We start from the raw sequence: 132631 nt of genomic DNA on the forward strand, positions 1-132631 counted from the left end.
AGTAACCTGTATTGCTTAAAGTGGCTATAATCGATATTTTCTTAATAACAATGCATCAGTGTGTAATGTGAGATGTGTGTCTGGTAGTGATGAAGCTACAGAGAATTATCACCTGACTTTGCAGCTCCCCTCGGCTTTAAGGGGCTTTATTGTGAGTTTCAACCCATTGTTTAGCTGTCCAGCTTTTTTGGTGCACACTCACACTCTCTCATAGTGTCATTTTTGACCACAGCAGATATTTTCAGCATAAAAGCTTTGATAAGCCCACTGTACGCTTCCTGCTTAGCACCACACTGCAGACAGACAGAGAGCTTAACAGCCAAAAATCTCCCTCAGGAGCTAGTTGAGGCCAACAGACCTAAAAGGAGGGTGAGTATTGGAGTTGGATTCATCAGGGGGCCAGAAACATGACTCCAAATGACGCAAATCCAAATTATGTGATTAATATCCTGATATTAGTTTCATGTTATTCGGCTAATAGGCAAATGTGACAGCAAATGTAGCAAAAAGCCAACAAAGGCAGCGAGGAAGAAGGAAGCTGTCGGACATGGATGTAAAGAATGTATCATTTAAAATATTTAAAATATTTTATTTTTACAAGGAAGGAAGTGCACTCAACGGGTTTCTGGTGAGTAACACTGAATGTAATCACAACACACAAGCTCCACAGGGTAGTTTTAAAAGGAGATAATATATCAATGTTTGTAGACTGTTTCAGCTGGCTTAAAACCTCATGCTGTAATAGTAATGACATCATTTCATGGGGCCTTTAAAGGTGACAGGGTCAGTGGACTAAATCAATAAAAACCGATGTACGAGCAGTCCAAGAAATAGCAGATAAAGACTACTTCGCATCCAAACTGACAGATCTGTGATAAAGCTTCTGGATTACAGGACATAAAATAAACAATATAACAAGATAAGTATCAAAGGGTTAAAGCCAATATGAGAACTTAAGAGGAAGTTATAATTCTTGGGGTGGGAAGTCATTCGGCACTGTCTAGTATCTTTGCTTCCATTTCTGTAGTTTTGGTTTTACAAAAGTTGGTTTGAACCGTTTCATGGTTTCTAGAGAGAACGCTTGTACTTTTAAATGCTGTGAAACATGAGCATTATAATTGTTGTAAACCTATGAGTCGTGTTTTTATCCTCTTTTTTTGCCAAAAAAAAGCCACACTACGGAATAGACAGTATCTTTTGAATCTTTTTCAGCAGTGCCCCACTTCACTCATACATGTATACACCACTGGAAGGTTTACAGGTTAAAGTCTTGCTTAGGGTCTCTCTGAATGCAGTAGGTGTTGAAAAAGAACCAGCACATGTCTCTGTCACCTTCCCATCTCAGCTATCAGTCATGTCATTTAAACTATCTGACCCTAAAATGGCCGATCTACACAGCTTCTGTATGTGTTGACTCTGGCAACGCTTTCGGTAATGAGTCATCAGTGCGGTGGTGTTCTACACTGCATTTGCCATCACTAAATAAAACTGCCCCCAATGCCTTGGCATGACCGGACTGACAGCAGCTCCCAAACCCCCAAACAAACAAGCATAGTCTGCTCTGCCGAAGCTGGAGGAGCAAATACAAATAATAGAATGACAGAATTTCATCTGGTGCCTATGAGCAACCACATCTGCAGAGACAATATCTGCGCTGAGAAATACATCAGTCATGATTTGTAAAACTTTTGAAAGATATTTATGTGTGGTGTCACAGCTATCGCAGGGCGCAGCAAGGAGAGCAGTAAGGCCGAGGATGAACCCTCAAATTATAGTTTTTTCTTATGTTTGTTGAGTATTTAGTGTCAGCGCTTTGTTTTGATTAGAATCCCCTGAATCATCTCCATTCCTTCTATTGAAAACATAAAACTATTGAGTTGTAGGTTGAAGGATGATTGATTACAGACGCAGACTGGCGGCTTTCCTCCGAAAGTCAATCTGTTTGTTTTTCAATTCGAGAATGATGAAAAATGAAGATAATGTCTCCCGATACACACGCACATGCAAATACAAATATGCATGCAATCACATGCAATTCTCTCCTGCACACCTCCCTGCCTCTCACTTTGTCCTTTTTTTGGTCTGCTGCTAGCTTTGATCGTGTCTCTTTCTCACTTACACATATGCACACGCACAGACACACACACACCATCCATCCTACCTATCTCCGCTATCTTCACACAGCAACCTCTATTCCTTGTTGACAATGTTTGGGATTTACTCTGGACATAGCCTTGATTCTCCGTGTGTGTGTGTCTCTGTGTGTGTGTGTGTGTGTGTGTGTGTGTGCGTGTGCGTAGTTGTCCTGTCACTTACCTCAGCATTTGTTTAGCTGATGACCTTCACTATAGATAAAATAGATTGTGTTGAGTCATTTTAAATTACATCTGACAAGTTTATTAGTAATGTAGACAAACAGGCTCTTTGATTAACTTGTTACTGAAGTGTAACAAAAGGCGTGGTACCATTTTCAGTACTGTTTCGGTTCTTTTTTTTTTTTTGTGCAAGGGATATATTTATATTTTTAAAATTTGGGGGCTCTACTGGGACATCTTTGCATGATTTACAATTTTAAAAAAACTCATTATTTATCTTATACTGGCTCTTTATGCAGCCCCCCAGTTCAGCCTCTATCTCAAACAGGCCATTTTAGCTCCTGTCTTTTTAAGGCCCCCCCTACTTAGGAGCCCACTCTATTCTGATTTGTTAGCACCTGGAAGCTGTGCCCGACTTACAGCCGCTCAGGGAGGCTATGTCAACAAACCATGAACCAAACCAAAATAGTAGGATTTTGCTGCTTTTTTTTGTTCTCTCCTTGAAATGTCAACTTTTCAAATACATCCATCATATTCAAGTCGGAATTCGATCCAAAATATGAGAGTGAACACTGCAAACAACACATGGAAAAACAACCTTAGCAACCAAGGCTACTGAATTGACGGCCGTTTGTAGGCATGACGTTAGCTTGTTGGCAAAGTAGAAAAAAACGTTGCAAATGAAGCGTTCAGGGCAGGTGAGGCCTGGGCTTTTGACTTGCAGGGAGCATTTCTATATACATTAACCTCAAGCTTTGGAACTTTGACCATGTTTAGCATAGATATCCAACATCACAGAAAATCACAAAAAGCATAATATGGCCCCTTTAAAGTTTGCTAGTTTGCTCTTTAATGATTTTCACACTGTGCTTCCTGATCAGCGAAGTTTGCGAAGCATCAACCAGTAAAAATAAACACACAGAGGTGAAATTGAGGCCAATATCTTAATCAAAATTAAAATGATTTCCTTTTTTTAAATACTTTCTTTTGCAATAAGAAAATTCTTGAAACAAGTTGACCAAAGCGCTATTTCCATTCTTTCAGTAACAATTCTGAGGAAAAGACAGGATAGAAATGAAAAGTTTATACTGGTGAAAAGATGTTAAAATCATACTCAAAACTGTTTTCAGCATAGTTAACTCCATAGATGGACTTTCATATTATTTTCCAGAGACCTGCTTTTATCCCCACTGAACACCAGCTAAATGGCCAAAACGCTTGAATCTAACTGCAGTCCCATTTACTTAAACTGTTTGACAGTGGGCTGACAGGGAGCGCGAGAAATGGCAACAGAGAGAAAGACAGACAGAGAGAGGTTGTGGTATTTGTTCTTTGTGTGATAAATATAGGAGGTGAGTGGGTGGAATAAAAACAACCTAACACTCTAGCAGGATAAGAGAGGAAACACAGAGAGATAGATATAATGACACCAGGAGAGAAACAATATGACATAGCGATAATAATAGCGAGAAAGCCAGGAAGAGACGTAATGACACTTAGGGAGAGATGTGATGATACTAATACAGAGATAATTGTGGTGAAAGAGGGATAGAGAGAATGCCAGAGGGATGAAGGGATGAGAGCAGGGCAGAGGTAGAGAGAGGCGACAGAGGGGGGGGAGAGCTGGAGAGAGAGATAGGGAGAGAAATGGAGCTGCAGGAAGGAAGACAAGTGAGGACAGAGGTACACGAATGGTGATGATACCGGCATAATAAAGAGAGCAAGGATGGACAGGAGCTTGAAGAGAGATAGAGGGGGAAGATGGCAGGAGACGGAGGTTTGCAGAGAGACAAAAACAATGTGGGAGAGACACAATGATTCTGACACAGATAATGAAAAAGAGGGAGAGGGTTATACATGAGGAGAGGTAGGGTACAGACAACAGACTCCTCTCCTCTCCTCCACTTTTTTCATAGCTGGTATTGAATCACTGCAGTCAATAGTTCTACACAGTGTAACTTAGAACGATGCATTTGATTTGTGGCCCAGCATGCCGTGGAAAGAGGAGGCCAACATTTGATTTATGAGCCAGGGACCTTGTGGTCAGGTTCTACCAGAGTGCCCCTCCTCGCTGCTGCTCCTCAACACCTAGAATTTAACAATCTCTGATTGTTAGGTAGATCCGTGCACTGACCCAATCCATTACTGAACAATGGAGACTTTGTTTGGATTGCTGGGGGGAAATGATTGAGAGATAATTCATTTTTCTGCATTAGAGATATCTAACTTCTCTCTGTTGGATGAGGAAAAAAAAAACAGATTGGAATTGCTGTGGTTTGATTGCTAACGTGAGGTGCGCAGCTCTTGGGAATACGTGATAGAGTAGATATGGAAAAAATCTCTGGTAGCCATTTAACCTCGGACATGTCTCTCAACAGTATCAGTATGCAGCCTGGCAGACTTTCATGTACGATATTTTAAAGTGGCCATAAATAACAAAGAAAAAGCCTCAAAGCCTGTGGGATATAAATCAAATAAGGCATTGAGTTTAATCTTGGTTTTTAATGAAAATTGACACAGTTGTGTGTGTGTTAGCATTCATGTTACTGTCTGCATCTAAGAGTGCACAGCACATGTGCATATGACAGCATGTTATTATTTGCATGTGTCAGGTGAGGTGTGGCTATTTCACATAATACTAACACAAACACACATTTCAATTTGTAATTTATACATTTACTCTCATTATTTGTTTTTATTTCTCCCTTTCTCACACACAGTTAAATGTTGATGGGTCAGTCAGCACCTTTTACCTCAGCAAGTGAAGAAAATAAAAACGAATAACACAGAATATAATTAGATACATTTGTTAGATCTTCAAAAAACAGGAGAAAAGTTAGAAAAGGACATATTGGCTGAGGAAAAAAGATATATGGAGAGGAAAGCATGGGGGAAAGTGAATAATTACTGCTGCTGTGTTTTTCTGAATACCTACAGTATTTCTAATCTGTTACCATGACAACGAGACAGACCTGCAGACACAAATTACACAGATTTAAATGCGTCTGCCTAACCTTTTCTCATCAAATTAGTTGGCAAATTCTCATAATAAAAAGAATAGACAGTACCTGTTTTGAGCCGGACAGCACTTTTTTGTCTGCAGCACAGTCTTTGTTTGAACGGAGGATACCACTCATCATCTGGTGTTTCTTTTTACAGGACGTTTCTTTTACCTGAATCAAAGGATATCACAACTTTTTTCACTCACTGTAGTAATGTGGCTCTAGAGATGGCAGCAGTGATCCATCAATTAGTTCACCACTTTGGTCCGGACTGAAATATCTCAACAAACGTTGGATTGATTGCATTGACATTTTGTTTGGACATCCATGTTCCTCAGAGGATGAACCCTATGGACTTTGGGGATCCCCTGACTATTCCTCTCGTGGCACCATAAGGTTGACATTTGTGTTTTTGAGTTCTTGGCAACTATTGGATGGATAGCTGTGACATTTGGTGTGGATAGGAATAATTTGTACCATGCTGAACTAAGATGGCAAGCATGGTAAACATTACCTGCCAAACATTAGCATCTTAGCATTGTCATTGTAAGCTTGTTTGCATGCCGATGTTAGCATTTAGAACAAAGCACTGCAGTGCCTAAGTAGAGTCTCATAGAGCCACTAGCATGGCAATAGATTCTTAGTCTTGTTCTCTTTTGTGTGATTTACAATAAGTAAGAAATTACAGTGTTTCATTGTCTTGCTCACTTGGACAATAGCTGTTGGAAGGACTGATCATATGGTTTTCAGTTACTGGACAGTCTCTCTAACAGTGAGGCTACACTAAACTAAGGAATTATAAGCATGAAAAACCAGCGGGGGCAAAGAGTTCAGTGCAACATCAACAAAGAAGCAAAGCTTTTTACTGAAATTTTTACTTTTTACTGAAATGCCCCAAGTATGATGCTACAATATGGCATCCGGTGTGATGCAAATATCCGCTGAATTCTACTTATCCCATCTGCTGTAAAGGGGCAGAGGGGGATCTGGCAGCGGAAGAGACCATGGACAGAAAGAGGAAGACAACTGGAGACAGAATGAGAGACAGACACAGAGATAGCTGAGAGGGAGAGGTGAATTGGGTTGGAAAGACAGCGGATAACAACCTGAAATTAATCTGGACACTCCAGATGGTTTGAAGTTTGTGTGTGAGCACACTTACATGTGTGCGTCTCCGCTGATGCCAGCTTGTCCGTTTGGGCCTGTGTATAGGTATTTACGTGTTTGTGTGTTTTGTGTTGCTTCAGACAAACAATAACATCTGGTATGTGCACAATGAGCAAGTTCTGATCTAATTTTGGTGTGAAAAGACAAAAAAAAAAAAAAAAAACCCACACATACAAACAGACACATATTTTGTTAGCATTTGGTTGACTGGATTGTGACCTACAGTAGATGTCTCTGGAGTGTACAACACATTTCTCTGTATGTGTGTGTGTGTGTGTGTGTGTGTGTGTGTGTGTGTGTGTGTGTGTGTGTGTGTGTATTTGAAAGAAGAGTGTGTTCCCAGCAATATAAGGTTAATAAATCAATAGCCATCGCTATCTGAGAAACAATTACTGCTGGCTTTCATGTTGGCCACACACACACACACACACACACACACACACACACACACACACACACACACTATGTGCTACGTGCGGTGTATATTCTAGTACCGTCAGGAGTAACTGTATAAAGTGTTTCTTGAGGAGAAAGTAGCAGAAGATGAAAGATGGAGGAGAGGAGAGAGAAGTGCAAGTAGAGTTTGTAAATGAGGAAGGAGGAGGGGAATGGAGACAGTGTGTTGAGCCACAGTGCAAATCTTTAAACCTTAATTGTCTTTTAGCTTTGCTTGGTGTTTCGTGTGTTCGTATCGCACTTTTGTGCCATTGATGCAGGTGAACAAACTGTGTAAACTCAAAGTGTTACGCTGTTTTTTTCCCCCATGATGTTCATTTGTTTATTGTTTTGCATAATTCAATTTTCATCAGTTTGAGCATGGTTAGCTTTTACGAGCTTCCTTCAAATTTGGTTTGCTTTAGTCATAGCGTTGTCTTTCCTCACGTAGTTGTTGTACATTTTTAGTCGGAATTGCTTTAGTTCTGGTTGACTTTGGTTAACTGGTTTGCTTTTGTCAGCTGCAGTCATAGCTTTCACCAGATTTGTTACACATCAGCTTAGCTTTTGGTAGCTTTAAGAGCTTCTTTATTACTAATTCACTGCCTTTTTTCTCTGACTAAACTTCACACTTAGCTGTTCATGAATTCTTCAAACCTTAGCCAGGCATATACAGTAGAGTTAGTTCTGTGTATTACACATACACGCTACTATGTCTACTGCAAAATCTGTTCATATGTGCAAGTACACAGCGACTGACACTCAGTGGGAGTGTTCAGTGCCCAAAGTAGTGTTCAAATAGCACAGTGAAAAGTAATGGTGGTGGATGAATGTAAAAGACTGGATCATATCCCACCTCATACTATGTGTCAGCAGAGGCATTTATGTTATATGACTATGAGTGTTTTCTAACTTTATAACTAGTTCCAAAAGGATAATCACATCTCAACCATACTTGCAGATTTTGAAGGATATATAATGCTAATATACTGGGTAACACTTTATTCATTTCATGCTAATTCCCTGAAAATGTTCTGTGTAATCTGCAGGTATGTAAAGGTTTGTACATACATGTTAATTTGTAAAAATTCTCGACAATTCTTTAACAGTCAGAAAATACTTACTTTTCAGTGTGTAGTTTTGTGTATCAAACAATATGTTAGCATATTAGATTCTTTCTTAAAAACTCTTCTATGCCAGTTTTGGTAACACTTTACTTTCTTACTAATTTCCAGGACATTTTTTCAATAATTTACTAAAAGTTAGCTGCTACATAACAGTTAATTTTCAGGATATTTCTTTGACAGGGTTATGGAATTTGGCAGTGTATGAGAAACGCACTCATAGTTTTTAAGAAAGAATCTGTTATGCTAATACATTAATGGATGTTGTTGACGCACAAAACTACACACTTAAAAGTATTTTCTGTCAGTGAAAAAATTGTTAAGTCTAATTTATAAATATTTTTTTTGCAAAGTAAGAACTACATATGAACCCAAATACAATTGAAAGAAATATTTGTAAAACATTTTTCTTCTAAATTGTACTTAATTGCACCAACCTTTTTGCAAAATGTTAAAAACCTGCAAATTACTCAGGCATTTTCCAGGAAATTTGTATAAAATTCTGGGATCTGTAAAATAAAGCTGTACCACATACTGAGTGACACACTGAATTGTGTGTGTGTGTGTGTGTGTGTCTGTGTGTGTGTGTGTGTGTGTGTGTGTGTGCGCGTGTGTGTGTGTGCGTGCATGTGTGTGTGGGTCCATTTAGCAAATGGAGAAGATAAGCACTAAGTTTGTCTGTTCAATGTGATGGAAGGACAATGTAAGGGTTGTATAAGGTCTTATTTCTGCATGTTTGAATGTTTGAGTGTCTAATTTCATGGGATTTTTATGAGTGAGCAATGTGATCACACGGTACATGCTGTTAAAACATCATACAGTGCATGCTTAAGTGTGTATGAGAGCACATGTCACGGAAGTTTATTTCTGGTCTGAGATCAGTAGATTGTAGCACTAAAATTGTTGGGATTAAAGGGTTCCTGCCATGGAATCTAAAAATATACGAGATGTTCAGGCACTTTGCATGAAAGTGCAACATGGCATATGCTGTAGTGTCGTGTTGTGTGTTGCGTTATGTTGGAGTCGCATAAGAGGAAAAAGGCTTGTTACTCTGGCAACACTTGGCTTGGCACATAGCACATGTTTGAGTGATATTTAAGATGTTCTCATTTCAAATACACAATCCACTGCATTACTTGTAAAGGTTTCGGAGGACAGAATTTTAAAAAAATGTGTGACTAACTTTCATCACAGTGTTATGAATCTACGTTCATTCTGTATTGTCTTGTTCTGAAGCCAGTACAGAACCTGACAAGTTTCACAAGGCTAAAAGCTAAAGTAACAAAGTCTGTGTCTTTGAAATCTCACGTATAAAAGGCAGGAATGACAGGCACAATCTTATGTCTAAGTGATATAATTCAAGGCAAGGTGCAAGTATGAAATCCTAATATTCTAATATGATTTTATCTTGTGTCTCTCTTCCAGCTGAATCTTGTGGCGGTGTTGTCCAAGGCCTGAATGGTACCATAGAGTCGCCTGGTTTCCCCCATGGCTACCCCAACTACGCCAACTGTACGTGGCTGATAATAACAGGGGAGAGAAACAGAATCCAGCTAACCTTCGTCACGCTGGCACTGGAGGAAGACTTTGATATTGTGTCAGTTTATGATGGACAACCGTCGCCTGGCAACCTAAAAATGAGGTTAGAAATGATTCTTTGATTTACAGTCTGATTTTCTTTCTCGCTCTTGGTTTCTCTGTCTCTCTTCAGTTTAAATGTAGCCCAACCTCTTCTCCTATCATCCACCTAACAAAAAGTTAACATTTGGACAACAGCATTTTATTTTGACATATGGACATTTGATACTTATCTTCGATGGGAAATGACACAGTGACTATGAGGTCACACAGTGTCAGCTTTAATTTGAGTGGATTTTCTGTCATATCGGATGAAGAGTTTCAGAAAAAGGATGCCCGTTTTTGTGCATGGTCCACTCTTTTTTGACAAAAGTATTTGGCAAAAATACATTTAGAATGAACAGAACAGACAGTTTGCTGAATGGGCTGTTTTGTTGTTTGCTTGGAACCTTAATCAGTGACACAATCCAAAAGCATCTAAAATATTTAATATGATGCCAAGAAACTTTCTCTCATGCTGCCATCTAAGGTTTCTGCCTGCTAATGACCAGTGTTGCAAACATTTTTTTTTCTTTGTAATGAGTAATGTATGTGTGTACTTTATGAAGTAATATAAAGGGACGACACGTATATTTTCACCTTACATTTGTTATCAGGGAAGAGGAGATCATAGCACATAGCATATTTAATAACACTATAATATTACAGGAAAAGGAGTTGAGTAATGATCAGTCACTACTGAATCCTGATCAATAAGTTTTAAAAGAACTAGGAGTTTCTCGGCAGAGATCTTTCAATTATGAATATGAATTTATTTATTTCATACTTTTCTTAACCACTCTCCTTTTGTTGTGCTTCGTTTTCGTTTTTTCATTTGCTTTTGAAATCATCAGATAACACAGGAGACTTGCAATAAAGTGATGTTCCTTGTCTGTTTGATTATTCATTCACTGATTTGAGCCATGCAAAATGTCAACTAGATTCTTCATATTAGTTTACATGAGAGTTGTGGCCTGACCACTACTGGAGTATGAATGATGTGAGAGGATGTATTATTTAAATTTGTGGCTGTGGAATATTTAGTCTTATCTTCAGGAGAAATTAGGTGAAATGTCTTTGCTACATTGCCTTGAGCTTATCTAGGAACATTCAACACTTTTGTTTAGGCTACAGGGGATTTTAATAAACCTTGTTGGCCTATGAACCAGCATGCCAGGCTTATTCATTTTTACATATGTACTACAGAACAGTGGAGGAAGATACAGACCTCCAAAAGCCCCACAGCAAATTATTAAAAAAAGCTGGAAAACACTTCACTGCAAAGGATAAAAATTTAACTGCTTTGTAAAACATTTAGGCACAGATGTAGTGATGGCAGAGCAATGATTGGTTTCCATAATACATATATATAATCTACAGTACTACATTCAACATATTTTACTTCCTCGGGTAGTATCAAGAGTGTTAATGTAGGTGGTCCCTAGAAATCGGAGATGGGGTAATGACATAAGAACCACCAGGGAAAACAGACAGTCAGTCCACTTGTGGAGACTTCATCTTAATCCTCACATACTGTTCATATTCTGACCCGTCACAGTATCGCCTTATAATTAGTCTCTATCCCAAATTTCTGAACCATAAATCATTCATAAATACCTCATCAGTCACAGATAAATTAGTGATTAATCCTTAATGAAGCTTTCAGAGAGCAGAGAGAGATTATTTTTTAGTTTTTACGCTTTTTGTTTATGGAGAAAAAACATTTACAGTCACACTATATAATGGTCCAATGTCACATAAAACAGGTGAACAAAACAATTTCAAAGAATTACATTAAATGTGAAGAATGCAACACTATTTTTAGATGGTGATTTTTGAATTTTTAAATAAATATGGATCAAACACTCAAAGACGCGTACCAGCTGCACAAAAATGTTTTTAAAAAGTTGAAATATGTCAATTTTTGTATATTCCGGATCACTTTAGATGAAGTCATAAAATTTGAGGCTAAGAGAAAAGTGTTCACGATGTTTTTACTGCTCTGAAATGTGAAAATGGGGTTAAGATCCTAAAAGGAGTGATTATAATTCACACGACATATAAGGCTTACATGCTTTCTGTAGCTTGTTGGCCTCCAGAGGATACAGTAGAGTAAATGAATGATGAGAAGCAAAGTTGGTCAGAGTTAGGGATGCACATTTTAAACAGCTTTACTGATTGATGGTTGTTACGAATTATCAGTTGTTAACATTAATTTCAAATATACTCCACCAATAGAAATGTGTGTAATGTAAGAGCAATATATTGATGGTGTTTTCACCCTCATTTAAAAGTCATTTGTTCAAAATACCATACAGTATATCCTTAAATATGTGAAAACACAATATTAGTTCAGATAACTGGTTCAGTGCACTGCACAGGAGGATTCACTCATGTTTCAAATCCGCTGCAACCGGAATTAAATTTAACCGTGCGAATGAAATACTGAATAAAAAAGCAGAGTGTGTACAAGAATCCAATTTTATAAGAGATAGGGCACTGGAACTGCAAACATCTTGCAGCCATCTGCTTTAATGTGGTACATGGTAACATTTCTTCATACAAAAATAATAAACATTTGTACAAATGAAACTGGTTGCAGCACAATCTATCCATTTTGTATCAAATATCTCTTTTGAATGGAATCATTGACCCCAAGAATGGAAATCAAATCGTAGAATTACCGAAGAATCTGTGTGTCTGTAATAGTAAATTAAAGATATTTTATCAGAATTTCAAAACTTAATTGTAATTTCAATACACCAACAATGCTGGAACTCAGGAGTACACAATAACTTTAACGTATTGTCCACATTCTTTAGATGTGGAGAACCTTGCTGCGATATATGACTTTTATTTTACCTGTTGGATAAAGCAGTGTCACAAATACACAGATATTGCTAATCTCACAAGGTTAAACAGAACAATATAGTGGATAATTTCAATTATTAGAGCTGCAATGGTTAGTCAATTAATCAATTACTCAATCACCAACTATTTGATAATAGATTCTGATAGTAGATTCATCGTTTTTGGTCATTTTTTTAAAGAAAAAAAGTCAAAATTCAAAAGAATACAATATAATACAAAGGAATGAATGAAGAAATGTTTATTTCGTCTTCATTGTAAACTGAACATGTTAGGTTTGTTGATGGGTGGCTGGAACAAAACAAGAAATTGGAGGACATCTCCTCAGGCATTTGGAAACAGTGATTGACATTTTTCACCATTTTCTGACAATTTATAGACCAACTGGCTAATTGATTAATCAAGAAAATAATCAACAGATTAATCGATAATGAAAATAATCATTAGTCGCAGCCAGATTAATTATTATTTTCTCCAAAAGATGAACGAAACAGTAAGTGGCCCCAAATAAAACAATCATTTAATCATTAACATTTATCAACAAGAATGCAATACAAAACATAGGTCACTGATGAACTGGCAGCATCAGTATTTTGTGAGTTGTAAGACTGAAATATTTTTGCAGAGAGGGTAGATACAACAGCATCTATAGAGCTGGCATACTGTGGGAAGCTTATTCATAGTGCTCTGCTTGTGTGTAGGAGGGATGAGCTGGGAATGCACCAAGGAGTGTTTGAGGTGGTTGGTGCAGTTATGGATAACAGTGGGTTTTTCCTTGAAAACATTATATAGCTGTATTATGTGTAACTGAGCAGAATACTTTTTTTTCTGTTTGCTGGCTGAAAGAGAATAAAGCAGACTAAATAGTGGGTTTGTGTGTAGGCTTAGGATAAGAAAGGATTCTTTTTGTGCACAAGGTATCATCATCAGCTTTAATTTGCTTGCCTGTTTGCAAAGGCAAGGCTATAGTAAACAAAATTATTTATAAAGATATTCATGTGTAGTAATGAGCTGAATCCATATAGAGATAAAAAGACATATTCTGTATTGAGGTGTACTATATATAGATAGTGGGCCGTGTGCTCTGCAGCAAATACAAAAGTACATTTTCTTTATAAAAGTATCTTTTGATCATTATGGCTCACAAAAATTCTAATGCATTCTCATGTTTTTCAGACTGTTATTTGTTTAGTAACGTTTGTTTGTGGTGCGTGAGCTGCCTTTGGCTCTTGATATTTAAAGATTAGTTTGATTAATTCAGCATAATACGTCTAATATAGCAGATGCTAGTTGTATTAACTCATATGTAACATATTAGCCGCTCTTTCTGGAGGACTTTATTGACACTGCTGTTTGTGCTCATGGCTGCTTCAGCCTACTAAGTGATGCTTGTATTATACAGAACCATAGCAAGTCGGTGACACCAAGAGGTTTTGTTTGGGCTTATGGTATTCTTGATGTCACTGAAATGTGATATATAATCTTGAACAACGAACAATTTTACTGTTGTGTAAAAATAAAATTAATATCCTTAAATTAAATACCACAACTGATCTTTCTGAGAAAATGTCTTTGCTTCTCCTGTTTATTTTTTCTCTTGTATTCTCTTTTTTTTTCTTTTCTTATCGTTTTTTTTTTCCTCCCCAAAATTCCTCCTTATTTTACTTGCTGCCTCTGCCATGGACACAATAAGATCAGACATGCAGTTTGGATGTACCGCATGTTTTCACAAAATGCGTCAGGACTCTCAGGAGGCTTTACCTTCTAACAAGATCTCTTGATTTAAGTTCCCCAATTGCTTGTGCTCAGACAGAAGATTTACATGTGCATGCTCAGCAAATCAAGATTAGTCTACCTTATAGGGCTTCTTCTAGTCTCTGCAGAAGAAAGTATAACAAAGGCCAGCTTGTCAAGCACCACACCTTGGACCCCCACTGACTGGGTGTGTTAGAAGTTGTTGGCCCGAAGCACGCTTCTGCTAGGATGTGGAACTAACAGAATGTGCTGTCTGCAGGCCCTGCACAAGGTGAGGTGACAGCTGCACCAAAAATTTCCAGCACTCTCCAAAACAACAGCTGTGGGGTGACGACAGGGGAGCGAAGTGTACTAGCAACTCACCTGTGCCCAGCTCCTCGGAGCCTTCCTCAGATCACCTGCTGCTGGTTGCTCTTTGCTTAGCTTCACTTTGTGTTCTTGTCTTTCCTTCTCCTAAAAGCGGTGCTGTTGTTCAGTACTTCATTTGAAAGCTATTTTTTCACTTACAGATTCAACATCACCTGATAGCAAATATCCTATTGAGAAATGTCCAGCTGTGTTCTTTCAAGTGAGAAGCACGGCATTTGACATGTGGAATTACGGGTCGGATGTAGCCAAATTCATTGATTTTTTGTTGATAAAGTTTGACAATCAGTGCCAACATTCCATTTAAAAAAAGATAACTGCAGTAGTGATTGAGGTGATAAGACATTATTTTAGTGTGACAGTGGCAACCCTTTGCCACCTTAGTGGCAGTGTCACTGGTGTTAATTAGCCCTGGAGTTATTTGACACCCACATTATTGGACAGCCACCCAAGCATACCAGGAGTGTTTCAACTGTCCTGTCGCTTGCAAGCCCTCAAATGTAAAAGATCAGTGGAGGAGTGATGTATTAACTGCTTCTAGAGCTTCTGGCCTTAAAGGATTTGGCTACTGATTTTTAAAATATTTTTCTTATTGTCAACAAATCTCATGTGCAGAGCCAAACCAACAATGAACTGATCTTACGTACAAGTATTGTGTGTGTATCCAAAGCCTGATATATACTATACCACACTTTTCACTGGGTGTTCCTTTGCCCTGAAGGCAATGGCTGCTGTAGTTCAGTTTGTTCACTCTCAGGAGAGAGGTTCCTTTTATGGCAGATGCCACTGCGCATGCACGTGAACGTGAGTCTGTTTACAGAGCTTCGCCAGTTTGTTGTGCTACATAACGCAACCTCATGACTTTGTGCTACACTGTAAATTTCTCGAATAACTTAAGTACAAAGTCAAGAGGTTAGCGAAGCTCTGTAAATGGAACCACATTCTTGCACATGCGCAGTGGTGTCTATCATACAAGGAACTGCTCTCCTAAGACTGAAAATGTGATTGCTGTTATTACTCTTTGGAGCTGTTTCTAAACAAAATACGGTAGCCATTTCCTTTGGGGCGAAGGAATATGTCACCCAGTGCAGTGGTGTGGCTCCTTGACATGTTCCAATAGTTTTTGGACAACGATGGAGATCTACAGCACAGAGGAATAAGATATATCAGGCTTTGGATGCACACACAATACTTGTAAATAGGATGAGTTTATTGTTGGTTTGACTCTGCACATGAGATTTGTTGACAATAAGAAAAAACATAGAAAATCACCAGCCTTATCCTGTAAGTGCAGCGAGCTCTCTCAGTGAACCCATTCCCACTGTCATTTAGATCAAGTGACTAAGCTGGGAGTTGCGGGGTACCAGGCTCATTCTCTCCTCAGTTCAGCTCCTCTTTTGATGTTAGCACTTCTCTGAATACGGTGGACATTGCTGAAGACAGGCGGACAGTGCTGAAATGAGACCACTGGCTAGCCTTTTTTGTGCCCTCAGGGTCCCCGCAGCGTGTGTCATCGTGGGCAAAGCTTCAGCCCAGCTTGTAAGACATCTTCCAGCTCCAGCTGAGTGTCAGTAGCTATTGAACCCATCATCCTCTCTTTGCATATTAGAGTGTAACTTATGTTTTTACATAAAACATTTCACCCTGCCTATATAAAAGCTGATTCCAATTATCCTACTGCTGCATGTTCTCTGTCTGAGCTCCACGAAGGCAGTGGTCAGCCGGTTGACCTAAAACCCTTTCCTCCTCTCAGCTTCTGGCTGAATGGCGCAAAACTTTCTGATAGGGACCCTTCAGGCTGCCCACATGGACAGTGGGATGAAGCCAAGTGGAGCTGACTGCCCTCTCTTTGTTCACGAAGAAGAGTACAGAAGAGGCAGGATATATCTTTCTCTTGTAGCCACCTCTCCAACTGCCCTCAGACCTTGTGTGTGGGGAATGCTGCAGTCTCATACAGTGTATGGAAGAAGGGCTGACCCAGCATCTGTGGCCTCTTCTCACCAGCCCCAGCTGTGCGTCAGCAGCGGTAGCTCTACTCCATCCCACTCATTCTGATGACTGATGTCGACAGTGTGAAAATATTTACTTTTGAAACTGAAAAGCTTCTCTCATACAAGAAACACTGCCTGCTCTCTGCCTAGTGTCTCGTACTGTTATACTGTATTAAAGGCAGAGTCCCCATCCCTATACAGTCAGAGTTTTGCCAAAATTTTCAAGCAGTGTATTGGGCATACAGTATTGTGATGAGACTTTGACTGATCGGAACATACTGCACATGTAGATGGACAGTAAAGAAGTGGAATATGCTGAGGGAGAGGATTGAAAAGGTGTGTAACGTGGTGTCATGAGCTGATAACGCTGATTAATGCTCCAAACTCGAAATAAGGTCAGAGTAGGGGCATCAAGGCAGTTTGACGTGCCTCAGAGGGCTTTTGGTGCGCGTTCTGCCTTTTAAAACAATAGGTGTACTTCAAAACATGCACATCTTACGCTTTGAGTGCGTTTGAGCCTTAAGGCTTACAGATTAGAATGAAGACAAACTGTGTGTTCAGGCAGACCGCAAAGCAAACTTTAGATGCGGTGCAATAACTTAAAAAGTCATTCCAAAGATACGAGTAGACGCAAATTCGCCCAGGGTGTCACTAATTGACATTCAAATGCGTCCGTGCAAGTTAAAAATGTTTTCAACTAATAATTTGCGTGTATCCCGGGGCTTTAAGAATCTGCTTCATAAACGTACATAGATGAGAGGAGACTGTAGGGAAAGCTGAACTGAACACAAACACACACGCACACTCCTACAGACACAATCAGTCTGTCCATTGCCGGCTAGCTTACAGCTAATGTACAGTTGGTATTTTGGCAAATAAACACAAATTTCTAGCGGTCAAACTTGGGCGAGTGATGCGAAGCAGAAATTTGCTTCTGTCTTAACACATCTTAAGCATTTGGATTGACGGTCACATCTTGGTAGACAATAGGCAAGATGTGGTTAGCTGGTCAGTGATGTGGTGATTTAAAGGAGTGTTGGAAACCGTCTTGACTTTGACCCTCCCCTGGATCAGTCCTCCTTCCTTTAAAGATAGAAAACACTACTGGATTTTGTTATACGTCAAGTTGCCATGATTGAGTCAGGTCAGAGGGCACAGCAGGCCAGACCACTGACATTTTTACTGTCATGTACCCTCCAGGTCTCATGTCAGCAGCTTGCTGTGTATCCACTGTGGCTGCTGCACATGAGGAGTTTCCACAAGTGGTTTGTCAGACTGCACTTGGACTTGGACAATTTCACAAGTTGAGTGATACCTTTTGATCCCTGTAGGATCTTTTTTTCAAACTGCAGGTGTACTTACTCCAGCAAATTAACAATGAGTTGCTCAGATGATCACAAACTCCCGTCATATTTATTTAAAACAGGGTACAAACATTTCTGCCCACCTAAAGCCTGCATCAGGGCAAATATCCACACCAAAAATACAGACTTTTTATTTCATCCAGCCATGATTGGTTGTGATGTAATCTTATCCACTTCCAGTTAGGCATAACAGTTGACAAATGGGGACAGAGTTGCAATACTGTATTTAAGGCAATTTTAAGAATGTTTAATGTTGCCAAAATCAGGTAGCTTAGAAATCACAAGCTCAGTGGATGTGTCATCAAAAAGGGAATTGCTTTGCTTCATATTGCCAGCTAGAGGGAAGTTTTGTGGCAACAACATATTTTAACAAAGCACTTCACTTGATGAGCTGATTTCATCACAGTTGTTGGGCCACTTGTTGTGGTGTCCAGAGTAATGGGCTTATGATGCACTGCTAACAGACTTTGCTTCATAATTCACCAGTAAGCACTGTGTCCTTATTTATGTCAGTGATGGTGGACAGAATATTAGAAACACCTTTCATTACAATGTACTCCAATACAACACCATTTAATGTAAAGCTGTTGTACTGTGTTGTATTAGATTCAGTTAGGTTTATCTGATAGACTATACAGCAACTATACAGCATACTGTATGTGTACAAATTAACATTTCATATAATTATTTCTGTCCTCATATCCTTTAAATGAAGGCATGCTCCAGTGTGTTTACTGTGTGCACGCAGGTCTGAGTGTATGCTAATGTGCATATCTGAAAATATGCTGCACATACCTACTGTATGTATTGGGTTATGTATATGTGCATGCGATACGGTCCAAAAGTCTGAGACCACTTTCCCATTCATTTGAATGGGAAAAACTTTTGGATCCTACTGTACATAACACGGGTGCAATCAAGCTAACCTTAACCTTAAACCAAGTCTTCATCCTAAAATTAATTATTTACATTGACTTTCTTTTTCTCCCTATAAGGGAGGTGAATCCCCACAACATGACTGTGTGAACAGATTTATGTCCCCATAACATAAGGAATACCTGGACCACACACACACACACACACACACACACACACACACACACACACACCCACACACACCCCTGCCTTAATATTGTTGCTGATTGTCAAGAAATAAGCCATTAAAACATGTGTGCGATGTGTCTGTGTTACTTTGCCTCCTCTGTGGCACGGCAGAAAAATATTGTCTGGGGAAACATAACAAGGGAATATCTTACAAAAATGACTGTAACTTTGGAATATAGCCTCTTAATTTGACAAACTCAGACTGCTGAAGGCTTGAAACGAATACCTTTGTTTTATCCCCCATTTTTCACATGGTGCCTCCAGTATGGAAGTAGTAATGATTGTAGCGACCGACTCACATATGTGACATGTAGGCTTGAAAAAAATTTGAACGTGTCCTTTAATACTTCACTACTTCTCCTTTCTTCCTTTGAGCCTCAGCTATAAGAAACACCCTACAGTACCTGTACTGAAGTGATACTCATCAGGTCTTGTCTCTTCAGTGCTGTGTATTTGTTGTGTTTGTTTTTGCTATTGATCTTTGCTTGTTACAACTTATTTCAAGAAATCCTCCTCTCCCCTCTGTACTTCCTGGTATTATATCGCTGCACTTTGTCTTAAAGCAACCTGTGCTTACAGAATTCACAGATACGATGGGATTACTGGATTATAGGATTTATAGATAAAGATAGATATTTTCTGCAGCTGTATTCATAGTAATCTGAATTAGAGCAAGGGTAGAGCTGCTAGAATATAGTTGTATACACATTATTTGAGCTTTAGGTAAGGACGTAGATCTCAAGTACAAGTTTCTTAAGTCTCAATTTATATGTCTAGGATCACTCACAGGTGTGACAAGATGTTTTGCTAAAGTAAGTTAATGTTTCTATTCTATCCAACAGTAATATTTTTTACCACTGTGTGATAACAACATCGTGTCCACTCTGGTATTTCATTCTCATCATGATGAAAAAAGTCACTGAAATGGCATCTAGACCTTGAGATGAGACCAAAACTCAGTTGAAATGCATACTAATGAAATTATTTTAGGAGGGTTAGCAGCTACAGGACACGTCTGTCCTCGTCTGCAGCCTCTGATTCTACCAGCGCCAGCGGCAATATTTGTCACAGAGCAGCACAAATTCAGCTGGAAGGAAACGCAAACAGTTTTTAATAAGTCAATGCAACCAGCAATTGTTAATTTCATGGCGTAGTAGCAAACGTTAGCCAATGCTGGTCGCTCACAGACACCTGTCCAGTACGCCATAGCCCCCCCACCCCTCCTGCCCCCCGATTTCTTTTATTTATTCATTTATTCTCACACGTTTGTTCCTGTGGGTCAACACTGGCATTGGATTTATCTTTTTTTTATTGTTCTACATGACCTTACTCCGGTACCTCTGTCTTACATGATGTATGCAGGTGTGGGAAACTCACTTACATAAAAAATGTGTCCAAAAGTCATGATATATGTCTGCTATTGTTTTGTTTGTTTTTTTAAGAAAATGCACTACATAATTTTCTCACACATTTCATTGGGACAACCAACCTTGAAATCGCTCTTTTACTGAAGCAAAACTGTTCATCAGCATCATTGACAACTGAAATCATATCAGTCAATCAAAGCACCACATCATTTTGGAAGAGACAGTGTTTGTTTGTATATCTTTTCTTCCCAAATAAATGATTTTAATTTAGATGGTGAGAGTTGGTATATAGGTGAATACAGAAAAAGGACAAAAATGGCAACGTCCAATAAGAGTTAGTGAACTAAGGAACTAGAAAAGGGTAAGGAGAAGGGGGCAGAGAAAGGTTGTGTGAGAGATGGAGACAGCAACATGGGCAAGAGTCATGATGTGTGTGTGTGTGTGTGTGTGTGTGAGTGAGTGTGAGATAGAGAGGTCAGCCACCATGTTCATTCAGCACACTTGCACGTTCTTTCGCTCTCCTTGTTGCCCTTTCTTCTCCTTCTCCCTTATGCTCCTTCTGATTTCTCTCTTCCTTCCTTTCCACCTCTGCCACTCCCCTCTCTGCACTTATCTCACCATCTCCTCTTTTTTTCTCTTGTCTATTCTTCTTCTCTTGACATTTCAATTTCTCATGTTCATGTTTTGCATTTTTTAACAACTTTGAAGCTTTCAAAAACGGAACAAACATTTTATTTACCCAGTTTTTGAGACTGCCAAGCTGTTACTGTTGTAGTTATTAATTTAAAGCAGCTTGACAATAGCAATACGGGAAGGGGTTGGTATATGAAAGCAAGAAAATCACAGTAGTTCACAAAAAGACATTTACATGAGGAAAAGGGAGGCTAAAGTCAGAGGAAAACAAACATGATCTGTGACTAAAAAAGGAGAAATAAATGAAATATCTTTAGGGAAATGATTGATGTGGTTTCCTAGCAGCATTGGTCAATCAGCTAGGCATGTTATCAGATGATGGCATCTGTGAAAAGAAAAAGAATGGCAGAGAAATAGTATCTAGCAAGACATCCAGTAATCAAAAAACGACAGGCTTTTATTAGTAAGATGTCATTATTTCTAACGCCAGATCAACATCAGTATAACTGTTAAAGGCAACAGATGTCAAAATGGATTAAGAAAAAAAAAAACTCTGAAATCTTAATAGTAATTCATTTTGGCTGCAACTAACAATTATGGTGAAATATCTATCTATCTATCTATCTATCTATCTATCTATCTATCTATCTATCTATCTATCTATCTATCTATCTATCTATCTATCTATCTATCTGTGTTTCTGTCTAATGGATTACATTTTCAAAGTAACCTTTACAACTCTTTGGGGGCTTTGAACACACACACACACACACACACACACACACACACACACACACACACACACACACACACACACACACACACAAACTTAGACTACCTCCAGTAGCTGCAGTGTGAAAACCACACTTTTCTGAGAAAAATAGGCCAACACTAGATAACCAGGCAATGGAACTAATCCAGGACTACCGCTGGGGAAGGAAGGAGCGAAGTGAAGAGAGAGAAAGAGAGAGTGGGGGAGGGATGAAGGTAGGACTGCTGGGGGAAGGAGAGAGACAGAAGCATACAGAGAAAGAGACATAGGACCAGAGAAGGAATCAAGCACACACACACAGGGAGGATGCTAAAGCTAGTAGAACTAAGTCCCTCTGCGGTTGGTAGTTCTGTCCGTCTGTCTGTGTCTTATTGTATTCTTGATAATTCTCTAAGCTGCTTCGACTTGTCACCAGCACATCACAAAGTTGAATGCAGTTTTCACATCACGATAAGAGTTGAACAGGGACAGGAAAATATGCACGATTTCTGCCAAATAAGCATTTTGATCTTTTTTTTTTCTTTATTCATTTCTTCAACTGAACACTAAAGTTACAATGACTAATAATTGGTATTGGTCCAATGAAGACGTTTTTTTTTTTAAAATATCAAACACTCACTCCCTGCTGGTTTGAAAGGTTGTTAAAAACGTTTCAGCGGGCTCCCCTCTGAAGAACCACAGCTGTTGTCGTAGGACGGAGTCGTTGCAACGGATTCAAATGGAGGACCAGTTTTGCAGCAAAAAAAGCATCAAAATGTCATTAGAACTGTCACAAACCACTCTGGCAACATAATCCACTTTATCACTGTCCATTTGTATGCTCAGTATGCTCCAAAGGTGTCTACATAAGATTAAATACACAGTGTCTATTTGTAGCCAGGGCGATTAGCTGTTAACTGTAATTTCACAGGGCTGCAACTAACAATTATTTTCCTTCTCTTGATGTGATCATTTTTTTAATTAATCCATTCATCATTTTTTGTTCATTAGTTAAAAAAATGAAAAATACTCATCACAATTTATCAAAGCTGAAGGTGATGTCTTCCTATTGCTTGTTTTGTCTTACATCAGTCCAAAACCCAAATATATTCAATTTAAAAGAACTTGAAGAAACAGAAAGAAGCAACAAATACTCACATTTGAGAAGCTGAAACCAGTAAATATTTCGCATCTTCGCTTGATAAATAACTTAGAGGATAGGTTCACAGTTTTTCAAGTCTGCCTGAAAACAACAGTCAGGTGCTTGTATACATTGAAACAGGCTTTGCTTGCAATCATTCAATGCAACCATCACTGTAACCATTGCTCCTGTTCATACTGAACATTAAGAGATCCCTTTCTAATGTGCTTTCAATGTAAGTGATGAGGGACAAAATGAACAATCTTTGTTTTGTGCAATATATTCAAAAGTTTGTCTGAAGCTAATATGAAGCTTCAGCCTTCCAAATGAGTCAAATCAAATGGATATCTTCCAAAAGTCTTTTTAGAACAAAATTTACTCTTTGTATTTCCCTCAACAGTGTTTGAGGGAAAGAGAGGCAGTGGAAGGATGGTAACAAAAGGAAGGAAATTTGTACCAAAAAGGCTGTAACCCTGGAAAATATCCACTTGAGTTGAGTAATCTGACAGCTTTTTTTGCACAAAATGAAGACTGTGGATTTTGTCCCCCATCACTTACACTGAAAGCACATTAAGAATGGATCTTTTAACAGCTGTATGAATTGAATAATATTATTTAATAAATCTTACTTCACTGTGAGCATTCTTATCAAATATTTGCAGCTCTGTCAAGGTCTTTAACGCTACAAAAACTGTCAAACTATAACTATCAAAACGTGAATGTGTATTGTTGTCAGGATTGGAGCTGCGGTTGCTGGAGCAGGCTGTAGACTGATGCTGAGTTCAGCTGTTGGGCTGGACCGTAGGACTGATGAGAACATTTAGATCCGCAGGCCTCCTGCCTTACCAAACACCTGTTACTGCTGAGATACGGCAGGGGGTGAGGGGATACAGAAGGAGAGATGAAGCAATAGAAAGAGAAGGTTACAGGTAGACTATGAAACAGAGATGAAGAGGACATGAGGAAGAGAGAGAGCGAGAAAGTTAAAAACTAGATTTCAACATGAGCTCTCCTTAAGGTGTGTCTTTTGATTGCACACTTATGCACATACCTCTTGAATACCCATCTGTAATACTGCTGCAAACTTGCATTCCAGTCACATTTATTCAAAGTTTAATTTACCGTGACTCCAGATTGGGCCTTGTCACAGAAGTTTCACTTTAGAGAAACATCTGACTTACTAGTTTAGTTTGTTTACACGGTGATAGAGCACTGAGACAAAGTGATAAAAAACAGGGTTAGAAAATACAGTGACAACAAGAAGAAAAGCAAAGAATAAAAAAAGACTAAAACTCCAGGGGTTCCTTAAACAAGCTCTCACCCCAAACAAAAGAAACCAAACAACAAAAACATCAACAAAAATCATCATGACAATTCAAAACACAGCTAAGGCAATCTAACTGACATGCACTCATAAATAGTTCACCATCAGCATTGGCCACCCATAGTGATGTCATTCACTTTCTTTTGAAAAAAAGCACCATGTAGTCATCAGTGTGTGCTCTTCCACTACACATATGATATTTTTCTCCTATTTATGGATACTGGCATGAACAGGAGGTAACAAACTTCCAGACAAACAACAGTGAACAACAACAACAAAGCATCATTCATAGCCACATAAGTGCAGCTTCATTTGCACAGCTGTAAAAATGAAATGCTACATCTACTGCCTTTGTTCTACAGTGTTAGTACCTGTAATGAAATGAGCACAAAGACTAAAACAATTTGCTTAAAGACATCTTTGCTTACAGAAATAACAGGGTTAAGAGTCTACGGCCCATGTTCTCCATCTTAGTTTAGTGTGTTAGCATGCTAACATTTATTAATTATTACTAAACACAAAATACAGCTGAGGCTGAGGAGCTTTGAGCTAAATTGTCTCATCAGCGTACTAACAGGCCCACGATGACAATGCTAGTATGTTGATGTTTAAGTGTAATGTTAACCTTGTTCACCATCTGATTTTAAAGTGTGAGCATCCTAACATTTGCTAATTATCGCTAAACACAAATAACAGCTGAGGCTGATGGCAATGTCATTAGTCTTTTAGGTATTTGCTCATAAACCAAAGTATTTGACACGTTGAAATTTTGATGTTGGATCAAATTTATTACAGTTCATCCTCTGGGGACCAAGAATGTCTGTACTGAATTCCATGGCCCTCCATCCAGTAGTAGTAGTAGTCTGTTAAGTTAAATGTCAAGTTCATGATGGTGCTAGAGGAGAAGTCAGCGAATCACCAAGTCAGTAGGATTTATCCTCTGGGGAACATGAATGCCTTTACCAAATTCATGGAAATCCATCTAATAGTCAAGATTTTTCAGTGTGGACCAAAGTGGTGGGCTGACTGACATCGCCATCCAAACAAAAACCTTAGTTGGTCCCTGGAAATGTACACATCTGTCTTGATAAAAACTTCTCAGTTGGAGCCTAGGACAGCCTGTGATCACAATAGTAATGGCCACAAGAGGTTTGTCAAAAGTAGGGGGAAAATCAGACAATCTGTAGTACATTCATAAAGCTCACTTTTTTTTAGTTTTTACTAATCTTCACAGAAAAATACAAAGATTTATTTAAGTTAAACAGAAACTTAATACCAGGCTAGAAATCTGTGCTTCACTGCCCTCTCTGGTCAAGAGTTTCAAGTCTGTTGCACGTGTAAAAACACTCAGAATCACTGATGGTTGTAGTTGCACCTGTCAACCACACCCAACAGTGTGATGACAGGTACACTGACAACTTGGAGTACATCTTCTCTGCAGCTGGGTGAAAAGTTCATCCACTGACGGCCAACAAAAAGATTTTCAGCTGCTTTTAAGTTAACTTGTTTCTGTGTTTTCTGCTGCAAGAAAACACCGAAGCGAGGTAAACAAGGTCCTGCTATGAAGAGCAGTTGTTGTTGCTGACCACCCAGAGCTAGAGTATTTGATCTCAGAGATAGAAATGAACACAACATTAAAAAAACAAAAAAAAAACATCAAGCTTCACGGAGAAACATCAGTTGGCCCTTGAAGTTTTGGGTTGTTTTTTTCATTTGTTTGTCTGTTACTGCTGCTTTTAATTGCCTGAATGTAGGTGTTGTTGATGGTGGGTATAGGTGTAGCTTGCCGGAGCACAAGTGATTGACAGCTAACATGTTGCCTAGCAACAGCAAGCCTCTCGCAGCAAAAATACCTCTGTTTGATTGAGATCTTGCACTTTTTCCTGATTAAGGCTGTTTAAAAGACATTGAACTTCGCTTCAGTTTTATATTTAACTATTATATGAAACTATAATTGAAATAGAATCAAAAATAAAAACTAGTAATTGTCACATTTAAAATAAAAAAAGCAAACAGAAACTTTAAATTTAAGGAGAAAACCAACTAAAGCTAGACTAGAATTAAATTGCACACTATGATCCAAAACAAAATAATTGATTCCTCTGCTACCTCTCTCACCATCATCATCATCATCATCATCCTTATGAAAATCTTCTGGGGCTGCTGTTTTGTAGCAGACCTGCAGTCTGATTTACCTGCAGTGGAGAAAACCAAAAATATGACTTTCCTGCAGGGATAAATAAATTATCACATTATTCAGAAGTATTTCCACTAGTAGACACTGCTAAAATAACACCTCAGCCTCATGTAAATTGTGACACTCAGTTTACAAGGCAACACTCAGCTCTATAGTAAAAGCCTAATTCTAACTCTCTCTTATTTAGCTCTATCCCTTAGGCAAAGCGGTTGATTTATATTTTGCATTTCAAAACATCATACATCATAAGATGTAATGTGCACAGGCATTTAGACACGAGGCCCCTGGCGCTCCTCTCCACACTGGCTGACTGACTGACTAACCGGCTGGCTGAATGGCTGGCTGTCTGTCATTTTTAGAACATCAGAGCTGGCATTTATCCAGAAAATCTCCTGTTGTTTTTGCGCCCTTCGGGTGTTTGCTGAGCGGGAATATGGAATCTACACTTCCTGAAATAAAAAAAAAAAAAAAAAAACAACGTTTGTTTGTTTCAGACACATCAAGGTGGAAAGGGTGGCTGGTAAAACGCCAGAGTTTGAAATGCCTCCAAAAGAATCTTTTTTTTTTTTTTTTCTACAGATACATCAAAGTACAGAGAGAAAAGCCCTTTGATATCAGAGGCAAAAAGCAAATGATGCTCTCTACTTTTCTAGATTTCCGTTTTATTCATACATCAGGAAATTACAGTTCTTTTCATGCTTCACAGTTTAAAAACTCTTAGCGAAATGGCCAACTGAAAATAGCACGTCATTTAAAAATAAAGAACATTTTTTTGAACTCTTGAAAACGTAGGCTAAGAAAACTTCTTTTCAGCATGGTCAATTTTTAAAGTGTTCTTTAGATTCTAGTTCTTTAGTCTTTTATTCATTAAAAACCTTTCAGTCAGGGTGTTTGCGATTTTTGTCCCTGTCTCTTGTTTCTGACGTGGAAATGGTTGCAGGTGTTGTTCAACTCATGACTGAGAACTAGAGACGGAACAAAACACGTGCAGTATTTCAACCACCTGCCTCTGCATCTTCCTTTCATTTGTTCAGCTTTTGTCAACATTCCTTCATCATTTTCTCTTTCCAACCTTGATTCTTTACTGGCTGATTTATCTCTGATTGAAAAACGTGCCTGTTTTTCTTTTCATACCATAGAATGAGCGCACACACAAACAACTACTGAAACAGCAGATTGAGATGGAAGAAAAAGGTTTTCACTGAGAGGGGGAAATATCTAAAACAAATGGGAAAACTCTGCAACTGAAGAGAATGAAGAGTATTAAGTCCCGTGGACCCACAGACAGAAGAGAGTTTCTTGCCCTCTATGTTTTAAAAGCTTCATAAACATGCTCTCAAACTAACTTCACCTTCAGCAAACTCACCACAAGCTACAAACACTATCCAGTGAAAACAGCAGAGAGGAAAACTGGATTCCAAAGCCAAAGTCCAGAATATATTAGTTTAAGAGAAGGGAGTAACGCTGCACTCAGTACTTTTTCAGTAATGAGCGGTGTAAAGGATTAACTACAATTTTGGGTGATTTTGTTTCCTTGCATTAGTGGAGAGACTGGTCTGGGTTAGCTTTGTGCAGGAGCTGGAGGACGGCGATGGTGCCTCTGCCAAACGATTATTTAGAGACTGCAAAACAACATATATTTACATATTATATATAAATATAATTACATATATATTTTAATATTACATATCAAATTTATATTTATTCAGGTGATATAGAAGTCCACATAAGGAGGACATCAACAAAACGGTTAACACGGTATTTTGCTGTTTGTTTACCATTTCCAAATATGAGTAAACATTGTTTTTTTTTTTTAAACATGACCATGTCATTATCACTAAGCACATGGTTATTATCGTAACCATGACAATGAATGTCCCCTTACCCTAACAACCTTAATACCAACTAGCTAACCAAGTCATTTTTGTGCCTAAACCTAAAAGTGTGAACCATAGTGTTGTCACATCATACAGTATATTTATTTTTCAACAGTGATTTTTAACAGTTTTGAAAGGCATTAAGAAATGCTTTTATGATGTGTCCCTTTAAAGTGCATGGACCAACGTTGTATTTTGATGTTTGATTTAGATGACTTGTTGCTAGCTAGCCAGCTTAGCTTATACATCTGAGTCACCTGTCTTTTGTCAGGAGTTGGTGATGTACGCGAAGCCTATTGCTTCACTGTGACTACAAGACTTCTGGAGTGCTGCACAAAGCCATTTGGGTTAAATGTTGATGGTCAGTAATAGTTTGTTTGTTAGCTACTTGTTGGACCATGGCGTCTTGTTTTCTGTTCCTGCACATGTTAAATTCAGACAGTGTGGGTGTGGTGGATTTGATACCTGTTGAATGGCACTTTGTGTTCCAGTAAACCATGATAGTGTAACAGCGAGCCAACGATGCTCAATACAAGGACTCTGAAGCAGCTAAATGGAATTCAGCCATGAGTGTTTTTATCGTTTATAGCTGTGCTTTTCCATCTGTGGCATGCTAAACTGACAAATGACAAAGCCCTTTGTGATTGTTTTTTGTTGATAATACTATGTGATGAGTAATTCATGAGTAATTTCAATTAATTTGCCCAACATTATTAACAGGTATGTCAGGTTCATATTGTGGTTTAGGGCCACATGTACCTGAAGCAGAGGTACAGTAATTAACATTTTTGCTTTTTACCATGTGGCTCAGTGGAGGCCTTTATTCACATCAGCCAATTCTCACCCATCTGGCATGATGCTTACATATTCTCTCACTTTAACCTCCTCAACAGAGTGCAACAAGCCGCTGTGTTGGAGGACAAAGTTTGATTCTCTGCTGTTTTCCGATTTCAAAGTGTTTTGTTTTGTTTTTTTTTTAGAAAAAGGCTTAATTCTCAGAAATAGCCATTTTTATGAATGTTTGGGGACCATGGAATACTGTATGGTGGGAGTATTTAAATGTCAAATTTGCTTATGTAGGCAGCCAGTATTGTGGATAATTGGAACATTCAATTCTGTGGTTGCTACTTGTGTGTGTGAGTGTCCACGCATGCATGTGTGAGTAGGTGTTGAAGGTGGTGTTTTTCTGTTATTTTGTGAGGCTTTCTTAAAAAGACACGGTGTTAATTACAGCAGGTTACTGGCTTTTTCTGTCATTACTATCCTCATCATATGTGTGTAATTTCATAAGGTACATCCATATTCAACAAACTCATAGAGATAGCTACACATGTATGTTAAACATCTGTCTACATTTGCCCACAAAGACAGAAATTATTACCAAATACCAATCTAATTTGGGATTTTGTCTATATTTGTGGAAAAACCTCAGTGCTGCAGAAAGTGTATTTTCCGTTAAGCACACTTTATTTTAACTTCCATGAACTGAGCAAACTAATCTCTCCAGTGGACATACCTTCAAACTGCTTATGGAGACATGAAAAGGCATCCGGGAATTTGTCTCTCTTTGAGTAAGTAGTTCCCTAAAAATTCTCAAATCAGCCAATGAGTCAGCATGCTTTGCATATTTTGGGCCCCGTGGCCAATTGCAGCACAGTACCTGGCTTGACTTTGAATATATGAGTTTTATTTCCAACAGCGGACCACAAGGTCGCTATAGCAACTCAAAACGAGTCATGACAGGTGATTGACAGCTGACAAATTAGCATCAGAAGGATTTGTCACACAGAGACACCTAAATTCACAGTTTCCTCTCATGCTTTTATTTTTTTCTAAGTCAAAAGAGTCAAAAGAATCTCTCTGTATCTCATGATCCTCTCTTTCTGCCTCGTTTGCCCTTTGTCAGCACAAAACTCATATCACAAAACTGACTTTGGAGTTTGTAGAACAAATGTTTATGTTTCAATCTGATTTAAATTTCAAAGAAATTTGGGCCAGTCTCCTTGGAGAGGGTAAATTGAGAAATGGGCAGGAGAATCAACAGCAACTCCTCAGTGCATTTTTGCTGTTTGTATAACTTATTTAATGTTTGTTTTTTTGTGCCATGCAACAGATAGGGACATTTTCCAAATAACGATGACTTCTCCTCCCTCGGGGTTGCCTTTGATGTGTGATTAACTAGTTTAGTAATTCACCAGATAAACTTGAGAGAATGGCAGCTTAGCGACAGAGGTTCAGTGTTGTGCATTAACAACAGGAACATTTTGTTTGATGGACCATTGAAACCTGCAAGACGCGGGTCACATGACAGACAGAGACAGATGAAGATGTCAGTAGGCTACTTTTGGGTGGACTTGGTAGCTTGTCTACTTGTACTGTAACACAGGATCGTCTATTCTGTGACATTTTTCATATTTTACAAGCACAAATACACATTTGCTCATGTAGACGTGGTAAGAGATGCTTTGTGGCTGCACATATATATGACAACCTTTTGTTGCTTGTAACTTTCTCTGTGATCTCTCATTATAAATGTAATACATAGTAGCACAGCTTCTGTCATTAACCTGTATTTTTGTTTATTTTTTCTGACATTGTTGTGATCATAAAGGTCAACATAATGTAGTATTTATGCGTCATCATTAAAAAGCTGAAATGTGACACAGACAAACCCTGTGTACTTCAGCTGTAAGGAGATAATCAATGAAGTGTATAACACATCTGTCCTTGAAACATGTACCTGCTGATTATTAGAGACAAAGTTAAATACAGACTTGTTACAGGCTAACCTCCTTCCAAAATATGAGCCTTCATTAATATTCATGCAAACATAACTTCTAATTAATCAGATTTTGAACCTCACACTTAATGATTCCTTCAGTATATAAGTGACTTTCCAGTTTCTGGATTGCAATTCAAATATCACATAAACATAAAGGGCTGTCACCCAACAAAAGACTTATCAGATACCAAAGAGCAAACTGCTCAATGCCACTGTATAATAAGCAGAATTTTCAATTATCAGTTCCAACTGAAAAGTGTCCATGGAAATATTAAAAAAAAAAAAAAAAAAACTCATGAGACAGCATCACAGCCAGTGCTGTCTATGACATAGCATGATAATGATATGTGATCTTACAACCAATACAGATCAGCCAGCAGTAAACATGCTAGCACGTTAGTTTGCTGGCAGCAGTGCTAGCTTGGCTACACCTGTCAGACATAGCAGACAGCAATTCAAACTATGAACTGAGATGAAAAAAAAAGATATTATAAAAGATAGTTTAGTATCAGACCTCAATCTTATGTTTTGGGTGAAGGTTAACTTAGTTAAAGGGTTATGGTGAGGCACGTTGTAGTAAGAGTTAGAGTTTTGGATATAAGTGAAGTCAGTGCAAAGTTGTGTGTTATGTGTGTGTTTGAGTCTGGTCACATCAACTGAATAATAATTTTTCAATGCACAGACCCAAACTTTCACTTTACTGCTTTCATTCACCTCAAGAAATGTGTGTGTGTGTGTGTGTGTGTGTGTGTGTGTGAATTCTCCCATTTCCTGTCCCTTGTTTTGGGTGATGGCCAATTCATTTGTTTCTCTCCTCTCGCTCTCGCTCTCTCTCTCTCTCTTTATCTCTTTGTTTCAACTTGTCCCTGTGCTCATGTATATAGAAACAAAAGGATGCAGCCAAATGTTAGAGAAGAGGGAGAGGAGAAGGGGAAATGGCAGGGTGTCGATGACAGGAGTGAGACTAGAAAAGAGAGAGCAAAGACAAGGAGAAGAGGGCAGGAGAGACGATACGAGGGGCGAGACAAACTAAGGGTAAATGAGTGTTGCTAAGGTAAATAAAGGAGAAGCCAGTGCAGATGATTTAAAGAGATGTAAGAGGTGCAGGGAGCAGAGGACACTAGAAAAGACGATTAGACCCAATAGTTTTTCTGAAAAAATGTGTTAAAATCTGAACATAATCCAATGGCTTCTGCAGGTTAACACACACTATAGATAGATAGATAGATAGATTGGTAGATAGATAGTTTCATCTTAATCTTTCTCCTTGGTTCTGTTATCTATCAGCGTTACACACTCTGTGCGTAGGATCTGACTGGCTGAGTCATTTTTAAGGTCTGAACGCCTGAATCACGATAACACTGACTAATATTGAAGCGTTGTTATGCTCCAAGCAGAGCTAATTTCTTATTGCAGCCATTGTCACAGCCTGAGAAACACAGTCATTTTTTACCAGAGTCTTTTGTGCGTTCAACCTTTTGTCATTTTTAAGATTGGATTACTTTGACTACTCTAAAAGGCCTATAAGTAAGTCTTGTAATGACCAGTAACATAGAAATGACTTATTATTTACTTTGCAAGGTGCTGAGATTGCTACCTTTTTAATAACTGTTTTCAGCCCTGCTTCTTTTCTTTAGGACAAAAACTCCTGGCACACTTTCAAGACACCATCTGTGCCCCTTTAGCCTCCTCCACCTTTTACTCACAATAACTCTTACCTTGTGCTAACACGTGCTATGTCAGTTAATAATTCCCTCAGGGCATGTTTTAAGATATATAAAAATGCTCCACTTTGAATAATAATTTGTTTCTGATACTGTTTTTCTGCAAAAAAGGTAATTGATTTGTTAAAAATCTACATGTACTCCTTCCTCACTGACAAATCCAGTCAATTGTCAGTATAAATGGGCCTGAGGTTTCCAGTTTTCACATCATTCTTACATAAGTTGCATACTGGACTGTGATTGGCTTTCAAATTAGATGTGATGTCACAAAATCACACTTGTACGTACACGTCTTTAACTCAGATTGGAGTGAAAATAAAGTAACCTGTGTCTGCCATTGCTTAATACTGCTGCAAAGACAAAAGAAGATGCACAAGAATGCAAAACAATGCCATGCTTTATATCCTTCAATAATGGGGAATTTAAGCCTCACAAGACACTGGAATCTGGACTGTCCAGCTTCACTCTCTTGGTTGGTAAAGACACTGAAGGATTACTGCTGCAACAGAAGGATGGCAATCAATCAAACGAGGATGAGTAAGCATTTGGAGGAGGGGGATTACTCTCATATCAGTCATGTTTTATACACCCCCCAAAAAAAACATAAAAACAATTCAGCAAAAAACTGCACATTTTTTTTTCACAGTTACTTATTTTTTTTTAGTTCTATTTCTACTCTCTTTATTTATATTTACCCTTCAAACCTTCAGCTGCAGCGCAATAAATTGCTAAATGCAACAGAATCACAGCCGACTGTAAATGCTGGGAGGATATGCAAGGACTGATGACTGTCAGTTCAGTCAATAATGGTAGTCTACAAGACTGCATGCAGACACATTAATTGAGCTTTCTCTCACAATTGCTATAAATGGTTGCATGGATCCCTCCTCTCCCCTGCCCCCAAACAAGTATAAGGGCAACAATTACATAACACAAACAGAGGTCTACAGTAATTAAGGATTACGAGCTGTGTTGTGAGCATTGAGTTGAGCCACATTTCTAAACCTTTATTAGGCTATTATCAGTTGCGGTTATTTATTTATTTATTTATTTATTTTTTCCACTTTGTTACTAATTACTGATTACTAATTAAATCATTTCGGTTTAATTTCCTGAAGCTGTAGAAGAGATGTTGAGACAAGGTCAGGCATGAAGACAGAGAGGCTGTAGCAGGTATAGAGACAGTCAGGTGTAGCCACACACTTAGTGAAGAACTCCAGTCACCAGCAGTGATGGGGTGACAATAATAATCTTCATAACAATAGTAATCATAGTAATTATGAGTATTATTATTATTATTCAACAGAAATAGTGTCTTGCAGAAAAATACAGATCTGCTAGGTTTATTGTGCTACTGAGTAAGGCAGGTGGCAGCGGGATAGTTTAAATAAACTACACTGCCCATGTTCATAGTAATGAATGTCACCACCAAGTGCAAATGCTGTGGCTGACAGATGTGTTGTTGTTTTTTTTGGTTTTTAATCGATTCATTGTTGGTTTTGGCCTTTTCATGGAATTTGTTGACAGTACAGGAATTATAGATTATCACCACACTTATACTTTAACTGAAGCTAGTTGCCACTCACTCTTCAACCCTGTTTTATAGAAGTTAGGTTTATATATAACTAAATTGTTTTCCCAATTATGTTGCGTTGGCAAATGTAATCGCTGCCAGGATTATGTTCACAGGCAACGTTTTCTTTTCAAAGGAATTAAGTGCTAGATTTTTGGAGGGATGAAGTTCGGGTGGATGGCAGCCGTTCAAAATGCAGTGTATGTGTTCAGGTTTAGGCAACAAAATCACTTTGGTTAAAGTTAGTGAAAGATCATGGTTTTGTTTAAATGTTAAGAAACATGTTGTGTCCTATGCTTCAGGTCACTGCAGACTTTTTTCCTGTATTAAACCAAGACCACAATCTTTCCCCAGCGTCAACCAAGTGCTGCCAGTTCCTAAACATACCATAAACAGTTTAATATTGCTGTTGTTTCCTCTAGCAGATGTTGTACTGCGGAACAGATAATTTGGTGGAGAAAAATGAAGAACTACTGAACATTTCACTCATAAGTTTAGTATCAACATATTTTCAGCCTGCCAAATACATTAATATTTCTTGAAAATAAAAGCCAGCATTACCTTTCTGTTGCAATTTAGTTGTATATGAACGTAATTCCCAGCAGACAGGGTTGAGCAGTTGCCATGTCATAAAAACTACCAGACTTTTTTTGGCGAAAAGTCTGGTATTCTAAAGCACTGAAAAACAAAAATAAAAAAATCAAACAAGCAAAAGACTCAAGGCAGCCCAGATATTGGACGTTGGACAGTAAACACATGATGCAGACTGAGTGTCTGGCTCTTGCTGGACATCACTGAAATAAACCCCATCAAAGTGCAGTATGCTTGTTAAGTTTAAATTGCACTAGTCAGCTTGAAATGTTCTCGGTCCAACTAAATATGTGCCGATGCCCATGTTTGTGGTGAGGCTGTGTTACTGGTGAGGGTCTGAACTAGAGCTCGCACTCCTGAAATCACTGCACATGCTTTTGATACTTTTGATACATCTATGTGTATGTGTGTGTGTGTGTTTGTGTGTGTGAGTGTGAGGGCATATGCATCGATGTACATGTAAAGTATGTGTACATGCACGTGTGTGTCGAGGTGTGTGTGAAGGTGCCCTTCCCTCAGGCCTGTGGGTATATGTGACCGTAGAAGCTTTAAATGTTCACACCTTGTCAGAAATCTTTCAGTTACCACACTGACACACACACACACACACACACACACACACACACACACACACACACACACACACACACACACACACACACACAAGGACATATTTCATGGGCTTCTAAACAAAACCTGACATAGAGAGGAGAGGGAGAGAATGAGACGGGGAGAGAGCGAGAGGTTGGAGGAGAGGAAATGGAGGAGAAGGGAGGGGGGTCTACTAATTCTCGTTTCCTCTCTCTAATCCTCCCCTTCTCTCCTTTTCTCTCCTTCTCTCTCTCACTGTCTCTCAGAAGCATAGAGAATCAGTTTTAATGGTTTGTCAAATAATGCTTTTCTCCCCCACAGTGGATTGGTGATGCAGTGTTTGTGTTAGCTGTGTGCGCGCCTATCTGTGTGTGTGTGTGTGTGTGTGTGTGTGTGTGTGTGTGTGTTAGTGTGTGTGTGTGTGTTTTAAAGGGAAGCTTGCCCTACTTTAGCCCAGTGGTTTTCTCTGTTGATATTGCCCATAGCGCCGGATTATACGCTTTTCAATGTGGTCAAACACACACATTCACACACGCAAAACAATACACACAGACACTCGAGACACACACATACACACACACACACACACACAGAAAACAATGCAAACACGCACATACACCCACCCGGGAGAACAAATGTATGCGCATAGGTGGTGTAGAAGTGCACTCTCATGCAGACGCAGACCACATAAACACATGCAAATATACACACACACACACACACACACGCACACAAACATGTCCAGACACATTGAGTCATGGTGTACATTACATACTGTATATGTTAATGTTCTCACTAGTATCATTATAATTGTAGCCACTGGCATTGCCTATGTTGGCTTTCTCTCTGTGAGAGTGTGTGTGTGTGTCTTGGTTAATATGACAAGGTAGCGCAGCTTCTTACCAAATTTTTTAAACTATGTGTGTTTGTGTGTGTGTGTATCAAAGGTTAAAAGTTTCTTATGTCGATATCTGCGTTTTCACACTCAGTGAGCCATGTTCTTCGTGGGTTGTTTTGCCCACAGTGTTTGACTTGGCTAGTTTTGTGTGATTGTGTGTGTGTGCACAAAACTGTGACTTTATATACAGTGTGTGTGTGTGTGTGTGTGTGTGTGTGTGTGTGTGTGTATGTGTGTATCTATGTATTGTCTATTTTGGTCTCAAGGCTATTATGACCAATGTCTGCATGAGGCTAAGAGTACGAAATTGATAGTTGTGTGTGTGTGTGTGTGCGCATGTGTGTGTGTGTGTGTGTGTGTGTGGAGTCAAGGTTGAAGCACTTTACAGTGTGTGTATGTGTGTGTGTGTGTGTGTGTGTGTGTGTGTGTGTGTAAGCTTGTGATGGATATAGCAGGTATGTGTGCTTTATGTGTGGTGTTAGTGTGAGTGTGTGCTTGCTTGTGTGTAACAGTAATGGTTGTTCACTTGTAAGCACTTTGATGGATGGTTTCTTGGCCTGACTGCACTGTTCTACAAAATGAGAGATAGAGAGCAGGGCGGCTATAGAGAAAGAGAGAGAGAGACAAAAATTGACAAAGAGAAAAAGAGAGACTGAATATGAAAGGTAGACAGTTGGTTTATGTATATGTGTCTTGTTGGTCTCTGTATGTGGTCTAAAAGTTAAAAAAAATTCTCATGTTTGATGTTTTAAACAAATTAACTCTATTTAAGGTTCCAAATCAGTTCATTCTGGCATTGAAAGTTACAAGAATCTTCCACTTGTACATCTACAATGTTTAATTCATCCATTCAGTCTGTTTTATTGACAGTTGAAATGTCTTGGCAGGCCCTCCGAGTGAAAATAGCCTTGAGTTTAAAAAGACATTGTGTTTTTGACGTGCTGCTACAGGTATAGGTGAAGCGATGAAATAGGCCATGTGGAAGTAACAGATTAATGAGTTTTAAGGCTTATCAGACACCTAAATACCGCACAACAGCTTATTATATGAGACTATTTTACATCTTCGGAAAGTGATCACAACAACAATCATTTTATCTTCTTTCTCAATGATGAACAGTAGAATTATGCTGCTTATATTAGTAAGTAATCTACCGGAGATATGTATTTGTCTATATTTATTTAGTCAACGCAGTGTATTGCTGGATGTTTCTGCATTGTGTTGCTGCCAAAGTTGAGCCAGGCTCAATTTGCTGGCCAGTTCTATCTATTTTTAATTTACCAGAGCCCTCTGCATTCCCCTCATTCCCATCAGCTCTGCTTTTTTTTTCACATACTGCTAATGTAAGTCTGAACACAGCCTTACACTGAATTTGGAAAGGTGTTTATAAAATAACTTTCATTTTTCAGCACTTGATTCCTCACCAGTGTTTTGCTGCTACAACATCGACTACAAAATTCTGATGGACTAGACAGTTTTTGGCTATTTTTCTGTGCATCACCATGGGAGATGCATCTTCATAATCCTGATTATTTAATCACAACCTTTCTATCTTTTTTGTTTGTTTGTTTGTTTTGTTGTTGTTGTTGTCGTTTTTTTCAAATGGATAAACACATTTGCCAAGAGCCCCTATGTTTGGCACATATCCACAACTCACATTCACAACTTTAAGGTTTTTTGTTTTTGTTCCAAGTGTCCCACATTACCGATGGAAAACAGCCAATGTCAGGCTTCCGGCCAGTTTTCATTTTAGTTTTCTACCACTGCCATGTGCATCAGTGATTTGTGGATATGTAGTATTTTGTGTGTGAGGGAGAGAGACTCTTAGATTTCATTTAGTCACTGAAAATCTCATCCTACTTCTACAGCTGAGCAGGTTTACATTATTTTTGACGTTTTATTGTATGTGAAAATATAAATTGTGAGCAAACCTTTTTGCTCAAAATGTTTTGTGAGCATGGTTTCTTGAAAACTTCTAAAATGAGGACAACATATAGGTATAAATACTGTACATGCCTTGTGGATGATAAATGAGAGGGTTGTTTTCCAATCATGGACTAATGGTGGCCAACAACGACAAAACAGACATAAGAGCAAAAGACATAAATGAGGTAGATGTGTTTCAAATCTTTTATGAATTATGAAATTTTGCATCATTTCAGAATTTGGAGCATTTTTTTCTTAAAGTTTGTGCTTTGCTCTTACTTGTTTTTTGTCCTTTCCTTAAGGGCCATGATATGAAATGATTTTGAATAGGGATGTCAATGGTTAACTGTTAATCGGTTAACCGCAGAGAATATTTTTGACCAGTAACGCATATCGGTCTATAGGTTAATTTGCATACTAGGGTTGGGTACTGAATTTGTTACTTCACATTATTTACGTTAGATCAATCAATGCCAAATTATGGTACCTTAGGGGACTGAGAGTGAGTGTAGCCCTGAAAAAAGTTTTAAAAACACACATTTACTGACCAAAGTGTCTTATGCGGAGGCTCCAACACTTTAAGAATCACCAACCTGCAGATACAAAGAGACATCACAGATCCATTTTACCAACCTGCACGGCAGCTAACAGCTAGTTAGCATGGCTAGCATCGTTAGCACAGTCATGCTGTGTGTAGCCCATAGACTGTATAAAAATAAGGTGTAGCTGTGGTGTCTCCGGTTTAACAGCACCGTGCTGGGCAGGTGACAGGTGTGTTTACAGTGTTTGTGTGCTCTGAAAGACGTCACAGATATAAAATCACACAGCTGACGGACTGTTAGCCTAGCATGCTAATCCTGTGTTCTATCTGTAATATCAACGCAGGTGCTTGTTATTAGGCCATCACCCAGGTGGTGTGCCGAATGATTGAGACTGATATGCTGCCAATTAGTGTGGCAGAGGGTGTAATTGAAAGAGTTAGTTCGGTACCTCAAGCCTGAGTACGTTGTGCCCTCGAGAGCTACTGTGACTAAATGCATTGAAAACACTTTGAGGTGAAGAAGGCTGAGATGAAAGTCAAGCTAACCAGGGCAGACAAGCTAGCTCTGACCACTGACTGCTGGACAGCTCTCACAAACAAAAGCTACATCACAACTTTTCTTAAAAATTAACCAGTTAGTTACCGGTTAATGGGTGTCGGTCTATTGAAAGCAAAATTTACTGAAAATTACATCCCCAGTTTTGAAGGAGACACAAATCAGTGTATACTATGACCTTCCTGTTCTCTGAAGACAAATATGTTTAACCATTACATTGATGTGTGTTGTTATGTAGAAATCAGCCAATACTGGATGCATGTTATGTAATCTAGTTCTTAGTGCAACATCATATGTGGTTCAGGAGGTGGTAAGTGTTGTGCTTCATTATGCTTCTGCAGACTTGAAAATAAAAACAGGTTTGTGTGTGAGACAGAGAGAGAGTACTTTAGTCTGAAGGACTCAGTCTTGGCCAACAGCCAAGAGTCTGGATACCCACAAACCTTTGCTGCTGCTGCTGCTGCTGCTGCTGCTGCTGCTGCTAGGCAGACTGGGTTTTTCTAAAGTGCAGTTAAAGCTATGATGCCAGTTTTGAGGGTCTTGGAGTGGTTTCCATGGACTCAAGCTCCTAGATGGTAGTTGTTTCGCTCAACCAGCATTCAGGTCACTTTCACACCTGTACTTTAGTTCAAAAAAGATACACTGTTGCCTTTTAGTTCAGGTCAGGTTCATGTTCATACTAATTTATTACAGACAAACCAAGAGCTGTATACATGAGGTCATACAAATTTACAAGTTAAATATTCATTGGACAGTTTTCATTATGTCATCCTGCATCATCATGCAAAAATATGCAGGTGACTGACATGCAGCACTTTACTGCTTCTTACATGTATATTTATCTTCTCTGGTGTCACAAAGAGTTCACAAATAACTTTCACGAGGTGTCTTATACAGTAATATACAGGGGGATGGTTTCTGTGTGGTTGCTTCATTTCTTTCACTTTTCAGTGAGGAACTGCTAAAATATAGGGAGTAGAACACAAGCACAACACTGCTTTTCTTAAACTCCATTTCCACTTTTTAATTGATCAGAGAAAATCCATGGTTACCAAATGATTTTTGTGAGAACATATCGCCTGCACTGCTTACATAGATAGCTTTAAATCACTTCCTTGAGAGTTCATGATCAGCAGATGAATTTAATAGCAGTCTAGCTTCTAAATTCATGCTTAAATTGTACATATACTCTCACGTGGTCCTGTGGTTTGTTCACTTTGCTTTCACACCTCAAATAAACCACACCAGAGTCTTGGAAATGAGCCAAGACCTACTTTTTCAGGTGGTTTCGACACAAACAAAACAGGCAAACACACCAGAGTTTGAGTGGAACACACCAAACAGGTTAGGTGTGAAAGCACCCTTAGTTCCTATTAAATGTTAGTATGACTGGTCAAAATGTTTTTGTCAACAGCAACGCTTCATATCAGACAATTCCTCAATTAAAAAACAGAGCTGCTCTGTTTATGGTCCAATGATAAAAATGTACTATTTGTGCTTTTATCACATGGGATCACAGCCTGATTATCTCAACCTTAGATCTCCATTCACGAAAGCATTATCTTGTGAGGGCCAACTTAAAGCAACCGGCGTCCCATGTTAGGACCAGATTCACAGTTACAAAAACACTGCTCTACAACCCAGTGAGATGTAGCTTGATGCCAGCTGCCTAATCACAATATCCTGCTGCCCTGCTCCTGTTCCTTACCACAGCTTTGACAAATTGCTCCCTCTGGGATTTTGTGGTGGTTTTTGTACCTATTGTGACATTGTGAAAATTATGGTGACTTTTCTCAAAAAAGCACTTTGCATTTTTAGTGCAGGCTATTTTTGCAGTATAACGGTAATATTTGGTGAAAATTGCAAGTCAGGGGAAAAAAATACTGAAGCAGCATTTATTTCTGTCAACAGGACTGTGATTTGTGACCAAATTGTAACTGTTTGTCATTGAGAAAGACACATCTGTATTAATATCCTGTGACAATTAGCATACTCAAATCACAGAAAGCAACTGGAAATAGATAAGTGTTCATCTTTCTGATTCAATTCAAATTTCGGGTCTTTGGATCTTTTCTTGATAAAAACACCTTTGACTCAGTGTCAGCACAACAAACCTTTTTCAAGATTTTGAAGCATATAGTTTGATGTAAAATATTCCCATTTATTTTTGACCTTAGCTTTGTGTTCTTGTGAATACCATTTAAGGCTTATGATAAATGGAAGTATAACAATGCTGGTTTAATGAAACACAGAGTATCCTAATCTCTTTGTTTGTGTTGCGCTGAATAAAACTCACATCAAAATAATGCTCATTGTGCTTTTAATCATCCCCCATTTCCTTCTTCTTAAAGCTCAGCTTAGGAACCGTTGACAAGTTGTTGTATAAGAAAAGTAAAGGAAAAACATACTGTTGTTTATGTATAATTTGTGGTAAAATAGGTGTAAAACATTGTCATAGGTACAATTTCTCTGTTGATTTGGTCATTTCATGTGGGAAACTTGCAATTGGACAAATGTTCAGATCAATATTTGGATTGATTATCTCAGTCAAGTTACACGTTCTTGCTCTGCTCTTATCTTTTGTCTCTTGTCTCACACCTGTAGATGAACACAAACACACACAGGCCTTTGTAGACAATCCTGCTCTGGTAGACAGACAGCTTGACAGATACTGTGGGAGGTGGGGGTGTGGGGGAAGTGGGGGTGTGGGGGTTCCTGGTTTAAATATAAGGGGATTGCACAGCAGGGCCTTGCTTGAGGACACCAGAGAATCAGCGGGGCTCTTACCTCTTATCACACACATCAAATGCCACCCATTGCCAAAGTGCCCTTGAGCAAGGCACTCAACTCCTCACAACACTGCAGCAGTTCTGCCACATAGATCTGTGTGATCATGTGTATCTCTCCCAGTTCCTGTATTTTTGCCTTTTTGTGTGTGTGTGTGTACATATGTGAATTACTTTATGTGTCTCAGTGGGTAACATACAGTCCCAGAGGCAAAATAAGTATAATTCCTCCTCAGAAAAAGATTTGTTTGTCTGTCTGTTTTTCTGCATAAAATCTGCTCAGACCAGTGAAATCAAAACTCTTCTTCTCTTCTCTTCTCTTCTCTTCTCTTCTCTTCTCTTCTCTTCTCTTCTCTTCTCTTCTCTTCTCTTCTCTTCTCTTCTCTTCTCTTCTCTTCTCTTCTCTCCTTTCCTTTCTTCTTCAGCATTAAACATATCAATAGCACTTTTAAAGTCAGACTATATAAGTGTTGTTTAAAAAAGTTAGCTTAAGGCTACTTTAGCTAGCCTTGGGTAGACTGTCAAATTGTTCTATAGCCAGGGGTCTACAATTAAGCCAGAGAACTAATTATCCATAAGTACAACTTAATATCTTTTCAAAGTGCTGCATGAAATGAGTGGTTAGAAAATAGTAGATTTACCATATAATTCTGTCTTCATATTGTTGCTGATGGGTTAAAACCTCATATCTACAAAACACTGACTTCTCTAATGTCCTTGTTTTTTTTTTAAATCATCCAGTGGTGTTTGAAAGTTGGTGTTACATGGATTTCACATGACCACAGAAATGTGTATTAAATGTTAACACAGAGAAACTAAAAAAGGAAAAAAAGCTCATTTTGCCTAAGGCCATCCTCTTCATGTACTGCAGAAACTCATGCAGAGAAAAGAAGCACTGGGTGTTTTGTTTATCCCTATCTGGCTTCAGAAATTTCCAAAAAAATACGGCCCAGATGCCAGAGATTTTTACAACCCCTGTTTATACCACACTGTTCACCAACATAACGTCTACAGTTTGTACAACTGAACCTAAAAATGCGACTCAACAGCACTGACATGTCCTCATCCTGTTGTTTCTCTTTCCCTGTCTTTGAATGTTGGTCAAATCTTCCCCACTGAAAAAAAATAGGTTGGTTATTGTTTTCAAGATTTCTTCTATCATCTGCCACACTGTGTTTCTTTTTTTCTTCGCCTCTCTCTCAGTCTTTGTCTTCTCCACAACAAGCACATGTTGTCTATCCATTTACTCCGAGCTGTGCTGTGTCACTGATAGACTGGTGTTCCACCAGACTTAAAAAATGGATTACACTCCCAGATAGACGCATTGAAACAAATAGTTTCAGCCAGGGACATACATCTACTGTACAAGTGTGAGGGGTATCTAGTGTTGGCAAGAAGACACCAAATGCTCTGCAACACTATGGTGGAAAGAAAAAAAAAAAGTTTTATGAGTTGACATTGGTTTTGTGTCTGGTTTGTGTGTGACAGATTGTTTTATAGATGTCTGAGCAAGTAGATATATATGAGGAACCAAAAATATAAATTGCTGTTTTGTCTCAAAAATGTCAGCTTTTCTGTGAGTAAGAAAGTAGTTCTTATTTTGCAGTAAGTAGCCTTGTTGTTTTACTTTTTCCAAATGGACTTTGTATGGGTTTCATAGCCCCAATTGTGTGGACATTCAGTTATGCATGTATGTAAAAAAAATAAATCAAAATATTGCAAGGGTAGCACAGTTTTGTGACTGCTCCAGAGTGAATGTAATGATTTTCAGAAAATTCAGTTGATTTGACCTTTGAGAATGTCAAGGAGTTTTGCAATTAAGTCTCTCAGACAGTGGCGGCTGGTGACTCAAAAAATTGGAGAGGACAGGAGGAAAACCAACATGGAATCTTACAACAAACCGCCTCAAACTATATCATTGTCCCACCTGATGAAATCGGAGGGGTGGGGGGCAATTTTATATGCCAATAAAACAATTTGCTTGAGTGGTGAAAAGGCTGCTTCTTTAAAGATATTTCGCATATACATAATGTCTATAAACAAAGAAGTGCTCATTTTAGCCATGGACTGGATCAAATGTGTCATTTTACCAACAAAGTGAAATTCAAATTTATAGTATTGTTCTTTGTGACAACAAATTTATGTTCTCATCAAAAACAGACAACATATCACATGATTTACACATGTTTCCTATATATTTTCTTAGTATACAGAAATATATAAAGTAGCACAAAGTTTATAATGTGATACAGGTTCAGATCAGTGCTGAAGACTGAACACTAAAAACATTCACAGATCTAAAAGTGTAGGTTCACATCAGAAAGTATTAATTCATGTATCAAATACATGACTTACACACTTCCCTTTTGCCTCTCAAAAAATAGAGGAGGATCAACTTCCTCTGCCTCTATGGACCAGCCTCCACTGCTCTCAGACTATGACTAATTTTAAACCAAATGATATTGAAAGTAGTATTCAATTAAATTTTCTTTAGAAACTAGTATGTTTGTAGAAAAACATCAACAAACCAGAAAAGAATATAATTCTTATGAGAGCACCCTGCCCTAGTCATTGCAAATTCATACTTAAACATAGGCGGTGGAGATCCAGTCTATTTTTTCCACTTCATTTAGGCCTTATATTCTTCACCCATGAGCTTCCCATCACAGCCATCTGTTGTTGCAGCTCCACCAGAGCAGTCGGAGGTCAAGTGCCTCAGTCAAATACATTATAATGGTCATTGAATAAGTCTCTTGTTCACTTCCCCTGTCAAGATTTCCTCTGCTGTTCTGTGGATTTCAACCGACAAACGGCTGTTCACAAGCATTCTGTTATACCTGTGAGGTATTAACATCCCCGAGCTGCCAACATCACTCTTGATTTAGCTTTGTTATGGTGTGATTGATACAGGTTGTCACTGCCATCGCCAGAAAAAAGTGCATGAGAACCTTAGAAAAAGTGTTTTGATATACATTCAGTCAGTACTGTTCAATATCAGCATAAATCTTTAAAGAGGAGAGAAGAGGGGCTAACATTTAAACATCAATAGTTCAATACCACGTTAATTTAGAGACAGTAGTATAATTACTCTGCCATAAATAAATGAGACCACCAACAAGACAACAAGCCTCTATGGGCGCTTTGATGGTGCACTTTTCATGTGTTTTCACAGGTTTCATTTAACAGGCCACCTGTAATGTTTTATGGTAAGAGAACGAGAAAAGGATTTACTTACTAGGTAATACATTCATGTTTTACACCAAAGAAAGAAGCAAAAGCACACAAGCTTGTTCAGGCAGCCAACTCAAGTCCACCTCTACACTCACATGGTATACTCCTCCACTGCAACATATATCAAACGTACTCTGTTAATCATGGCAGTGTACTTAAACCGTCAGCACTCTACTCAGTCTTTTTCTGCATGCACATAGCTCACCTGAGAGCTACTGTGTGCTGCTACGTCTGCTGCTCTTTGCATTTCAGCATCTGCTTGATGGATCTGAGTCTGCCTGTCTCTAGGGGCAAAGTGAGTATCGTCACTCTCCACCTCCTGCTTGGTGCTTCCTCGTGGGGAGTGATGAGGTCAGAGCCAGCCTGGACGTCAAACATCAACGCTGTACATATTTGACATTTACATATAATCTATTCCACGTGAGTTAAGCGCACTGCAGAAAGCTGTCTGAACCAACTCTAAAAGCTGAATTTTCTGCTTGGTGGACCAACTGTAAGTCAAATTTACCAGAAGACTGCAAGGACATCTTAAAGGTCAGCGGGCTCTCATCGACGGGTATACATTTGCAGTTAAGAGAGGCAACGTTAAATTGGATTGCTCAAAACACCTTCTACTTAAATTATTAGATGGCAAGTGGTAAAGCAAATTATGTGACAATGAACTTTCATTCTGACGTGTTGAGAATATTCACATGCTACATATTGTGCACATGGACAGTAAGGGCGTTTCTAAGCATACCTGCTATTTTCTTAGCCTGTCACTTCAGTGATAGTTGGAAACAGACCTGGCTCTCAGGTGTCTTTTCTTAGTGAAACAACCTATTTTTCACCACCTCTCTTTGCACTAATTTGAATTAAAGCTCTTTGTTCCTCTTCTTCCACTTTTTTTGCCGTCATGAGTTTGTTCTTTTTGGTTAACCAGCTTTAAGAGGTATATATATATATAAGCTGTTACTGGCTTATTTTAATGGTTGAAATGTGGTTGTAGCGAGACTGTAGGGAGAATATTAGTCCTAAATGCATCATGGCTTCATCATACAGTGTCATGCCACAAGACATGGGCTGCTCAGTAAATCAGTTATTACATTCTCTTAACAATATCAAATGCAAAAACAAATGTTGCATGTTTGTTGTACTGATTTACTTGTCTCCATAAGGTTTTCCACCTCACACTGTGCCATTTATATTTTACTGGTTTCCTGAATACACTTATTATCGATGACTGTGTAGTCATGTTTGGACTTGTCAGTGGTCATGCTTGGGCTGCAGACATATTTGGGGCTATTGAGCTCCATGACACACTTACCCTCTCAACTGTTAGAGGGTCATTGATTCCAAGATGAGAATGTCAATTTGGAAGTATTCCCATCTCTGCTTGTCACTTTGTTCATGGAAATCTTACACTCTGCTTTAATAAGATTTTCTGCGTCTCCCTTATCATTTGGTAAAAATTCTTTCAAGTGACCGACTCGTTTACACTTGCGCCCGAGCTATTCCCCTGTTTAATCTGTGGAAGAGCGGTCATGTGATGGTAATGAAAATAACACTGATGCTATTTTCCGGTACCATGTTACACCTTATTACTGTACTACCATCCAATCTAAACAGTAGTCTTAGCTTTATGAATCTGTCAACATCAGACATGCCGACAGTCTGATAGACTGGCAGGCAGAGTGAGAGGTAGACAGGCAAATACAGCTGGGCAGTCAGACAGATGGACGAAGCAGCAGGAAGGCACACAGGCAAGCTGGCTGGTTGATCGGTTGACTTTAAAGACCGGCTGGCTGGAGACGCTGAGTGGCTGTCTGATTACATAAGCTGGATGACTGGTTGGACAGTTGACCGACTGGATAAATGGTGACATATTTTAAGCCAAGCACACTTATTTTTGTATAAATGTCAAACTGCCGTAGGATCAGTGTGTTGGCCTGATTAGGAGGGAGAGTGCGATGGAAAGAGAGCAGGAAAAGAGGGAGGAGGGACAGAGAGAGAGAAAAACAGAAAGAGAGAGAAACACAGAGCCAGACAGGGATATAGAACCATGTCTGTCCATCAGTACAGTGACAGCTAGACGATTACTGTTCATTACCTGGCTGACTGACTGAATTCTCATCTGTCTCCTGGTCAATCCTCCATTTGAGACACAAATCACAGCACCATTTTATACCCGGAGACAGACAGACAGAGAAAGGGGATGATTACGTTTTTGTGTTTGGGTTTATGCAGAGTGTTTTTCTCGATGTGTAGGGCACTACTTATGGTGTTTTATCACATGTAATGTGTGTATGCATGAAATATTGTAATGTGACATGTTTTTCCAATCAATACATGATTTATTAATGAACTTGTTTGAGCTAAAGCTTCATCTAGGTCAATACCAGAGCTTGCTAAAAGCCATTCACAGACAGTTTTACCTCTGCAGTTTTCAGTGGCAGTCAGGGTAACACCACAGTACGTCTTTGATCAATAGAAGTCCCATACTAGCCAACCTAGTGTCAGAAATTAACCTTGATCCAGAGCAAAAATGCCCTTGAATGTTCATATGCCTATGAAATTAAAAATGAAAGAGCAAAGCATGCTCCCAATAATTAGTTATACCTTTTTCACGTTGTTCACATTTTATTTGTTGAGCGGTGAAATATTCATGTTAGAGTGCAACTGCTGTCCCCTTTGGGCCACCAAGGTGATTTATTATAGCCTGTGACCAGGCAATTCTCTCTCTCTGGTTGACAAATAATAGAAGGTTCACAGAAAATGCAGCACACAGCCCTGAAATAGACAATGTTACACTACCAATGAAAGAAATGTCAATCCCATGTAATCCGTAGAATCACCAAAAATGATGGGGTTCGTGAGGGAGTTCGGGTAAAGGTTAGGTGTGAAGTACATGTTAAAAATGGTAAAAACTCACAACAACTAACTCAAGCAGGACATGCATTTTCTCTCATCCTCGCCATAGCACATTGCTGTTTGGTACAGTTAGCAATCATTTTTCATTAAAAAAACATGGAGATGGCAGACAGCTCATAGCAACTTAGATCAGCAGGTACCAGTGCAGCAGCCACGGACGTTATATCGGTTAACAACTTATCTTTGTAACTCTTTTACTTAATATTCTGTGATGTCTAAGGCTGTCGCAATAACTGCAATATTGCAATACTGTGCTATAGACAAGCCAACAAGGGGGGGTTAGATGTAACGGGACAGAGTGCTCAGTGAACTCAGCAGCCACACATTTCTCCGTTCTCTATTTCTGTTTTGCGTCTTCAGGTTAGGCTAACCTATTGTTGCTAACTTTGGAGCTAACCCCCTTCACTTTTCTGGCACTTGGGGAAACAACAGACGTGACTTTTTAGCATTTATTAACTGACACACTGGAGTCTGTACTGTACATTTCCTGCCAGACTGACAACTTTTCCTCTGCTCCGCTTGCATCTACCATCACTTTCCTGCCGATCAGTCTTTCCCACTCGCTATGCAAACATATTACGCAATGCCTTATTCCTAAACGGAGTTACGCTACCAATAGTTTCCTAGGCAACAGTACAGCGGTTGACTCACGTATCGGAACAGCGGTGCACAGAGGCTCCCAAACACTATTGATTTCCGAATGAATGGATATATATGCTGGGTACAGTTAGACCCAGCAGTTTCCATTAGGTTGGGTGAGTTCAAAGTTGTGAAAACAACAGGGGTGTTTTGAATACACCCCCGTTTTCACAGGTAATTTGTTAGTCCCTCCCGCCGCAGGAAATAATGGATTACTCCTGGAAGGCTATTGATGTAGCACTTTTCTACTTATGAAAATAACATGGCGATTATTCGACCAATAAGAATTTGGTCAGACAAGAGCATATCGACCAACTAATTGACCAGTCGACCTGGAGACTACAGCCCTAGTTGTTTCCTGCCACAATCAATTTAAAGTGTTTTCCGTGTTCATCAGGTACTGCTGCTCCATTCGGCCGACACATAACCAGACTAACATACCTTGATTTTCACCAAACAGAAGGCGCTAATACCACATAGACTGCAATCCCTAGTGATGTCTTGTGATGTGTCATGGGACCTTAGGGAGAGACAGAAGCTTTTTGTGCTATGAAATCCACGAAAAGACTAATTACACAAGAGTACAACTAAATATACAGTACAACAATTACAAAAAGCTACAGAATTGGATAGGCCAGCCACGACACTTACACTAATTGGACAATACTTTAAATCTGAACACAAACAAGCAGTCTAATGAACACAAATGTAGAGTAAACTAGAACTATGCTAAACAAGATTAGGTTTTCAAAAAAACTGTAAGAAAATCTTGAAGAACAAGGGGCTATCTTTTGTTCAACTTTCATTCTTGGTTCCAGGTGTCACGGCCTGTTTGGAATTGAAATGAAATAAACCTCAGAGCACCGACTATTAAGGAATGAGGAGAGATTTTGCGTGACTGAATTTTATACTTTGAGGGGGAATGTACAAGCTATGTTTGAGGAGTAAAAGGGGTTATCAATAATCAACAATTTGTGAATACTGTACAGTTAAAAGAATGATTGAATGTCCCTTCCTCTGTACTCTCCAGTGAAAAATAATAACACAAAGGTGTACATGGATTTATCTTTATTTACTGCGAAAGCATTAAATAGCAACACAAGTAATACAGAGGCAGTTGTAATCAACACATCTTGTTGATCATCTTATTATTATATTACATAATGAATCGTAATAGGTTTCAGTGGATATAAGTTTACTATAAAACAAATACAGTATAATGATAACAAAAATATTATCATGCAGTACCTTCTACTGGTATGAAAAGTGCACAGTATTTAACTAGCCTAGCCACTGGGACAGAGATGTCCATCTCAGACAAGACCAAAAACCCCAAATAACTCAAAACCTGCTAAATTGTAAATACAATTCAACAAAAAAGATGTGAGGTGCACATACTACTGTTGCTAAGTCAAGTAGAAAGTGTATTAAACCAATAAGAAGCAAAACCTTTCCCTTCATCCTCACTTCTCTTTTCTCCTCTCGTCTCACCGCTCACCTCGCCCCCCCTCCCCTCGTCTGCCCTGTCCTTCCTCCATTTCCTCTCTCTCCTCTATTCCCTCCATCTGTCTTTCTATTTGTCGGGTTTCGTATGCTCCTGTCATCTGTTCTTGTCTGTCCTTAGTGTCCTTGCTTTGAGGCCAGAGAATTAAAATTATTCATTTTCTACTATTCTCTGTTTTCACTGTCCTCTGCGTGGCTCAGTGGTTAAATGGCTTTTTTTGTCCATCTACCTTTCTTCCTCTTTCTCTAACCTTTTTCTCATGTTTGCCTTTTATCTTACTTCCTTTCTCAGCTTCTTTCAGGTGCCATATATCCCACTAAAGCCCGCCTCTCTGTTGATCTGGCTGACCTATCAAATTCTGAAATATGAATTGGTATAAAATGACTGCCAGTAATACAGAAACCAAACTAATTGTTGTCACTGCTTTGATTATGTTCGCACTTGAATCCTGTGTTCATGTATGTCTTTCTTTTCCTTTCATATTTCCCTCTGGTCTCTTCCCCTTTTATTTCTTGTCTCACTTCACCCTTCATCGTTGCATACCTTTGTGTGTTGTGAACCAAGGTAAATTGATTGTGTCCAAACTTGTACTCCAAATCATTGTTCTCCTGATTTGGATATATCAAGAGCTATTTAACTCGCTTTCAGTTTGCTCGCTTTCATGGACACTTATATCCTGCTCCGCTTGATATAACAGTGGCACAATAAAATATAAAAATAGGAAATGTTAAGAATAAAAAAACAGCAATTTAAGAATTTAAAAAGTAGATAAAAGATACAACAGTAAATAGATCTTATAAGTTTAAGCATTACTTTTGCCACTGTGTATTTGGGTCCAAGTTGCAATGGTAGCAGGCACAGCAAGGCAAGTGAAGTGGTCCAAGGCCAGAGTGGATATGTACTCCCTGCAGTGGATTTGTCTGACTTAGACAACGTTCAGAACAACATTAGCTCTGGGTGATAAAACGCAGCCATCTCATTCATTTGAATGGGGGCAATGCATTGACGCAGCAGGGGTGCCACCGCAGAGGGCTCTGCAAAAAAGCTGAACCAGGCTCAACTTTTGCCGCAATGCAACATCATCCGGCAAGGCGCTGTGTTGGTGGATTACTTTCTAATGTGAACGCCGTATTTGACTGTTTACCTCTTGATTGTTGCAATGAAAGATAAAACAATTGCCACTGTGATAACTTTGCAGAGTTTTCAAATCCTCTCAGTTTATGTATTACAAACTGCTGCACAGTGTTTTGGCATCTGATAAGCCTTTTAAATGTATTAATCTGTAGCTCCAGCTTGACTTCCTCGATTGTATTTGATTCTCACTGTTACATAAAACAACAAGCCCCCACCAACCCTGCTCCTTGCATTGTATAACACAAGGCTGATTTTGGTGTGAATGCAGCCTTAAAGCCTAGTTCAGACCTAAGATTCAGAACGAGACAAGTTGACACTTGTAACTACTTGCAATGCACCGTCTGCCGGTTTACACCAATGTGACTAGACGAGACGGTGTATCTGTCTCCATAGCAATGACTCTCTATACTTCTAACTGACGGATTTTCAGGCTTTTTTTTGTAGCTGGATATAATTTGTAGTGTCTTAAAATATGAATGAGGATAGTAACACTGAGTTACTTGCATTTAATTTAATACAGTTGCATTTCTAGTATTGATTAAACAGCGAAAACTTAAAAAGAAACGAGAGGGTCGAGGCATTTCTTTTCTCTGTCCAAAACTCACGCCATTTCAATCAGCTGACAGTTTGCTGACTTGACCAGCTGACTTCGTTATGAGCTGATTGGCTGTTGAAACAGGTGACGTGTCTTACGTTCAAAAACCAGCCACTGGCGACTTGACCAGCAGAGTCGCAGGAGACGCCATCAGCTGGCTTCAGTGTAGCTGAGACGGGCCAGTTCACATTGTTGCATCTTTTCCCTGCAACGTTCTAAAACGGTTTCGTCTCATTGTGAACCTCTGGTCTGAACTGGGCTTTAGAGAGGAAACTACATGCGTCCTGATCAGATGTCCGAATCGCCTCAACTGGATCTTTTCAGTACAAAGAAGCAGTAGTTTCTATTCCCACCTCCTTCCAAATATCTGAGCTCCTCAATGGCAAGGATTGGAACATAGATCGACAGGCTTTTCCCTTAAGACACCAAGACACTTTCAAGCAGGGCACCGTGACCTCTTGACTTGCAGGTGCTGATCCTCACAGTAACCATTCACCCTCAGCTGCAAACCAGCTTAGTGTTTACTGGAGGTCATAGTTTGACAAAGCCAAGAGATATACATCAATATGCTTTGATCAAAAGTGCAGCGAGTTCAGTTGTTAAGGTGAGCTTGACTTAACCTTGAAATCATTTGATTCCCTGCCAGAACTCCCAGTCAGAACAGTATGAATGTCAGATTTTAGTCTTCCCATTGTGGAAACGTTTTTCATCTACATTACTTTGGCCTCATTATCAAGGCAAGTCAATGAACTATTCATCTCTTCCAATTTCAACTAATTCAGTTCTGTGTTATTTGTTCTCTCAGAGTCCTCCCTCCTCTCCTCCCCAAACTGTTTAACCGTCACCTCTCAATTAAGTCTCGAGAGACTGTTTCAATACAACATCCAGTTTAATCAGGAGCTCACCTGGCTGTATCAGACTCATATGTTGGTCTGACAGTTTTAGTGTAAATTCCCAAATGGCAGTAACAGTTTCTGTTATTGTTCTGTATTTCAGAGTGTCTGGGCTCACAGCATGGTTGGTCATCATGAATAGAGGATATTGTGCACTGTAGCTCAGTAGTGTATCAAGGATTTATTTTTAGAGAGTGGGAAAAATCACCCTCTTCACTCTCCTTTTCTTCAATGAAGGAGACTGCAGAAAACCTGAAACTATAACACAGAGTCAGGAAAACATAAAAGAGAAGGTCTTAGAGGAACGTGATCCCAGACCTTATGGTATTAACCACAGCATCAACAATGACCACAATAGTCCTTAACTGCCAGATGCTTCAGGTTTACAGGTTTGATAATGCCTCATTGTTTGATTTCAGGAGTCATCATGCTGCGTTTAAGAGATGTTTGTTTTTTGTTTTTTTAACATTTCTTTCTGTTTTGCAGGTTGTCAGGGTTCATGCTGCCCTCTCCTATAGTCAGCAGTGGATCTATATTGGCTTTGTGGTTCACCACAGACTTTGCTGTCAGTGCGCAGGGCTTCAAGGCTGTATACGAAGGTAAGACAATGTGAGAGTATGTATGTATGAGTCATGGTCATGATACACTGACAACTGCCGAGGCAATAGTGATATCAAACTTACCTGCAAACTGCTTGAACTAGGTAGGATTTTTTTTTGTAAGGATAACAATGAGCTTTACAGAACAAGTATCACATAATACCAGATAAGATAAAGATAAGGCTGGATATTTATGATGGTGACTATAACTGGTGCTGGCATTATTAGAATGTATCAAATGAAGGAATGCTTGCAGTTGTTTGGAGTGATTTTCATGGCATGGGTGGAGCTGATGGCAGTTATGTTGATTCATGATTATATATTCCAAGTTATCCATCATATTATTCCCTTCTTCTTTTTTTTAAAATCATCATTTTTTTTATCTCAAGACGAATCATCTGGTGTTTGTCTGGGATCAGAAGTTAGAAAGAAGTATGTTGTTGATGGACTGTCAATCTGTGTGTCAATCTATAGACCTGAGAAATCAGGGGGTGAACTCCTGCGTTGATCAAAATGAGTCAAACGAGCAGCAGATATACATGCAACAAATTTCTCTGCACTCAGGGTGAAACTGTATGGCTGAACTCTGATTTATGAGAACAACTATTCATGTTAATGATACTGTGTGGGCGACTCCTGGCTCACAGCCCAGAGTTGCTGTCTTGGTCATCCCCCTCCATCAGTTGGACCTACTGTAATGTTCACATTATATATGTATATAGATTCTATAGTCATGAATTTATGTGTCCTGTATTCTTATTTCTACACTGAAATGTGCATGTTCACATCAGTGCTTGTTGTGTTGACTTGCTACATGTTGTTTTGCTGTGAGTCCTACGTGTGTGTTATGATTGCGGTATACAAGACTGGTCCATGTCTGAGTGCCTGTTGGGATGCGACACAAATGTGTAGCCTGACCTTTTGAAGACACACACGCACACACCACACACACACACACACACACACACACACACACACACACACACACACACACACAGAAGCGTGTTCCATTACGCTTGTATAGCAGTTCATCTATGAATCATGAACTCTAAATATCAAAGACAAACTCAAGAGAACAGATATACACACTTACCCCCCTGTGTGTTTGTGTATTTATGTGTGTGTGTGTATTTATGTTTTATTCTATCTGTGCATAACATTTTGTGTTGGTGTGTGTGTGTGTGTGTGTGTGTATGTGTGTGCTTGTATATTCCTGGATGTGTGTATATGTTAAATGCAAACCTAACAGCCATTAAACCATTTTCCGGGAGGTACTTTGTCTTTATTTTTTCTTTCCATTGTTCCGTTTCACATCTTTAGGGACGACTAAGTATGTTTGTTGCCTCAGGAATGAGTGTGAGTGTGTGTGCATGCACGTGTACTGTATGTAAATGTGTGTGTGTGTATAACCGACAGGTCTTTCTGCTAATGTCTTTATTTTTTATGTTGCTTTGTTTTGCATTGATGTCTTCGACATAAAAAATTGATTCATCTGTGCGTCTGTGTGTGTGTGTTTGTGTGCTCTGATTCTAAGGCATGACTTTTGTTTGGGCTATTGAACACCGGTAATGAAAAAAAAAAGTAAACATGAACTGAATATTTGATTCAGTATAGGTGTTAGAAGATGCAGTGTAGTTTGGAGTCTTGCCGCCGTCTTCCAGAGGGAAGGTACCACTAACACTGTGGGCGTAATGTACTAAAAAGTTACATAAATGGAACATGGAAAAAAAAAATGAGGCAAAGCTAATCTAGTTACATTGTTCAAAGGACTGTGTCTCTCAAATGAGCAACAAACATATCCTTTGGTGCAATATGTAATACAATTTACCAAGACTGAAAGTCATTGTGCAGTGAAAAGGTAATTGCACGTGTAATATAACACGTTGAGAGAGCAGATATTAATCAGCTGCACATCTCAAATTGCCAGAAATGATTTCAGAGAGACTTTAGGGAGTGCTACTGATACTGCAACTCACACTGCATTTTAAAAGATGGCAATCAAAAATCCCTGTTAATTCAAATCAAGACCACTAAATCCACCATAGTCATTTTTTTAAATCTAAAGCAGACTCACCATTCTACCTATGTTAGTTATACACAATCTATAGTTTTATATACAGTACTCTGCAAACATTTTAAACACTAAAAGTAAGGTAAGGATGCTTGCAAAAATATTGCTATAAATTGTTTTTATTTATCAATTAACCTCCTACAAAGTGCAGTAAACAAAAGAAACCTAAATGAAATCAATATTTGCTGTGACCGCACTTTCCCTTTCAAACAGCACCAGTTCTCTGTGGTAGACTTGAACACAGTTTTTCAAGGTATTTGGCAGGTAGGTTGTTCCAAGCATCTTGGATAATTAGCCACAGGTCTTCTGTGGATTTAGGTGTCTCAGTTGCTTCTGTCTCTTCATGTAAACCCAGACTGACTCGATGATGTTGAGATCAGGACTCTGTGGGGGTCATACCATCTGTTGCACAACTCCTTGTTCTTTTTATCACTGAAGATAGTTCTTCATGACTCTGGTTGTATGTTCGGGGTCATTGTCATGCCGCAGAATTAATTTGGGACCAATCAGACGCCTCCCTGATGGTATTGCATTAAGGTTAAGAATCTTAATATCTAAAACTTTTGCACAGTACTGTATGTAACTTCACTGATGTAGTGTGGTTTGATATAACACATATACAGAGTATGCATAGGTCTGGTCAGTTGGATTGATTATTGTAATCTGCTTGACCGGTTTTGACTGGCAAAAGTTGGTTTTCATCCAGCCAAGAAAAAAATGGGACTACCTACAATGTGAGGATCCTCAGTTGAAGGTTTGATGTGAACAGAATATTAGCTGTGTTAATGTTCAGATAAATAAAGAAAAGGGAGAGTTTTACTGTGCATATCAACTTTTATGCTCTTTTATTTATCATTTAACCTCTATCAGTTATGCTATGTAAAGCAGTAGACCCTGCACATATCTTGCATAAATTGCCTATGTGAATACCATCAGGAACTGCTCAAAAAATACTTGGGTTACACAGTGGGTTACAGGGTCATGACCTTCACTTTGTAATAATGGAAATGATCGAATTCTTAGATCCAGTCTCATAGCACATTTTACTCCCAGGCGGACAAACGCCTTCACAGACTTGACGTGATCATGCTGGACACGTCACAATATATGACCGAGTCCAAGGGGCCCAGTCCACAGGTCCAGGAGGTGCACATTTGGATTCAGTCATACACTGTTGTAGCCTACTAATCACTAAACTGACACTTCCACTCCAAGCCTATCAACTTGAAAAAATGAACTTCAAAGAAATCTGCTCACACCATTGTAAATGACTAAATACACATTTCTGAGCTGTAGTGTTTTCAAGGTTTTTTTTGTTTTTGATGGTGTTTAAGATGTATTACCTGATTTTGTCATAGTACTTAAAACTGTACCCAAATCACCAAACTGCTTCCTTTCTTGTGTACGTTTTGAAACTGACCCTGGAAAGTTCATGTATGGGGGGTTGCCATTGAATCCTGTGATTAAATCAGGTGTATCTTGTCGTTATATTTTGGCTGTTGGCCCTGTCGTTGCTGTGGCTTTGCACTGCAGATAATTTCACTATAATTAAAAGAAAACCAAACACACAAAAGAAATCACTAAACTACATTTTGCAATGTAGAAAATATTCCTTTTGTCATCCTCTTCTCTCTTTTCTTTCTCTGATTCTGTTCATTTAAACTAATTCACAATAACCAAGAATCTATTTGGTCCTGTGTGTTTCTTTGTCCTGTCTCCCCTGTCTGTCTGCCCCTCTCTGTTAACATAGCCAGTTCTGTTAACAAATCTTTTCTCTGTTCTATCCTTTTATTAAAGGAAACCAAATTGAACTATAAGTCTGAACAGATAGCTAACTGATAGGACCCCAGTTGCCTGAGAGAAGGATGGACCCGGGGGAGGGGAGGGGGGGGGGGTCAAATGAAGCTATAAGTGGTGGAAAAGCAAGGCCTTGCTGATAAAAAAAGCAAGTTTGCAAACCAGCTCTGCAAGACAAGATAATCATCAATTAATTTCCCCTGAAGCAGAAGGAGAGAGAGAGAGGGGTATGGAGAGAGAGATGGCGAGGGAAGAGTAGATAGACATGAAGAGGGGATTTTGCATCTGTCTGTAATGTAAGTATATCCAGTTTGTTGTCCTCAAACACAACATTAATATACAAGAAGACAAAACTCTTGTATATCATTATCATCAAATTATAAAGAGAAGAATTCAATGTGCTTTATTCATATTTTATTAACAATGATGGTGTTTTGATTCTACTTTGTATTCAGATGCATTGGAGGCGCTGGATAAAAATCCAATGAGGGGTTTTTGTCAAATGAAACTCCCATCTTCAACAACCCATCTGTTTCCCCTTCAAAAAAAGAGTCATAAAATGATTTTAAATATTCATACGTGTTGCCTCTATGTTCAGAATCATTTGGCGAGTGTAAACTCTTAAAGCTGCTTCATCAGGAATTCGACCTGCAGCCATAGCTATGTATATGTAAGAAACAAGACGGATTAGGCTCCATGTTGTGTGTCAGTCAGAAAAAAGCCTCTCCTCAATGTTGGTGTTTTTTCGAATCTAAAAGATGCCTTGGTACACACTCCTGCTGGAGCTTAACATGTGTTTAGCACTCATGGTGCCAAATGCTAAAAGTTATAAATATTTAAACCTTTAGTAAAAGATTGCCTTGCCTCAAATGAGTTTGCAATTGTCGCTTAGCAACAAGAACCACTACCAGGACTTCCCGCGAGCATTTGTTAAGTGCTACTTGGTAGAAGGAGAAAAGCTGCACCCGGTGGATACAGGACCTTGCTTTCTTCTTCACAATAGTGACTGGACTGTCCCAGAATAAAGGAATATTGTATGACTTGGGGAATGAGTGGTGCTCTTGGTCATTCAAGAGCCTTTTTGACTGAAATTTTTGAGGGTTTCCCTAAACAGATCAAAGTGATCTCTTCTTCAACATAACAATTGATCTTTATATGATCCACCATGGGTCAAACTTCATTTTGATTTATTTAGCAAAGTTACCCAACTCATCTAGCACATGAATCAAACACTATAGTATGTTGGGAAACTTGTTGTTGAAACAGTTTCAGTGCTTATTACAGCGTGCCGTGATATAAAATATACATGTTTACAGGATTCATAAGCTTAACAGCAAATATCTACGAGTTCAAAATCATCATGAATGTATAATACAATCTGAATACAAAATGATGACGATTATTAAATGTGTGCCAAATGAAAAATTGTTACATCTTATTTCATCAACAAATGTATTTTTAATGGGTAAAATGCTATTTAAGGCCGCTATACAAATGACCATAAAACTAATTATTTTCAGTAGAAAAGATGTTTTCACAATTCTCATTCAACATCTTGACTGAGAATACAAGAGAACTGCTCTAATTAACCAGGCTTATTAATTATAAACTGTTGATGATTATGTACAATATGCACTACAACAGTTGAGGAGTGTGTGTGTGAAAGAGAGAGAGAGAGAGAGAGAGAGAGAGAGAGAGAGAAGGAAAAATAAAGACTCCTACTGTAACATCGCCTTCAAGCTTAAGACAAAGTAGAAACCCCATCTTCAAAGTCCCACCCTCCTACACCCGCTACCCCCTGACACACACACACACACACACACACACACACACACACACACACACACACACACACACACACACATGCACACGAGAAAGAGGCCGAATGTACGTTTTTCAGTCCCAAGGCTAGCTGCAGAGTTTCCTCTCCTGTTGAGGGACTTCTGTGAAAAACACGACTTGGAAACCCTTTAAAGGGACTTTGCACATTAAACACACACGCGTGCGTGCACACACACACACACACACACACACACAGAGGCTTACACACAGACACACAGGCACAAACATGTGCACACAGATGCATACGTGCCCACACAGATGACTGATAGAGATTACATAGGGATCACTGTGGAAATGTGATAGACGGAGTATGGAGAGAGAATAAAGACAGGAAGAAAAAGGGAAGAAAGAGAGGGTGTGTGTGTGTGTGTGTGTGTGTGTGTGTATATACATGTTCCAATGCATGTGTTATAGGTCATGGGTATTTTTGTTTTTCTCATTTCTTGTTGTTATGGCGATACCCACCATGTCACTTGGTATAGGTTATTATGGGGTATCACTTTTACACTGCATTACAACATGTAATGTGTGAGTTGCCCATGCCTGAATGTATGTATATCTGTAAAATTGCAGGAAGTTCATCCCCTTTGGTGTTGGCATTTCCACCATATCTCCCTCTCTCTCCCTTTCGCTCCCTTTCTTTTCCTCTCTCTCTCTCCCTCTCTATCCCTCTCTCTGTGCTGTGTAGACTGGTGTAGAATCCATTAGGAACACTTCTAGGAGCTTCCAAATCTTGCTGACTTGATGCAAGGCTTTGCACAGACTGTGGCAAGAGCCCTTTAGCCACCAACCATTGGACAAGATGCGAAAAGATCGCAGCCTCCTGCTCTGGGATTTTGGGTCCTTAGACATGATGTTACACATAAGAAGGATTTATTCATCTAGAGTTTTTTCCGATGCCTCTAGCCAGATAGTTTTCTTAGTGGTGCCTTTATTTCACAGAGTTTCGCCTTACCAAATCTCAGAGGGCTGCAAATAGCCATTGCAGAAAATTGCACTACTGTAGATGGGAGTTGTGACATAATATGAGTATAAAGTACAGGATGTTGGCAGACAAAGTATTTGGAGGAGTGATATAGGGGTTTTGAAGGATAGATTTTTGATAATGAAGTCATGAGCAACTACATGACTTTTTTATTCTAGATACAGTCTCAAGTCAGCCTCTCCTTAAAGCAGCTATAATTCATATTTTTTATATGAACAATGGATTCCATGACTACATGTATGTGAAAGGAGTCGCTCGAAATAACGAACCCACAGAGAATAATCCCCTGACTCTGCGGTTCCTCTCACCCCCTCACTCTCAGTGTTGTTTTTGGCCGAAGCAGGCAGCTGTTTCCAGAGAAAAAGCTCTAAAACCCACTGTACACTACCTGCTCAGCACCAAAGTTCAAACAGACAAAATTAGCAACTAACAGGTAAACATATTGAGCATATAAAGCACTAAATAGCTACTAAAGAGCCAGATATTTCCCTCAGTCATTGGAGACCCAAAACAAAGCTAAAAAGAGAGTGAATATTGATCTTACATTCACCAGTCTTACAAGTGGGCAAAAAACTGTTACTGCAGGTTTAAACTTACTTGAAGTGATACTGTTGGTTGTTGCTTTTTTTAGACCCTTATTTTTTTCGTATATTTATTTGTTTACTTTAACTAACTCAATAAATAAACAAAACAAAGATGGTTGATTTGTTGAATTCTGATTATTTATCCTGCTTTGGTCTGGCTTGATGCAGCCAGTAATACTTATAAAGTGAGCCTGTTATATTGTTTTTCATCTGTTTACCAAAATAATCTAGTCAAACAAGTTTAAAATATTCATTCACTGGTCTTTTTGTGGAGCTGACAACATCAGCCTATTTAATATTTCCTCACAGCCTTTCTCTTGTGGGATGAATACATGCTTGCAGTCCTAAAAATGTCTTTTCTTCAGTCGATATTCTGAGTTCATCAGCAGCAAAACGTTTTCTCTTTGCGCTCCATTACTTTCCAGACATTCGCAGCCTGCGTCAAAACAGTCTGGCCTCCGATCCTATTTAGTGGCACAATGCAAATTAGATGAGCTGCGACTGGGCTGAGTAAATACCCCACAAGATTGAAACACTGCTGTGACGCAAAATGATGTGCCTCAGATGGAAATTTGCAACAGGTGGCTCAGACTATAACCTGAATCATTTTTTTTTAACTGCATATTCAATAGTTGTCTCAGCTTTTGCATTTTGAAATCCATTTTCCACCACATGCAGTACTTCACTCTTCAACTCAGTCCTCAGCTGCTGTGATTTCTCTTTTCTGAATGGCAGTTGTCAAACCTGTGAGTGTCCACAGTAGAATGCAGTCGGCCAGCTTGCTAAATAAAAGAACAGTCTAAACACAGTTTTATTTTTCATATCAAAAACATGCTTTTACCATCAGTGCTCATGAGCACCAGTGGCTAAAAGCAATGTTGACTTACATTTTTTTTTCCACTCGTTATTTCTAAAACTTGTTATCACACATCCCACTCGTCTGTATATTTTGGAATCCATCTGTATAATTCAATCAGCAGTAATGATCAGATACATTTGTGTCAGCATACGTTGCTGCTGATGTAGGAAAACACTTGTGTTCTATTTTTAGCATTTATAGATTCACAATAATAACTGCTTTCATCAGGTCAGAGAATTATTGAGCTTGTAGATTTGGCAACAGCAACACAGACTCCATCTATCTGAGTGAAAGTTAGAGGGTAAACAAGTCTCAGTCATTCCAAAGGAAAATAAATTCATTTGGATTTCCTTTTGATTAGCTTGTTGAGGAAATGGGATGCATGTATACGGATGAAATGGGTTATATATACATGTAAAATATTAGCTGTTTGAAGTGGAAAGGGTTGAGATGACTGAAATGAATGGGCTTGGTTTAAACCTAATATGATGTTTATAAGCATTGCTTTGATGTATATAATAGGATGTCTTTTAAAATAGCACACACTTGCACATATATATGTAAATGAAAACACATATGCAAACATACACATATGAAGATACATTATGCACCTTTGATTTCAAGTGTGCAGCATCTTTACAGTATCCCTACAAATCTATAGTGGAGATGATGCTGCGACCAACAAATGATACATGAAATACAGCAAATGTAATTTCCTTCCTTTCTGAAAAGTTAGTTTTTTTCAGCAGGATATTATGATTACGACTGACATTTACTGTATTTCTCTGTTACCCGTGCATTGCCTATTTTAGCTCAATATCGACCTGTTACTCCCCGCTCCTATCAGTATCTATGTGCCCTTCATTGAGAATAATAGGTTGGCGAGTTTAGTCAAAGCCAATGGATTCAGCGGGGAAGCTTCTTAGAGCAAACACAGCAAATCATTAAAGGAAGGAAGGAGTACCGGTGGATTTGTCAACTTGGATAGTCAGGTGCTGCTATATATTTGTATATGTGTGTGTGTGTGTGGGTGTGTGTGTGTGTGTGCTGCAGAGATAAAGAGAGCGAAAAAGCGACAGCGAGGGAGGGTGAGAGAGGGAAATGGAGAAGCAGTCTGTTACACCATTAACCCATATTGACTAGAACGCCATAGGAAGCTCCTCACTGTGGGAGTGTGTCATATAACGCTGTTGTTACTGACGCCAGCAGTAGTCAGCTACATCGATCGAAGCAGCAATGTCAACTGTCCTGCTGCGCGCGTGTGTGTGTGTGTGTCTGTCCAAGGTGGGGTAGCAGAGGACTGTTCAAAGGTGATACCACTGTCATCGAAGCATGTTGTCGGAGCCAAAACACACACACACACACACACACACACACACACACACACACACACACACACACTCACTCGCAGTGAATGTGGTGAGTGTGTAATCAACTTCCCACCATGTAGTAAAGTCAATATGACACCTAAGTGGTTTGAACTTAGCACTTCTTATGTGCTATTCTCCGTCTGTTTGGGCTACCTGTCCTCACAGCAGAGTGACTGAATGAAGGGTTTCTGTCAAAACTGTGTACATCAGCATTTACGCTTCAGATTTATCTGAGGACTCAGACAGCTATTCAGACTTGGAACCTATGTGGTTTTCTCCCTGTGCAAAATCCACTCAAGGAGAGAACTGTATTGAGGTCAGCATCACTGTCTGACAATTGTCATGGCTACAAATGTTTTCTTCCTGAAAGTCATGCCTGCAAGGGAATGTACCATACACTCACATGCAAAAGAACACTTATGTGTTTGTGTGTGATTATTGCAGTAAAGTTTTCCTTGCAGCTCTGTTATTTACATGTATTCAGACGGCTGTAGACCTAACATTTAACTGTTAATGATTCAGAATAAAAAGACACTTGCTACATTTTGAAGATCACAGCAGGAATTTTCATTAAGCAAGTAAAAATTACTCATATATAATCTTCAACCTGCTAACTCATATCTATTGTGTGGCCATTCAAAATGTAGCCATCCATTGATGTTCTTTTTCATCCCGTCTTCAACCAAAGAATAATACTGTATGAAAAAGAGAAATAACATTTACACCCCTAATGGATGCAATTAGTAGTCCATTCAGATTTGACAGGAAAGCCTTGATCTCTACCATTTCCTAGATAATTTCCTTTTTCTCGTTGGTTAATACATGCAACTGCCTCATAATGCCCTCATAATTACCTTTTATATTGTCACTTCTTGCACACAAGGAAATTAAATTCATCCAATAAACCACTTTAAAACCACTTAAAATACATTAACTATGTCTTATGTGCCATTCATAGGAATGCAAGCATAGTAAAACTATAGAAAAAGTAAAATGTCATCACATTCTTATGTTGTGTCATTTACAGGAATGCACACCATGAATGCATTTCAAAAATATCTTCTTGTGTCTGACAAACCTTTTCATGGCAATGTTCAGGCAATACTTGTGTCAATGATGAAAACTGAGCTTAAATGTCACATATAGTTCTAGTCTTCTATATAGCCTTAATATCTTGTTAACTGCAGGACTTTGCATTGAAATTGATGTTTTTAGCAGTGAATATATCCATCATTAAACTGGTACACTCTTGTATTTGTACAGCACTGTAAACTAGGTATCATGGATCTTGCCCTAGTTTCCCACAGGTATTTACAATTTCACAGTCCTGGTCATAAATTTGAAGTATTTGTCTTTACATTATTTGATAAGGGACCTCCCAAATTCACCATCAGTTTTGGTCTCTGGGAGGCTGGCCAGTCATATCTGTGGAGGTTGAACTGGGTTAATTCTGATTTTTAGAACCTCTAAAGGACTCACCTTTATGGTCTGCAACTTTCAGAAGATCTGGCCTTTCACTGAGGACACAGTTAGTGTGTCTCATTTGTGGCCTAACATTCAGGTTTGAGGTAGGTTCAGTGATTCAACATGGCAGGCTTTTTCCTAAGTCGGCCTAGTGTTACCACTTGTCCCACTTTAAATGGAGCCCTGAGCCTCGGGGGTTACACTCAGACAAGAGGGATGGCATGCCTGTCATTAAACACTTTGTGAATATTTTCTGGTTTCTTTAGTTCTCTATGATAGTAAACTGAATATCTTTGGGTTGTGGACTGTTGCTCAGGACAAAACAAGACATTTTAGGGCTCTGGGTAACAGTGTTTGACATTTTTCACCATTTTCTGACATTTTATAGACCCAACAACTAATCAGTTAATCAAGAAAATAATGGATATATTAATCAAGAATGAATTTTTTTTTTTTTGGTGCAGCCCTACTATTGTGTAGTGGTATTGGTTTTCTTGCTCAATATTATACCAGAAATAGTGTTTTCAAAGTCACACAGACACATACTGAAGCTTGTATGTTGGACCTGGGTTTGCTAGCTAGACCCAGAAAGTGTAAATGACTGAAGAAACAAGAAAGTGCAATATTTCATGACCATTTCTTGACCATGCAGCATGTAACATCTATCAAACTCACATTTATTTATCACATTCCTGTATTGAGAGATTAACGCAATATTGTGAACTTTTGAAATATGTACGTGTGGAGATTTATGTATGGGTTTTATCTGATAATATAACATGGGACCCCCCAAGTTCAGATTTTCTGATTTGGGTCGCTTATCTTTTATGTCCCTTCAGTTACAATTCAGTGCACTTTATTCACTTGTAATAGCCTAATGGGAATTGGGGGCAGAGATAAAATATTTCTGTAACATTTTCATATCTGTGTGTCCTAATTTTTTCTTCTGTTTCTCTCTCTGATGATAAGCAGAGCTTATAAAATCTGTGTGAAAATCTTCGAGACAGAAAGTGCTCACTTTATGTCATTTAGGCTACATTCTCTCTGACTCCCAGTCATGCTTTCAGTTTCTGTTTGGCTTTCACTCTCTGAGTTTGTTACTCTGGCCCAGTCTCACACCTTAAATCTTTAACACGTCAGTGCCATCCAAGGGAAGATGCAGACTATTATTATCAAATTCTGGTTGAGGCTTGTAAAATATTCCCAGTGAATATCTATATAAAATTTTGATAACTTGGACATCCCTCTCTTGGCAAATTTGAAATTGACTAGATTTTCTTGACCTATTTTTTTTAAAGACCCACAATAAAAGGGGGCCACAGATGAGTTATAGTCACTAGAGCTGGAGGTTTTCTTTTTAATCCAGTACTAAGTATGATACTGACACTTGAAAATAAATATAAATAAATAGCCTTTTTAAGGTCCATTAAATCAGAAAAAATATTTGTAATTTTTACTATGAAATCAAATAAGGACGTCAAAAAGGTGTGATCACAAGCTGCTCAGCTGCTCCAATTACAGTTGTTATTTCAACAAATGTTTTGTTGAAACATTCTCACTTTCCAGGAGTTATTTTTTACATCAAGTTACCAGAAATATTTGATAATCAGACACCAGTAAGTGAATCCTGTAAATGACAGCTATTGCAATGGCTGTCGTTATAGCAGAATACTACTATACTACGAATACTGGGAGTAGCGTATACTCTGTGCCTCTGTGGGGTTTTTATGGGGGGAAGGGAGCTGGGTAAAGGATAATTATACTTCCTGTTTAACATAGTTATTAGCTACATTTCATATTTTTATTTCTTTAAATTCTTTCAGATTTATATTCAGTGTCATTTTGAGTAATTAGAAGAAAAAAGAAGTAATTAGAGAAAATCATTTTTGTGACAAAGAAAAATTCAATCACTCCATCAGAAGGCTCCTTTTTGATTGCAGATATTTGCAGTATTCAATAAGACAGTATGCCACCAATTTTAGGTGTATTTCTAGTGCATTATGAACAGATTGGATATATTACTATGAAGAAGAGAACTGTACAGCACCATTGTTACATTCATTAAAGGATTTTTACTCATTAAATTCAGATTATTCGTCACTTAGCTACTGACCCTGTGAAAACTATTGTATAACGTCTTGTGTGGCTCTGGAGGGAACTTTCCACCAAGTCTAAAAAAATAATCTTGATGATGTCATCAGGGAGACAGTTTTTTTTTTTTCTTTTAGTTTGGAGTTTTGTTGGTGTTTGACTCTTACTAGAAAGTTAAAGTCAGATTGTCTCGGCCTCTGCTGCTTCGAATTTGACCGTTCTTTTAAATCTGTCTCCTGTGGGTCTCCAAACTTTATGGAAGTGTAATATTGTATTTGCTGGAGTACCCTTTTAAAGAAAGCTCTGCTTTTCCTTGTTGCGGGGGCTACTCTTCCTCATAGAGGTCAGAGGAGTTCATATAGACACAGAATTTCACAAAAATGCTGTATTCTCCTTTAGAAGAGCAGAAGACATTGTGTTTGTGTCTAATACCTTTTTCAACAGAAGCTGTTGTTGAAAATGGTGATGAGCACCACTGGTGATACTGATAATACTAGTGATCGTTTTCAATCTCTGATCACTATACAGTTGTAATAATTACAAAGCCAAGCTGGCCTTCTACAGGAACCTGCGCATTGTGGAAACTAAAATGAAATTACAAGTAGCATGGTCTCCTGAATGCAGAATGAAATTCTGAGTGGAGTTCAGAGAGGTTTCTGGATCCTACATTTCAAAGTCTGCATATTTTATTAAACTTAAATGCAGCTCTCACCTGAAGCTGAAGTGGACATCTGTCCAAACTTTTTTGTGCTTTTTGTTGGACTCTGATGTTAGGTTTTTGTGCTTGTGGCTCTCTCTATAGTTAACAAGCAATTTCATCCACACCACATAGGAATTCAATTTTAAAAAACTAAGTTGGTCAGCTTGAATTATTGATATGATGTAACGGAAAGTTGAACTGGAGAATGTGATGTCTGAAGTTGACATGATGTGATCCACTAGAGTTACTTGTTGGACTTGTACAGCGGTGTTACAGAGTGGAGCGTCATCCCCCACAAAAGATCTTTAGATGAGTACATACATCGTAAAGAGCACACATACCTGACAACAGCCATGTTTCATCTTGATCTAATATCAAGCTACGCACACAATTAACGTTACTTATTGACAGCTAATATGATCTGCCACTGTCAACATTTGTCTGTTTAAATGCAAAACTGTTGCAGAAAGTTCGGAGTTTAGTGAATTCATGTGTTTTGCCAACCAAGATGCCAGAACTCAGAGTCACTTGAACTGTGTGCCCCATAAAATTTATGACAATCACACACTCTAATTTTCTCTCACATATACAAGCGAAGTGCTCGCAAATTAGAGTAATGAAAGGTTCTGCATTTGATCGGTTTTATTTTAACTGATATCAATCCTTTTAAAAATGCTCGGATCGACCCTGATACAACTCCTTAAGGTCATCTCGGGACATCTCTATTTTGTGTGATTGTATAGCTCTGGTGCACAGCCACATCTTTAATGACACAATTCCATTTAGCTGTTATTAATACGAGTGTGCGGTGTCCTCTGGTAGAGATCATTTAGAAGACAGTTATAGCACTTCTTCAAAATTCAATAACTCTAAAACAAACAAAAAAAGAGCACTGCTGTTAACACTTACTGTACCTTGGAGAGCAGATTACTCTTTTCTGGCTTTTGTGGTCAAAAATTCAGACCTTGCATATTGGCCACAGTCATATAAAGTTATTTTTGTGTGAAATGCTCCTTACTGACTGTTTGTGTTTTTAACTTAATCATGTGAATCTGTAGTTAGACTTTATGGTGCTTAGAACAGATAAAGCAGAAAATGATGCATCCGCCTCATAATATTGCATGTATGTAGTTATACTGTGTGTAATGAGCATGTGTGACCTGCACCATAGAATAACAACCAGTTACCAATGCCAAGTCATTAAGAGAAAAAAGGGGGGTGAGTGAATATATTTTTTAATAGAAATGAGAATGGAGGATGTAAATCAGCAGAGGAGGGAGCAGCATGGAGAAACACAGAAGGTACATCAAGAAGCATAAGAGGAAAGGTGTAGAAAGAAGAGGAGTGAGGAATAAAAAAGGGGAAGAGCAGGAGAGTAGACTGGAGAGGAAAGACGAGCAGACAATCCCTAGAATACCAAGCACTTTTCTGGCCGAGAGAGAAAGAAGAGAGGAGAGGGGGGGTTGCAGTGAAAGACGGAGCGCATCCGCAGAATACCAAAGAGAGAATAAATGCTAGGAGGCTTTCAAGTCATTTTCACATTAATTCCAAAGTCTTTGCTAGAAGTTAAAAATAGACACACATACTTTAGTTAGTGGTACATAGTTCTAATTAGTTGTTTTGAGGACATTACTATAAAGTACTTAATAATAAATCTTGTTTTTTTATGAACAATTTGTTAGTAGATGGATGGAAGTAGTCAGCAGCAGAAAATAGTTATGGAATAGCTGATGAACAGGAAGAAGAGGGGATGAGAAAATGAATAAAAAGGGAAAATGAGAAAAAAGAGAGAGATGATAGTAAAGTAGAGGGAAGGACGAAGAAAAAGAGAAAAGAGGGAGAACTGACTCTAAGAATCATACTTGCTTGGCTGAACTCGTACCTTTTCCCAAGATGCATTCTGTTTGAGATGTGCCTAAAAATAGACCAAACACACACACACACACACAAACACACACACACACCTCTCCCTGGGGTGGACTCACTGTCATGCACACTGAGACATATACACTGTAGACAAGCTGCGGACACACACACACACACACACACATAAACACACGTACAGACTCAAGACATCATGTTGTCTCACCTTAACTAACCACCACAAGTGGGGGCAAAGGGAAGGTCCTATATTGACACAAAATAATATGATGTGCGATGTAATGATCGCTATAATATCAGAAATGATACACCCATAAATCCAGACCAGTATGTAGAGTATAATGTGTGGAATACATGCGTTGTTTGTTCTACACAAGAGCATCATGATCACACTTCAAGTAATCGTGTCACTGATTTCTCATGAGTTGATACAAATTTCTTTTAAAAACCTTTTACATTTTGCCAAAATTGCATTCATTCAGCTTGATGGTTCCCAAAAGACTGACATTTTAGAGATGCATGTTTTTCACCTGACAGCAGTGATATCTTACTGTGATTATGTTTCCTCCAAAGAGGAGCGTAATTGCGCAGCGTAATCACTGCATGGCATTTACATGAGTCCAGCTTTATTTTCGTTTCTGTCTTAATCGTAGTACAATCACCGTGGTTTGTGCATGTAATTTTTTTAATCGAGGCTGTCACTGACACTTTTTAAACATCTTCTTTTATTTTCAATAGTGTGGTCGTGGTAAATCCACATCTTCTACTTGACATTTTGGACAGCATGGTGCTCCGTGTTGTACATGTCTTAGCTGTAGCCCTGTGGTAAATTATATTTGTTGAGGAAAAGACCTTGAAACTGGCACCATCACTACAGATGATACTGCTCTTTTCTCTCTGTTTTTTACCCCAACGTACTATACACTTTGTTATTTCGGGTTACCTGGCATGTGCTGTTGTAGCTGCAAGGCAACCTTGTGCCCTTGGAGCTCTTGCTGTGTCTGTTTTACCTTGTGAGGCAGCTGGATTTGCGAAATCACGGCATCACGAGATGACGCGAAAATCCATCTAGTCAAGCTTCAAATTATGCGCTTTTGTCCAAACTACCTGTTTTTCGGGCCAATTAGCGTCCTGTGAGGATTCTCAGGTGATCGTGTGATTTAGCGAATCCAGCTGCCTCGCAAGGTAAGACGGTGATAGATGATGATAGACAGATGGCTCATCCAATCACCTGCCAAGTATTTTTTCGAAAGTTCCTGCCCTTTTCCAAACAATTTCCAAGGACGACTTCTCAAATGGCTCTGTGTAACAAACCATCTGGCGCATCAGGTTAGTGTTAGTTAGTGAAAAAACTACAAATACATAAGAAGAAAGTGTTACATGTGATCACAGCAAAGCAGACACAAATCAGGGCATTTATATACTGTAATCACAGCACAAAGACTAATCATTATCATGAATAAATTGTTTAGTAGCTCCTGTGACCCTGTCAGGGACAGTCGTACTGCTTTGTTATTTCTGTAACAAACAGATGTCACATGTACTCTGGGTTATAACAGGGTTTACTTTATAGAGCCATGATAATGACTTAACTGCACTCAAAATCCTATTGATAATAGTCACATGATAGTGCCTGAGAGATAATGAGAGTCACAATTGATGTAGAGCAAAGACACCTTTTAGATCTTTCTTTTACCTTTTCTCATATCTTTGAGCAGCAACTCGTCATCCTTCTATAGCACTCTCTCTCTTTCTCCATCCCACTCTCTCTCCTCCATCTTTCAGTGGTTTCTTTTCACAAGGGGCTCTTATGGGGTGAAGATAACTGGATTGCTTTATTACCGGTCTGTCTTCATACTGTCAGTCCATGGGCTATTTATTTTTTTTTTTACAAATCATGACTCAGCTCGTGAAGTGTGTGTACAGTACAAAGGTAGGAGGGAAGGTAAGTCAGCGAGTAGGTAGGCACAAAGTAACGACGGATGTGGCCCGTCTCCTCTTCTCTGAAACCTGGTTGCGGTTGACTGGGTTTCTTGTGCCGATTCACTCATTATAGAATATTTATATTTTTACATAGTTATGTAGTCTTGTGCACAGTTCAATTCCTTTGATCTGTTGCACAGGACTCATGCAATCTCTCCACTCTTCTTCATACATTTTTTTTACTGACTACAGAATGTGTACATGCCACATTGAAACCAAACAACATACATTTATCTGTCTACCACTTAGCATAAGCTAACCATATACCATATATAAAGATGGATGTAGTGAGGTGTGACGTCATCTATTGGTTTGTGTTGGAGCCCCTTTGAAGCCCAGAGTTGCAGCTTATAGTCAGCGTCATCTTTTCCATTTGGAGCCAGGACCGTCCGATAAGGAGTGCGGGGTGATGCCTAACAGGGCAGGTATCGTAATCAAGTAACATTAAACTTACTGAAATATTGCGGCAATAGTCTGACTCAGGGCCGGAGCAGGGGAGAGCAGCAGGTAATTTAATAGTTTCCAATATGACCACAAACACACTTATTAGAGGGCCAGAATTTTTGATTTTTGTGATTGAGACCATAATAGCTCGTTGAAAAAGAAATGATTGACTCTACTATTTCTAAAGAGAAGTTAACACTTTTTGAATAGTAGTCAGTTGGAGCCAGGGATTTTTTGTAGCCAGCATCTAGCGGTCATGTCATGTCATGTTATCAGTTCCTGTACTGCACATACACTTCAGTAGGCAGTGAAAATGTGATGGTATTAAGATTCAAAACACAGACGAAAAGATAAAATATAAGCGTAAAATTCACTATTGTTAGCTCTTACTGCTCTGCGCCACCCAAAACTGTTTGGATGACAGGTGTTGGGTTTTGAAGTGAGACGATGTATGTTTGAAATTAGCAGATTTTAAAAAAATGATGCGTTTTCTGAAAAGTTGCCCTAACCCTGTCAGTGCAGGTATTCCTAATGTGGAAGATAACTGAGGTTCTGCCATCAAAACGTTATCATCTAAGTGTGCTGTTGTCAACGTTCTCACCATTACGCTTGATGGTTTTGGAGATTTTTGTATCGCTGGGAGGTTGCCATTTCAATGTCAGCGAGATCTGCCGTTTAACAGTTAAAACTCTTTTATCTCTGTCACTGCCAGTGGTCCATTCTCTTCACTGTAGCTGTTATTAGGGACACATGATTTTTGAGGAGTTGCTTTAACCTTGTCAATGTAATTTTAAAACCTGGCTTTCCAGTTATGGCACATCATGACAACCTGACATATTATGACAAAAGTTGACTTTCTATTCTGACAGTGGCTCTGACGGTGGCATTTAATGAATTGAAGATGTGCCATCTATTACTTTTCTTTCAAAAGATGTGTCATTCTCACCACCTCGTTGAGTTCAGGACGGCACACATCTTGTGTTATTTTTCAGTGTAACAGGTGGTGTGGATCAAAGAGAGAGAAATGTGGGGATGGATTTCATTTGTACAAGATAAAATAACTCCTAACTTCAAATCTTTTCTTTTTTAATACCGGTATATTCATATAAAACTGTTGGAGATTTTTAAATGACCTTCTAGGCTAATATAACAAAACAATCAGACGTGTTGGTCATGCTGAATCATTTGTTAAAAAAGTCTCATATTTATATAAGCTTTTCTGTTAAATTAACAAATAAATCCTTGATCACGGCATCAACAAAGATTAGAGACAGTATGCTTCTCTTCTCAGAAAAAAAAAAACAAAAAAACAATGCTTCCCACTGCCATCATCGCCTTGTTACATTTGAACAATCCCCTTGAGAGCAGCTTTGGACACCCAGCCAGCCATCTAGCCAGCTAGCCAGGAGTCACATCCAGCTCTCACTGTATCCTGTCATTTACCAATCAGAGCTGGACCCATAACACAGATGGGTTTGGCAAACACAGCCTGCTCCAGACAGAGTCGGACATGGAGCGATTTTTGGCTCAACAACCTATATAAGTAGTATTAGCATCTCCGGTGCCAAATCTCTGCACATGTAGTTACAAAGCCATAAGCATTGTCATCATTTAACCTTTTGAAGATGGACCGCTCCTCATAATTCTCCTGAATAGATTGTTAGACAGTTTCCCATGCTAGAAGACAGTGTCACATACTGTATATAGAATGTATTCTGACTGCCCAACATGTCTTTGTAACACTGACCTACATGCATGTGAGATAGATGCAGTTTTCAGTTTTAAAATGATTTAATTATCACATTTTTTTAAATTCCTCGTTAAGTTTCTATTTTTACTTTAGATGTATCTCTATTTCTAGAGGCTCAATTAGTATGTCACAAAAACAAGATTAAAAATGCCAATAATTTACTGTCAGTGACATGTTTAAAGTTGACATCCCCACCTGCTGCTCTGTACGCCGTGGAAAGGTGTAGTATTTTCACCGTAGCAGAGCAGCGGCTCTCCTGCCAGAAAGTTTATCTGATTACTTTAATAGAATTCACTACGGTGAAATTTGAACTCTTTGCTGCATCTTCTCCTTGGCCAGAATGCACTCAGAAGGCACTAGGGATGTGACGTTCTGAATAAATGAACAGGATCTCTGATAGCACTCTGTCAGAGTGTACTCACTGTTTGAAAACACATTTTATAAGTTAAAAGTGGAACACCACACGCAGACCTAAAATAGTTCCAGACTTTTCTATGATCCTTCTGTATTATAGGAAGCTGAATATGACTGATTTAAAACACTATTATGTGTCAAGAGTCGGTGTTTGATCAGCCGTTTTAATTGTCTGTACGGTTGGTGAATTAGAGCGTTGAACAACATGAAAATGGCTGTTCAGGGTCGGGTGCAAGCCAGTTGACACAGCATTTTTAGTTTAAAGTCAGAGAAAAGCTCTTCTGGAAGGATGCTGCCACCCTGAAGAAAAACTTATTTCTCTCTCTCTCTCCTTCTCTCTCTCTTTCTTTCTCTCTTCCTCTCCCTCTCCTATATCTTTCTATTTATCCTTTTTTTCTGTCTTTCTCCTCTCTCTCTTTCTCCCTCTAATGCGTTTGTCCTTCCCCACGCCTTAAGGGTCATTCCCAGTCAGACACATTAACAAGGCTGACTGCATGGACGCCTCGCTCATTGATCAAAACACTCTCCCTCTCTCTCTCTCTCTCTCTCTCTCTCTCTCTCTCTCTCTCTCCCTCTCTCCCTCTCTGTCTCTCTCACACACACACATACACACACACACACACACACACACACAAACAAGGTAGCATTAGGCAAAGACACGCATAAGTATTTCTCCCTCACTCTTTTGCCTGGTATCTCTCACTCTCCCTCTGTCTCCTTCATTTCAATCCAAAGCTGTTTCATAAAGCAGACAGTCCAGAAGACAGTCCTGACAGCACCAATAGAGGATCCATCAAAACCACCTAAAGGTGACAGATGGCTCAACGAGGACGTGGATGATTTCTTTTGACCTACTTGCTCTTGTTCAAATTAGGGTTCAACCAGCTCGATTTTTGAAAACCTACATTGCCAGTAATACACACACACACACACCTTATATATATATAGGTGTGTGTGTGTGTATATAGGAAAATCTGATTATATTTTTTAAGGGGACCAAATAACTTTTTAACAATATTTTTTTCTATTACAATTGCCTATTACTATTGTTTAAAATTTTACTTTACTAATGGGACAATAAGTTTTGAAACTGGTCCAGTATTGAGCGAGAGCGTTGCAGCCAGCAGCCGCGAAACAGGCTGCTATGTAATCTGATGGGGCAATAGCGCCCCATCAATGTATGTCTAGTACAAGTACTTGTTTTTGCAACTGGAGTGATAGAGTTGGAGGGAGGAGTACCAGGAGGAGTTTGTTGTGCTTGAGTACAAAAAGCGTAGCTTAGTGTTATCTAAAAGATTTTCAAAGTCATGGCTGAGAATTTAGCTGATTTTGACAACTCAGCTCTCGTGAGATTTCAGAACAAGACCTCCCCTTAAGCAAGACTTGATTAGACACAATAACAAACAGACTGGATCAAGTGAAAGGTAAAGAAAAGCATTTTATTTCTCTGTACGGTGCTTTCCATAATGTTGTCAGACACTTATAATAACAATCTGAGCCTGTCAGTGGCAAAAATATGCACTTTTAGAGGATGTCACATTGATGTGGTGTTATTGCCCAGTCGAATTACATTGCAGACCGTTTTGCGGCTGCCTGCTGCAGGGCTCTCGCTCAATACTGGACCAATTTCAAAATTTGTTGTTCCCATTAGTCACTTAGACACAAAATGATGGGTAAATAGGGTCCGGGTTGAAAAATACTGAAATTTCCCTTTAAGAAGGCCTCTTCATGGTTTTTGCACCAATGAATGTGTCCTCACGCGCATACCCACAAACCTCAGAAATTACAGCTGGTGAGCATGTCTCTCGAAATTTGAATGTCCTTGCTGATCTGCGAGACCACCAGCTGATTCAAACAGTTCATTTGAACAGTTTTCTCTTGTCCAGGGAACAAGATATTGATATCGCTTTATGTACTTCGCAGTGGGTGACCAAACATCAGAATGAATGCAGATTAAAATGTGGTAACAGAGTCTCATTGCATCTTAAGAAACATGATGGCATATGACATTTCAAAATGAAGACATTGTAGTGAACTCAGGTTTATTTACTGAAACAGCACGGTATGCACATGCTTTTCTATATGCTGTATTTTCAGATAACAATTTAAAGTAAACAATAAGAAAGAAAGAAATTTTGTGCAATATGACATCATTCTATACTGACAAGTAAACACTGTGTGTAAGTATATTATTTTTTGTCATCCCTGATGTACCTTTTTCAAGGATATCTGCCTGCAGCACTACAATAGACTGAACCGGACTGCGAACATCTTTTTAAAGAGTAAAATTATATTTACTTCTTTCTCTCAGCCTTCCATATTTTTCAACATTCTTCTGTGGTTCAGTCAAGCACAAACTTGCTATGAAACAAGTTGTGATACAGCACAGTGTCTATTAGTGAGTGTGTGGGCACCAGTTGTGTCGCTTCCCGCCTGAGCTACAGGTCACTTCCTGCCTGCCCGAATGTCGCTTTCTCTCACCACCAATGACTCACACACACACACACACACACACACACACACACACACACACACACACACACACACACACACACACACACACACGCAGACACACGTTCACTTGTCTTGCCCTGGGCTGCAATGAGCATCAGTAGTCAAATTCCCTCTACAACTGGAGTGCAACAAAATCACTGACCACAACAGACTTACAAACACACCCACACACATACAGATACACACACATACACAATTCAAACACTCTCCCGCTGGTTAGGTTGTAGAGTTGTGGCCTGTGTTGACAGCTTTCACTGCGAGAACTGAAATCAGTCGAGGATTATTCTATTGTGTGTGCCTGTGCGTGTGTGTGTGTGTGTGTGTGTGCATGTGTTTGTGTGTGTGCTTGTGTCTGTGCATGTGGTAACCAAACCAGCAGATTGCCAGCAGTCGCTTGCTTGTTTTCTGCCTGCTCATGCAACAAATCCAATTCCAGCCAGTCAGCAAACTAGAGATGTCTATCTAAAAGAGTTTTGCCACCAGAGCCACTGAGGCCAAAATACAATTTTTGCCAGTAAGCAAAGCTTTAGCTATTATTTCTTTACAACTGAATTTAAACTGAAAGAACTACATATATATATATATATATATATATATATATATATATATATATATGGAGACATATGTGTGTGTGTGTATGACCCATCTGTGTCACAACTGTGAGAGGTGAAACACAGAGGAAGTTTGTCACATCTTTGGTTCAAGATGTGTTTTGCATTATCAGGTTGTTTTATGAGTCTTTATTAGGGGGAGGCTGACAGCTGTTCTGTAATTTAAAATATAAGATCTTAAAGTCTCCTTCCACTCAAAAATATGTTTTTCGTCTTGTTCCTACAGTTGGATGTTTGAGCTTCACTGTGCAGAATGATGTTTGTGCAGAGTTTGACTCTAGAAGACTGTTCTCACATCAGTTTCTCCGTGCTCACTGAAAATCAGATTTTAAGGGGTGGGTCTATGAGCAGGATTTGTGACATCACAAATAGTTTGGAAGCCATTAGTGGTACAGTATTCAATTTACACAAGTGTGATGTGGAAAGCAGAGTATTCTATATGTGTTAATACATGTCTGCAGGATCTTTAAATAGATATGAGAATATCCCAGCCCTTTAGGTTGCGAAACGCCTGTCTATCAAAGGTGTTCCCATGGTAATAACAGTATGATGAGTTGGCCAACAATCTAAAGCTCATTTAGCATTAATACACACACTGATTTCTGATCTCAGATGCATAATGAAAAGCTGAGCTTGTACTCTCTTTTTTCTCAGTGTGTGTACAGTTTTACATAACAGTAACTATGGAGAGTATGCACTGTATATGTGTGAGTATGTGTGGAGTGGTTGAATGTCCAAACAGACCAGCCAGCAGAGGCCAAGTAGAGTTCTGCTCTACACCACTTTCCACTCCACTATCATTGTTGGCTCTTGTCTGTACACTTGATTGTAGCAGTGCTTCACTGGCTCAACTGTATTTCTCTTCAATGTGTGAAAGAGATTGGATGGGAGAGACAGGGAGACAAGGAGAAAGAAAGAGAGAGAGCAGCAAGAAGCAGTAAAATTAGAGTGTGAGAGAGTTGGACAATTAGCTTGCAAAAAAAAAAAACAACCTTGGAACATTATCTCCAATGTGACAAGTGCCCAGCAAAGAAAAGGAGCAAATTCAACATGTCATTGCCTCCCACACGGATGAATACCTGGCAACCTGCTATGACATAAATGGCTGGTAGCAATATTAATGATTCTATGGTTCCGTCAGCTTGGCAGAGCAGTGCAGAGAATTTATCCAGACTTGAATCTGGAAGGTTGAAGAGGTCAGCTATCAAGTGCTCCGCTGCAAACGTCGGCTCTATTTTAACTGAGAGTCAACGCACCCGCCACTTCAATTATTTAACTACATGACTCTGTGAAAAGCAGGGCAGGTGGAGACTGGGGGACAGAGAGGAAAAAGGGAGACAAAAAGAGAAGTCTGGCTTTCAGTTAATGATGACCATCATCTTGGTGATGATACCAATCAATCTAGTAGTGTAGAAACCTTTGCTTTACAATATGGCAACTACCTAGTGAGTAACATATTTTCACTGTTCATCAAGTCACAGTATCCCTTCAGAGGAAGTGCTGAATTTATGATGACTAAATGTTATTACATATGCATGAAGAGTGTCAATATTAATGGCCACATTGCTGTCAGCTTTTTAATATTCAGAGAGAGAGACAGAGAGTGGAGGGCGAGAAAGGTCAAGTGCTATGTATGACAAAGATCAGTGCAATGTGAAGCTGTACTCTACCCACTGTAACACTTCATGCCACATGTGTTTTATGTTGTATTTTCCATCAGTAATCATTACAGTACTCATTTTAGGACACTTATATACTTTTTTTTTTCTTAAAACAAGAAAAGCAATAAAAGCATGCATTGAGTGACAGCGGCAACATGGAGGGGGACAAGGCCAGAAACAAAGAGGTTTATGGGAAATGTGGGCATCATTTTGACTATTCACTACTACACGTGTGAGAAAGGGGTGTGTTTATAAAATTAAGTTATACACAAAACTGTCAGTCTAATTTGTTTCACATATTTATCTGCCTCAATCCAGCTTCATATAAGCAACAGCGGCTGAAAAAACCTGCAGCATTTACAATACCTTCTGCCTCATTCACTGTGTGTGTCATTGAAACAGCGAGCAACATTGTTTATTTCTCCTACTCAAACACTGCGGAGCTGCAAGGTTGCGTTTCTACTACAGCTCAACAATCTGGAAAGCAGGGAAAAGGACCAGTACTGTATGAATTAGCTACGTTCCTTAGCATTACTACATTTTTCTCTTACTTCAACTGCCACTCAAAAGTCAGGACTCGCTGCCTTCACTAAGCAATTGTGTCTTTGTGCAAGAGTAGAATTAGCTCAGTTATGTTATGTAATTAGAGTAATTGTGGTCCCAAATATGTTTCTTTTTTTCTCTGAAATTTATGGCTTTTATTTTCACTCTCTGAACTTTATCTCCCAGCTATTCATCAAATTTCCTACTCTCTCTCTCTCTCTCTCTCTTCCTCTCTTCCTCTCTTTCTCTCTCTCTCTGCCATCCACTCATGTCTGATGTGTGTGTCAGTCAGTCAGGGTCTTAGCAAATCAAAGTGCGTGGGTCTTTGAGAACATGCACGTATGTTTGATGTGTACAGTATGTGTGCATGCGTATACGGTCTTGTGAATGTGCGTGCGCTCTATCTAGTGGAGCCAGCCTTGTGTTAATCTGACGTGCTTGGTTGACGTTCTTCAGTTGAAACTTTGCATGACTCCATGACAATCTCTGCTTAAGCTGAAAGACAGGGCAAACCTTTGTGTGTGTGTGTGTGTGTGTGTGTGTGTGTGTGTGTGTGTGTGTGTGTGTGTGTGTGTGTGTGTGTGTGTGCGTGTGCGTGCGCAAAAAAGAGAGAGACAGACAGGCAGACAGATAGACAGACAGACAGAAGGAGAGAGTGAGAGGCAGAAGGCGAGAAAGTGAGAGAGAGGGCAAGAAGAATATTAAGTATGTGTTCAGGAAATAGAGAGAGAGAGACGGTAAGCCTTTGAATGTGTATTGGGGTTTGTGTATGGGGGCTTAAACTAGGCCATTGTAGGATCAAATCTGTGTGTGTCAGTGTGCGTGTGGTTGTGAGTTTGTGTGTGTGTCTTTGCGTAGCACTGCAGGTGTGCTTATCTTAAAATAAAAAGAAATCCATCTCTCTTTGTTACATTGACCACTTAAGGAAAAAAAAAAACATTCAAATGAAATGCAAACTCTTCATTTAAAAGTACATGTTTTATGCCATTTTTTTTATTCATTTTTAGTTCCACTCAATTAAAATTGGAGTTAGATGTTAATAATAAAGTACTTTTAAATGTGCAACTTTAACAATAATTAGCTATAACATTTTTCTCAGAACAGCAAAGATCAAGAGTCATTTGGTCCATCTGAGGTGTAGTAATTGTAAAACTCAATATTGACTTGCTTATTAGTGGAGTCTCTACAATATTTAACTACAAACCTGACTTTAACCTAACCATAAAGGTGGCTTCTCGTTAGGGGACTCGACATGTTCTTTGTGATGGAGTTTCAACATGAACAGTAATGGGCTCTGCAATCAAAATACAGTTAGTCTCGTTTTTCCATCGAAATGCTGTGCAAACATACACGCGTACGAAGCCTGACTACCTAGTTCTTACTAAAAAGTTGAAAAATCCCAGAGGAACACGATGCAACACTTTAAAATCAGTCAAAACAAATCAATAGGGAGCTGCTGAGAATCAGAACTGTGGGATTGTGTGTTTGGAAGTAAAGCTCATCTTTACACCTGTAACGAGTGAAGAGTTTTCAGGATCAGGCGTGTCGGCAGGGTAATTATGGAGCCTCATCTCACTCCTGCTGCGACAGAGTCAGCATGCCTCCGTTTAATTGCCCTCCAATGCTCCTGACCTCATGTGGGACGTCCCAATTGTTATCAAACACGCTTGATATGTTGTCGGTGGTGTTCTGATATGAGCGGTCAAATGAGAAGAACTGTCATTCTGGCCTGTATCAGGACTGTAATTATATAAGGTAAGGCTAGAAGCACAAAATGTGCTGTTTAATCAAAGGATATCTCACATTACCCTGCTTAAATGGACTCTAAAAACTCATCTGGTACAGCAAAATCAGTCGTTTTGTTTTGTTTTTCAGGTTGCTGCCCACCACCATTATTACCTTTCAGAGCTTGAACCGTAATGTGAAAAAGCTTTATCCATTATCTTTGGTTCTGGAGAAAGATTTTGTCCGACAGAAAGGTGTTGTCCTCAATAAGAACAGAGCGACAGGATTTCCCCAAATCCTCCATCATACACAAACACACACAAACACTGTCACGCTTCAGTGCTTCCCTCTGTTTCAAGTTAGCTTGATCTGACCGAGCCCAGTGCTTGACACACATGTACACACACACACACAAACAGACAGGCATGTGGAGCTCTAACAGTTAGAAGTTATATTAATTTTTCATGAATACAGAAGGTGTTTTATCACTCCGTTGTGTCGTGTGTGTGTGTGTGTGTGTGTGTGTGTGTATGTGTGTGTGTCTCGCTCTGGGCTTGATCAGATCAGAAATTGAAAAACATCTGTGGATGTTTTTTGCTGGTGGCTTTCAACAGAGTGTGTATACATGAGTCCGCCGGTCACACTAACTGGGAAAATTAAAATGAAACACCTTTATTGTGTTGTACCCTTCACAGGAGCGGGCTGGACAAGAAAAGATTAAACTTTAATAAAGCGTGTGGAGAAATTAGATTATCACTGCCACAAAAGCAGGGAGACAGACAAATGTTAGTTCACCCATAGAACATAACACTAGCTGTAAAACTGTACAAAAGGAAACCTTCAGAAAAGAAAATTTAAAAAAAAATCATACATGTATGTGTAGTTGTCATCTTAAAGATACATAGTAGACTGTACTGGTTAGAAATTGAGGACATTTAGGTGTAAAAGAAGTTGACAGTGCATTTCAGTTTTAAAGAGATACTCGACCCAGGAAAATATTTTGGCTTGCGCTGCCAACTAGTGGTGACAATATGGTCTCTCCACATCATGTGCAGCTGTGATGTATTTTTGCACAACAGTACAACACTACTATCACAGCTGGATGTGTTCACACATACCACAGACCACACCAAAGGTTCAGCAGACTTATACTTTCAGGTCAGGGTGACAGTACTGACAGTGTGATTTTGTGTTGCACTTTAAAGTTGGAGTACACACAAGTGAAACCTGTTTAGTCAAAATGCACATTTTCAATTTGACACTTGTGAATCTGTTATCAAATCATGTATCTCTCCTTCTTCTTTCTTATTAGCAAAGAGCAGTTTACAAAACATCCAGCTAACAGCTTTTGCTTTTTAGTTGGCATTATAGCCAATAAGTTAAAATGACAAACATCACCAGTGGCAGGTCATATCAGTTGTCACTAATTAGTGTTAATTCCATGAATAACTAGAATAATAAGAAACTCCACTCAGTAACACCTCTGTAAAATTGCAAGAGTGTTTCTGTAGTTCCAACAAATCTTTCTACTAAAGGGATCCAGCTGATCACGTCCCGTCAATTTCAGGAGTCCCTTTTTCCCAGTTCAATTCATTTCAGTCAGGCACACTTACTTCAAGGAATTAGTACAGTAATACAGTTAGATTTGGCGGAAAAGGCTCTGATCTTGGAGGGAGCTCTGAGAGAATCCGAGCGACGAGGATTCTGTTGACAGAGATAATCCTTCTAATAAACATACGTGAACATAAATCTTAGTTAAATCAACAAAGTGAAATACCACATAAGGAGGAGGTTGAGGTGGCAGTGGGAGCTGGGGCAGCAAATGACATTGACATAAGCGTGATGAGCAGAGTAAACAATGATAGTGTCAGCTCATAATGTCCGCGTTGCACTCCTGAATGAATATTGGATTGGATGTTGCTGGCCACACAGCTGTGAATGAATGAGCCAATTATTGTGGCTCATTCAGTGGTCATACTGAAAACAGCTGAAGCCAATCAGCCGATACAAGCGCAACCTCAGTGCTGTTATATCAGTAATTTAAGCATACAGTATCAATTTCATAGTTTTTAACAGGGACCTTCAGTATTTAGACCGCGCTGCTTGTGAAAAATAAGGTGAGCTAAAGTCAGTAGGCTGAACCTGTGACTGAAAACTGTTTCTGACCTCTCAGCTTACAGATTTCAAATGAATCTTTTCTTTATTTAGTTACTTTCAAAAGTTGAACCTCATTAGATTCAATAAGGAATTTGAATGAATTCAGATTCCATTAGCTGATTCAATATTGAAATCAGATTCCCTAAAGAGATTCAGCAGTGGGTCAGATTGGATGAAGTACTACACTAAGTACTAATTGCAAAGCCTCAAAAGAATCAGCAGTTTCTATGCTGTCAGCGATCTACTGTATTCATGAAGCACAAGGTATGCTCCTTTAAATGCATGTTACCTGCGATCATATATATCATATATAACAGGTTTAGACATGATAACAGTAATTAAGACAATAAGCTTTGGCTTTGGAGTTCAGTCTCTTGGCAACAATATACTTAACATTGTTGCCAAGAGACTGAACTCATGAGGCTGCTGTTTGAGAGAATTCAAATGGTAATTTATGAATTTGCAAAATTTCAACCAATACTACAAGCACAACTTACCAATTTGGTCCTCTATTCATGTTTAATCCTGATCCTGTACTTTTCTCCCTCATCTTTCTGGTGTTCATAGCTCTAAGCCTTTCAAATAAAGCATTTACAGAGAAAAATTATCTAGAAAACAAAATGGCATGTCATGCTCTCTTGCTGTATTTTTCTGTTTCGCTTCTTTACTTTCAAATAAAGCATGAAATGTTGCAGCAAAGGGAAGCAGTTAAATCATTTGTCGGGCTAAAAGCTTAGAATTTTTTATGTGGACACCAGTCATGGTTCAGAAAGATTTATAATAATGTTTATTTGAGTGCTTGCACGTGCATCTATTTTACTGCGCGTATCACATTTTGCATTAGTGGAGTCATGTTGCTTCAGTGTATGTGTCTGTTCATACTAATGGGATATTTGTGTCTATGTATCAACCAGTTTAAGAGTAGAGCTTTGTGCCAGTTCACGCAGGGTTAAATAGACTTGCCGAGGCCCCAAGGCTCAGCTCAATGGGAATTGAACTGGCAACCTTCAGGGTCACACAGACTGAATCTCTTCCTGGCCGTTCTAAACGATCTAGATAACGAGCCCGTTGAGAGTCGATGAGTGTGTAGATTAGCATAAATTAACATAAATTAGGAAGGCAATTAATATTCTGTTCAATCTGTTCAGAAGTCATCTGACTATCTAGAGGGAAAGACAGAGAGAAAGAAAAACAGGAAGATACAGGAGAGAGACAGAAGAAAGAAATCAGGCCATGCCTAATAATGTGCTGTCAAAAAGTGTGATCAGTTGAAATGATGTGATTGGTCGTTTTTCTCATCAAAGTATGTAAATACATCTGAGCAGGAACAAATACTGAAATATAATATGAATTCAGATGAAGGTGTGACTGTTGATGTAATATATTTGTTTGTTTTTTTCTAAAACACCATTTAGACTATTATTGTATGTCCTCAGAGTGAGATGGGTGAGACAGCTGCTGAGCTTTTAAGTTCTGTAAAATAGTTAGCAAGTGAGCCTTGAGTTGGTATTGTTCTGTCAAACTATTTGGAAGATGTGTCCTTCCATGATTATCCTTCATTGGTGCTTTGAGCTACATACACATTTCATCTGCATCATTTTAATGAATGTCTTTGCTTTAGTGTCTTGGTGGATATCAGTCACTGGATTTATTTCACACTTTAAAAAATCAGTAATGTTAAACAAGGTTATGCAAAACAGCTTCTGCTTTGAAGATATGTATTGACAGTGCTCTGACTTTACTGAAATATGCCTTTATATTAATGTATTTGTGTAGTCCTATCTTTGTGGGCTATTTGGTCTTGTACAACACACTTTTTCCCTGAGGGAAATAACACTTATTAATCAATACAACATGCTACTGAACACCAACAAGAGGCTACAAGATGGCTATACAGTTTCATCTAAATGAGTTTACTCACTGACGCACACACACACACACGCAAGCACACACACACACACACACACACACATACACGCAGTAATTGAAACAACACACGCAGTAGCTACAGTAGGAAGACAAATAACAGCACATCATTGTGCTGTTATTGTTCACTGCAGAACATTCATCATAACCAAAGTCTCAGGTTGGCCTGTTAAAATCAAGGCTCTCAGTAATGATTGGAGTAATTTCCACTTTATTAGGCAAAACTCAGTTAAGAGACAGGAAAAAATACATAAATAAGAAGGCATAGCAAAGATAATGTCCAGCAAAGTGTTGTAACATAACACTTTTATTAAAATAAAACATAACCTCGTCTGGGCACCACATCCCTTTTTGGTTATAATTTGTTAGTGCCATGAGGAAGCACTAACCCTTATTCAATTTAATCAATGAATCAGTCTCATAACCGTAAGTTCTTGTCACAACAGTGAACTCTCTTTACTGTGCTCAAAGAAATCACACAGCAGCTTCTTAGGATATATGGAGACATTTGTTAATAGCTAAACGTCTTGAGGATACATGATAAAGCACAGATAATAAATAAAAAGAATAATTAGGCCTATACATTATAATAACAATAAAGTAATAAAGGAAATTATTCAGAAATAGTTGAATAGTGAAAAATTCCTCTGAGGTTGTTTCTATAATTTTGAACAAGAAAGGTGGAGTCGTGGGTGTGTTTTAACGTGTTTGCTCCGAATTACTGATGAATATTCAATTTCTTGGTTTCAGGGACTTTTAAGGTGTGGTTTGACTTTTGACTTGAGATGGCAAATGACTTCCTTACACTGGGGAATAAAGTTTGACTTTTGCAGAACTGAAACTTCAGACTCACTAGGTCTGAATATTTCATGCCACCTTGTATCATATATTTTAAAAATATATTCAGAAAAAACATTTCTGCATTATACATTTATTTCCATAAGTTAATACTTCCTTCAACATACCAAACATTAACATTCATGGTAAAGCTTCTCATGATGTGTAGACATCCAATCTTTATTGATTCAATTTTCTCAAACCATCTACCCTGAAATAAAAGTTTTAATACTATAGAGAATGAAATAAAGTTAAAGCAACACTTATATGATTAGATTACTTTCAGAAACATATTCAAATATACATTCAACACAACTCTTACTTCATAATATAAAACCATGCAATATAACTATTATTCCATAATAAAAGAAAATTTCAACCTGAACTTCTTCAAAGATTATATCTTTACATTCCTATTACGTCAGAAAATTCATTCTTTAAATACAATTTATGTAATTTAACTATTAAAATATGATTGTCTATGAGGTTAATAGATCAAAAGTTAATCACTTTGATGATTTTACAATACAACTGCATAGCTAACATATAAGCATTCATTAACTCTTAACATAAGGAAATTCAAAATTTTACCATTTGAGGGCAGTAGTATCACATGTAGTAGAAACTGTAATAAAATCTAGAATTAATATCTCCTCAACAGATAATCACACAACTATTGAAGTTATACGATTCTTTGTGTATTTACATGGCAGATAACATTACACAACATGCATAATGAGTAGACATTTAGTTTACAGGAAATTCAGGTTTGGCTCAGATTTGCAGGGAGACTCCAGGAATGTGAGTTAGAGTTTTTGATTTGGTCTGTTTAGATAGGAGAAGGGGGTTCTCTGTTGTTGTTATCCGGTCTTGTGGTTCAAATGACCCCAGAGGTCATTTATGCTTTTAGTTCAGGCCATAATTCAGTTATTGGTCAGAAAATGTCTCTCAGGAGGTCTGTTCAATCTCAATTTTGTCACAGTGCTTAGCTTTTGGATAGTATCCTGCCAACAGACACCCACTTGGCAAAGAGGTCAGTTCTGGGGTCCAGGGGTGAGGCACTCTCCATGTCTCTGTGGAATTCACTCCCCTGCTCAATGTGAGATGAAAGAAGAGCTGTTTTATCCAAGAAGTTAAAGAAAAGGCCACAGTGTCGTACAAAAGGTTGTCACTTTGATTTTAACTGTTGTCATGTTATTTCTTATTTCTTATGTGCTAGACAGTAGGGCTGTACTGTATAGTGAAGAGGATAGATGAGTTAGGAAATAATGAGACAGGATGCAGAAGGATGCTTACTTGCAGCTCTCATAGCACAGAAATCCAAGGATTCATAAAATCCAGGCATTTCTTGACTATATTTTGAGAGAATGAAACACACACAAGGTGTTTACATATTTGTGCCTCCATGCTTCCCCTACTTGGATCTCGTCCTCACTCTTCAGCTCTCCCTACTAAAACCCCAGGGAGAGATGCCAGGGATGAGATGCATGAACAGACGAATCAGCGCATCACACATTTGCCCATTGGGACATTCTTGCCCAGTCAAGCATCATTTGGAAACAATGTCATTTACTCATATTGCTCAGCTATATCAGCGGAAAAAGAGCTTTTAAGGGACTGTATTGTTTCATTATATCACCTTAGAGCTCCATTTTACTAAATTAATATGATATTCTGCCTTATTGAATGCAGTTTTTCTTAATTGAGTTAACTTGACTTTCTCGTCTTTTCACTGTTGCAAAGGTTTGTGTATTGCTGTACGCTAAACACTGCACACTGGCTTTTTTCTCATTGAACCAACTCATAATTTTTCCTCATTTCCTTCATGTCATGATGCATTTTGTCCCTTAAAAATGAGCTTCACTGTAAGTTTGCCACTAAACTTTATTAGGTAAGTGAGAGTTTAAATAGGAATTTAAATACCCAGTCCAGTCCACACCTCTGAGGTTTCGCAGTTTGTCTTGTGTTGACTTTTCAGAGCATGAGGTTTTTCAGTGTCTCTCTTGTAAATCAAACCTTTAAGCCCAAAGAGATCAGTCAATAAGGGCAAGATTCAAATAAACAAATGATCACCTATATTGAGTTCAGTTGTCATGAATAATCCATTTCATTGATATTTGCAATTATTTACCAAATTTGCCAGTTTGAGAGGAGAGAGAGAGATAGAGAGATAGAGAGAGAGAGAGAGAGAGACAGAGACCAAGAGCTTAAGATAGCGAGAGTGAGTCATTGCGGTTTATGTCATTAGCCCTTCCCAGCAGTGAGAGATCGCTATGATATATTATTAGACAATAAATTTGTTTTACTACTAATTTTAACATTGTGCTTTGTTCCTATGCCAACTAGTTAAGTACCTGAACCAGTTAATTATTTTGGTTAATAACCCTGTTTGTCATTACATTGATTACACTATAAAAGTATAATAGTCTTTAACTTCTGTCACAGCTTCAGTAACACTTATGATCCAGTAGCCTCCAGTCTGATCAACACACAGCCTGCAGCCTCTGTCCTCAGGAGAAACGCATCTTTTTGAAAAAACCCGCATTTCTCCTACAATACGTCATAGAATTGGCTCATTCGCACTATTTCATTTCCAATGTGGTTTATTTAATGGATCTCATTTTCTTGTGCATAAGAAACGATTATTAAATATGAAATCCATTATAGATGGTGTGCAACGACAACAGCTATGACAGTAGCACTATTTTTTTAAGGTGAATTGCACAGTTTGCACCTGACTGCATTTTGCACCCTGCAACGTGCAGCGTGAGTCACATAAAAGGGCCCTAAATAAAGCAGATGTATACATTACACATACATTTCATTTTCATGCTGGCCAGATCGATTATAAGTATCATAATTCAAAGGGCACTGCCAGGCAGAAAAACAGCAAGCAAAATACTTTTTAAATGATTGAATGCTGAGAAATAAATCAATATTCTGGTGTATAAAAAGAAGAAGTCAGATATATGCGTGGGGGGCCATGGAGATATTACCTCGGGACTTTAGTTACTAAGAGACCATTTAGAAGCCAAGCTTTTGAAACAGGGATTGAAAGCAGAAAAGATCCAGAGTCTATTTGAAAGGTGAGCAGAAGAAGAAAAAATCAAAAGGAAGAGGAAACAAAATCACAAAGCATGGTTAGTGGGAAAAAAAAAAAAAAAATCTGATGCACTGGGGCCATGGAGATATTATGGAAATTATACTGGGATATGATTCCAAAAGATGAATATGGAAACAGTAAATGCAGAAGATATAAAAGAGAAGATGAAATGGTAGATGAGAGAATGAATTCTGATGTATGGGGTCCATGGAGACGACACTCAGACTCTGGTTATTTAGAAATGCTTTAAAGGTAAGAACTAGAGGTGAAGTGATGTGAATGCAAAAAATGCTAAGTGCTAGCTAATACATAGAGACAGTTTACAAAAGGCAAGATGGGAAACACCAAAGAATGGGGAGATAAAATAAAGCTTTCAAAGGTTAACGTGGCTTCAAAAAGGAGAGGGGGATAGGAGACAATGATGCAGGAAGTGGGTATTGAGAAATGGCAAGAAAGGGAGAGAGAGTATTGAAGAGAGGAAAAGGGAAAGAGGAAGTGAGACGAAGAGAGAAGGGACAAAAGAAAATAAGGTGTGGGCAAGAGTGCTGCCATCCATTCCTCCTGCTCATTTGTCTAGTCTGTGTAAGTTCAGGTGTGTGTGTGTCTGTGTGTGTGTGTGTGTGTGTGTGTGTGTGTGTGTGTGTCTTATCTGTGTGAGTGTAGGTGTGTGGCTATCTGTGTGCATGTTAGATGAAAGTGTTGTGTGGTGTTTACGCTAGCCGGAGTCATGCCGCGAACAATAAGAATCCTTGATCATACATCAAAGACTTCACATTGACACACACACTCACACTCACTTCTACACACAAACACACACACACACACACACACACACACACACACACACACACACACACATATGCTGCCTCTGAAGAAGGGGTGAGAAAGTTTAAACATCCCTTCACTGTGTTGTGTACTTCTTATAAGTAGTCTAGGTGGCAAATACACACAACACAACTTATAGGTAGTCCACAAACACTTCATTAAATTGATATGTTTACACAAACCTAACGCAGTCAATCACGTATTCAGTGATTTATCAGCAAACACCAACACAAAAACAATTTAACTTTCACTACATCTCCTATAATACGACATCTGTAAATATACACAGCTACTAAGTGATGATCACTTTATTTAAGGGACAGTAAAGGCAAAAAGAAAAAAGAATTCTAATTCCAAAGATGACAGTTCCTTTAAAGGGTCCTTGGTGAAGTTATTCAGAAAAGGTAATCTGTTATTATTTAGTACTCCCCTGAAATTTGTTTACAAATGGCTCCAAAGACTAATAACAATGATCTTGTCTTTTCAGTCCTCAGAGACCACTCAAGCACAGTAGCGTCTGCCGTACAAGGAACTGCTCTCCGGAGACTGAAAATGTGATTGTTATTAGTCTTTGGAGCCTTTTCTAAGCAAACTACCATGACCATAATCTTCGTGGGCGAAGGAATATGTCACTCAATGCAGTGGTGTGGCTCATTGACGTGTTTTTAAATAGTTTTTGGAAAACAACAGAGGTCTACGGCACAGAGGAATAAGATATATCAGACTTTGGATACACATACAATACTTGTACGTAGGATGAGTTCATTGTTGGTTTGGCTCTGCACATGAGATTTGTTGAGAATAAGAAAAATATAGAAAATCAGCAGCCAAATCCTTTAACCTGTGTAGCAGCAGCTGATGTATTCTGACCCTTCTCTGTAACAAGACGTGCTTCTTTTGCCACCAGTTTTTTTCTGATCCAGTGCTTCAACAAATTACTTTTGATGTTTGCTGCCTCTTTATGTGATGTAAATGGGGAAAATAATAAGAGTATCTGGACATCTCAACATCTCTAGCCACCTCTGTTTTGTACATTGTTGCTTTTACTGTAAGAGTGCAGGTAACAGTGAGCCAGGGCTAATGGTAACTGGGAAAAGTAATATGATTACCTTGTAACCTCAAAATCTGTTTACACCTCACATTAGGCAGCAACCAAGATCAACCCTATAGAAATGAAGCACACTATTCTCTTCAACAGAGCATAAAATACCTTCAACAGTCATCGACTGTGAGGAGCCTTGATCCTCTGGCTGCCGAAGGTCAAAACGAAGGTTGAATCCACAGTATACTGCCACATAATCTGATTTAGTATTGTTGAAGGGCATTGAGCTCAAAAAGCCACCAGCCAAAGTGTAGTTAAAGTTTTGTTGCAGCTGATAAGTCTGAACCACTTTTGTGATCATCAGCGATGCTTCAGTCTCCTTTTTTTTTTTTTACGGTGACAGATTCCCTGCTATGAATTACACAGCCTGGTGAAATGCTCTGGCTGCTGTGACCTGGTGACAAATGAATTAGTTACATTCCCTTGACAGAAATGAGACACATTTCAGTCACTCTAACAAGGTCCGGTCACTGTTGACATTGCCCATTGAGCTACTGACCCTTAGCTATGAAATTTAATTAACAGAAAAATGGGATGAGGATTTTTTTTAGACCCGTTGCAGTGTGTTTGGTGGCGATGTCATAGGGCTGCTCGGGCTGTACTGAAGTGCTGCTGGACTGACGCGACAACAGACAGATATGATTAAAAACGGCGCTGTCAGTGCCACCGGGCTTTGGGTTCGTCTCAACTATTTACCTTAAGTACCATAAAGAACTGTGTGTGATTTGCAATCCGGTGAGCCGTTGTTGCACCTGGGCTGCTGGTTACTCTGGCTGAAATATAACCAGGAGTGGGAAAACAAAGCTACAAATCAAATGAAATACACATTCCCTGGGTCAGACTGCGTTTTATTGGAGTAACCTTCAAAAAGGCCACAAAAACAGCTATGGATCACAGGAGAAGTGAAAATGTAGCTCTTGAGAAAAGGTAAGATGGCCAGTTGCAAAGATTAGTGTAGGTGAACAAGAATGGTTCATACAGGAAAAGTCTTTATAAGAGCCTGTATGATTATTTACCTGAAATGTTCTCTGACAGACTAATTTAGTCAAATCATAAATATAGCTTTGATTGTCCTGCAGTGTCATACACACTATGTATAGACTCACTATGACGCACACAATCATGCACAATTTGTGAAAACTGTATCCAGGGAGTGAAGACAGTCCAGAGACTTGTCAGTGGTGACTGATGTGACAAAGGATAGAGAGAGAGTGTGTGTGTGTGTGTGTGTGTGTGTGTGTGTGTGTGTGTGAGTGAGTGTCTTTGGTCTAATCCTGGTGATTCAGTTGTCAACAGCACATGCCAAAAACAGATGCTGCTTGGGGGTAAAATTCTTCTTTCCACCTACATATCAGGGTCCAGTTGCTACCAAACACCATAAAGTATGAAAACTGGCATTGCAGCCAAAAAATTTCAAGTAATACGCACTCTGTGTCACTTTAATAAACACACTCATACAGACACACACCCTCATATCCAACTGTTTAACTCCGTGCATTTACTGCTATATCCCGCCCCCGCTTGTTTTAAAAATTGCATAGATTCCAATCAAACTTGTCATCACAGTGGAAACAGAATAGAAAACAAAACAAAACAAAACAAAAAAAATTCAGTATAGTCAGGAACACAGCTTTATAGCAAAGAATGGTGATGAAGCTGAAAAAGGCTCAACTCGCTTTGTATGCACCTCATTCTATGAGCGGCGCAATAAAATAGTCAAAAACAAAAGTCTGCTCCCTGCTTAAGTGCTGGATTTTCAGGTGGTGCATTTTAAACACCCAAAACAACGGAGCCACCCGGCCCACCATCTTAATGGTGCACGATGCAAACAGCAAGTAGCACTGAACACTCACTCATGCTTTTTCACTAAGGGTGTGAGCTCAGAAAGCATGCTGACTACTCTCAGATGGGTTTCAATTGCCACATTTAGGAAATATTCTCAACTGATTATGCCCTAATGAGCACAATGATACATGGTGAACTGCATTCATTGTTTTTTGTTTGAGTGAGAATACAAAAACCCATCAGATGTGAGCACGCATGATGATTCCACATCTTTGCACTGACTTGACAGCCAGCAGCCTTTCAGGATTGTCATACATGTGCCAAAATGTACATAGGCAATATAAGTATTACAGTAATTTCAATGAGGTTGGTATGTCAGAACCACATGTGTATCTTAAAATAACATAAAAACATAGAATGTGATTATAAATGAAGACAGATTGTTCTTCTCTTCAGGAACTTGGCCGTTGACTGCAGATGGCTCCACGGTGCCAATTTATATCTGTCCAATTTTTGATGCAATTCTTATAAACAGCTTGTGAATGTGCCCTTTAAAACAAATTGGATTTTAAATGGGAAACAAAGTGCAACACATTGTCAAAACATGCACATTCAAAACAATCAAAATGAATGACTATGAAAAAGCAACTAATTTGCAATAATGAGTAATTGCGCTCATTTGCTTTCACCTCACCCTTGACATATATACACACACACATGCCTGCACTCACACAATAGCAAAAAATTATCATAATTTGTGATGTTAAGTGGCACATAATGGCACCTCAGGGTGATGCCACAAGAATGTAGAAAATATGGTTAAATCTGAGTTTCCCTGCAGTATGTGGAGACAGAGGGAAAGAGAGATTAGGCGGGGTTGTAATAAAATCAAGGATTCAGTGCAGTATGATAAAATTTTATTGAAATGTACAATTTACTAACTGGTATAAAGGGGAGAATTATGGAGATTTTCCTCCTCTCCAACTTTTTGAAGTGTTCGCCTTGAAGCTACTATACAGTCGTCTGATTTTTATTGGTCTCCTTTACAAAGAAGAAACAATGATAAAGAAAAAACAGTCAATATTTAATACGTTTTTACGCCACTCTTTTCCAAGTTGTATTATTTTTCGTTATTGTTTTTTTTTCATAGCTTATTGCAAAACAGCTATTGTACATTCTGCAGAGACTTTTTTATTAGTATAAAATCCTAGCAACAGGACACTTTCAGGCTAGCAATCCCATTAGTAACTACTTTTATGTCTCTTCCGTCGTGTCAGTATTAGTATTAGTGTTAGTATGTGTGGTACTCTTCTCATCAGTTTCTACTCTTCTCTCATTTTCCGTCTCAGCTGTGATTTTGTCAGAAATGTAATCTGCAGAAGACGATAAGGGACAGGCTGTTCTTGTGTGGGCTACAGGCACAGTTGATTTTTAATGTATTCAGTTTGGTTGTTTTTCAGTCACATGTGGGTGCATGTGTATTGTTTGGATGAGCGTGAAAGCTGGTGGTTTCTTGAGTTGCTTGTAATTATTCTCCCCCTGTTGTTTTTTTTACGTGACATGTTTCACACGAGAACATCAAAAGTTTCTCTCCGTTGCGCTCGCCTCTTACATTCCCTCAACGTACCCTCTCACTGCGCTCCCTCTCTTCCTCCCTTAAAGGTTTCTCCCACTGCTGCTTTCATTTTCTATTTTACATTCCCTTCCTCTCATTCTCACTCTCAGCTTATTGCTTTCATTTTTTGAAATATATTTTTACGCACTGTTTTCTTGGTGTGTATTATAACAGCATCACTCTCCCGCTGTCATTTTCTGCCTCATGTTCCTGCAGTTCTTCTGTGCGTTCTTTTCTTCCCTTCTCTCCCTCCATCCCTCCCTTCCTTCAGCCGTCCTTCACCCTCGGCTGAAAAATGGATGGACGGAACAAAGTGGTTAATGAATCAATGAATGATTTTATATGTGCGTATGTGTGTGTGTGTGTGATAGAAAGAAAGCGTATGTGTGTGTGTGCTGCGTACGTGTGTCTGTCTCTTTGCATGTGTGTTCGTTTGCCGTGGACACGTGTTGTAGAGTAGTGAATGATTGTGTCTGTCATTTAGCCCACTATGGCTTATCACACTGTCAGACTTACTCCATTTAACAAATGTGTGTGTGTGTGTATGTGGGTGTGACTTAACTCACTTTCAGGGACACACACCAGACTTAGGACCAGTTGATTGGGGACAGTTTGTGCAATTTGGGGACAAAAGCCATGTCTCCAATTGGTAGAAAGCTGATTGTTTGGGTCAGTGGTTAAATTTAGGGTAAGGGTTAGTTTTAGACAAGCAGTGGTTAAGGTTAGGGTTAGGGTGAGTCTGCAGGAAATGAATGAAAGTCTATGTAAATACTCTAAAAGTGACTTGAGTGTGTGTTTGTGTGTGCATGCACGCACCTTCAGACCTGGCTCTGCGAGTGTGTGTGCGCGCAGGTATGCATGTGTGAAACGGGATATGAATTTCTCCAAGTGTAGAAATGGTTTTCTCTGGACTGAACACTATTTAAATTGAAACACTGTAAAATGTGATGAAACGCTGTAAAATACTGTAAAACCAAGGTGCATTCAATGTCCAATAGTTCCACGGTTCAGGCTCACACCATCAATCTACGGAGATGATCTTGACTGCTGCAAAATACACACATGCACACGAGCACGCTGAGGTATTTTCATACAGCTACACAAATTCACAAACATGCTGATTCATTGTTTTCAGGTATTAACACAAGCACACACACTGACCTTTCAATTCACATTGTTAAAGTGTGCACATGTGCATGCGTACACACACGCCACTTATTTGCTGATACACACTGATCTTTTGTTTTATGATGTGAAATGTGCACACACACTGCCATGGCTGCGTAGAGATGATTAATAGTCACTGCTCTGTTGGATAATGAACTGTAATATGTATGTTCATTTAACTGTGATTTATCTGTGTGTGTGTGTGTGTGTGTGTGTGTGTGTGTGTGTGTGTGTGTGTGTGTATGAATGATGTAATGGTGATAGTAAGTATGCAAAGTGATTGTGCTGCTGCTTTTGAGATGTTTTTAGCTTCACACAAACTTAAAGTATTTCTAACTGGACTTCGTTTAAGAAATTTTGATTTTCTTTGATCAAATAAAAATACAGTAATAGAGACAGATGGTTTCATATTTAAAAAACGTTTTTAAGATTTGCATATACAGGATTTAATTTTTATAATGTATCTGAATTGAGTTGAGCACATGGACCGTGTAGCTGCTATATATGTGGCGCAGCATGGCAATGCCAGTCAATGTCAACATGTGGCAGTTCGATGGTTGCTTGGTCAGTCAGTCAGTTTACAGCGTGCTCTCTAAGCGTGTTCTCTAAAACTGAACTCTAAAGGTCTCTACATGATTATTGCACTGTTTAGCCTAGCACGCCCCACCACACACCTGCTCGTGCATTGACAGTGGCGTGCATGTGGTTTGTATGCAGTGGTTTTACTAGTTGCTGATTAGTTCTCAGTGTGTGCTTCAAAAATCTGAGGCAGTATATACATTTTATATAGCTATGACATATCTATGGAGCATTCATTCTGTATGACTTCTATCATGGTGTTTGTGTTTTTTTGGCAGTTGTTCATAGTCCACCCCCACAGACTTTGCTGCCATATTTCTATTATAATCAGACAGCACTGCCAGTGTTCTTATCTTGTGCATTTGCATACACTGTAATTAACTATATGATCAATGACTATGTAACCATTAACTATGCTATCTGTGAGTGCTGCTATCTGTCTCTGAGGCCTGTGGAACATGCATTAATGCAGCAGATACATGAAAAAATGATTCAATGGTGCTATCTTCAACTATTTAAATGATTCAAACTGCACCTGGAGAGAAACATGTGAGAGGCATGTGAACCATAATTACATTGTTTTCAGTATTCTGAGCCTCATAGAAGACCTTTAGAGCCATATGTTGTTTTGGAAACACGGAAACAGAAGCACATCAGGTGTGTACAGAGTGGTTGTGGATGTTGAGCATGTGTCTGGAGAGGAGGTGGAGTGCACAGGGGCAATGTAGAGCATGTCTGTTAAAGTGAGTAAAATAATCTAATGCTCTCTGGTGATCTTTATTTCTTGAATGCTTTTAACACTGAATATAAGATTTGGAGCTTGTTGGTTCGCCTTTCTGCTATATTTCTGTTGTTTTTGTGTTGCAATACACTTCAGAAAGCATTGAGTCAATTTGAAAATCTGGGACACAGGGATGCTCCTTATTGGCCATGGAACAGCAGTGTATGTTATACTGTAGGTAGTCATATGCACACAAACACACATTGTAAAGACTGTGAGCTTATCACAGACACACATATGCACATACAGACACAAGGATTTGCAAATAACGACACACTCTTCACCACGGTTACCCATTTATCTTGTAAATATGTTGCAGCACTTAAGCACAGAGGGCTTAGTGCATGAGAGTGTGTATATATGTGTGTGTGCGTGTTTGCATGTGTGTTCAACTATACCGCAGAAAGCCCTAAAGGGACTGTTTATTTCCCCAAACACAGCATGTATTGATCCAGAAGACATGAAAGGCCCGCAAACCCACCCTGATTCATATACGCAAACACACACCGAAACACGTTCTCGCTCACAGACACACACATACACACACACAATGGTGTACACAGGTCTACATGAAATTTCTATCTCTTACTTTATCTCTCTCCCACACACAACAATTGAAACCCACAAATTGAGCTGGGATGAGAGTGTTAGAGTTGAAATATGCGGAGGTTTAACAGGGCTTACATTGTTTTTATGGTTAAAACCCACAGAGGAACGCACATACACGCACAGACAGGTGGGCAGACAGAACAGGAAAGCTGGGGATAAGCCTGAGATCACACACACACACACACACACACACACACACACACACACACACACACACATATTGTATTTGTGGAGCAGAACAGAGCAGCGTCGAAGGTTTTTTCGCTATGGACACAAAACAATGTATTTAATTTTGTGTCCTGTGTCTCTGGTAATGTTCTGCTTGTAAAGTGGAGTATTGCCCATCTACATCTCCACAAAAACTGCTCAACTGCTTTATCTCTATGAAGTCTTATTGGTATAAGGTGGTGTTATTGGCTCCTGGCTTGTTACTGTATTTGAGATAAAAATGCAAGTTTGTGTTTCCCCGCCAAGTCATTTTGTGGAAAGCAAAATATTATGATTCATTTTGGATTCATTTACACAGGCTCTTAAAAGTATGTCCTCACAGGGCTTCCAGAGGGTCCTCATCAACATCAGCAATAGTTTCATTTCACTCTAATTTAACACAGAAAACCCATAGGCCGAGTCTCACTGCTGGTTGTTCCAATTGAAACTTTAATTTCCTTCAAGACTGTAAATGTAACGTGATCTCATCTTTTCATAACATTGACTAAATATTTGGGTTTTAAATGGATGCATTTCCAGAGTTCCATATGAATAAATCTTCAGTTTTTGCAGTTTTGTCCAATCAAAACACACCTAACTTTACACCAGAAGAACACCATATGTTGTTAGTTATTAGCAGTGCTAAAGTTACCCCATGGAGATTATTACCTCTAGTAGCACTATGGAGCAGGTGTTTTTAGTGGATCAACACTTTTTTTTAGACCTCATGGACACAAACAGTGACTCCTTGGTGAGTAACACTCTTTCTTTCTGATCATCTAGCAAATGAACATTTAGGTTTGTGTGTTTGGCTAAATTCATTTTAACCGTCAAGTATTTAGTCTTTAATTCAGATTGTGTTGTTGAATAGGTAAACCTGATGCTTTCATGACCCAGTGATGAATCTTGCACCTGATTTCTTTTAAAACTATATATCAGGGGTTCTGTTTCACACAGGCTTTGCCCCAGGACAAACTTTAGCTAACTGCAGAAAGACTCATCCTGATTGGCCAAGCAAGTACATGTCATTGCATTATTCATTGTGTTAAGCTGTAGTCAGACCAAAATCAATCTAGTAAATTTACTTCATGTGGTATGTCATGTCATGTGGTAAAGGTTATTTAGCATGGCAACAAAACAGTCCAGAAAATTGTGAATTATACAGTGTTTTATAAAACTTCACTTAACCTCTGTCACTGTCCTTGCACTCAATGCAAAACAAATAGCATCTCTTCCTCTCTGCTGTTGGTATTACTTCACCGTGCAGTTATAAAACAAGAATATAAACTGATATTTCCAGTATGAGAGGTGAATCTTTCCTCATCTCTCAAACCAGCTGGACATTGGAGGGCATCACGATTTCGTGAGTTAAAATTCAATTAGATTGAACTCTGTGCGAAGGGAAGGAGGCGGGTCAATTTGTGACTGGAAGTTAATGTGTCTTGTCCCGTTCCTTATAGACATGAATGGGAATTTAATCTCGGTCTGACTGCACCATTAGTCTTCAAAGAAGAGTGGTCAAGCCCATTGAGCCTGTTTGAGGGTTTCATCTGTGATCATAGAGGAGTTACAATGACCCATCCATAGTACCAGTGTGTTTTCCTGTTTGTTATTTTATCCTTCACTTCTCTTGACTGTATTGACCTGGTGTGTCAGGAACAAAAATCAGTCCCTGATCAGATGGTTGGCATGAAACCAGCAGAACTCTGGAATCTGCACAGCTGAATTGAAAACTTAATATAATGTGGTAATGATAAAGAAATGTTTTGTTTTGTTATTATTTTTGTTTTGTTAGTTTTGTGTTTTGACTGCCTTTTTCCTACTGATGGTGTCTAACTGCAGTCCCGGCGTCCTTCAGGTATTTGTTCCTCCTAGATAGTTAATGAGCCACATTTAGTCTCCGATACAAAGTGCGGCTCATTAACTTCCAGGGAACAAAAACCTGTAAGACATCTGCCCTTGACAAACAGGGCTTGACACCCTTTAACAAGATTATTGGACTTTAGACCAGTATTTACATCATCTCATCTAAGGAGAAATTTCAGAGGAGAAACTCCAATCTGAGCCTTTGTCATGAGTCAAGATGAACTGATCATGTGGGCTTAGATTCATCTTTAATCACCCTGATAAGACTACTGTGATATTAGGGATGTTCCTATCAACTAATTTCCCTGACATTTAAATGGAAGTTTAAACCTCAACTAGTCAATTAGTCTAAAAGTAAGAAAACACTCAGAAAACAGTGAAAATTGAGCACAATTCAATCTATGAGGTTACACATTGTCCGAAAAAATATTCCGTATATTATAGGGGACATTTAAAACCATTAATCACATTCTTCAATAACCAAACCGTATTTAAAATGCTGATGAAATGTGTGGCACTTTGCGCCATGCATTATGAACATTGGACATTATCCTACAAAACATGACAACAACTCACTAAATAAAAATTAACAAACAAACATTTATTGAAAGCAATATTCAACATAACAAAAAATCTTTAGGAGACATGTCTGATTATCACAACAGCATTTTCATTGAGTGAATGCAATCGAATAGTAAATACAGTAAAAAAATAATAATCAGTCATCAGAAAAACTGCCAATAATAGGCTTACAAAAAATAACAAATCGGCCTACTGATCAATGTGACAGTTTTATTAAGCTATTCAACAACATGGTAGGCCTACTTACTCAACTGACAGAACATTTTTGTTCAGCGAAATCAACGTCAACATGTTCGGGTGAAAGGCGAGACCTCAGTTGATTAACAATAAGTCCAGCAGCTGAAAAAACTCTCTCAGCTGGCACAGATGTTGCAGGCACAGAGATAGCGACTTGTAAGCCAGCATACTTGTGGGAAGCATTGCGTCTTCCCACACTGCCACACATGTGGATCTTCGTTGGGTGGGATACACGTTTCCATGCAGTAAAGCTTCAGCTCATCTTGATCCATAGATTCTCTGCGGATTAAGATGAGCAGATGTGTACATTAATAAAATATTATTATTAAGTTTAACCGACTAGTATTTCCGGTGCTGATTAGCGAGAGTAGCAACTTTTAATCGACTAGTTAACTAATCGTGCACATGACATAACTCACTGATATTTTCACAACCAGTAGACATGTTGTCATGTCTGACTTGTCTACTAAATGAAGCATGCAAAGTTGCTCGTGTCGGATTACTGGTACTGTGTACAGATACAGACCTTGCAAACAGTGCTGAGCTACTGTGAGCAGCTGTGATCAGAGCTCATGCTGATTATTACATCTGCATTTCATGTTGAAAGTTATGTAAGGATCTGGGCCAACTGTAAAAAGCACCTGCACCTCTTCATCTAACCACTTCAACTGTGTGTGGCTCCTTTTTTTCTTCTTTTTGTTTGAAACTAAACTGCTCAGCTCAACTGCTTCGCTACCGTGGAATGTTTTTTTTGTAATTCCAGCCAAAATTTCATTGTTCTTCATAAGATGTAACATTAGCCCTCTTTGCTTTCTGATCCGCTCTCCTTTGTCTTGCTTTTTCAGAGATGTCATAAAGTCTGTTTAGTCCTTGCAGTGTTTCAAACCAACTTCTTGATGTTAGCCAACCCCGATGGCATTATAAACACTTTCACAAGGCCCACCACCGCTTTCACATTTATTGTGAAGCGCATGCAGAAAGTGTTGAGATAGTATCGGCGGCAGCTTTCAACCAAGCAGAACAGAAAACAATGGGGCTCCCGCTGTGACAGTGTTGCTCTAGTGACAGAATGACTGCTCGAAAATATTGATAAATAAGGCTATATTAACACAGGGGATTGTGGTAGAGCTGAAAATCTAGGGACAGCGTGTGAATGTGTGTGGCAGAAAGACCGGTGTGAGTCCTAAACAAGTTCTTTCGTGTAAAGGATCAGACATTTTCCCCCGAGTGCACAGATGCCAATATCCAAAGACAGCAACATTTTAGAGTGGTGAGGTAGAGTCAGCAGAACCTGCCTGTCCACCTGCACTTACAGTTTGATTGATGTCACTCCGGATCATGGGGGTTCCAGTGAATTTGGAGGTCCTGACATCAGTGATTTATCGTGAAGAGTGTTATCTCAATTATATTACCCCTTTCGTGCTTTATTGCCTTGTGTAAGCGTATTAACAGCTGGCAGACAAAAAGTCTGTGATACGCATCAGCTGTAGTTAGCTTTACTTTGAGTGACATTATTAGGATTTCAGATTTAGCATTAGTGCATACTTTTACAGGTCATATTTCTTGTGGAGTTTGTTTGGTCTTTGGGCACACAGATTTGTCAACTTTTTAGTAACATTTGTTGTCAGTGACACCTTTAATTTCATATGAGTGCAAGTCTGTCCATTCAGTTGTGAAGGAACAAGTGTCATTTTATTCTTCAGCTATGCTCACTTCCAAGTGAACAGGCAAATGTCGGATTAGGCATGTCACAGTTGATTGGTCCATAAAATTGGTCCAAAAATGGCAAAAAATTTCGTTCACAGTTTCCCAGAGCCCAAGGTGACATCCTCAAATGTTTTGTTTTGGCCACAACAGTCAACAACCCAAAAATATAAAGTTTACTGCAATAGAAGACTAAAGAAACCAGAGAATAGTCACATTTGAGAAGCTGAAAAAAGAGCTTTTGGACATTTTTTCTTTAAAAATGACTCAAAACGATTAATCGATTATCAAAATAATAATTTTAATAACTTAATTTACTATTAACTAGCTATTATTATGTTAACTATTAATTTAAAAGTTGGCAACTAATTGATTTATTAATTAATGGTTGCAGCTCTACACACAGTAAAAGGGAAGACACAATTCCATGACAGTAGAAACAATAATCTTTGTCTTCCATTCACAATATATTGTACAGACTAAGCTATCCTCTTTCATTTGGACAAAAAAGAATAAAAATATATTGCATTCTTCTTGTCTTTTATCACATTGAAGTTTATCATAACTGAAAGTATAGAAAATATACAGCTATTTAGTGACACATACTATCTAATTTATATAGACATTGGTTTTCCCCATGAGCCATGATGCAACCTCTTACACTTAAAAAACATCAATAAAGCATTATATTGTGTGTGTGTGTGTGTGTGTGTGTGTGTGTGTTTGTGTGTTTGTGTCAGTCTGATGATATATGGGAATAGTTGTGACACCGAGTTTACCCACGATTCCGTGCTGCCCAGGGGACCATGAACTGTCACCTACCAAGGAAATTGACTGTTTTGCACAAATGCACAGGCACACACACCGACACACACGTACACATGCATTAGTGTATGTATACAAAGAGACCGAGAAATATGCATCTGCTCACATGTATATGGTAGACATAGAAACAGACTTGTCCTTACAGATATACAAAGATAAATACACAACTCATACACACGTAAACACAGAGGAAGACAAATGGATTCACACATACATGCTGCATGAAGACAGACACACACACATACACAAGCCCATCCATCCATTTTGTATAGTGAGTTGACAGATGTAAATGTGCCCAGAGGACAGCAAGACTAAATGAAGATGCATTAGACCTTGTTTTGTGTGTGTGCGTGTTTGTGTGTGTGAGAGAGGGACAGAGAGAGAGAGAGAGAGAGAGAGAGAGAGAGAGAGAGAGAGAGAGAGAGAGAGAGAGAGAGAGAGGTGCAACAAGCAACAGGGATGGCAATGATTAATGTCTATTTAAACATTCAAGCAATGAACACTTGTGTTCCTATTGTATTGGTTTGTTCTATTGTGTTCTATTCTAAGCATTCGTCATTAGTTTCGTAACTCTTGTCTATTCTGCTTAATTCTGTAAGGCAAATAAGTGTATTCGTAATGTCCAAGTATCTGATCTCCGATCTGTTTTTGTCACTGTCAGTTGGTGAAAGAGAAGGAGATTTACTTGGTGCTAGAGCCAATCCTGTCTCCTAGAAATTATGTCCATATACAACTAAATTACAACAGCAAAAACATTTTACTAGAAACATGATGCTGGCTGAATCACTACACATTTTTTCTCAACATAATGAGCAAATGTTGTTAATTAGCGTACAAAATGAGTGAAATGTTCAGAGACAACGTACCTTGCAGTGTTTCCCCTAGGTTGACTGCTTTGGAGCGGCGGCAGCATGGGGGGGGGGGGCATATGGAAAACTCAAGACACTAATCAGCCAGACATTTCTCTGTTATCTGTTAAAGAGCAGATGAGATTGACACTAAAATGACAATGGCTGGTCCATCTTAAAAGTCAGTCCACCTTAAGTGAGCCTGGTCAAGTCAAGCCAACACGTTGTTGCTAACTTCGGGGCTAACCTCAGGGCTACAGTGACTTGAAGCATAACATGTTTATTAACATTTATACATCACCACAATCTTTCACCAACTATAAAGTCCCCTTCCACTCAAAATATGCTTTGATGTATGTGCAGAGTTTGACACTGGAAGGTTGTTTTCACATTCATCTGCTGAAAGTGGAAATTTCCTCTGTGCTCATTGAAAATCTAATTTTTAGGGGTGGGCCTATGAGCATGATTTGTGACATCACAACTAGTTTGGAGGCCAATCATGATCCAGTATTCAACTTGCACAAATGTCATGGGGAAACTTGAAGCCTCCAGTTCACATACACTGAGAATGGACTACAGTGAAGTAGGAGACGTCTTGTGTCCAACAGTTAAATTTCTGAAATGAAATATATTTGCATATTCATAGATTCTGGAATTTTTAATAAAGGAGAAGTAGTAGATGTCATTTAAGGATTTTAAAGTGGCAATTTTACTTTTTTTGTTCTAAGCAGAGTATTTTTATTTCAATAAGGAGAGACAAGTGAATGAAATAAAGATAAGTGGTTATTATAACAGATGATATAGTGATAATTAAGTCTTGTCAAGAAAGTCTTTGGCACTTAGACTCTACAGGGAGATTTTTGGGGCACCAGCCCTGAGCAGCAGCAAGATAAATCCCCCCATGGAGTACAGACACTGATAGTGATGGTGGTGGTGGCTGATGACTCTGCTGAAACTGATAGGCAGATTTGGATGATGAAGTGATGAAACTGATGAATCTGCGAAGACTAGGCAGCAATGGGGAGGTGGAGGGGCTCGCATAACAGCAGCATGAACACACTAGAAGCGGAGAGAGCGAAACGTATTTAAAAAGACAGAAGCAAGATGATAGGCAAACAATGGAGGTGTGTTGCTGTGCTATTGGATAGATGTGACCAGCTGATAGCTCAATTGACAGCCACGGGATGTGACAGCAAAGGAAATTATGAGTAAGTATGCCTGAGAGATGTGAGAAGTGGGATGGTATGAAAAATATACAGGTCTTCACATGCAAAAGAACTTTGGCAAAGCTTCATATGTCTTAATACAGCTAGAGCAGATCTTTAACCAAAGTGCTTTTATTGTCTAAACCTAACCACACGCAGGACTCAGGATGTGAGCTTCCAACCCGACCTCCTTTTCCCTCCAACCTCAGAGCTATATATAAATGTTGCACTTCATTCATTCGAACAAAACGATCATGCTTGCCACAGCAATGTAAATGGGAAAACAATTTAGTCGTATATGAAGGTGATTTCTAGGAGACATTGTTGCAAGAGCACATATTGAACGCTCTTGTGCACAGGTGTGCGTGTTAGTATTGATGAGGCAAGTGATGTTATTTCCTCTGTGTTTTTGTCCACTCTGATACACCGTAGCCTCAGGGCAGACCACTCTTACTATGGGAACTCACAGCCAGGTCAGGGTTGTCATAGCAATGATGACAGGAAGGGAAAAGATAGAGCAGGATGTGTTGGCAGTGCTCTTTGCAGAGGACGGAAGAGAAGCAGTGGGAGGGGGGGGGGGGGGGGGGGTAGTGATAAGGGACAGTGGGAATGGATGAGGTTTTTTAGAGATTTTGAGGTTTTCTGGCAGAATGAGATGCTATTTTATCTTCCACTCCCCTTTTCCTCAGGACTGTCTGTCATAGTGAAGTGTGGGGACCTTCAGGAGTTATTGTGGAGGTCTCATGGAGCCTTAAGTTAAGTTAAGTTTATTACTTAGGAAAAAAAAGAGAAGTTAGCAGGAAGACAGACTGGCAGACTGACGTTTTGTTTGCTGACTAGGTCTTTTTATTCATGCCATTTTTGTGATGTACTTAATGCTATTTCATTTCAGTAATGCTTTTCTCAGAGAGTAGCACAATTAAACTGCTGCTTCACTGGCTTCTTTCATATTAACTAGATAGTTCAGGCCTCAAGTACAGTATGAATTAGTCAGGAGTTCAAGCATGAATCATATTTTCTGGCCTCATTAACTTTATTTATGATGATAAAAATTTAAGTTTAAATTATACACAGAAATGAACATTTAAAGAAGTAGAAATACATGTTGTTCTAACTTGCCTTCAAACATCTACAAAATATTTAATCTCTTTGCAACTTTTGAAGCTGTGATGTGTCATGTTATCAGTCCCTTCATGAACTGCTCAGTCATTTAGTTTGAAAGTGAAAAAAAAGTCTTTAATGTGATTCAAAGAAAGAAAAACAATACAGTAACAAAGCCATTAGGCATTACTGATGCAACAGTGCTTTAAAAACAGCATTATATTGAATTTATGTTTTGGAGCTTTTAAAGTCTTGGGACTCAGGATTATAACTTAAGAAGATAGTTGTACTTATTTACTGATTTAGGCTGAACTGAAATGTACATATTTGAATACTACTTTAGTGCAGATGTTCCTTTTAAGAGCAAATAATTGTGGATGTGCTTTTTGTCCTGTTTTACAGAGGTTGACTGTTGTTTCCCTGTTTGTCCCCTGCAGCACTCTGTAGCCTCAGGCCAGGTCACTGTTTCCATAGCAACCACTGGCCAGGAGAACATTTCCCAAAAGCGTCATTGTGTTATCATTGTTGCACACTCCATTAAAATAGCAACTTTTTAGGGCAAACACAGAAGTGTGCTCTATGGCACCTGTAACCCTGATGTAAATTCTACATCACTGCATCACACACAGACTTGTTTTCAGTCACTTGTTTCAAATGTCTGTTGATTCACACTGTGTTCCCAAGGCCTGGAAATCTTCACTTATAATTCTTGTTCTGAAAACATCAAAACTACTGGTTTTACAGTAAATTAGTAATCTCCAGCAGCCTTGGCAACTATTGTAATAAAGAGTCTTGAGAGAATAGTGTTAGTCAGCAAGGTACAAAACAAACTTGACCCGCTGCAATTTGCATAAAGGAGGAGGAGGAGCACAGAAGATGCTCTTACGTCTGTGTTGCATGGTATTTATTGTCATCTTAATCAACCAAAGTGATATATCCATGTTATGTTTACAGACGGTCCATCTGCATTTAATACTATTAGACTGTAATTCATTTGATGTTTTCAGTGTAAATTTGCTGATGACACTGCAATTTTTGGTTTGATCACTGAAAATGAAATGGACTTCTGTGGATGTGTGGATGAGTTTATTGATTGGTGTCAGGCCAGTTTTCTTCAACTAAATACCAAGAAAACTAAGGGAATCATTTTTGATTTCAGAACAAGCGGAAAGATACTGGCTCTCTTCTATAATTCATTTTTGGAGAACATTTTAACTTTATGTTGTATTACTCAGCACTTCTCATCGTCTGTAGTAAGCAAAAACAAATTCATTAAGATTGTTTATATGTCTAGTAAGATTGTGGGTCAACAACAGCACAGTATGATGCTGCTTAGGGAGTCTCGAGTGGTGAGGAAAGGACAGGGAATCCTCAGTGATGTAACACATTCTCTGCAGACTATCCATGCATTTTGTTGTACTTGATTTTTGATTGTTGGAGATGTAGTTGTGTAGCACTATGCTGTTCTTAATCATAATGTAATAAACTAACTAACTAAGGTGAGGAGATAACAGAGAAAAAACAAGATTTCCAGCTGCTGTTAGGTTGTGCTTTAAGTTGATGCTCATGCTGATTAGCCAATGGGCTTTAATGATGGTTGGATTCCATTTAGCTGCTTCAGTTTCACGGTCCCGGTACTGGGACACTTAAATAGAACAGAGCTATCATTAATGTTATTAGTAACACCTGTGCTTTTCCTACTATGACAAGTCAAAATGTTTGCTGTCAAAAAGACCTAATTCAGTTACTAAAAACAAGAAATTATAAAAGCGTTGATACAAATATAATTAAATAACACCTATTGGTGTAAGCCTTGAGACTTTTATCTGTATTATCTATTATCAGTGTTTCTTTTTATCATAGTCAGAGATGCATGGACCCACTCTGATAATTACTCTTTTTAGAATAAGGTGGACTTTAAATAAAAATGTTTAATTTTTTGACCCAAGATCTTTGTGATAGTTGTTTTAAATCAACATTCTAATGCATAAAACGATCTATCCATTCCATTTTTAGCTTCTTTAAAAAAAAAGAGAGAGAGAGAAAGAAATGCAGCTGTCCTTTTCCTCAGAAACTTCCTTCAGCCCATCTGGGGGATTCCTAGTCCAGCTGGGAAATGTAATTGATCCAGCATGTTGCCCTGAGGTCTCCTCCAAGTCACTCTTGCCCAGAACACCTCAAGGAGGCAGTGTCCTCACCAGGTGTCTGACTGCTTTAATGCAAAGGAGCAGCAGCTCATCACTGAGACGTCCACAAGTCAGTAAACTCATCCCGTAGACTGAAACGTAATCTCAGCCACGGTATCCACGGTTTCATTCTTTTCTTTCATTACCCAGAGCACATGACGATGGATGAGGGAATGAACAAAGTTTGAAGGGATGATGTGAGCTTTAGTTTATCTGGTAGCTTTCTTTTCTTTTCACCATCTTTACCAAGCTTTGCATCTTAACCCTGCCCCTTGACTTGCAGGTGCCTAAAATGGTCCTTTGCCACTTTTTTCTCCCTGTGGCTCCAATGTCTTTATGGCAGATGAGGTTCTCTGATATTTTAAATCAGTCATAGTGGTCCATAATGATATATTTCAATGAGCAAATGGTGGCTACTGTATTTTCTCAAATAAAAAGACGGTAGTCAATTAAAGGCTGGGTCTCTGATAATGGCTGGTGGCATGGTCGAGACAAACAAATAAAGGCCGGCCCCAAAAACTCCTGGTGCCTGTTATATAATAGTGCATACCAGTTAACCATTAATAGCCATTACCTGGATGTAATTCCAGTTCTATAAGTACATGCATAGCCCTCCATTACAGCAAGAGGAGGGGGACGGAGGAAACTCATCATTTAAATACAGGTATAACAGCACATACTTTAATAATGATGATACGTGATCATGGGTAACCAGGGTAACTTGGCTAAGCCAGCAAGCATACATCCATGAGCATGCTACAGCTAAGTGGTGCACTGCCAGAACATTCCGGGTGGGACTCAAGCGCTAGAATTATTGTTCCGCATGTTGGAATAAGTGTAATTACTCGAAATACAGTAACAAAAATTTAACAGAGCAAATGGAAGCAGATTAGAAAATAGGTAAACTTTGCTTTAAATGAATTTAAACAGGGATGAAGGCATCTTACTAGGCTGTCTTGTCTGCACAGTTGCATCACTGCTGTTAATAAGTGAATGTCAGTAAGTTTTCTACAGCCTAATTGCAGCACACTAAATTGGTAATTATGAGAAGAACATGCTTATGGCAAACTTCTGGCAGCTCTTGGCACCCCACTGCTGACCTTCTACTGAGAACATTGGACTGTTATTGATCTGAATCTTTATCCTCATATTAAAGGCTTCAGTTCTGATTTCTTTCACCTCAAAAATATCTAAAGAATAAGATCATGTCATGCTTTAAGTGACACTCACTCTTAACTCATTCAGGCTTACCTACAGTACTACTACTACATAGCCAGAAAATGCATAGCATAGATAGCTCTCATTTGTCCAAAATGGATCCACAAGACTGCATTTTAAAACCTGAAATGAGACATGATCATATTTCCACCAATATTGCTTTTCACTGGTGGTTTTAAAGAGCATTTAAAATTCAGTCTTAAAAGTCAACCGATTTTTTTGAGTTCAGCTTAGTGTGTGTTTTGTCTCGAGGCAAACCTGATCTGAGTCTGGTAATTGTGGACTAACAATAACTCCAATCCTCACCAAGCATTAGTTTTAATTTAGGAATAGCATGGGAATTATAGAGGTGGGGAGGGGGGCTGAATGTTATATTTCATTTTAGAGAAAAAAAAAGTTGGAGACATTTCCTCCAGACAGCTGTTCCAAAGAGCACATAGTTATATATCAAAACAGGTTAATTACCTCAGTAAATTAATCCAGTGCTCATTGACTTGCAGAAGACAGCTGTGTGCAGCATGTCTCTCGTTATATGGTACCTGTAAGCTCTTTTACACACAGCTGAGTTGGCTTTTACATACACTGCCCCATCATAACTAAACCATTTATATGATGCTTGAGTAGCTTCAGGCATGTTGGAGGCCTATAGAGGACTGTATCCTCCAGGCAGATGGCACGCTATGTGGAGAGATGACATTAATTCACTAATAACTACAACAATCCACATCGGTTCTCTTTCTCCAACCTGAGACATCAGTCCTACAATCTGGTTTTGACAGCTAAATAAAGCCCTGCTATAGACTGTTGTCCCCTGCATATGGGCACAGCACATTTTTATGACCCATGGCACACACAAAAGCACATCATTTTATCCTGGCCTAACTATTTGATCTTAGAAAAAGCTGTGTCAGTCCTGCAATTGAATAGGTAGAAATTTCAAATGTTACAGAATATGTGAAAAACACACCAGAACAAGGGTGCAGCAGAGGCAAGAAGCAAGAGAACAGAATTGAGGTGACAGTGCCCTGCTCGAGAGAGAGGGGAGCAGGATTGAAGTGCAGAAGCAAGTTTTAAAAGCCTCATGCATGAATCCCTCAAGCTTCAATTTAATAGGTTCTGTCTTGAAGTAATGATTCTCTTTGCTACAACATTGTTATTGCCAGCAGATAAACCTTTGTGCTTCGGGTCTGAAAAGGTTGAGAATCATTATTTGGTAACTAACTGCTCTTAGTATCCCAGAAGAATGGCACACAGACACCGATGCTGTGGTTTGACTACTCAGAAATAACTTGACAGGTAGATGATTGCAACAAAAAATAGCTTTTCACCTTCAAGTACTCACACCAACTTCTTATTTTTACAGTTATTAGAACGTACCTAAATTATATAAAAATGTACGTACTCTTCACCACATGAATATTGTTCATGTAGTGAGCTTTGTCCAGGGGACTTGTTGTCGCCATGAGGTTGCCAGGAATCTCTAGGCAGTCATCGCTCCCGTAGTCTCATACACAAGTCATTTTTACACTTTGTTTTTTATTTTTTTTTTATTTGTGAGCTTAATCTGTAAAACGGATTTTCTTCTTCTTCATATTGACTGTACAGACATTAGAGTGGTATTGATGTGCTCATCTAACTCTTGGCAGGAAGCCGAATAGTTGTACTTATTGCTTCAAGTTCCTAAACTTGCTGAAGCATCATTAAAGCTGCACTAATCAATGTTTTTATACTGACAATGAATTAAATGACTGTGTGTAATGTGAAATGGACTGCTTGTAGTGATGAACCCATATCAAATTATCACCCAACTCTGCAGTTGCTCTCAGGCTGTTCTCATCAAAAAAGCACTATTAAACCCACTGTCTGCTACCTGCCCAGCACCAGACGACAGACAAACTAAGTTAGCAACTAGCTGGTGAATATAGTTGAGCACTCTGCAGCTTAAGAGTCAAATATTTCCCTCTGGAGCTGGTGGTGACCAAACTGGAGCTAAAATGAGTGTTAATATCTGTCTCACATAATGTTGCTCCATCTCTGCTGGCAATAGGCAGCTGTTTACTAATACATTCGCCATAACAACTTCATACGTTGATAATATGACAACTCAAATAATATCTTGTGTTTACAGCTTATTCAGCTGCCATTAATTATCAATTATTGCTGCTTTAAAAAATTAAAATAAGCAGTCCATCTGAATGAGTATGGTTGTACATGATCCAAAATAAGCAAATTGGCATATGGTAAAAAAAAAAGAACCTGTATCATAACTTAGCTGGTAGCAGAACATTCTTTTTATTAGAAATGAGCTGCTCTTGTCATCTAAACAAACATAACAGAACGGGTTCAAGCAGAGCAATACATTTTGAGTTTAAAAAAATCAGCCATGTTCAGTCTGTGATTCTGTTCCATGTCTTTTGGTGTATACCTGGTGATTCTGCGGCTGCTGATTTTTATGGTGCTGGCCATCACAGCATGAGGATGTTGTATATTAGCGACCAATATTTCTTGGTTCCATAGTCAAGCTGGAAAGGCTGAGGAGAGCTGGTGTTTAACAGAGTGTAGCTGCTCCAGTGATTACTCTGTTTAGCAGGTGATTGATGAGAAGCACTGCTGGAAATGTCACTTGCCCTGCTAATATATTTTCACCAAGGGAACATAGGAAAGGAGGTGTTAATACATTTTAATACGTTTACATCGAAGGAGCGGAACAGAAATGCAACTTTTTAAGGGGTTTTTCCCGTGAAATCTGTTTTAGGTCTCAGCTTACAACTACAGGCTACAGAGCTGTATGTAGATAGACAGTTTTTTGTTTTTTTTTCTAATGCAGTGTTTGTTATTATCCATACACACCCAAGTTCTAATCGATTGGTGTTGTTTACTATGTAACTTGTGATTCTACAAGCCCTGGTTCATTAGGCTGTGGTTTATTCTATGGCATTCTCTGTGTTGTAGAACAAAGTGAAGTCTGTACTCTGATTGCCCTCCTTCACTGGTGATCGTTGGGAATTAATGCTGGAAACATCACTGGCTGGCACACTTAAAAGGAAAATCCAACATCCAGAATTGTCAAGCAGAATTCGGATATGTTGTTCTCATTATCTTGGACAGTGCAGTCACTATTTGAGATAATAAACAGCTCTCTGTCCCAAAGCAATAAATGCAGGAATGAAAGCTCTGATCTGTAATATGATTGGGGTGTACAGTGCAGCATACTGCTTTGAATATGAACCGAATGAACCGTAACACACAGTGTTTGCTTGAGTCTCATCTTAGTAGGCATCCCTTGGTTTTAGGTACCAGAAAGATTGATCATTGCTACAGTCAAAGTAGTGCTGATTTCTCTGACCAACAGCAGGCTGATATGATTAATACTGATCACTGGAGCTGCTAATACATATTAATATGTGGACATATAGTTAGTAATGTTTGTATTTTAGCTTCATGGAATTTGAATTCAATAAAATGCATAGTGTAAAGGAAAAAGTGTTACTTTATAATGTCACTTGGCAGCCATTTGTCCCCTATATCTTCACTGAAGGGCTGTTTTATGTCCATGTTGGAGCTAACTGCTACTCACCTGGCAGCTGACATTTTCGGGTACTCTCCTTGAAGGGGCATTACCCTGAAAATCAATGCCCCTCTTACACATATCCCAAAACAAAATACTGCAAATCAATTCCTAGGGCTCAGTTGTTTGGAGCAAAGGTGTGCTCAGAAGGTGAATACTCCCCTCTAATGTCTTTGATTAATGAGGTGGTGCTGCTAGAAATGCCGTGTTAGCTGTTGACACATCTAAACTAAGGGGGCGCAGCAGGTGGTGAGGGGCCTCCATTCGGCTATGGCCCTTGGCCACAATTGGCCAGGAGCCCCATTAGTGTTTGGTCGGTTAGAGTTATTATGTACTATGTGTCAGTGAAGCTGTTAATACATTTACACCATGGGAGCACTAGCAGTGCTGGGGAGTCCATTTAGCTCAGGGGCTTTGGCATCTTTCCAACAGCAACAACTCTACATCAAGAATCATAGATTAAAGGAGTATGGCGATTGTTATTTGTTAATACATGTACACCATGGGAACTGACTGGAGGTGTTAATGGATTATGGATTGCACCTATTGAGACATGCTTTCAGTGTGAAGTCAGGGTCCCAGCAGAGCTGCGGATGGGGAGTGATTTGTTCAGACTCAAAATGGTGATGGTAGGTAGTAAAATGATGTTGTCTGCACCTTTTCCTAAATTTATGCTGGAGTGTTGAGTGTGTAGACTCTTCTGTAAAAACTATGCAGAAATCAATATCTTTTTTTAGAGAGCAACTAACTGAACCGAGGAGCTTTTTGTACTCTTGAGTTTACTAACCAAGGCTTTTAGTGCAAGAATGAGAATTGTGACAGACATTTTAGATTTATTTTGAAAGATGCACATTTTTTTTCCCTATACTTTGAGTTAAGTCGAAAAAAGAGCCCTTAAAATCTTCTCATTTAAAGTTAACTAGTCTGCCAAAGTTTTAATCACACTGAAAGATGAATTTTCCCAGACAAATTTCAAATGCTTACATCTGTCCAAATCCCTGCTGAGCAATATGAGCACACGGTCTGACATTTGTTCTGGTTCCGCTTGGTTTTAACTTTACAGCCCCCTGGAAACCAAACAAGAAATTGGTGATTTTTGCCAGGTATGAGGAGCTAGATTTGACAAAACATCTGTTCCAATTTTGGCTTGTGGCAAGTTCCATGCTGTGGATGCAGATATAGCTCGTTCTAGTTGTTTTTTTTTGTTTTTTTTACTGTCAGTTAACTAGGGGTCATTTTCCAGCCTCTCTCCATATATTTTTAGCGAGTGACAGCTCACAAACAGCATTAACCACATGAATCTTTTGCTGAGCTGAAATAGTGGATGAGTTGACAATATTATCTGATTATTTTTTAAAACATATTCTGAAGTTATTAGTTTATTTTAGTCTTCAAATATACAGATATGTGTTTTTGATGCATGTGTATTGTATTCATTGGGTTTCGACAGTGGGATTGTGTGGCAGGGGTGGTTTGTGGTTTGTTAAGTGTTAATGGACATTTAATCCATGGTGGTGATCTGTTGTCAAATAATAAAACTTAAGTGGATTTTGTCATTTATTTTTAAATTCAAGATATGATTCACCTTCATTGCTCCTCACGCTCGTCTTTAACTGGCTAGTTAATGCAGTAATTCTGATTATTTTTAATGTAAATTAATTAAACTTTATGGGTTTTTTTTAATTGAATTGTAGTTTATATAGACGTCGTCACAGGCTCACTGCATTTCACCACAGGGAGAAAGAACAAAGTTATGCAGGTTGGCTTTTATCCTGTGGCATCTGCTTTAGTGCATCCATAACAGCAGATTCAAGGAGCTGTTTGCCTTGCTATTTTTAGTGGATGGTTAGCTAATAAGCGTCGCTATATATTTATACCGTGGGAGAGAACACTGTAGAGGTAGAGCAGGGGACCTCACTCAGATAAGGATGTTTAACTTCTTTTCAGCAGCAGCTGTGTTAGACCTGACTTCTGATATCACACATGGATAGATGGAGACATGCTGTTTCCAATGTAGACACAGTTTTAACAGATGATGTGTGGAGTTAATCAATGTAAAGTTTACATTCTGACCAATGAGAAATTGTCAGAGGTTTGATCTTTGTTCACACATCTGTTTGAGCAAACTCTCCATGGTAACATGTTGAGTGTAGGGTTGTTGTTTAATTAGTGGTACAGAATTATTTTAGAATTTTAGAATCTGATAGTGGAAGACGGAAAATGTGCAATTTTTCTAGAGGGGGGGAAGAAGAAATTAGAAAGGATCAAACAGAAAATAGGATACAATTGTCTGTGTGCAAGGTTTCTGCAAGACACTAATGATTTATTAATAATTTTACAAAAACCTTCATCAACACCTCTCTCATCCACCCCTTCCTGTCTCCCTCACTTCCTCTTCCCTTCTGGCTCTTATCTTTTACTTCCTTCATCCTTAATTCGTTCTGTCCGTCTTAAGTATTTGCCTTTTCCATCCTTACTCTCCTTCCACTTTCCTTCCTCTTTTAATTTTTTCTCCTCTCCTCATGCCAAACTTCTCTGCATGTCATTGTCATTTCTTAGCCTTGCTTTCATAACCGCACTCTGTTCTCTGTCTTTACACACCTCTGTATCACTATTAAAATGTTGCCCTTGCCTAGGGTTGCCATAGCAATGCACTGACCTGCCCTAAGGCTGTGAAAGGCTTGAAGGGCTGAATATAACAGAGAATCCGTCATTCTCAGAAGACACACACACATACAGGAATGGCGCAACATACATAGAGATGTGGACAGACACTACTAAAAAAGCGCGCACACACACCCACACACACACACACACATACACACACACACACACACACACACACACACACACACACAGACACACACACGTAGTAAGTTACTCCATTGATGATAGGTGGATTAAGAACTTGCCCACCACTGCACTAACTCGTATCGAATTCCCGACAGAACTGCTTCCAGCTTTTCCAGGCACTTCATTTACCAGCAAAAACTCTTTCTGTGCAGTTGAGTTTTCCTCACTCACATGGGTATCAAACGAAGCACATGGCTGTCTACACCCTCCAGGACAACGGTGGAGGTTACAGCAACAAAAAGTGTAGTGCATGGAAAATTGCCATCCAAAGTGGTGTAAAGGGAAAAATAACTGGGATCCATAATTGTAAATGAACTTGCAAGAAAAGCAGCACCTGTATAATGTGCTGCCCCAGCAACAAGCTTTTGTGTTCCAAAAGATGCAGCTTTATTCTAATTTCTCCACTGAGTTTGTGCGTTTTCAGTCATGTGGGAATTTAGTATGTTGTAGTTTGTGTATGGTACATTTCATCCCCACAAAATCTGTTTTAATGAGGCAATGCGATGCCTACACTGTCCTTAGTGCTCTTAATGGGCACACAGCCTAACAGTTTCTTGCACACGTCTGATGTTTTGTATTCTGATCGGTCCAGAATCATAATGTGCTCTTTTTTTTTTTTAAATAACTCCAAAATGACCTCAACAGGGAAATGGTTAGAATAAATAAAATTAAAAACAAAGGAGTCATCCAGTATTATGTAATCAAAGTTATTATGCCACTGAATACAACTGCTAATTTGAACTTTCCCAGGCATGAGGTTACAGCTAAACAAGGTTGTGTAGTACTGATAAAAACAAGCCAAACATATCCAAGCATGGTGCACACAGGCAGTGCATTACACTCTCTATCTACGTTGTAAATTACTAGTAGTTACCCAATACAACACTGATTAATGATAGCAACTTAAACAAGTAATTTGCACTGAAAATTACTCAATTAACGTCCTACGCATATCACTCTACCCAGGTAGACCTTTCTCTCAGGGGTCAGTTGTTGGGTTCAGCCAAAAGTTCTTCAAACACTCGCCACTGAAAGCTCAGTGGAGACAAGGCTTTTATGTTTTCAATTAATTTTGGTTTGAATACTATTTTAAACAAAAGTAAAGCAGATTAATTCAACTGCTTGGCTGATGGTTTAATTCTTCTTGCCATAGCTTGAGCACAAGTCCTTGTCTTGGCATTAGTAGTAGACCTATAGCCCATATAATGTACTGTGCCTAGTTATCTTTCTAATAAATTCATTAGGTCTGTGAAATACAATTATCTTTCTGTTAAAATAAAACAGATGATAAATTAGCCATATAGTCAAAAGGATACATTTTTGTCCACATTTTTTATCATTAGAGGCTTATTTCATGCAGTGTTTATTCATCACATGTGGGTTACAGTAGATGTCTGAAACATGCCTTTAACATTTTGATGTCGTTTAAAAAGGGGAAGTGTCAGATTTCATTTGGGAGTCAAATGATTTTGCTGGAAGGCCATATTTAGCCCATAGGCTACTATTTGCCCACTGTATTTATATTGAATATTAAAGCACAATAACTAACATGCTTAAAATACGCCCTAAAATGTTCTAATCCAAAGCATAGTAATACTAATAATAATTTCTGTCTCTTAATTTTTTTTTACATTTCAAATGTAACCAATGAATGTATTATTAAGGATTTATTATGCCTTTAATTTAAGTGATGAACATCAATCTACACGTGGGAGATGTCAGCTGTCAGATCTTGACAGAATGAAGCTACAGCTCTCACCACTTCATGCATACTGAATCTCACATCCATCCTACATTAGCATTGCAGACAATCCATTGTTTTGCACAGAATCAAAAGAGTGTGTTGGATGACTCAAAAGTCTAATCTCAGCACTAAAAAAAAAGAAGAAGACCATACTATTTAACATTACATAAGTGAAAAAAGAACAAACCTTGATCACCAGAATTCAAATGGTTTCTCTTAGAGCCGGGGCCAAAATGCAGCTGTAGTTGATATGTGATTATCTGTTATTGACGATCCTTACTTGGACTATAAAAAGAGTAATGTCTAGGATTTGAGTGCATTTCAGTATTTTGAACACTTCATCCTTCTAAAATAACCTCTGATTCTTCCAGATGACTTCCTCAGACATTGGTTGAAATGAGGGAATACCTTTGTACACCAGGCTGGCTCATTAAAACATGCCTGCCTGGCAGACACAGGACTGTACGGTCACATAAGTGTGACTAATGACTTGGCTCGGACACATGATTCCTTTCATTCTCTCTTCTTTGAGAAGCGTCCTTCCCTCCCTCTGCCCATCCTCCAGTCAGTGTTTTAGTTCGGACTTTGAATTCGGTTGTGTGTCTCACCTTGTTAAAACAAAGCAGGAGGCATGTTTGCACAGACAACGTCATGGTCAGCTCAGTGTGAGTAACTTGCCTCTGATGCATGACTTCATACAACCCAAATAATGAGTCAATTAGAGTAAATTATACATGTTTAGGGCCCAATGCAATTAGTTCACCTCTCTCTTTTCCTGTCTGACTGTCTTTCTCCTTTCCTGTCTCCCCCTTCTCCCCACCGTTGTCTCTCTGTCTCTCGTCTTTCGTCTTTCTCCTTCTTCTTCTATCTCTCTTCTGTCTGTCTCTTCATCGTCTTTTCTTTTTTTCTCCTCTTCTTCCCTCTTTGCCTTTCTCTCACACCCCCCCAACCTTCCCTTTTTCTATCTGTCCTAGTTCTCAGTGTCTCATGGTGAAGCTTTGTCTAATTACCATGCTAGCGTTTAATTGGAACAGCGTACACAAACACACGGATTGACTGATTGAATACCCCTTACATATAGACTGGCTGCACTGCGCATGCACACTGCGCATGCACACACACACACACACACACACACACACACACACACACACACACACACACACACATCACACACACATCACAAACACACACACACACACACACACACACACACTAGCCAGTTGGATACACATTGCATGCGCATATTACACACCCAGCAAGTTAACATGCTCCAGTTGTACAAATACACATAACACACAGTGTACACCAGGGTTAGATACTGTGGAGTTCATCCAGGTTGTACTACAGCTACTGTCACTGCCCCTTCTGTGGCACTAAGGCGTGTTGGCTACAGTCATAGATTGATTTTGGCCTAGTTATACCATGAGCTTGCCTGTAGCTGCTCCCACTGTAGAGCTGTGTCATCCAAGAACTGGCAACAACAGATGCACATTGGAGGAAAACCTCTAGCCACATAGACAAAAGGAAATACTATGCACTCACTTCCACATTGGGATTCTGTGAGGTTGATGCTGATATTTTATATTTGCTTAATTTCTACTGTGGTGACTGTAATATAAAAAAACATTATTTGATTGTTGATATTATGGGATATATTTAATATATTTATTTGATAGATTTGCATTTTATATGAACCATCACATATTGTACCAGAACGTTGTAGAGATATTGCTGAAATTGTCGGAGACTATCCTACATTAGTGGTTCCATGCTGGGGGTCATGACACAAGATAAATCTGAGGGATCACAAGATACTTGGCAGGATAGGAAAAAACAAAATCAAAATGCTACTTTCTCTCTTTTTTCCTTTTCTTGTAAAATACTAGTTTTGCCTCTTCGGGCATAAAAAATACTCAAAAGAAACATTCTGAGGATCTAAAATCACTCTTTGATTGAACGAGGAATGGCGTCACAACTAGACATTGATTAGTTTTAGCAGGGTCACAGCCCAAAGAGGTCACCGTCCCACATCATATATTGGCACAAATACAGACATGATTGTAAACATGATTTAATATGTTTTTTTGTTGTTGAGCTGTTGCTGGTTGACTGCATGGTTCATCTTGGTTCACTTGACTGATTGTTTTTGGTCGTGTTTGGTTATAGTGTTTTATCTTGGCACAATTTAATCAAAAAACAAATATTCTCTTTTTTTTCTGTGTTTCAGTCCTGCCCAGCCATACGTGTGGCACCCCTGGCCTCATTCCAAATGGAGTCATCCATGGCTCGCGGTACAACATGGGGGACAAGATCCGTTACAGCTGTGAGTCAGGTTTTGTACTGGAAGGACATAGTATCCTCACGTGTATTGTATCACCAGGCAGTGGAGCACAGTGGGACTTCCCATCACCATTTTGTAGAGGTAAGAAGTTCTTTCTTTCTGTCTCTCTTTCTTACTTTCCTTTTTTCTGTTCATTGATATTTGTTTAATATATTTTTAATAAACAGTATACAGTAATTTAGATTGGTTTAAGAAATATTAATTCTATGTAAGTCAAAACTTACTACTACTTAAAATAGACCATAAAAGTATGTCATACTTAATTGCTATGACAACTTGCACAAAGTCATGTCCCAAACCAGGTATCTACCCTCAGTTAATTCCTAATTAAAATATTTCTAGAAAGGCGCAGTGCCAACTCACACTAGGCATTTCTCTCACTCTAATTGTTGGGGTCATGAGAATTGAAGGACCTTAACATGAGGTCAGGGGCCGGAAGGAGATGAGAAACCCTGGTGTATTGATTACTTTTAAATCATAGCAAGGTCTGGCTCAAATTACGTAACAAACCATTATATGAACCAGATGGAGCCCAAAATCCTCAAGCAAAGCCCTTCTAATGGTTCATTAGTCTACAGACAAGAACAAATCTGTCCAGGTTTTCACCATCAGGGCCGGTAGATGTTTGAAAAGCTCAGTTCAGGGATTCTTGTGATAAATCTCTGCGAAACTCACTCTTAATTCCTAGTGTCTTCCAGCATTTGCAATTTAATGATTTGACTACTGGCTCTCTTCTGCCTTTTGTTATTTGTTGCTTTGTTTTTTTTCATCAAGCAAATTGTCTTCAAGTGTTTGAAGATGTAGAGTTATTGTTTTAATGAAAATCTGATGATGTGATCAGCAATGATGATAATGACGTGAAAATCATAGTATTGTTGTTTTAGTTGTAATATCTTTTTTGATATTTGTATTACAGTATGTATTATTATCTCTATAAAAGAGTTATATGTTCATTCATGAACAGAAATGAGAAATTAAACTTACATACTATAAAAGACACACACATGAAAATAATTATGTTTGTTAAAATAAATGTGTGATTGTGACATTATCAAGTCAATCCAGGAAATCTAACACCAAGATGTATGAAATGTATGAAAAATACTGTAATTGTGGAGAGTTGCTATTCTCACCATGCTTCAACCTCTCTGGCTCTCTCCAGCGGAGGGAGCATGTGGCGGTACGTTACGAGGCACCGCAGGTTCAATAACCAGCCCTGGATACCCTGCAGAGTATGACAACAACCTGGACTGCACATGGTCAATCCTCGCTGAACCCGGGGACACTATAGCACTTGTCTTCAATGACTTCTTATTAGAGGACAAATATGACTTCCTGGAAATCAGCGGGACAGAGGCACCAAGCATATGGTGAGATACATCTCATACACAGACTACATTGTTTATTTTTATGTAAGCACAAAGAACATTGCCAGTTGCGTGTATATAGCCAAAACTAGTTTCCAAAACTAGTCCCTTGATTATAGTTCAAGAAATCATTAAAATTACATGTTACAGTTTAAAATCTTTGCATATGATAATAAAACAACAGCAACAACCATCCATGACAACACATAAACAAACATACAAGCAGACGAATAAAACAAAACAAAACACAAAACATTTATAGCATGAACTCAAGTACACAAATAATTACCAGTTGGTGTCATGATTGCAGTTCTGGTCAAGTTTCAACCAGGACCTGACTTTTGTAGAAAACGTTTTAAAATCCTGAATCTGCCCAGGTAGGGAATTCCAGAGGGGTTGTGCCTTTAATTGAGAAAGCAGTTTGTGCAAAGGAAGTTTTACAGTGTCTAATTCCACATCTTCTAATGTACTTCGGGTGTTAGAGGCAGTATAGTGAAGTCTAGTTACGAAAGTGTTGAAAATGGGTGGAGACATTTAAATGTAAGCTTGAGGTTGAAGTGATTAATGAAATATTCAAAACAGAGAAGATTATTCTTCTTTAGAGTATTGCAAGGATGAAATCTCAGTGCTTTCTTGGCTAGAACTTTGATAGCTTGGTTATAAAGGGATGTTAGCAGTTTAGTGGTAGAGGCTGATGCCTGAGACCAAGAGGTTATGCAGTATAAGAGATGAGAAAAATCATTGCATGCATAAATGTCAGAGCTGTATGAAATGGCAAGCAGTGTCTGATTTGCCTAAAAGTTTGAAGATTGGCCCTGACATTTCTACCTAACTTTTTATATGTTTGTCAAACCTTAGCTGAGGATCCAAAACAATTCCAAGATACTTGAACTCCTGTACTGTCTCTAGTTCATTGTCTTTTATCCTCACTGTCTGTGCTTTCTGATTGAGAAGCACATAGAGACAGTTTTTTTTAACTTAAATAAAACAGTATCGTCAGCATGCATTTGTAGCCCAATTCCTGTTCCATTGATATATAAACTAAGCAAACAAACTCGTCCTTGTGGTATGCCCATTTTACTTTCATGGCAATCAGATTTAGATTGACCAATGGTAGCCTGTTGACTCCTATTTCGTAAATACGGATTGAACCATGTTTTTGCTTGAAAAGAGAAATTAAATTTAGTTAATTTGGATGGCAGGATGTCATGATTGACAGTATCAAATGCTTTTTTGAGGTCTACAAAGACAGCACCAACTACACCCCCCCTATCCAAAAAGCTTTTGATATTTTCAAGCAGATAGCAATTAGCTAGTTCTGTTGAATACTTGGGTCTGAAGCCAAATTGACTTGTGTGCAAGAGATTATTATTATCCAAGTATGTCATCAATTGTGCTACAACCTTTTTTAAGATTTTGAAAAAAATGGAAGTATGGAAATTGGCCTATAATTTGTAGCCAGGTTAGCTGCACTTGACTTATAAATGGGGGCAATCAGAGCCATTTCCCAATGATCAGGGAATCTTTCTGTAGCTATAGACAAGTTTATCAGTTTGGTCAATGGTTCTGCAAGATTGGATGAGTGTCTCTTCAAGAATGCTGTGTCTAGATTAAAGACATATTCAGCATGTGAATTAGACAGATTGGTGATCATTTTGTGTGCTGTATCCTGATTGGTCATTTTGATACAGAAGGAGCTGTCTGAGTCTGTTGTAGTATCATTGTCTAGTTGAACTGGCTGTGTGAGTGACTGAGTGTTCTGGTAGTTTATTGTAGCAGAATACATGCTGGTTTTTAAATTTAGAGCACTGTTGAATTTCATATTGCTTTGTTCAGAATATCACACATCTCTATTGAAGGCTTAGATGTATTTTTGCAAGGGTTGAGGTAACCTAATGGTTAAGCATGCAGTCTTGTCGCTAGCTCAAGTTGGTGGGAAATGCTGGGGAAATCTAGAGAGAGGAAATGAGAAAGGTAGTTTGGCCTCCCTCAGTAATAACAAGAGAGATGCCTGTGAGCCAGTTCTGCTCAGAAATCGACATTAGTAGACTGATTATTTTGGTTTACTCCAGGGTTTCAGTGTGTCTAATATATTTGTGAAGCAGAGTATGGCTGATAAAAAGCATATGTGTTCCCAAATCAACACTTGATAAATGACACTAAATGTAGGAAATTAGGAATTACTGTCATTCAACACAAGACTACATTAACCACAGTCACACCACTTTTTGCCTTTTTGCTTTTTCGGGGTGATGAATTATTGTCTGTGTAATTGAAGAAGAAATAATTGTCTTCATAAAAATATCAATTAAATCAATTTATAAATCTCTGGACTAGTTGCTGCCACATGAAATGATTTTTTTCCCCCTCTGACACGGAGAATTATTTGCAACACATCCTTTTTCTTTAACAGTGAGATGCATTCATTCATCCTCAGCTTGTCTTTACACTGTGGAGGTGTCCTAAGGATTCTCAAAACTGCTCAAGGTGACATGACATTCAGTCCAATTCAATAAATACAAATGTGTATGAGACCAGGTATGGCTGTATCTAGAGGGCAAAGGGGATGAGGCAATGCTGTGTAACAGTGGCAATGCGATTTTGGAATCTTTATTTATCTTTTCTGATATGATTCTGAAAAATGCAATCATAGATCAGTTTGTCTGACAGAAACCCTCTTGTCTTCAATTTTTCACGTTCTCCTGACTCCAACTGATAGATGACATTGTCTTCCATGTGTAGAAAATGGTTCATGATTGTGGAGCAACTTGCAGAGGAATAGAATGGATAGGCCGACAGATAAATAAGTGGAGTGAGGAAGGCAGAGAGGATAGCACTAGATGGAAACGAAAGGAATGGAGAATAATTGCACGTTTAGTCCTGTCACCAGCCAAGCAGTACACATCAACCATGGCATTCTCATGATACCGTTTGTGTGTGTGTGTATGTGTGTATGTGTATATATGTCTGTGTGTCTGCGTCAGGTCTTAAGTGGCCCTCTGACAGTGTGAGCTGTTGATCGTTTCTCCAGGCTCTGACAGACATACACACATAGATGGTCCCTGTCAGTATAACACTCAAGGACCACTGTCAACCCACCCTCTGCAATGAAGGGGGAGCACAGGGAGTGTACAGGGAGAGTGCACCCAGCATTTTGTCACATGGAAAATGGTGGCTGCTAAAACTGAAGCCTATTGACTTGACAATTCTGATCTCAAATGATTAACCATAACACCGGTAAGCATTCACATTATTAGGTTGGCTTAATAAAACCCTACAATTAGAGTAGGAGTCCTGGACTCTAGAAGGAGGTAATTTGGCAATTTGTTTGATGAGCCACAACAAAAGCCTTATGCACCACAACAAATGTGGTTTCAGCTAATAAATAAATAAATAAACACTTGCTGAAATGTATTGCTGCACAAAAAATAGATTAAAGAAATACAAATCAAATCACAAATACAAGTTATATTTGTGTATAAGAACAGGTGTACTGTCAAACTTATGTTGACAAATTGGTGACACAATAAGGTGACACAATAATGGTATGTTATACTAGGTTAAGGACCAAAGTGAACTAAGTTTGATATTCAGTATTTTACTTGATTACGTAAAAGTAGTTAAATGTTTTGTGTGAACATAAAACTCTTTAAAAGTTGTTATTTCGAGATGTATGGCAAAAACAATTCAGTTACATAAAAAATATACTTCTATGGGCCTCTGCCATGCACCATCCAATGCGATACTAAGTACTTTTCTCCAGAGGTGGGATTAAGAGATGATTGACACTTTGACTGAGGCATGTGGGCATGTCATTGTGAAAATGACTGACACCTGACAGGACCACTCTGACGGGTTCTTCCTGTTTACTCAGAGCTTTTTCTGATTGGCTGTCCCAAAAGCAATTTCCTGTTTCATGTTCCTGTCTGATAGCTGGCAGGTTGAATGTCAGGTTGACTAGCTGTCACATACCCACAAACACTGCTGCGCACACACACACACACACACACACACACACACACACACACACACACACACACACACACACACACACACACACACACACACACACAAGTAATGTGCTCAGACTATAATACTTTTTTATTCAACTGGACAAAGTGAATGATTTTCTTCAGAATAGAATCATGGCCTTTTCATGTCTTAAACCTGAAATGTTATTTCAGCATACAATTATAAGCAAATGTGTTTCCTGTTTTTGCTCTAGTAAACTATCATAACATTTCTTACAAATTTAAATCTAACTTGGAAGATTATGTCCTGGATAATCTAATAGTTGTATCCAGTTTTCATGCGACTGGCCTGCTAGACTGTAATGTTTAGAGCCATCTCACTTAACTACAAACCTGCCTGCTGAGTGAGAGTTGGCTACTTAACTTTTCAGACTGGCAAAAAGAGAAGTTACTGGCTAATGTGAACTTTATTTCACCGGGATTATTTGTGTTATATAAGGTGGACTGCACAGAGGATAGAGGAGAAAATGATGGTAATGATAACTGAGAGGCAAAATGACAAAAACGACAGGATCAGGGAGACAGAAAGAGAGACTTCAGAAGACCTCCAGGCCTTTTTTTTTTTTTTTTGCTGGTGTCTACTTGAGTGCAATGGCTTTATCACATTATAATGCCTATAGTATGCATTTATTTATATTTCTTTTTTCAGCAAGTGAAATGTCAACAGGTCACACAGCTGCCTCTGCATGCAGTTGAGGAGGTCATCATTCCCACTTAGTGCATATACAGTATTTGTCCATGTTTTCCATAAATCAATATGAAGATCTAGATTCATCAGGGGAAATCAAACATCTGAACAGTTAACTCAATTTTTTAAAAAGGACATTTCTTTTTCTCCAAGCAGCAGTGGCTGGCTTGTGTGGAGGAGAGACCTTGGATTTTTAATTTTCAACTTCAATCATGTTATTTTAATGCATTATGAACTTGGACATGTGTGAACCAACCTCACAACCCTTAACATATATATATATATATATATATATATGTTTTACTGTTACTTTTAGTTCATGATCAATGAAAATGTTGAGCAGTGACCCTGATTTCATGAACAAGCTGATCCACTATTATATACTACTGTGTTGCAAAATATCAAATATGTATATGACATGCTGTCAGTCAATCCATCAACCAATATTTATAGTTAATGGTGGACATGTATGAAGATTAAGAGTTAGAGGCACTGACAGTATCATCAATTCTGGATTCAGGGCTGAACATGTCTCAGCTTCTACAAGAGCCTGAATAGTAAATGTCAGAAATAGATGGCATCAGCAATTATATATTATATTTAAGAGACCAATATCTGATTAGATTATTTCAGCTATCCTATTTATAAAAGCACAGATGAGCTCTTATCTCAAAAACCTAAATAACAAAACAGGAATGTACTGTACCAATATCTGCCAAAATACTACTCAACTTTGCACTGTTCTTTCCGAGTCCTTTTGTAAGTTCAGTTTACATTGTTTACTTGTGTGTGCCGGGATTTTGGTGACCTGAATACTAAGACACATAAACTGCTTATCCTGACTAAATAGACTTTACATGGAATATAGACTGTTATCTGGATAATTCTGTGCACATGTGAAAAAACAAGCTGTTATCTTAAAATCTGAACAGATTTTCTCTACGATTACGTCAGCGTGCAGTGTTTATCAGTATCATAAATGTTTACAGCAATGTTTTCCCTGCTCTTAAACCCCTCTCCTCCATTCTACGCTCTAACCTCGACCCTTCTACCCTTTTCCTATTCCGTCATTTCTCTATCTTTTTTTTACTCTCTGCACTTCAACACTCCCTCCAGCTATCCCTTCTTCTTCTCTCTCTTTCTCTGCCTCCTTTCTATCCTGTCCTCCTCTATCCTCTATCAGTCTATCAAAGCACAAGACAAACTGAAATGCTTAAAGCTCAGCAGTGTTAGCGGTGTCATTTTCCTCAACTGAATGAATTCTTACTCTGCTAAAGGCCATTATATCCAAGGAGCACGACTAACAGCGATTAATCATATTTTGCTCTTTATTGCCCACTACATTATTCACATTGATTTTAACCCAGTTGCAAGTGCTGAAAACTCAAGAATTTGCTATAATGTATCATCACCATGATAGTCAGGGATTTTTAATGAGCAGCAGGTTGTTATGCTGATTTAAAAAGGGTGATGGAATCTCTGAATTTACACATTAAATGAACCTCGTCCTATCTTTTCCAGACTTCTAACTAAATGAAAGGCCCTAATTGACAATTATTCCATTAATTGGGTAACACGGTCACTACACATAATGTGATGAAACTATTACCCGTGAATCAGGGCTCGTAAGAAGTCATTGGTGGTTTTTGGTGCGTCCACACATGACAAATGTATAATATTATATGATACTTATGGTCATTTCCCTATATAGCACACATGATATAAAAGTAACGCCAAATCTATTATAGCAAGACCACAAATTATAATGCAAAGTATCCCCTGAGTCCAGAAAGTAACTCATGCACATAATCATTCATGTATTCAGTCAGTTATTCATTCACTTACATGCGGAGGCTATTTGCCTCTTAAAGGTTTTTAGCGCATCCTCATCTTTGTTCTTTTGTAAAATATGTTCTTTCCATCTGTCTTTCTTCTTATGGGTCATTATTTCTGGTATAGTCTGCTGATGCCACTTTCAAAAGCCTATGAGAAAGTAAAAAGAAAATCATTGTAATATAAATATGTATGGTGGCCATACACACGATAGGCCAGCAAGTAAATAACCTGTAATAACCTGGATGGGTTATGTTACAGTTCAGACTGAAGTAATTTTTCCATCAATTTGCACTGCACTGTATTGTCTTATGTGGTAATCTGTTCAACCATGTCATCTTTTTTAAATTTCATTTAACATCTCTTTTTTCACCACCACTTTCTGTATTTCTGATTCGCAGCTCTCTCTCTCTCTCTCTCTCTCTCTCTCTCTCTCTCTCTCTCTCTCTCTTACACACACACACACACACACACACACACACACACACACACATTCAGTTTCATTTTTAATTACTTTATTGGCTGTGATAGAAACAGTAGTAGCAAAGTAATTTCCATTCAGTCATCCATTTTCTAGGTGCTTATTCAGGTCATTTTCTAGTCATTTAACCAGGTCAGAATCCATTAATTTGGTTGCCACAAAGAAGAGCAGCCCAGATGCTGTTTCTAAGGGAATGGCCATCTTCTTCTGGGGGATCCACAGTCATAGTCAATAGTAGGTGGGCGATGTGGCTTCTCTAGCTTCCTCAGTAAGCTGAGCTTGATACACCTGCAGCGGGGTGGGAATGAGGGGGACTGGCAAAACATCCTTACCAGCTGCCAGAACTCTTTCAGCTGACTTCTTTCAATGAACTTTCAATGAACTTCAAGGTTACTTACCTCCTCATTGAAAATGAGACTAGCCACTTTTTCAGTGGTAACTGTATTTTCGTTTATTTTTCTGCTTAATGTCACTGATTCACCTAACTGGCGGTTAGTCTCATTGGTCTAGTGTGTGAGTAAAACTCCAATATTCTCAAATTTGTATCCACGAGGCACTTGCTCACCTTGATGGGACCCTGTTGGCTCAGACATGGAGGTGTTGATTCTCATACAAAGCGCATCACACAGAGATGATGGTCTAATGATCCCAGAAGGACAACATCATCTGCAAACAGCAGAAATGCCAAGCCAGTGTCACTACTGATTTCCTCTCCATGTTTATTACAAACAGAGGAAACATCAAGGCACACCCTTATCAGAGTTCACTACCCTGCTTGAACAAACTTGATGGCTCTGACACCCAATACTCCCACAGACAAATCTGGAGAACACGGCCGTAAGCATTTTACAAAGCCCCAGAACACATTAACAAATCTCTATAACTTCATATAGGTAAAATTATATATATTTTTCATGACAAGGACAGAATCCACATTGCTTTTCCTGAATGTGAGCTTCAGCAATCAGCTGGAAACTCTTTTATAGCACCTTAATCTTGGCAGACTTTTCCAGCAAGGTTTAGCAGTGTGATTCCCTTATTTTTTGAACACACTCTCTGGTCCCACCTGCTGAAACTCGGGCCCCTTCTGCCATTTCAAAAGGTACCACAACAGCATGCCTGCAGCATCTTTAGGTAAACTTTTTCCATCATCAGTGCCTCCTCACGAGAGGTTCTCACTAAACCAATGACATATGCCAAAGAAATAGGCTCAGACTTCTTATCTTCTCCTCTAACATCTCTCCTCTGTATTTGTCTTATCTTCCCTCTTTCTATCCTCAATCTCTTATTTATTCCTCTTTTCTCTCCCCTTTCATCCCATCTCGTTTCACCCCTGCCTTTAGGTTCCTTTCTTTCGGATCCTCTCCAGCTGTCCCCTCTGTTCCTCCCTTTCTTTGCTTCTCTCCCTGCTCCTTTTTCAAAAGCCCTCGCTTACTCTCTTTTCTCCACTTTGAAACACCTCTCTTGTCCTGTTATTACATTTACATTTTAAATTATGTTTACTGGCTGTGTGATTGTCTGTGTGTGTGTGTGTGTCTGTAAGAGTGTGTGGGCGTGTTATGAGATTAAAAGTGCTGGTGTACTAGGGTTTTGCACTAAGCACTTGGAATAAACAGCTATCTGTTGTGGATAATTTGCTTTCCAACTTCTCTGACTTGCATCCAATCATTTATTTTTACAGTGCCTCTTTGTCATTTTGCAGATGCTCACCTCCACAGGCTACTGCAATAAGTGCAACAGTAAAATAAACTTAAAATAATGTATTGCCAGCAATACAAGCTGCCCAGGGAGAGCAGGGGCCAAAACAACAGTGCCCAGACGACAGAAAGTTATGTCTGTGTCTTTATGATATTCATGTATCACCAAAAGCTAGTGGTCTAATAATAGAGAAGTGCTATGGCAGGCACAGAAATACCTCTCTCCAGCTCTTGGTTTCTTTGTCCCCCTCTCTTCTCTGTTTTGTGACTTGGTCTCTCTCTTCTCCAATTGTCTACTCCTCTCAGGTCTGTCAAACCTCTCCTCTCTCTTTCCTCTTATCTACTCTCTTGTGCTCTGATCTCCTCTCTTTTTTTAGTTCTGCAAACTCTCCTTTCTGGCTCCCCTTCCACACCTTCCTCTATACTTTATCCCTGGAAGAGCTACTTCTCTCTTTTCTCTCCCTTTCTCCATCTCCTCCTCCCCTTTCTCCCATCACTCATTTCCTTCCAGCTTCACTCGCTTTCTCATTTATCTTTATCCTTTACAACCTAGTATTTGTTATGTCCAACCTCATTTACACTTGCCTTCTTGACTACCCCCTTTTTTCACTCTCTACCTCTTCTCACAGGGATTGTAACCTCTCGCCTCCTGGTCATTTAAGTGAATTTCCTGCCCTCACATCCTCTTCTATGTTCTTCATCCATCAGTCTCTGTTTTGCTGCAGCCTCTTTCTCCACTGCCTTCCTTCCTCTAAGTTCTCTTTCTCTCACATTTTGTCTGGTCATCCTATAGCCTGCTTTACCGGTTTCTGTCAAACCTGTCCATCATTTTATCTCTTCTATATCTTCATCTTCATCTCCAACTCCATCTAACTTCTGAGCTGCAGGCCCTGTATTCTTTTCACCGACTCAGCCTGTCTTCTCTTGAACTTTTATCAGTCTCTCCTCTCTTGTCCTCTCATTTGCACCATCTTCTTCGCTCTCATCCCTTTGTCCTCCTCCTCTCTGACCTCTTGTCCCTCCCTCATTCCAATGTCAGGCAGCTGGCCGGTCAACATGAATAATGGAGGAGATGCAGCATATCTCTAATTTTTTTTTATCTGTTTCTCTCTCTACTTATCACATTTCCCTGTCTTTTTGTTCTTTCCAACAAACACAGTGACAGCATTTCTCTGATTTAATAAAATTTATTCGTACATCAAAATGCATCCCTTTGATTCCATCCGTTCAGGACCTTCCGATAGCTATATTCATTATTGTCTCCTAACCCTCACCTTCATCATCAGCACCACATAAGTTTATTGAACCCTTACCCTGAACTTAAACAAAACCTTCACCCTAAACTTAGTCCTACCGCTAAAAAACTTTTTGAAGAGGGAGAATTTTCCAGCAATTCTTAAAGCTGCAATAATTGATTTCTTGCCACTAGACAGCAGAAAGGAGACTTAAAAACACAAAAATGTGTAAATAAACACAAGTTTACTGTAGTGCATAGGATAAAAAAGAACAAACCTTCTGAAGCACTATGGATATAGACTTCATCTGAGAACTGATCTTAACTAGCATCACTTTAACTTTTTAAGCCTCTTTTCACTTTTATTCGAATACCAGTACAAAATACAAATAATTTTGCTGCCTCAACAAATACATATACAAATACAAATACTGGGCCCTCTGCACATCCCTAGTGGCCATACCCTTAAAACAAGTCTTTTTCTTCACCTACAGTTTCATCCAGCTACAATTTTCTCTTTTAGTCATAGTGACAGTGCTCAACACAAGCTTTCTACAAATATAAATTACTGTTTAGCCAAATGTCACTTTTGCTATTGAAAATATAATGGAGCAGTTTTTTTTATTGTTTGCAAAATCTTAAGAGAGAAAGAAGCCAGGATTGTAAAATATTGTCAGCTGCTTGTTTCAGTTCATCCAAGCTGCTTATTTGTTTAAATTGAGCTCCTAAAGAAATACACTGAGCAGCTCCCAGATGAGTTTAGTTAAGTCACTCTCTTTCCCAGAAGTATTTCTGCAGGGCTTTGCTGGAAAAAAGAACAATTGCTAATCAAATTGCAAAGGGTTTCATTTTGGTTTCACAAAAGACATTGAAAGAATTACCTCGATGTCTCCAAAAAACAGTGACACTGTGGTACCAATAAATTGATCATCTGAGCCCGTCATGAGCAGATGATATACATATTCTCATGTGATTAATCTGAGCTGATGTATAATACCACGATTTGAACATCAAATTCAACAAAACCATTTTGCCATTGCTACATAGGAGGTGATTTCCCAATGCTGAACTTCAGGACAGGAATGTTCTTGTTAGATTTTACCATCAAAACTGAGTCAGCACCATGAATCAAATCATATTGAAAATAGACCAAATTTCATGATTTA

General features: G+C 38.8%; 1 protein-coding gene across 1 annotated transcript; it reads left to right on the forward strand.

Annotated features, from left to right (window-relative positions):
* Positions 1 to 9440: 9440 nt before the first annotated feature.
* csmd1a (CUB and Sushi multiple domains 1a) lies at positions 9441 to 121508 on the forward strand. The gene is made up of 4 exons (XM_044347160.1): positions 9441 to 9685; positions 53759 to 53871; positions 120021 to 120215; positions 121297 to 121508. The coding sequence occupies exons 1-4, from the start codon at positions 9441 to 9443 to the stop codon at positions 121506 to 121508; spliced, it is 765 nt and encodes a 254-aa protein (XP_044203095.1).
* Positions 121509 to 132631: the final 11123 nt, after the last annotated feature.

This window comes from Thunnus albacares, chromosome 1 (genome assembly GCF_914725855.1).
Source record: "Thunnus albacares chromosome 1, fThuAlb1.1, whole genome shotgun sequence".
Lineage (NCBI taxonomy): Eukaryota > Metazoa > Chordata > Actinopteri > Scombriformes > Scombridae > Thunnus > Thunnus albacares.

Excerpts from the sequence above, each read along its gene's own strand:
- csmd1a (XM_044347160.1), top strand. The coding sequence starts at position 9,441 with ATGATTTTATCTTGTGTCTCTCTTCCAGCTGAATCTTGTGGCGGTGTT. Across the intron at positions 9,686-53,758 it reads CCTGGCAACCTAAAAATGAG|GTTGTCAGGGTTCATGCTGC; the intron begins GTTAGAAATGAT and ends TCTGTTTTGCAG. Across the intron at positions 53,872-120,020 it reads CTTCAAGGCTGTATACGAAG|TCCTGCCCAGCCATACGTGT; the intron begins GTAAGACAATGT and ends TCTGTGTTTCAG.